A 144179-nucleotide genomic window follows, 5' to 3' on the forward strand; every position below is an offset into this window, starting at 1 on the left:
TACAGGGTGATCCGTCCTGATATTCTGTGGACATGTATAGGTGGGGTGTGGTGGTTGTTCATTGTTTACTGCCATTGTTCTATTGTATCTTGCTTCTGAGCAAACTATTATGGGATGTATGTGTTCAGGGGTGGACTGACCATTGGGGAACTCGAGCACTGCCCGAGGGCCCAGGGCCAGTAGGGGCCCCATGAGATGTCCCTGGTACCTTTCATAGGCTTTTTTGGGTGTGGTTTGAGTGTGGGTGAGAACACAGGGGCCCCTTGATACCCTATTGCCCGGGGGCCCCATGAGTTGTCAGTCCGCCCCTGTATGTGTTTATGTGTATTGGCTTGGTGGGAGGTGTCTGCTGTGCATCTCTTGTTACCAGGGGCGGACTGACCATTCGAGCACTGCCCGAGGTCAGTAGGGGGCCCCATGAAATTCCCCTGGTACCTTTTTATAGGCTTTTTTGGGTGTTTTTTGAGTGTGGGCAAGGACACAGGGGCCCCATGTTCCCCTTTTGCTCGGGGGCCCCATGGAGTTGTCAGTCCACCCCTGCTTGTTACTAAATGTATTGCCCCGCCCTGTGTATACATCTTGTATCTGTGTTAAAATAAAGCAGTCCATTTCCTGTTTTAATACAAGTCTGGTGCTGTCTCGTCTTGTATGGTCAGCGGTGGGGTCCGTGGATCTGTGTTCAGACAGGGAAGCGGGAGTCTAATGGAAATACCCGAGTGCAGTCAGGGTCCGGTTCCGTTATAGTTTTGTTTTTTTGTTGGAAACTACACGGTGGATACATTGTAGAAAACAAACAATAGGCACAAACCTTTGCACTTGCTAGTCATTACAGAGGGACTGGTGCAGGAAATGTTATGCACACTACATGTTACATCTTGGCTACATCTACAGACTCCATGTATACTTTTAACTACTTCACAATTTTTTACATTTACTGTATATTATGTAACACAAAGACAAAAAACATAACATAAAATGTAATTTTTAACATTTTTTTTTAAAAGTCATTGTTACTGTGGATGAAAACAATACATTTTATTTTAAAATGTAACCTGTTTAAAATGACACTAAAATGATGATTCCAGTACAAAGCATTGCAAAGTTATTTACAAATAAAAAACATGTGCAAAAAAAACCCCACAACTTTAAGTTTTACCAAAACCCCCCACAGTGCAATCAGTCTGTAGATACAGTAAAGCATGCTTGTTATACTCACTGTGGAACCTAAGGGGTTAATCCTCTGCATCGTGTAAAAAGGATGTTTGATCCTGTCTTCTCTGATCCTCCTCTTCTTCCAGTGTCCCCCTCTTATCTCCTGATAACACGTGTGGAGTCACTCTGCACATGCTCAGTTTTGTGTGTATTGCTAGAGTTTATTTTCCTTTGGAGAGTGCATGTGATCAGCACAGGGCCGATCAGCACCGTCCAGACAGAGGTCAGGGGTTCTGCATCCTCCTAGAGCAGAATGAAAACTCCTCCTACAAGCTGTAACCTGTGCTCTGCTGGACACTGATAAAAGTCACAAGAATGCTATATACTGCTCATGAGAAAAGGTATTTTGTAGTTTATATTTACTAAAATAATGTTATGTGTACTGTGGGAGAGCGGATATAGTGAATGCGGGGTCCAGGGAGACCAGATATAGTGAATGCAGGGTTCGGGGAGACCAGATATAGTGAATGCAGGGTCCGGGGAGACCAGATATAGTGAATGCAGGGTTCGGGGAGACCAGATATAGTGAATGCAGGGTCCAGGGAGACCAGATATAGTGAATGCAGGGTCCGGGGAGACCAGATATAGTGAATGCGGGGTCCGGGGAGACCGGATATAGTGAATGCGGGGTCCGGGGAGAGCGGATATAGTGAATGCGGGGTCCGGGGAGAGCGGATATAGTGAATGCGGGGTCCGGGGAGAGCGGATATAGTGAATGCGGGGTCCGGGGAGAGCGGATATAGTGAATGCGGGGTCCGGGGAGAGCGGATATAGTGAATGCAGGGTCCGGGGAGAGCGGATATAGTGAACGCGGGGTCCGGGGAGAGCGGATATAGTGAATGCGGGGTCCGGGGAGAGCGGGTATAGTGAATCCAGGGTCCGGGGAGGGCGGATATAGTGAATGCAGGGTTCTGGGAGACTAGATATAGTGAATGCAGGGTCCAGGGAGACTAGATATAGTGAATGCAGGGTCCGGGGAGAGCGGATATAGTGAATGCAGGGTCCGGGGAGAGCGGATATAGTGAATGCAGGGTCCGGGGAGAGCGGATATAGTGAATGCAGGGTCCGGGGAGAGCGGATATAGTGAATGCAGGGTCCGGGGAGAGCGGATATAGTGAATGCAGGGTCCGGGGAGAGCGGATATAGTAAATGCAGGGTCCGGGGAGAGCGGATATAGTGAATGCGGGGTCCGGGGAGAGCGGATATAGTGAATGCGGGGTCCGGGGAGAGCGGATAAGCGGATATAGTGAATGCAGGGTCCGGGGAGAGGGGATATAGTGAATGCAGGGTCCGGGGAGACTAGATATAGTGAATGCAGGGTCCAGGGAGACTAGATATAGTGAATGCAGGGTCCGGGGAGAGCGGATATAGTGAATGCAGGGTCCGGGGAGAGCGGATATAGTGAATGCAGGGTCCAGGGAGACCAGATATAGTGAATGCAGGGTCCAGGGAGACCAGATATAGTGAATGCAGGGTCCAGGGAGACCAGATATAGTGAATGCAGGGTCCAGGGTGACCAGATATAGTGAATGCGGGGTCCAGGGAGACCAGATATAGTGAATGCGGGGTCCAGGGAGACCAGATATAGTGAATGCGGGGTCCAGGGAGACCAGATATAGTGAATGCGGGGTCCGGGGAGAGCGGATATAGTGAATGCGGGGTCCGGGGAGAGCGGATATAGTGAATGCGGGGTCCGGGGAGAGCAGATATAGTGAATGCAGGGTCCGGGGAGAGCGGATATAGTGAATGCGGGGTCCGGGGAGAGCAAATATAGTGAATGCGGGGTCCGGGGAGACCGGATATAGTGAATGCAGGGTCCAGGGAGAGCGGGTATAGTGAATGCAGGGTCCAGGGAGAGCGGGTATAGTGAATGCAGGGTCCAGGGAGACCGGATATAGTGAATGCAGGGTCCAGGGAGAGCGGGTATAGTGAATGCAGGGTCCGGGGAGAGCAGATATAGTGAAAGCAGGGTCCGGGGAGACCAGATATAGTGAATGCGGGGTCCGAGGAGAGCGGATATAGTGAATGCAGGGTCCGGGGAGAGCAGATATAGTGAATGCAGGGTCCGGGGAGACCAGATATAGTGAATGCAGGGTCCGGGGAGACCGGATATAGTGAATGCAGGGCCCGGGGAGACCGGATATAGTGAATGCAGGGTCCGGGGAGACCGGACATAGTGAATGCAGGGCCCGGGGAGACTGGATATAGTGAATGCAGGGCCCGGGGAGACTATATATAGTGAATGCAGGGTCCGGGAAGACTAGATATAGGGAATGCGGGGTCCAGGGAGACTAGATATAGTGAATGCGGGGTCCTGGGTTTAGTAAACCTTTAATGCAACAGTAAAATAAAATAATGAAAATAAAAAGGATAAAGTAGGTTATTAGCTAAATACCTGTTTAATACAATCACATTTTATTAATTTTTTTTTTTACTTGTCAGGTTGCCTTAACTGACATTATATGCAGTGGTGTAGGATGGGGGCAGCCGATGCAGTCGCCTCGGGTAAACATTCAGAGAGGGGCAGGCAGGGCTGGTGCCACCATAAGGCAGCCCAGGCAGGGACGGTGCCACCATAAGGCAGCCCAGGCAGGGACGGTGCCACCATAAGGCAGCCCAGGCAGGGACGGTGCCACCATAAGGCTGCCCAGGCAGGGTCGGTGCCACCATAAGGCTGCCCAGGCAGGGCCGGTGCCACCATAAGGCAGCCCAGGCAGCTGCTTTAGGGCGGAAGCTAGCGAGGGTAAAATCAAAATCCCCAGACACTTGCTGAGTATTTGGATTTTTAAATGACCTGTCCCCCCAGCAAGCAAACTAAAACCTCCACGCTGCACCCTCTCTCCTAGCGGACACAGCATGGAGGTTTTAGTTTACCTGCTAATTAGCTGCTGTCACAGAGAAAGCAGAGAGAAGGGATCCAAGCGTGCAGAGGAGGGTGGAGCAGTGGGCAGATCCCGAGTGTGTGCAGGCAGTGAGCACCATGCTGTGCAGGGGGAGGGGGTCAGGCTGGGGGTGCCAGCGGAGGAGGACATCAGGGTGGAGGAGTCTCCCTGCTGATTGCTGCAGCTGCCACCAGTCATCCTGCTGGAGATATTCTCCTGCTTGCACGAGACACAGCTAACCCTTCTGTCCCTATTGCTGGAATGTGGGGGTAATTGTGAGTGTAATGGGGGAGGGGGGTATCTGGGGGGGTGTGTGATCAGAATGGAGGGACCTGGTGGGGTGTCTGGAGGTGTGGTCAGAGTGGAGGTATGGGGGGTTCTGGGGATGTGATCAGAGTGGGGGGACGGGGGGTCTAGGAGTGTGATCAGAGTGGGGTGATCTGGAGGTGTGATCAGATTGGAGGGATGGGAGGGGTCTGGAGGTGTGATTAGAGTGGAGGAACCTGGAGGTATTATCAGAGTGGAGGGATGGGGGGGCATCTGGGGGGTTTGATCAGGGTGGAAGGACCTGGTAGGGTGTCTGGAGGTGTGGTCAGAGTGGAGGAATCTGGGGGTGTGATCAGAGTGGGGGGGTGGTTCTAGTGTGGTCAGAGTGGAGGGATGAAGGCGGTGTCTGGGGGTGTGATCAGAGTGGAGGGATGGGGGGGTGTCATCAGAGTGGAGGGATCTGGAGGTGTTATCAGAGTAGAGGGATGGGGGGCTCAATCAGGGTGCAGGGACCTAGTGGGGTGTCTGGAGGTGTGGTCAGAGTGGGGGGATGGGAAGGGTCTGGGTATGTGCTTAGAGTGGGGGGATTTAGAGGTGTGATCAGAGTGGAGGGATGGGAGGGTTCTGATCGGAGTGGAGGGAATCTAGGGGTGTAATCAGAGTGGATAGACCTGGTGGGGTGTCTGGGGGTGTCATCAGAGTGGGGGAATTTGGAGGTCTGATCAGAGTGGAGGAATGTGGGGTCTGGGGTGTGATCAGAGTGGGGGATCTGAAGGCGTGATCAGAGTGGGGGGATGGGGGGGGGGGTCTGGAGGTGTGATCAGAGTGGAGGGATGGGAAGAGTCTGGGTGTGTGCTTAGAGTGGGGGGATTTAGAGGTGTGATCAGATGGAGGTATGGGGGGAGGGTCTGGGGGTGTGATTAGAGTGGAGGGATTATTATTATTATTATTATATAGTATTTATATAGCGCCAACAGTTCGCTCAGCGCTTTCCCTCTTCCCCAAGTACAGAACCCTCCGTAGTAGAACCTCCTCCTCCCCCCTCCCCAGTACAGACCCCTCCTTCCCCCCCAGTACAGACTCCTCAATAGTAGAACCCCCTCTTATCCCAGTACAGACTCCTTAGTAGAACCCCTCCTTCCCCCAGTATAGACCCCTCAGTAGTAGAACCCCTCCTTCCCCCCAGTATAGACCCCTCAGTAGTAAAACATTCCTTTCCCACATTTCAGATCCCTCAGTAGTAGTAGAACTCCCCCCCTTCCCCGGTACAGACCCTTCCATAGCAGAACCCCCCCTTCCCATCAATACAGACCTCTCAGTAGTAGAACCCTCCTTTCTCCCCAATACAGACCCCCCCCCCCTCCCATCGGTGGCAGGAAGTTTTTGTTAAACGTTGATTGAATGTTAGAGTTGGCTATGACAAAGGTCCTTAGTGGTTGGCACTAGTAGACTTTAGCTAAGTGCCAGAAGTTTCATAAATTGTTGTAACTTGAGCTGCATTCGGGAATTTTTTCTGTACCGCGTCATCACCGTAACTGGTTAGTGATCACTTGATCAGGAATTGGTCACATATGCGTGGCAGCCCGGAATAGGACCCACCTCTGAGCTACCACATACAGTACATGCACAAGGCCAGCAGGAAGAGATTGAAAAATAAATGACTGCTTAGACACAAACCAGGATCAGATTACACATAAATAATAATAAAAAAAAACACTGTAACAAAATCTAACATAACATTTATAAATGGGGTTCATTCGTTGTAACAGGCTAGAAGGATTGTAAACTCAATATAAGACATATGATAAGTACTGTATGAAAAGGGAACCAGAAAGCAATATAAAAGATACATTTTGGAATCAGAAAATTGTTTTCCTTGCAGCAACTCCATCTTAGAAATCGGCCTTCTGAACGTCCCAGGTGTTCCACCGCCCACACTATTGTGCTCCACCGATCCCAAACTCATGACCACCACATATCTTGGAACCACCGATGAGAAGAATCACTGGCAGCATTTGGTGGAGTTTATCTCTACCAATCCGATGATTCAATTTCTACGAATATGCCACAAAACTCTTCAAATATAATTTGCCAATAAAATCTATGTAAGTCCCATGCAAACAGCTAAAAAAAAAAAACATGTAATCCAATGTGCCAAAGTCCTCTTTATTGCTGATGATACCTTCTTCTGTCTCAGAATATAACTTCCTCCGTAGAGAATAAACACTCCGTAGAGAAGAAACCTGTTGGTCTTGTTAAACATTTTGACTGAGACATTAGACATTTGTTTAGTTAGTAGATACAAGAAAAAGAAACATATTTAGCAAGATGTGGGGTAATCTTAGTGACTGGTAGTGACTCCCAGCAACTGAGGACCCATAGGTCTGGGCATATCTTGCCTAGATTTTTTTTTTTTCTCTACATTTCAAAGTTTATCTTATAATTAAATCCTTCTTACCTAACGATGTCCAGACCATCAGCATGATCAAAATGAAGCTCCAACCCATGATAAGATCAACTTTAGAGCTTGCTTTGAGAACACCGTTGATTTGACTCTTGATAGTTCTGAATCTCAGCTGCAAAATGGCTGAAACCGGAAGGAACAGCTTTATAAATCATGGTAGGGTGTGGGCAGGAAATGAGGTGTTTGGAAATTCCCCACCCATTCTAGAAGTTTCTGTGGACAAAAACTTTTCTGAAGTACTAAAGCTCCCTCTTCTGGTCAAAGAAAGTAGTTTTATTGTCTTTTGTTGGCTGTAGGTTTTAAATTTCGCTATATTGCCAAAAGTATTGGGACGCCTGCCTTTACACACACACATGAACTTTAATGGCCGTAGGGTTCAATATTGAGTTGGCCCCGCCCTTTACAGCTATAACAGCTTCAACTCTTCTGGGAAGGCCGTCCACAAGGTTTAGGAGGGTGTCTATGGGAAGGTTTGACCATTTTTCCAGAAGCATATTTGTGAGGTCAGGCACTGATGTCGGGGGAGGAGGCCTGGCTCCCAGTCTCCACTCTAATTCATCCAAAAAATGTTTTATCAGGTTGAGGTCAGGACTCTGAGCAGGCCAGTCAAGTTCCTCTACCTCAGACTTGGTCATCCATGGCTTGTTTTTTTTTCCTTTATGGACCTTGCTTTGTACACTGGTGTGCAGTCATGTTGGAACAGGAAGGGGCCATCCCCAAACTGTTCCCACAAAGTTGGGAGCATGAAATTGTCCAAAATGTCTTGGTATGGTGACACCTTAAGAGTTCCCTCCTCCGGAACTAAGGGGCCAAGCCCAACCCCTGAAAAACAACCCCATCCCCCTCCACCAAACTTTACACTTGGCACAAACCAGTCAGGCAAGTACCGTTCTGGCAACCACCAAACCCAGACACATCCATCAGATTGCCAGACAGAGAAGTATGATTGGTCACTCCAGAGAACACATCTCCACTGCTTTAAAGTCCAGTGGTGGCGTGGTTTACATCACTGCATCCAATGCTTTGTATTACACTTGGTGATGTAAGGCTTGGATGCAGCTGCTCGGTTATGGGAACCCATTCCATGAAGCTCTCTACGCACTGTTGTGCTAATCTGAAGGCCACATGAAGTTTGGAGGTCTTTAGCTATTGACTCAGCAGACAGTTGGCGACTTCTGCACACTGTGCGCTTCAGCATGCGCTGACCCCGTTCCATAAATTTACATGGCCCACCACTTGGTGGCTGAGTTACTGTTGTTCCCAATTGCTTCCACTTTGTCTTAATACCACCAACAGTTAACTGTGAAACATTTAGTTGCCAGGAAATATCATGGATGGACTTATTGCACAGGTGGCCACCTATCACGGTACCGCTGAGTCACTGAGCTCAATTATTTGGAAGGGTGGCCCAATACTTTTGGCAATATGGTGTATCTTCTCAATATTTATAGCAATAGTGTACTGTAATGGTATTTAGGTCAGGAAACTGTGTTGATGATACATGAAAACTTACAGGGCTAATTACCACAAATGTCTATTTAAACAATGATACCTCAAGTCCCAAACTAAATCCTTTCTTGAGTTTCAAAAGCTAGCTGCATACATTAGTACCAACAACCCTTATTTGTTAACCACTTGCCGACCAGCCACTGTATAAAAATGGCGACAGGGCGGCACCGTTGCGCAAAATCACGTGATTTTGCAAACAGGTAGGGGGTGCGCGCGCACCCCCTACCTGCACCGCTGATCGCGGCTGCGGGTGTCAATCACCAGGTCCCGGCCGGTCATTACCCGCCGGGTCCTGGCGATTACCGGCAAACAGTGACACACAGCACAGCTGCATTGTTTACAACAATGCAGCTCTACTCCCTGCCAGTTCCCAACACACTGTTCCTGAGAGCGGAGTTTAGCTCTCAGGATCAGTGTGTTCCTGTGAAGTACACCCCCCCGCCCATTAGTAAAACACTCCCCTCACACAGTTAACCCTTTGATTGCCTAAAAATGTTAACCTCTTCCTCCCCAGTACCATTAGTACAGTGTCAGTGGTTTTTTTTTGCACTGGTGTCACTGGGGATGTCAGTGACCCCAAGACAGTCCCCCCCCCAGTGTCAAAATGTCCGCCGCAGTTCCACTATAAGTCGCTATAAGTTGCTGATCACTGTCATAAATCGCTGATCACCGCCATAAGTTGCTGATCGCCACTATTATTAGTATAAAAAAAAAATTCCAGTATCTTTCCCACCATTTGTAAATGCTATAACGTTCACGTAAACCAATTAATTTACACGTATTGGGATTTTTTTAGCACAGACATGTCACAGAATACATTTTGGCTCAAATTTATGACGAAATTTGATTTTTAAATTTTTTTACTGGACATGTTTTATAGCAAAAAGTCCAAAATATAGTTTTTTTCTCAAAATTGTCAGCCTTTTTTTTTTAGTGCAAAAAATTAAAAAACGCACAGGCGATCAAATACCACCATAAGAAAGCTAAATTTGTGGGAAAAAAAAGACGTAAATTTAATTTGGGTGTAGTGTTGCATGACCGCGCAATTGTCAGTTAAAGTAACGCTACGATGTAACACAAACCGCTTCTGTAACCGCTTCCTGACCGCCCTATAGCAGAAATACTGCTACAGGGCGGCATGGGTGAGCAAAATCACATATATATATACAGTGGGGATCGAAAGTTTGGGCACCCCAGCTAAAAATTTGTATTAATGTGCATAAAGAAGCCAAGGAAAGATGGAAAAATCTCCAAAAGGCATCAAATTACAGATTAGACATTCTTATAATATGTCAACAAAAGTTAGATTTTATTCCCATCATTTACACTTTCAAAATAACAGAAAACAAAAAAATGGCTTCTGCAAAAGTTTGGGCACCCTGCAGAATTTATAGCATGCACTGCCCCCTTTGCAAAGCTGAGACCTGCCAGTGTCATGGATTGTTCTCAATCATCATCTGGGAAGACCAGGTGATGTCAATCTCAAAGGTTTTAAATGCCCAGACTCATCTGACCTTGCCCCAACAATCAGCACCATGGGTTCTTCTAAGCAGTTGTCTAGAAAACTGAAACTGAAAATAGTTGACGCTCACAAAGCTGGAGAAGGCTATAAGAAGATAGCAAAGCGTTTTCAGATGTCAATATCCTCTGTTCGGAATGTAATTAAGAAATGGCAGTCATCAGGAACAGTGGAAGTTAAAGCAAGATCAGGAAGACCAAGAAAAATATCAGACAGAACAGCTCGCAGGATTGTGAGAAAAACAATTCAAAACCCACGTTTGACGGCACGATCCCTCCAGAAAGATCTGGTAGACACTGGAGTTGTGGTACACTATTCCACTATAAAGGGATACTTGTACAAATATGGTCTTCATGGAAGAGTTATCAGAAGAAAACCTCTTCTACGTCCTCACCACAAAAATCATCGTTTGAACTTTGCAAATGAACATATAGACAAGCCTGATGCATTTTGGAAACAAGTACTGTGGACCGATGAGGTTAAAATTGAACTTTTTGGCCGGAATGAGCAAAGGTACGTTTGGAGAAGAAGGGGCACAGAATTTAATGAAAAGAACCTCTGTCCAACTGTTAAACATGGGGTTGGATCAATCATGCTTTGGGGTTGTGTTGCAGCCAGTGGCACAGGGAACATCTCACGAGTAGAAGGACAAATGGATTCAATAACATTTCAGCAAATTTTGGATGGTAACTTGATGCCATCTGTGAAAAAGCTGAAGTTAAAGAGAGGATGGCTTCTACAAATGGATAATGATCCTAAACACACCTCGAAATCCACGGGGGATTACATCAAGAGGCGTAAACTGAAGGTTTTGCCATGGCCTTCACAATCTCCTGACCTCAACATAATTGAAAATCTATGGATAGACCTTAAAAGAGCAGTGCGTGACAGACAGCCCAGAAATCTCAAAGAACTGGAAGACTTTTGTAAGGAAGAATGGGCAAAGATACCTCAAACAAGAATTGAAAGACTCTTGGCTGGCTACAAAAAGCGTTTACAAGCTGTGATACTCGCCAAAGGGGGCAGTACAAGATATTAACTCTGCAGGGTGCCCAAACTTTTGCAGACGCCATTTTTTTGTTTTCTGTTATTTTGAAAGTGTAAATGATGGAAATAAAATCAAGCTTTTGTTGACATATTATAAGAATGTCTGATCTGTAATGTGATGCCTTTTGGAGATTTTTCCATCTTTCCTTGGCTTCTTTATGGACATTAATACAAATTTTTAGCTGGGGTGCCCAAACTTTCGATCCCCACTGTATATATGTGAGTCACGCCCTTCCCAGATAGCGTCAGATTGCCCGTCAGTACACCAGCCATCACATTTAACCCCTTGACTGCCAGGAGCACGCTCATGCACAATAAACCTCCATTGCTAGTATAGTGTCTGAACAGATCAATATCTTTGATCAGATCAGCACTATACCAGCATTCACATTAGTATAGCGTCCCCAAAAATGCAGCATTAGCGGGATCAGCCCCGACACCTGCTAGCACCTGCATTTAGCCCCTACACTTACCCCCCCTTCTCCCCCAGCAAGTGCAGTGTCAGTAGGTCACTATCACTTGATACATTGCACACAAAACCGCAGTGTTGACAGAATCAGGCCTGATCTGTGATAGCACTTGTTGGTAAATTTTGATGACTCTCATATGCAGCAGAGTGCAAGTACTAGTGCCACGCTACCTTTTGGTGAACTGGCAAGCACCAGCGGTCTAGTACATCCTGGTCTTTCGCATACCTCTTAGATTGTAAGCTCCCAGGATCAGGGCCCTCCTAACGCTCTTGTATTGAACTGTATTGTTGCTGTATTGTCTCCTGTTATACTGTAAAGCGCTGAGCAAACTGTTGGCGCTATATAAATCCTGTATAATAATAATAATGATACCAGCACTGCAGTATGACTTGGTGACGTGGCGAGTCCCACAAGTGCAGTATAAGCTGGTGCGGTGGCGAGCACAAGTATTGTCCCGCAACCACCAAGAATTCGCACACAGGCCCGTAGAGCCCCTAGTATCCTTCTGGATGTGCTTGCAAATCCCGATTGACAGCCCACAAATTCTGCAGCACCCGTACTTCCCCCATTCACTGCCCAACCCGGAATTCAGGTGGAAATAGCAAATTTAACTCCTTCCCTTGATTTTTGGAGCTGTTTTTCACGGAATATCTGTATGCGTTGATTGTGGATCAAAGCAATTTATATGCACAACAATTTATCGCCGCCAACCCAAATTCAAACCTTGCCAGACCAGTCGCATGGAAACCCATTATTGTTTCCGAATTTATATTTTTTTGGGGCCTAACCCTCAACATGGGCATTACTAAAAGAAATGAATTCGGTTGTATTGGTCCACAGACCCGATTCATCATATGCCGTGTTCTCGGCTGCCATGACCAGGCATAGATATGAGAGTATAATGTGTTTTATGCATTTCAACGACAATACACTGTCATCCTCGGGGTGACCCTGAATTTGACCGGCTCCACAAAATTCAGCCCCTCGCAAATCACCTTAACCAAAAATTTGCAGATGTCTATACTCCCCAGCAAAACATCTGCGTTGATGAGTCCCTGATTAATTTTTCTGGCCGCCTTCCATTCAAACAATTTCTTCCCAGCAAGCGTGCCAGATATGGGGTCAAGATGTAGAAGACCTGTGAGAGGACAACAGGCTATACTTATACGTTTCGGATTTACAAGGGAAAAGATAGTCACGTGGAGCTCCCCGGATGCCCAGACTACATGGGGAGCAGTGGCAAGATAGTTTGGGACTTGGTGTCATCCTTTTTCCATATGGGGTACCACTTATACGTGGACAATTTTTATTCAAGCATGCCACTATTTAGACATTTATTCAATCTTGGAACTGGCACATGTGGAACCGCGTGACCTAATGTGTGCCCACCATTAGAAGTGGGTGGATGCAGGGCGGTATATTCTAATTGTGGGCATACCACACACTTTTTCTGGCAGAGATTTCTTCTATTTTTTTTCATTCAGTCCACAGGCTGCATACAAAAAAAAAAGAACATAGCAAAAATAACCAACAAGGACCAGCGATGTACTGGTACATCACTGGACTTTGAATGGTTATACCAGGATGATGCCTACAGCTGCAGGCATCATTCTGGTATAATTTTTTTCAGCTGGTGATCGGCTTTCATGTAAAAGCAATCCTAGTGGGTATTAGCTGCAGGATTTCTTTTACAAGCAGCTGGAGATGATGCCCCCCCTCCCCCGCTGCCTTCCACGGCCTTCTCGGGCAGTCTCGTGCCATCAGGGGAACCTGAGAATGCAGCCGGTGTTTCTGCCAGCTGACGATAGAGCTGATTGGAGACCAGAGTGGTGCCAATCATCTCTATAGTCTAAGAATTCGGAAGCTACGAGCATTTCCTCACTTCAGTTTCGCAGGATATAAACAGCGCCATTTGTAAATTGGGAAAGCATCTGATCACACTGAACTTGGTTTGATTAGATAATGTAAGGGTAGAGTAGATATCCAGAGTCTGATAGACCCCAGATTTCTCAAAAAAGAATATATGACAATGCCCATTGAAGTTATTGGGGATATTTGCATTCCCTGTGATAGCATGAAAAGTGATCAAAAAAAAAAAATGAAAGGTACAAATGTAAAAATAATAAAAAAAATAAAAAAAACTTAAAAAAAAATAAAAACTTGCCCCTCCCATGCACGCACACCTGTGTGCACAAGCGCTGACCCTGTGCCAGTATGTAAGCAGCAGTTGCACCCTAAATGTGAGGTATTGTTATGAACATCAGTAATTCTAGCACTAGACCTCCTCTGTAAATCTAAAATGGTGGCTTTTAAAGGCTTTTAAATCATTGCCTATGGATATTAAAAATGTATGCAGTTTTTCACCATTGCATGGGGCATGCACAGTTTTAAAGCATGTCATGTTTGGTATCTATTTACTCAGCATACCATCATCTTTTATATCTTACCAAATATTTGGTCAATATATTGTGTTTTTGTGCATTAAAAGTAAAAAAAGTGTATTTTTTTTTAAAAATTGCTTTTGAAAAATCGCTGCGCCAGTACTATGTGCCATAAAAAATTGTAGTACCCACCATTTTATTCACTAGGCTGTCTGCTTTAAAAAAATATATAATGTTTGGGGGTTTAAATTAATTTCCTAGCAAAAAATACAGATTTTTTTATGTGAACAAAAAGTGTCAGAAAAGGCTTGTTCTTCAGGTGGTTAGAAGAGTGAGAGATGTGTGGCATAAACTTCTAATTCTGGGCATAAAACACCCCCATCCCCCAAAACAACCCCTTTTTGGAAAGTAGACACCTCAAACTATTTGCTGAGAGGAATGTTGAATCAATAGAAGAATTAATTTTTTTACCGTAAGTTTTTGGAAAATGACAAACATTTTTTTTTTTTTTTTTTTTTTACACCAAATTGTCACTTACTTGTGATTTACTGCTCACACATGCCATGGGTATATGAGGAATTACTCCCCAAAATACACTCTGCTACTTCTCCCGAGTATGGGGGTACCACGTGTGAGAGACGTTTTGGCAGTCTAGCCAAGTACAGGACCCCAAAATCCAATAAGCACCTTCAGGCTTTTAAAGGGCTTTATTTCCTCATTACACTTCCAGACTACCCCTCACAGTTTCGGAGGCCCTGAAATTCCGGGATAGCACCTAACCCCCCCCCAAATTACCCCTTTTGGAAAGTAGACAGCCCAAGGAATTTGATAAGAAGCATGGTAAGTATTTTGAAGATCTCATTTGTTGCCACAAGTTTTTAGAAAATTAAGAAAAAAAACAAAAACATATTTTTTCTATTCTTTTTTTATATTTCAAAACCTTGTGAGAAAAAATAAGATCTGCAAAATACTTACAATGCCTCTTTGTAAATTCCTTGGAGTGTTTTCTTTCCAGAAAGGGGTCATTTGGGGGGGGGGGGGGTGCTAACCTGGCCTTTCAGGGCCTTAGAAACTGTGATAGGTATTGAGGAAGTGAAATGAGGAAGTTACGCACCTTCAGGCTTTCAAAGTGGTCATTGGATTTCAGGCTCCTGTATGTGGCTAGGCTCCCAAAAGGTCTCACACATGTGGTACCCCCATACTCGGTATAAGTAGCAGAATGTATACTATCAACCTTTTGTGATTAACCTTTTTTGGTTGTGTGAATTTCTTAATATACCACCTATAATCCAATCATTACTTACTTCTATGGTGCTTAAATATACAATTAACATAAATTAATTTATAAATATGAATTAGAAAATTATATGTGATTATAACAAATATTAATAAAAAATTAATGAAAAATTGGAATGTCAATTCTATGTGAATAAAATAATAAAAAATTAATAAAACATTAAAAAAAAAAAAAAAAAAAAAAAAAAAAAAGGGAAATGTCAATTATTTTCTTTGAATTTGAGATGGTGTTGTTATTCAATTTAGTTAATGTGATAAGTCTGTGTTGGCAGCTTGAACCTCTCCCTCGTCTCCTCTCTTTGTGCTTTCTTCACTGGCTGCTTTGTTTATTCCTCCATATACGGAACATGCAGAGAAGGGAAAAGAAACATAGTGTCTTATCAGGGATATAAGTGATTTATTGCTCTTTGATCTCCCACTCACATTGTGTAAATGTAAATAACGCTTTGAATACAATGTAACAAGATCCTGCTTCAGACAGCCTGGCTGATGTGTTTGCTTGCAGTAAATATACTCGCCTTTCCTCTGTGGATGCGTGATAACGTCACCGCCCCTCCCCCTTTTTTTTTTTTTTTTTTTTTTTATGTTTTATTAATTTTTTATTATTTTATTCACATAGAATTGACATTCCAATTTTTCATTAATTTTTTATTAATATTTGTTATAATCACATATAATTTTCTAATTCATATTTATAAATTAATTTATGTTAATTGTATATTTAAGCACCATAGAAGTAAGTAATGATTGGATTATAGGTGGTATATTAAGAAATTCACACAACCAAAAAAGGTTAATCACAAAAGGTTGATAATATTGGAGCGCGGTACAGTATAAGAATTCATAGTTTAATTTCATACACCTAGAGAGGGTGTAATTAGTGCCTGGCGATCCAATATTTAATTAATATTCACTTAAGCACACAATTAACACTAATAATAGAGTAAGTTAACTTCTGGTGGCTCACAAATAACTATTCTACTAAAATAGCAGAATGTATACTCATGGCTTGTGTGAGAAATAAATAATTTAATTGTCAACTTTGTGTAAAAAAAAAATATATATATTTTTGTCATTTTCCAGAAACTTGTGGAAAAAAAAAAATCTTACATGGACTCAATATGCCTCTCAGCAGATAGCTTAGGGTGTCTACTTTCCAAAAAGGGGCCATTTGGGGGTGTTTGTACTATCCTGGTATTTAAGCATATCAAGAAATGTGATGGGCAGTCAGAAAGTAAAAGCTGTGTAAATTCCATTATCTATACCATAGTTTGTAGACGCTATAACTTTCACGCAAAGCAATAAATATACACTTATTGGGATTTTTTTTAACCAAAAACATGTAGCAGAATACATTTTGGCCTAAATTTATGACAAAATTTTAGTTTTTTTGGATATTTTTTATGACCAAAAATGAGAAAATATTGTTTTGGTTTTTTTTAATTTTCTTTAAAAAAATTTTTGTTTATAGCGCCAAAAATAAAAAGCGCACAGGTGATCAACTACCACCGAAAGAAAGCTCTATTTGTGTGAAAAAAAGACGTAAATTTCGTTTGGGTGCAGCATTGCATGACCGCGCAATTATCAGTTGAATTAGTGCAGCGCCGAGTAGCAAAAAGAGGCGTGGTCATTAAGGGGGGTAAATCCTCAGGAGGGCAAGTGGTTAATATTTTCCACTGTTTTTTAAAATGTTTATTTTTCTTTTTTTGGGGGGGTGCAATAAGTGGGTCTTGCCTAGGGATAAAAATAGTCCAGCACCGGCCCTGGGAATGGAGAATGGTGTAGAGCAGCTGAGTCATCCACGGCAAGCTGGGGGCTGCTGGAAGGTGTCTGATTATGCTGGGTGGGGGGTGACCAGGAAAGGGGAGAGTGGGGGGGCAGCCGATTTTTGTGTTGCCTAGGGCAGCACAGCAATGCAATACACCACTGACTGTATACAAAAATGGACAGATCAGGTTTAAATAAACTGGCTTTTAAATAACTGGAGTATAACTGTAACCAGGGGCGGACTGACCATTTGGAAACTCGGGCACTGCACGAAAGCCCGGGGTCAGTAGGGGCCCCATGAGATGCCCCTGGTACCTTTTTCATAGGCTTTATTGAGTTTTGGCAAGGACACAGGGGCCCCATGATTTCCTATTGCCCGGGGGCCCCATGAGTTGTCAGTCCGCCCCTGACTGTAACACAAGAAATAAGTTTGTATATTTATAAATAAAACTCACTGTCGACTATAAATAAAAAACGAGTCGACTTTTATATATTTGTAATAAAACAGATTTAGAAGGATACATTCAGCAACCAAAATAGTAGATGCAGAATAAGAATCGCATTCAGAACAATGAGAAATCTGTGGCACTGAAGTGTATATAAAGAGAGGGGAGAGGAGAGATGGTTACATTGTCACTAATGTACAATGCACATGTCATTTATCAACGTTCAGTATCATTTCACAGAACTCTCTGTATATTCTATGATATTTCAAATAACAGAGTGTTTGCTATTTTTTATGTACGGAAAGATGAAAAGTCCTTTTTTATTGAACTTCTATAAAGTCCGGCTCTTTTGGATCGTCCTATGGATGACGTTATTCATAAACGACGCTCAGAGTTCACCAGCAATGAAGGATGTCCAGTTGGGGTACTCAGACGATGAACTTATTTTCTATCAGGAGGGTGACCTTCTCATCGGAGGGGTGTTCACATTATCTGCAGGTACTGCAAATACAACAGGCATTGATACCAGATCAATTCTTTATTGTAAAGAGTAAGTAGCATTTTACAGTCCTGGTTTACAGTTTTGCTATCTGTGCATTTTTTTAAATACCATTTCTAAAATGTTGGGAAGCTGTCAGAAGCAGTTATTAGAAATGAAAAGGGATCCTGTGAGTGTGGAGTAACCATTGCTGATTTGTTTGTAAAGGAAAACCTGCACTGAGAAAGTACAGCTGACTTCCCATTCTGTACAGAGTAGGTCATTGGCTGATATGATCATCCCCCAGCTTCAGTTCTTTATGGTGCATAGACCCAGGGACGCTGACATGGGGGTAGATCTGGTCCTCCTGTGGGGGCCCTGGGCATAATCATTCCAAGGGGGGGGGGGGCAAGGCAGCAGACAAGTGTCTCTCTCCTCCTGTCATTCTGCCTTTCTGCTACATTTGCAGCTAATCTACACTCACTTCCACAGCCTCATTCCTTCTCAGCACGGGCCAGTCAGGGGCATATTTACCACAAGGCAAACAAGGCATTTGCCTAGTACAACATTTTTTAGGGGGGCAGCACTGCCCCGCAGGAGAAGGAATATATGTGGCATGGGGACCAGGTGGGATCTGAGAGGAGCTGCTTGATGGTGTATGCAGAGCCCGACTGTCATTCCCAGGGCTCTCTTGGGTGGGGGTAGGGAAGGGGTAGGGGTGTTGGTCACTGTCAGGCTCTCTTTGGGGGGGGGGGTCTGGTGTTGATCAGTGTGAAGCTCTCTTCATGAAGGGGGTCTAGTGTTGTTCAATGTCAGGCCCTCTCCGCCAGGGAGGGGGGCGTCTGATTTCTGTGTAGCCTAGGGCAGCACAAAACCAATACCCCACTGGGGCCAGTGCTCTGAAAGTTAGCTGCGCTCTCCACTCTGCTCCCTCAGTCTAACTTAGCTTGGTTCACATCGCCTTATATCTACCTTTGATTGTAACTTGGGATACCACCGGTCTTTCCTGTACGGGGCCCAGGCCAGCAGGGGGGCCAAGGCAGCACAAATTACTGGAACCGATCCCCCTGTATGGCTCTCCCTGCAGCAGCTGAAAGGTGGCTTCTTCTCCTCTCCCTCCCAGCTGCTGCAGAGATAGTCATACAGAATCGTTCCAGTAATTGCTCCCCTACTGCACCTATCACCCTCCCTGTGCACCATACGTTTCCCTCTGCTGCCCGGGCTCCCCCGTATGGTCCCAGCCCCCGCAGTGCTGCCGGCTTCCCTTCTCTCCTTCCCACCAACCTCTGCAAGCACACAATAGGATCCTTCAGAATGAAGAGTGAGGGATGGGTCCGGTAAATATGTCACATTTACCAGCACCTTTCTTTCCTGAATGAACACAGTAAGTGATCGATACAGATCACTCACCGTGTTCATTCATAGCTGAAGCATTGTAAACTGTTTTGTTTTTTTTTTTTTGGAGGGGGCCTTGTCAGGTCGGCTGTATGGGTTTCTAACAGCAGTCAAACAAAGAAATTGTGAAAAGAGATTCACAGGAAAGCGGCTACATTATGGACAGAAAAATTTCCAAAAAATGATGCTTTATTAAACATTAATGATAGACAATCGGGCAATCACCCTGGTTCACCATCACCTCAGTATGAGACAATACACACAGACCTAAAACCATTTAAAAACCACACCAAGACCGGTCTGGATATATATGTGCTGCAGAGACAATGACATACTGAGGTGATGGTGAACCAGGGTGATTGCCCGATTGTCTATCATTAATGTTTAATAAAGCATCATTTTTGGGAAATGTTTCCAAGTATCGCATTCTGTCCATAATGTAGCCGCTTTCCTGTGAATCTCTTTTCACAATATCTTTGTTTGATTGCATTTTTTGGCTACTGGATGGAAGCCATATATTGGGTGATACAGTAATATATATATGAACCTCTAAACCCCATTTTTTATTATTTGGTTTCTAACAGCAGCCCTGCTCCTCCGTATTCTTGACCTACTCAGTCTCTATATCATACTTTTCTCCCATGCCCTGCAATCACGCTCCAATCTTTCTCCTTTCTGTGACTGTGCCCCGGTCAGTCTTCCTGCATTCCTTCACTCCTGTGTTCCGAGTCCCATCTCTCCCGTCTCACGTTTTATCCTGCTGATCCAACTCTCCAGACCATCTATTCTTCTCTGCTGTCTCCCACATCCTTAACCAGGAGGCTAAAGATGGCTTTATCCAGTCCCACTCAACCAATACCTACCCCCACTCCTTAACCATTAGCCGCCCGGCCAATGGCCGTTTGGCGGCTTCAAAAGTGCTGCAGCATTCCGGGTGCACGCCAGTTTGCGCTAATGCAGAGCCTTGCAGCGGCGCGATCTATCACCGGCCGTGTACCTCGGACACGAGCGATGACAGATCTGAGTACCGGCCCCGGTTGCTGATACCATGTGACCTGCTGTGACTAATCACAGCAGGTCACATGACAGTTGTATACAATGGATGGCTTCATTCATGCCATCCATTGTATACTACTGCCTAGCTGTGAATGGTCACAGCTAATCACATGCACATGTCATGTGATTAGCTGTGACCAAATCACAGCTAAGCACAAAAAAAAAAAAAAAAACCTGAATGAATCGATGTCATTCAGGTAAATGCTTGCTTATAGCAAAGTAATTCTTTGCTATAAGCAAATTGTGTAAAAAAAAAAAAACAAATACTGATCACTTCCCGAAAGTAGTACAATGTTACTATGGTAACATTGTACTACTTTGGTCATAGTAAAATATGAAAAAAAAAATCTTAAAAAAAAATAAAAAAAAAGTAATAAAAAATTAAAAATAATAAAAAAATTAAAAAAAATAAAAAACAAATATATATATATATTTTTTTTCATACTGTCACCAGTCAGTGTCCCTGTTCACCGCTATGCCAGTTATATGATGACGCTGTACTGCACTGGTGACAGTATGTAAAAAAAAAAATTAGTGAAAATAATTGTTTTAATTTTTTTATTTTCCGAAAAATTATGACAAAAAAAAAATACAACTTCAAAAAACTCGCCATTCCTCTTATGAAGTACGTCGGACTGTCTACTCTGCAAAAAAGGGGTCATTTGGGGGATATCTGTACTGTTCTGACATTCTTGGACCTCAAGAAATTAGATTGGCTGTCAGTACTTCAGGATTGATCAATATTCAGATCTATACCATAGTTTGTGAACTCTATAACTTTCCTACAAACTAAATAATACATCCTAATTTGGGTTATTTTCACCAAAGACAAGTAGCAGAATACATCTCGGCCTAAATTTATGAAGAACAATTATTTATTTGTAAACTTTTATAACAGAAACAAAGAAAAACGTGGTTTTTTTCAAAATTTTTGGTCTTTTTTTGTTAATTGAGCAAAAAATAAAAACCCCAGCGGTGATTAAATACCACCAAAAGAAAGCTCTAGTTGTGTGAAGAAAGTGATAAAATTTTAGTTTGGGTACAATGTTGTATGACCGCGCAATTGTCATTCAAAGTGTGAGAGCGCTGAAACCTGAAAAATGGCCTGGGCAGGAAGGGGTAAAATTGCTCGATATTGAAATGGTTAAACCTAAGTAACCACACAGACAACAAAATGGAGTTAATGGCCCAAAATGGCCTTTTATTACAACCATTGATAAATAACATTTAATTAACAAAAACACAGTATAACATACATTCTCCAAGGTCCCAATAGGCATCAAGAAAACGAATACCTGCGTCCTGCTTAACTAGGCCTCCAGCCGCAACATCACCGACTCGGAGACACCACCGCAGATACCCCCACCAGAACAACTGGAAGCCGTACCTCAGACGGATTTCTACAAAGTGCCTTTCTTGTGCCCACAGTAACCAACAAGGACCTTGCACCCCGTCGGCCATCCCTCATCACCAACTGGCACAACCACCACCAAAACAAACCATTAAACAACGGGCGGGCAGGAGGGAAGTTTGCCTTGTGAAAACTCTTCAGACTGAAGACCCCCTGCCACACCCTGTCAGACCACCCCTTGTAGCTCCACCCTTAAAACCATTTCGACACCCCCTTAGCTAATGGGACTCTCCTCTCCCAACCCCCTTTAACCCCTGCCATGCCGGCCCTTCGTTCAGGTATTTCTTCTTTTTACTCCAGGCCTTCCTTTTGTCTCCTGACACAGTCACAGCTGATCAGCTACATTCCCTTCTGTGGTCGCCTTTTATCTTCTCCCAGCATGGCTTAGTATTCCTTATGTAGCTGAGCTTCCCACTCCTCTCCCCCAGGCTGGCTCCCTTCAGACCACCCTCCTTGCTACAAACTTTTCATTGTCTATCCACAGGGCCGGCTTTAATATTGATTGCACCCTGGGCAAACATTTAATTGCCCTACCCCCCCCATCTAATTTTGCTCTTACCTCCTCTAAGACAAACAATAAATCACTGATTGATAACCCAAACCTCCCCCAACCTCTTCACTCCGACCCCCAACCTTAACTCCACATGCCTCCTCTGCTCATCTTTGCACCCATCTTCCTTACATCTGTACATCCCCTCCTTGTGCACTTGTCCACCCCAAACTGGAATTCCTTTTCTGTCTACCTCTGCTCACCAATACTCCCCCCCCCCCCCCACTTTGTAGAATAGGCTGATGGTAAGCTCAGTGACCACAGTGGCAGGCAGGACTTTCAAGCATGCCCCTGTTTACCTCCCCAGTGGGCAGTATTCAGCAGAGGTGATGACAGCTGGAACCTGGGGGGGGGGGGCATGATATACATATGAATGCTGCCACTATTTACATATGAATGCCGGTTATTTACATGTGAATGCTGACATTGTCTGAGTCATCTGTACACTGCAATAGAACTTAGCTGGGAAGCATAAATGACAGCTCTTCACACTGAAATATTGGGACACAGCACAGGAGGAAGACTTCAAGGGACAAGGGAATGTAAAACTGTGACAATTGGTAAATATGGGGCAGCTGCTTTTGGGCTCCAAAAAACGACTGGGCCCAGGGCAGCTGCCCCTCCTTAAAGACGGTCTTGTCTATCCAATGCAACTTTTCTACTTTGCTTTTTTTGACCCCCTTATACTGTCATCACCTCTTCTTTCTTCAGATCCATCTATTATACATGGAGATCATATCCCCCCTTATGTATTATACATGGAGATCATATCCCCCCTTATGTATTATACATGGAGATCATATCCCCCCCTTATGTATTATACATGGAGATCATATCCCCCCCCCCTTATGTATTATACATGGTGATCATATCCCCCCCCCCTTATGTATTATACATGGTGATCATATCCCCCCTTATGTATTATACATGGAGATCATATCCCCCCTTATGTATTATACATGGAGATCATATCCCCCCCTTATGTATTATACATGGTGATCATATCCCCCCTTATTATACATGATGATCATATCCCCCCTTATGTATTATACATGGAGATCATATCCCCCTTATGTATTATACATGGAGATCATATCCCCCCTTATGTATTATACATGGAGATCATATCCCCCCTTATGTATTATACATGGAGATCATATCCCCCCTTATGTATTATACATGGAGATCATATCCCCCCCTTATGTATTATACATGGTGATCATATCCTCCCTTAATCTCCTCTTCTCAAGAGAGAATAAATTAAGTTCCTCTAATCTTTCCTCATAGCTGATCTCCTCCATGCCTCGTATCAGTTTGGTTGCCCTTCTCTGTACTTTCTCCAGTTCCCCAATGTTCTTTTTGTGAATTGGTGCCCAAAAGTGAACTGCATATTCCAGATGAGGTCTTACTAATGATTTGTACCGGGGAAAAGAATATCTCTCTCTATGGGGTCTATACCTCTTTTAATACAAGAGAGGATTTTGCTCGCTTTGGAAACCACAGCTTAGCATTGCATGCCATTATTAAGCTTGTGATCTACCAGAACTCTAAGATCCTTCTCCACCATTGACCCCCCCAGATCCTTCTCCACCATTGATTCCCCAGATCCTTCTCCACCATTGACCCCCCCAGATCCTTCTCCACCATTGATTCCCCAGATCCTTCTCCACCATAGATCCCCCAGTTGTACCCCCCCCAGTATGTATGATGCATGTATATTCTTAGCCCCCAAGTGCAGAACCTTACATTTATCAACATTAAACCTCATTGGCCCCATAGTCCCCCAATTACACAGAGCATTGAGGTCGGCTTGTAAGTTGGAGACATCCTGTAAGGACATTATTCCACTGCACAGCTTGGTGTCATCTGCAAAGACTGAAATGGGATTTATAATCGCAGACCCGATATCATGTATAAATCTATTAAAAAGTAAGGGTCCCAACACTGAATCTTGTGGTACACCACTGACACCCCAAGACCATTCAGAGTATGAATCATTAACCACTACTCTCTGAATACCATCTTTTAGCCAGTTTTCTATCCATTTACATACAGATGTTTCCAGCCTGTAGACTTTACCTTACACATTAGCCGTGTGTGGGGAACTGTGTCAAACGCTTTTGCAAAATCCAAGTATACCACGTCCACCACCACCCCTCTGTCCAAGTATACCACGTCCACCTCCACCCCTCTGTCCAAGTATACCACATTCACCGCCACCCCTCTGTCCAAGTATACCACGTCCACCTCCACCCCTCTGTCCAAGTATACCACATTCACCGCTACCCCTCTGTCCAAGTATACCACGTCCACCGCCACCCCTCATTCCAAGTATACCGTGTCCACCGCCACCCCTCTGTCCAACTATACCTCGTCCACCACCACCCCTCTGTCCAAGTATACCACGTCCACCGCCACCCCTCTGTCCAAGTATACCATGTCCACCGCCACCCCTCTGTCCAAGTATACCGTGTCCACCGCCACCCCTCTGTCCCACTATACCTCATCCACCACCACCCCTCTGTCCAAGTATACCGCGTCCACCGCCACCCCTCTGTCCAAGTATACCGCGTCCACCGCCACCCCTCTGTCCAAGTATACCATGTCCACTGCCACCCCTCTGTCCAAGGTTTTGCTCACCTCCTCATAAAAAGAAATCAGATTTGTTTGACAACTTCTGTCTTTCATGAATCCATGCTGTCTGATGCTTAAAATATTTTTTCCAGCAAGAAATCATCTATGTGGTCTTTTATTAAACTCTCCAGTATCTTCCCAACTATAGAAGTTACATTAACAGGTCTATAATTACTTGGTAAAGATTTTGATTCCTTTTTAAATATTGGTACCACATTGGCCTTACACCAATCCAGCGGTACTATGCCAGTCATTAAAGAGCCCTTAAAACAATGGCTTTGAAATGACAGAGCTCAATTCTTTAAGGCCCCGTGGGTGTATGCCATCCTGTCCAGATGCTTTATTCACCTTTATTTTGTCTAAATATTTCTGGACCATATTAATTGTGAGCCAATGTGGATCATCTGGAGCTGTGTCAATACCACCCCCCATTATGGACAAGAGCTGCCCCATGCTCCTTTGTATACACAGAGCTGAAGGAGGTATTTAATAAATTTTTCTTCTCTTTGTCTCCAGTCACCCCCTCTAGATTATTGATGCTAGTTGGGGATCTATAGTTGCTGGGAGTCAATTGTTGGTAGGGTGGATCCACTGTTGAGAGAGGGGTCTATTATTGCTGATTGCTGGAGGGTCTATTGATGCTGGCTGAGAGGAGATCCATTGTTGCTGGGGGGATCAATTGTTGCTGGCTGCAGGGAATCTTTTTTTTCTGCTTTTCCATACAAATTACTTAGCACCACAAAATGATCCTTGATTCTGTATTCTCTAAAAAGATGGTACTGGGAGGGGGTGGAACCAAGGAACATTGCTTGGAGGAGGCTGGGGGGCAGAGACAAGAGTGACTTGGAAAGGGAGAGTTCCTGCATCTATTGTCTGAGAAAAAAATCCCTGGCTACAGCTAATCACATGGTACAGGGTGACAGGTACCATGAGATAGATGTGGGCCAATCACAACAGTAAGCAACCTGTCATCAATGGAAAGCTATTCATGACAGTTTTGATTACATGTAATCACGTGATAACTATGATTGTGCCACATGTGTCACCATATAGTGCTCAGTGGTAAATAACCCATAAATAGGAACATATCCTTATTGTGAAACTATTAAGCAAAAATATAGTGAATATATTGCCAGTGATATAAAAATATCATGTGCAGAAACAATATGTTCACACCTAATAACCATTCAATAAATTGCATATAATGTGAATCAACAATGCAAAAAACACATCCGTGAATGATCAAAATATAAAGTCCATGCAAGTGAAACTGTATAAAAAAGTGATCTTCACTCTGGTGAATAAATCCTCAAATGGCAGCAATGCCTGCTCACCTCCACACAATGACCCACACAGGGCCAAAAGGCTAATAATCTCCTCTGTACCAGATCCTCATAAATATGCTCCTCATCCAGGGACCACAGGATAAATGGAGACTCCTCCCCAGCGTACCTATTGCGCTCCACCTCCACTCAATGGCATATAAGTGAGACACAAAAAGATCCTTCCATGGTGCAATATTGTTTATTGGAAGTAAATATGAAATAAAATTGCACTCACATATATTCCCCAACACATCAGCCTGTCACCACATCCCATGGGTGTACTGCATGGCATCTGGGGAAACCAATATGGCTGCTGCGCCGGACATGCGTCACCTCGTGACCGGAAATGGCGTACCGATGCGTGACTTCATCGGGGTTATTGCAACACGTCGGTACGCCATTTCCGGTCACGAGGTGACGCATGTCCAGACGCAGCAGCCATATTGGTTTCCCCAGATGCCATGCAGTACACCCATGGGATGTGGTGACAGGCTGATGTGTTGGGGAATATATGTGAGTGCTATTTTATTTCATATTTACTTCCAATAAACAATATTGCACCATGGAAGGATCTTTTTGTGTCTCACTTATATGCCATTGAGTGGAGGTGGAGCGCAATAGGTACGCTGGGGAGGAGTCTCCATTTATCCTGTGGTCCCTGGATGAGGAGCATATTTATGAGGATCTGGTACAGAGGAGATTATTAGCCTTTTGGCCCTGTGTGGGTCATTATGTGGAGGTGAGCAGGCATTGCTGCCATTTGAGGATTTATTCACCAGAGTGAAGATCACTTTTTTATACAGTTTCACTTGCATGGACTTTATATTTTGATCATTCACGGATGTGTTTTTTGCATTGTTGATTCACATTATATGCAATTTATTGAATGGTTATTAGGTGTGAACATATTGTTTCTGCACATGATATTTTTATATCACTGGTAATATATTCACTATATTTTTGCTTAATAGTTTCACAATAAGGATATATTCCTATTTATGGGTTATTTACCACTGAGCACTATATGGTGACACGTGTGGCACAATAATTATGAATTTATTTATGATTAGGATATAGGTTGTTATAGCGCTGCATTAATTTATGTATGATTATTCCTACACTCAGGGGCGGACTAACCATTTGGAAACTCGGGCACTGCCCGAGGGCCCGCGGTCAGTAGGGGGCCCCATGATTTAACCTCCCTAGCGGTCTGATTATTTCAGATTTTTGGTGCTGAAAGCGGTACCATTATTCTGCATGGAAATATGTAGTTTTTTATTGTAGGCTGTAATATTTAAAAATAACTCACTGAAATCCGTCCGAACAAGAGTCTAGTAAACATCCCGGGTATGATAAAATTTGAAACACAAAATCAGAAATTATAATTTAATAAATAATCATAAAAAATAATAATATAATAATAATACATTTAATTCAATAATATAATCAAACCAAAAACACTGAAATGTGAAATAGAGCGCCAAGTTCGCACATCGCTGAGCAAAGTCGCAGAATCGTTTTCAGTGTCTGATGAGGAATTTCCCCCATGAATCATTATCACTCAATTCTGCAAGTGGTTCTGATTTACTATCGCTGTTCTCTAGCCGGTCTAAAACCGTTTTTGACCTAAAGGGACGCTTTTTGGACGCCATGGACTTTTCTAAGTTTCCAAGCAGAAAGAACAGTCAAAATGCAGGCAGGACGCCGGACAAAGCACTCGGGACAAAATGTATGTGAAATGGGTTGAAACAGCAATGTTTTACTATGTAAAATCGTTTTGAAAAAAAGACTTTTTTTAAAATTTTCAAATTTCCCGCCGCCTGCGGCGGCGGCGCCCGTGCGTCCCAACGTCACAGGGACCGGAACACAGGAGCCGGATGCCGGCATCAGCCGGAGGAGATGGCCGGGAACGCTGCAAAGGACACATCGCGGGAGCGAAGGACAAGGTAAGTGCTGCAGGGACTCCCTATGCAACGCTGCATGGTAAGCCCGAGTGTAGCGCGGGGTTACCGCTTTTGGTACAGAAACTTTACCCCGAGCTACACTCGGGAATACCACCAGGGAGGTTAAGTTGAGTGGCAGCAGCTATAATCATAGAGATCACGTCCATATAAAGTGCAGGAGGATATCCTCATTTATAACTATGATTGGTTTTAGCCATCACATGATTGGCCGGGTACTGAGCACCATGATTCGGTATGTCCATCGGACACAGTGGTCACAGGATCACACCACTGCCTGCTTCGGGGGGACACCAGTGCACATTTACTAAGCGACATACTAGTAGATCAATTAGCCTTTAGCTGCAGCAAAAAAAGAGCAAACATTTTGAAAAAAAGCACACTTTTTTAGTTTCTATTATAACATTTTGCAAATAAGTCGTTTTTCTTCATAAATATAGGTCAAAATGTATACTGCTACATATCCTTGGTAAAAAAAATAACCAACATTATTGTATATTATTTAGTCTGTGTGAAAGTTATAAAGTCTACAAGCTATGCCATGTATCATTGAAACTAGACCAATCCAGATGAACTGAGGGTCTATCTCGTTTCTTGAGGTCCTAAAATGTCAGGACAGTACAAATACCCCCAAAATGGCCTCTTTTTGGAAAGTAGACAGTCTAAGGTATTTAGTAAGAGGCACGGTGAGTTTTTTGAAGTTTTAAATTTTTCTCACAATTCTTGGGAAAATGAAGAAATTAAGTTTTGTTAACACAATTGTCAGATTAAACAAGTTATTTCTCTCACACAGCATATGCATTCTTGCAATTACACCCCAAAATACATTCTGCTACTCCTCCTGAGTATTGCAATACCACATTTGTGAGACTTTTTCATAGCCTGGCCATATACAGAGGGTCAACATCCGAGTAACGGCTTCAACGGTCTAGGGCAGGGGTGGGCAAACTTTTTGACTTGAGGGCCGCAATGGGTTCATATATTGGACCCGGGGGCCGGACCAAGAGTAGATGAATGATGTGTATGTGTCATCCATAGTAAGTATAGTAATATTCCCCATAGTAAGCATAGCAATTCATCCCCCATATAGTAATTCATCCCCCATATAGTAATTCATCCCCCATATAGTAATCCATCCCCCATATAGTAATCCATCCCCCATATAGTAATCCATCCCCCATATAGTAATTCATCCCCCATATAGTAATTCATCCCCCATATAGTAATTAATCCCCCATAGTAATTCATCCCCCCTATAGTAATTCATTCCCCATATTAATTCATCCCCCATATTAAGTCCCCCCTGTGTCAATTCACTTACCTTTGCTCCACGCGGTCCTCTCGCCGTGTTCCCGCGCCGTTCCGGTGTAGCATGAAAATCTGTCTCCTATGAGGATCTGTCCCCCTCGACGTATCTGCGCATGTGCCAGTTTCAGGCATTAGCAGCCGATCGGCGATCTCCGGCACATGCGCAGATACGTCGAGGGGGACAGGTCCTCATAGGAGACAGATTTTCATGCTACACCGGTCTTCAGGGTGGACTGTGAGAGGAGCCTAGCGGGAGCCTAGCTCCGCGGGCCGGATTAAAAGGTCCGCCGGGTCGTAGTTTGCCCATTGCTGGTCTAGGGGCATAAATTACACATTTATTTTCCTGACAACCTATCACATTTCTGAAGGCCGTGGAGCACCAGGACAATGTAATTACCAACAAAACCATCACATTTTGAAAAGCAAACACCCCAATGTGTATTCTGTGAGGCATTATAAGTTTTTTGAACATGTCAAGTTTTTAAAAAATGTAGAAAGAAAATGAAAAAGTTATTTTATAACACAAAGTTGTCAATTTATAAGATATTTATAACACATAGGATGTACATACCAAGAATAACACCCCAAAATACATTCTGCTACTCATTTTTAGTATGGCTATACCACCTGTGTGAGAGTTTCACATGGCCTAACCACATAAAGAGGCTCAACAACCAATAGCACATTCAGGGGTTCTAGGGACATAAATTACACATCTAATTTCCTGACTACCTATCATATTTTTGAAGATCCTGGAGAACCAGGATAGTGGAAACACCCACAAAATGACCCCATTTTGGAAAGCAAACACCCCAAAGTATATTCTATAAGGTGTGTCTTTTGAACATTTCATTTTTTTCCACGTTTTTAAAAAATGTGGAAATAAAATGAAAAATTGATTTTTTTACAAAAAGTTGTAAATTTATAAGATGTTTCTATAAGACAGCAAGGACATAGCAAGAATTACACTCCAAAATACATTCTGCTACTCCTCCTACGTATGGCAATACCACATGACCTTTTTACAGCCTAGCTAAACAAAAGAGTAAACAAAAGATTACCTGTGGTTATGGTAGAGCAGTTGTCCACAGAGGAGACCACTGGTCCAGGAATGAGGTAGAGATGTGGTCAGCAACAGCCAAAGGAATCATCCAGGCAGCAGGCAGGGGCATAGTCCATAGAAAGTCCTGGGTCATTACAGGCAGCGATACAGTTATCACAGTCAAAGTATTGGTCCATGCAGCAGGCAGGAACATGAGGCTTAGGGCCTTGGTCAAGTAAGATCTGGCTACAGGGGTAGAGGCTTCTTCCCACCCAATCTCTTTGAACCTCTGGACTCAAAACCCTGATACAGGAATTACAAAACCTGGTGAAAACCAAAAACTGTTTTTCTCTACTCTGAAGCTCCTCTTATACACTATATTGCCAAAAGTACTGGGACACCTGCGTTTACATGCACATGACCTTTAATGGCCCCCCAGTCTTAGTCCGTAAGGTTCAATATTGAGTTGGCCCCGCCCTTTGCAGCTATAACAGCTTCAACTCTTCTGGGAAGGCCGTCCACAAGGTTTAGGAGGGTGTCTATGGGAAGGTTGGACCATTCTTCCAGAAGCACATTTGTGAGGTCAGGCACTGATGTCGGGGGAGGAGGCCTGGCTCGCAGTCTCCACTCTAATTCATCCCAAAGGTGTTCTATGGGGTTGAGGTCAGGACTCTGTGCAGGACAGTCAAGTTCCTCCACCCCAAACTGGCTCCTCCATGTCTTTATGGAAGTAAATCGGCAGCAAAAACAAATTTAAAAAATAAATTTTGGAAAAATTGTCCGTGTTGGCCTGCACACTTGGCTGTACAGTGAAAGGGAGGGATTGTAGCTGATCCTGAGCTGGAAGGCAGCCATAATGGGTTTGCCAGGGTGTCAGGAAGATACAGTATGTTTGGGCCCTGTCTCTCGGGGTCTTGTGTGATATTCCAGGTCTGGTACTAGGCCTTTCATTCTGAAGTCCAGCACCATTGGTGTTTGCAGATTGAACTTTGGGATGTATTGCACTGCTGGTAGTTGCCTGGTCTTCAGAGCACCTTATTCTTTTAGGAGGGACTACTCGCTCCTCCGATTCGGTCACTGATCCATTACTTTCTACTGGCTCGTATTCTGAATTGGCATCGGATAGTGAGAGCTCCCCGCTGCTTTCATCTGTCATACTGAGTATTTTATATGCCTCCTTACCATTAAAATGTTTTTTGGACATGGCGGCTCAGGTGATTGCAGCTGTATGATGGGTAAACTGCTAATGGGCGACAGTGATGTTGGCTCTGTGATGGGTATGCTGACTAGGCTGCACTGATGGATGAGCTGGCAGGTACACTGATGATTGCACTGATGGGCTGCACTGAGAGGTCCACTGATGGCTGCACTGATGGGCTGCACTGACAAGTCCACTGATGGCTGCACTGATGGGCTACACTGATAGGTCCACTGATGGCTGCACTGATGGGCTGCACTGACAGTTCCACTGATAGGTACACCAATGAAAGCACTGACAGGTACATTGATGGCTGCACTGACAGGTACACTGATGGGCTGCATTGATGGGCTGCACTGACAAGTCCACTGATGGCTGCACTAATGGGCTGCACTGACAAGTCCACTGATGGCTGCACTAATGTACTGCTCTGACAAATCTGTTGATGGCTGCACTGGTGGGCTGCACTGACAGATCTGCTGATGGCTGCACTGACAGATCTGCTGATGGCTGCACTGACAGGTCTACGGATGACTGCACTGACAGATCCACTAATGGATGCACTGATGGGCTTCACTGACAGGTCCACTGATGACCGCACTGACAGGTCCACTGATGGGTGCTCTGATGGACTGCACCGACAAGTCCATTGATTGATGTATTGATGGGCTACACCGACAGATCCACTGATGGGCTGATCTGACAGTGAGAGGGGTAACTGGTAACTCACTTTTCTCAGATTCTCCTCCTCTCACAGTATCAGTGTTTGAGGAGGAGAAGCTGGGAACACCAAGTTACTGTTTGTTTACATTTATGTTTGGCTGTGATTGGACACAGCTTATCATGTAGTAAAGAGCCAATTTCATTGACTCTTTACCATGATCAGAATGCGCTGTGTTCGAGGGACACAGCTCATCACCGATCACTGTTACTGACCTTTGGCTTCGACTCTACTTCCATGTGATCCCAAACTAAACAATTTGTGATCAATCTTTGGCTCTTTCACCGACTAAACTGCTGTTTTTCCCTACCTGCCATATCTGCTACTGGATCCCGACTTGCACACCTTCTGATTGGGCGATCCTGAGGACTATGACCTGGTACTAAAACGCATCCAAACCTATCTCCACTGCCAGGAGCTCTGGTGAATGTCAGTTAGTGCTTAGACCAGGGGCGGACTGACAACTCATGGGGCCCCCGGGCAATAGGGGATCATGGGGCCCCTGTGTCCTTGCCCAAACTCAAAAAAGCCTATGAAAAAGGTACCAGGGGCATCTCATGGGGCCCCCTACTGACCCCGGGCCCTCGGGCAGTGCCCGAGTTTCCAAATGGTCAGTCCGCCCCTGGCTTAGACCCCGCACCTCAAGTAAGCCTGTGTCATCTGCCAAGATGAACTGCTAGAATACTTATCTTGCTTGTAAGTGGGGGTCTCTTTACTGCTATAGCTATTGGTCTCTGAGCCTGACCCCTGACTGACAGAATAATCTTGCCAAAACAGAGGCTGCTGTAGCAAATGTTGTGGCTCTTTTCAGGCAGCCAATGGCAGAGCTGCAAGAGTTTGGTGTTTTCTACCTAAAAAAATTTCAAAGGGGAAAGTGTGGTAAAAGGGGAACAGGAGGAAATCTATGCTCTGCAGAGACTACTGGTGGACTTATGTTGGCTAGATGTTGCTAACGCACATATGCCTCTACCACTCAAGTCCAATTGAGACCACAGCCATTACAGAGACTTCCTTAAACAATGTCACACTTATTGCCAAACACAACCTAATTTGCTTCTGAGAAACAGAAGGTATTGTTTGCTTTTTTTGCCTCCTGACTAGGGAAACCCTGTCTTGGGCATCCCCTTATGTAGAACAAGACAGCACCACTCTGAATAATTTTGTGTCAGCTATGAATCAGGTTTTTAATGATCCTAACTAGAGATGAGCGAAGTATTCAAAAATTCGATTCGACTGATTCGGCGAATTCATGGAAAAATTTTGATTCGAGTCGAATATATTCGCTGCGAATTTAACTTATAAAAGGGTGTTTCTAGGCTTCAGAGAGCCTTTATATTAGTGCAGAACACTGTACCTTTAATTTAAATGCCCTTGGAGTCTGCTGGGGAAGAGAAATAATACTGACAGTCAGTATGACATGCAGATGAGTGCCGTCGATCTTAGAATCACCGCACACTTCACTCATTTGGGCAGTCACGGGGCCAAAACCAGAGTGTGGAGCCACAGTGTGGCGGTGGAGGCAGCAGCAATGGGAGGCCATACAGCACCCTATGACAAAAATGGAAACCATCAGCAGTGTGAGGAGACCTGAAAGTGGCACATGGCAGAGTGTGGCGATGGAGACAGCAGCAATGGGAGGCCGTACAGGGACCCATGACACACTCTGGACCTGGCAGCAGCATGAGGAGGCGGTACAGGGGCCCATGACAGATTACGGGCCTGGCAGCAGCATGAGGAGTCGGTACGGGGGCCCATGGCAGATTAGGGGCCTGGCAGCAGCTATGGGAGGCCCGTAATCTGCCAGCACCCTATGACAAAAAATGGAACACACCAGCAGTGTGAGGAGACCTGAAAGTGGCACATGTTTGGGGCATGATTCATGGCGGATTTAGTCAGTTGTGTCAGGAACTGGTGGTTTGAAATCCAGACTAATCCACGCCTGATTCCTTTTCACAAACGTGAGTCTCTCCACACTTTGGGTGGATAGTCGTGTCCTCCGCGGAGTTACAATACCTCCTGCCGCACTAAACACGCGCTCCGATGCCACGCTACTGGCCGGGCATGACAGCCTTTCAAGGGCAAATTCATCTAGTTGGGGCCAAAGGTCAAGTTTCGTTGCCCAGTAGTCAAGGGGATTGTCTACCTCGGTTGGCAGGGTGCTGTCCATGTAGGCCTAAGCCTGTTGTTTGAGGTCCTGCTCCAGGTCCACCTGATGCTGCTGCTGCTGCGGCTGGTTAGTAGTTTCCTCACTGCGCTGGTGAAGAAAGCTACTCATCATTGACTGCAGACTGAGGCAGCCGCTGCTGGTGGAGCTGCCACAGCTCCTACCACCCCACCCCTCCCCTGCTGCCATGGCAGCGGAACGCGAGCGCACAGGGCCCACAGTGTCTGAGGATGGACGTTGGCGCAGAAAGGCAGAGACCAGCTGACTACATAGGTGGTTTTTATAGTACGTTATTTTGGCCTCCCTCTCAGCAGGTGTGAAAAAGGCCACCATTTTTGAACGGTAGCGAGGGTCCAACAAGGTGGACAGCCAAAAGTCATCCCTCTGTCTGATGGTTATTATTCGGCTGTCGCTACGCAAGCAACCGAGCATGCTATGGGCCATTTGTGCCAAGGAATGCGAGGGACTCCCTGCCTCCATCTCCACAGCATACTGCCACGGTGCGTCTGGGTCCTCTGTCTCCTCTTCCTCCTCCTCTACCAGATGCTCCTGCTCCTCCACTCCTGTCCGCTGAGTGGAAAAACCACCCATTTTACTCAATAATTCCTGAGCACCAATGTCCTCCTCTACCTCCTCCTCTTCTTCCTGTCCTGCCCCCACAGGGGTCATGTGGCGTTGAGATCTGTGCGCCACGTCTACCGCACCCTGACCAGCCATTGTTAACAGCATTTGTTCCAGGACGTGCAACAGAGGAATGAATTCGTTCATCCCATAGTCCTGCCGACTCACGAATAGCGTGGCCTCCTAAAAGGGCCTGAGCAAGCGGCAGGTGTCACGCATGAGCTGCCAATGGCTGACATCGAAGTTACACAGGGGAGTACCTTTATCCGCTTGTAACATCAGGAAATCGGTGATGGCCTTTCGCTGTTCGTAAAGGCGGTCTAACATGTGTAGGGTTGAATTCCACCTTGTTGCAACGTCGCAGATCAGGCGATGCTGTGGAATTCCGTTCTGCCGCTGCAGCTCAAGGAGGGTGTGCTTTGCGGCGTAGGAATGGCTGAAATGCATGCAAAGTTTACGTGACATTTTAAGGATGTCTTGCAGTGGGATGGTGGATTTTAGGAACCGCTTGACAACCAGATTGAACTGGCAGCAGCAATGGGAGGCCCGTAATCTGCCAGCACCCTATGACAAAAAATGTAACACACCAGCAGTGTGAGGAGATCTGAAAGTGGCACATGGCAGAGTGTGGCGATGGAGACAGCAGCAATGGGAGGCCGTACAGGGACCCATGAGAGACTCTGGACTTGGCAGCAGCATGAGGAGGCGGTATAGGGGCCCATGGCAGATTAAGGGCCTGGCAGCAGCTATGGGAGGCCCGTAATCTGCCAGCACCCTATGACAAAAAATGGAACACACCAGCAGTGTGAGGAGACCTGAAAGTGGCACATGGCATGAGACACTGTGGACCTGGCAGCAGCATGAGGAGGCGGTACAGGGGCCCATGGCAGATTAGGGGCCTGGCAGCAGCTATGGGAGGCCCGTAATCTGCCAGCACCCTATGTCAAAAAATTGAACACACCAGCAGTGTGTGAGGAGACCTGAAAGTGGCACATGGCAGAGTGTGGCGATGGAGACAGCAGCAATGGGACGCCGTACAGGGACCCATGAGAGACTCTGGACTTGGCAGCAGCATGAGGAGGCGGTATAGGGGCCCATGGCAGATTAGGGGCCTGGCAGCAGCTATGGGAGGCCCGTAATCTGCCAGCACCCTATGTCAAAAAATTGAACACACCAGCAGTGTGTGAGGAGACCTGAAAGTGGCACATGGCAGAGTGTGGCGATGGAGACAGCAGCAATGGGAGGCCGTACAGGGACCCATGACAGACTCTGGACTTGGCAGCAGCATGAGGAGGCGGTATAGGGGCCCATGGCAGATTAGGGGCCTGGCAGCAGCTATGGGAGGCCCGTAATCTGCCAGCACCCTATGTCAAAAAATTGAACACACCAGCAGTGTGAGGAGACCTGAAAGTGGCACATGGCATGAGACACTGTGGACCTGGCAGCAGCATGAGGAGGCGGTACAGGGGCCCATGGCAGATTAGGGGCCTGGCAGCAGCTATGGGAGGCCCGTAATCTGCTAGCACCCTGTGTCAAAAAATTGAACACACCAGCAGTGTGTGAGGAGACCTGAAAGTGGCACATGGCAGAGTGTGGTGATGGAGACAGCAGCAATTGGAGGCCATACAGGGACCCATGAGAGACTCTGGACTTGGCAGCAGCATGAGGAGGTGGTATAGGGGCCCATGGCAGATTAGGGGCCTGGCAGCAGCTATGGGAGGCCCGTAATCTGCCAGCACCCTATGTCAAAAAATTGAACACACCAGCAGTGTGTGAGGAGACCTGAAAGTGGCACATGGCAGAGTGTGGCGATGGAGACAGCAGCAATGGGAGGCCGTACAGGGACCCATGAGAGACTCTGGACTTGGCAGCAGCATGAGGAGGCGGTATAGGGGCCCATGGCAGATTAGGGGCCTGGCAGCAGCTATGGGAGGCCCGTAATCTGCCAGCACCCTATGTCAAAAAATTGAACACACCAGCAGTGTGAGGAGACCTGAAAGTGGCACATGGAAGAGTGTGGCGATGGAGACAGCAGCAATGGGAGGCCGTACAGGGACCCATGACAGACTCTGGACTTGGCAGCAGCATGAGGAGGCGGTATAGGGGCCCATGGCAGATTATGGTCCTGGCAGCAGCTATGGGAGGCCCGTAATCTGCCAGCACCCTATGTCAAAAAATTGAACACACCAGCAGTGTGTGAGGAGACCTGAAAGTGGCACATGGCAGAGTGTGGCGATGGAGACAGCAGCAATGGGAGGCCGTACAGGGACCCATGAGAGACTCTGGACCTGGCAGCAGCATGAGGAGGCAGTACAGGGGCCCATGGCAGATTAGGGGCCTGGCAGCAGCTATGGGAGGCCCGTAATCTGCCAGCACCCTATGTCAAAAAATTGAACACACCAGCAGTGTGTGAGGAGACCTGAAAGTGGCACATGGCAGAGTGTGGCGATGGAGACAGCAGCAATGGGAGGCCGTACAGGGTCCCATGACAGACTCTGGACTTCGCAGCAGCATGAGGAGGCGGTATAGGTGCCCATGGCAGATTAGGGGCCTGGCAGCAGCTATGGGAGGCCCGTAATCTGCCAGCACCCTATGTCAAAAAATTGAACACACCAGCAGTGTGTGAGGAGACCTGAAAGTGGCACATGGCAGAGTGTGGCGATGGAGACAGCAGCAATGGGAGGCCGTACAGGGAACCATGAGAGACTCTGGACTTGGCAGCAGCATGAGGAGGTGGTATAGGGGCCCATGGCAGATTAGGGGCCTGGCAGCAGCTATGGGAGGCCCGTAATCTCCCAGCACCCTATGTCAAAAAATTGAACACACCAGCAGTGTGAGGAGACCTGAAAGTGGCACATGGCATGAGACACTGTTGACCTGGCAGCAGCATGAGGAGGCGGTACAGGGGCCCATGGCAGATTAGGGGCCTGGCAGCAGCTATGGGAGGCCCGTAATCTGCCAGCACCCTATGTCAAAAAATTGAACACACCAGCAGTGTGTGAGGAGACCTGAAAGTGGCACATGGCAGAGTGTGGCGATGGAGACAGCAGCAATGGGAGGCCGTACAGGGACCCATGAGAGACTCTGTACTTGGCAGCAGCATGAGGAGGCGGTATAGGGGCCCATGGCAGATTATGGGCCTGGCAGCAGCTATGGGAGGCCCGTAATCTCCCAGCACCCTATGTCAAAAAATTGAACACACCAGCAGTGTGAGGAGACCTGAAAGTGGCACATGGCATGAGACACTGTGGACCTGGCAGCAGCATGAGGAGGCGGTACAGGGGCCCATGGCAGATTAGGGGCCTGGCAGAAGCTATGGGAGGCCCGTAATCTGCCAGCACCCTATGTCAAAAAATTGAACACACCAGCAGTGTGTGAGGAGACCTGAAAGTGGCACATGGCAGAGTGTGGCGATGGAGACAGCAGCAATGGGAGGCCATACAGGGACCCATGAGAGACTCTGGACCTGGCAGCAGCATGAGGAGGCAGTATAGGGGCCCATGGCAGATTAGGGGCCTGGCAGCAGCTATGGGAGGCCCGTAATCTCCCAGCACCCTATGTCAAAAAATTGAACACACCAGCAGTGTGAGGAGACCTGAAAGTGGCACATGGCATGAGACACTGTGGACCTGGCAGCAGCATGAGGAGGCGGTACAGGGGCCCATGGCAGAGTAGGGGCCTGGCAGCAGCTATGGGAGGCCCGTAATCTGCCAGCACCCTATGTCAAAAAATTGAACACACCAGCAGTGTGAGGAGACCTGAAAGTGGCACATGGAAGAGTGTGGCGATGGAGACAGCAGCAATGGGAGGCCGTACAGGGACCCATGAGAGACTCTGTACTTGGCAGCAGCATGAGGAGGCGGTATAGGGGCCCATGGCAGATTATGGTCCTGGCAGCAGCTATAAGAGGCCCGTAATCTGCCAGCACCCTATGTCAAAAAATTGAACACACCAGCAGTGTGTGAAGAGACCTGAAAGTGGCAAATGACAGAGTGTGGCGATGGAGACAGCAGCAATGGGAGGCCGTACAGGGACCCATGAGAGACTCTGGACTTCGCAGCAGCATGAGGAGGCGGTATAGGGGCCCATGGCAGATTAGGGGCCTGGCAGCAGCTATGGGAGGCCCGTAATCTGCCAGCACCCTATGTCAAAAAATTGAACACACCAGCATTGTGTGAGGAGACCTGAAAGTGGCACATGGCAGAGTGTGGCGATGGAGACAGCAGCAATGGGAGGCCGTACAGGGACCCATGAGAGACTCTGGACTTGGCAGCAGCATGAGGAGGCGGTATAGGGGCCCATGGCAGATTAGGGGCCTGGCAGCAGCTATGGGAGGCCCGTAATCTGCCAACACCCTATGTCAAAAAATTGAACACACCAGCAGTGTGTGAGGAGACCTGAAAGTGGCACATGGCATGAGACACTGTGGACCTGGCAGCAGCATGAGGAGGCGGTACAGGGGCCCATGGCAGATTAGGGGCCTGGCAGCAGCTATGGGAGGCCCGTAATCTGCCAGCACCCTATGTCAAAAAATTGAACACACCAGCAGTGTGTGAGGAGACCTGAAAGTGGCACATGGCAGAGTGTGGCGATGGAGACAGCAGCAATGGGAGGCCGTACAGGGACCCATGAGAGACTCTGGACTTGGCAGCAGCATGAGGAGGTGGTATAGGGGCCCATGGCAGATTAGGGGCCTGGCAGCAGCTATGGGAGGCCCGTAATCTGCCAGCACCCTATGTCAAAAAATTGAACACACCAGCAGTGTGAGGAGACCTGAAAGTGGCACATGGCATGAGACACTGTGGACCTGGCAGCAGCATGAGGAGGCGGTACAGGGGCCCATGGCAGATTAGGGGCCTGGCAGCAGCTATGGGAGGCCCGTAATCTGCTAGCACCCTGTGTCAAAAAATTGAACACACCAGCAGTGTGTGAGGAGACCTGAAAGTGGCACATGGCAGAGTGTGGTGATGGAGACAGCAGCAATTGGAGGCCGTACAGGGACCCATGAGAGACTCTGGACTTGGCAGCAGCATGAGGAGGTGGTATAGGGGCCCATGGCAGATTAGGGGCCTGGCAGCAGCTATGGGAGGCCCGTAATCTGCCAGCACCCTATGTCAAAAAATTGAACACACCAGCAGTGTGTGAGGAGACCTGAAAGTGGCACATGGCAGAGTGTGGCGATGGAGACAGCAGCAATGGGAGGCCGTACAGGGACCCATGAGAGACTCTGGACTTGGCAGCAGCATGAGGAGGCGGTATAGGGGCCCATGGCAGATTAGGGGCCTGGCAGCAGCTATGGGAGGCCCGTAATCTGCCAGCACCCTATGTCAAAAAATTGAACACACCAGCAGTGTGAGGAGACCTGAAAGTGGCACATGGCATGAGACACTGTGGACCTGGCAGCAGCATGAGGAGGCGGTACAGGGGCCCATGGCAGATTAGGGGCCTGGCAGCAGCTATGGGAGGCCCGTAATCTGCCAGCACCCTATGTCAAAAAATTGAACACACCAGCAGTGTGTGAGGAGACCTGAAAGTGGCACATGGCAGAGTGTGGCGATGGAGACAGCAGCAATGGGAGGCCGTACAGGGACCCATGAGAGACTCTGGACTTGGCAGCAGCATGAGGAGGCGGTATAGGGGCCCATGGCAGATTAGGGGCCTGGCAGCAGCTATGGGAGGCCCGTAATCTGCCAGCACCCTATGTCAAAAAATTGAACACACCAGCAGTGTGAGGAGACCTGAAAGTGGCACATGGCATGAGACACTGTGGACCTGGCAGCAGCATGAGGAGGCGGTACAGGGGCCCATGGCAGATTAGGGGCCTGGCAGCAGCTATGGGAGGCCCGTAATCTGCTAGCACCCTGTGTCAAAAAATTGAACACACCAGCAGTGTGTGAGGAGACCTGAAAGTGGCACATGGCAGAGTGTGGTGATGGAGACAGCAGCAATTGGAGGCCGTACAGGGACCCATGAGAGACTCTGGACTTGGCAGCAGCATGAGGAGGTGGTATAGGGGCCCATGGCAGATTAGGGGCCTGGCAGCAGCTATGGGAGGCCCGTAATCTGCCAGCACCCTATGTCAAAAAATTGAACACACCAGCAGTGTGTGAGGAGACCTGAAAGTGGCACATGGCAGAGTGTGGCGATGGAGACAGCAGCAATGGGAGGCCGTACAGGGACCCATGAGAGACTCTGGACTTGGCAGCAGCATGAGGAGGCGGTATAGGGGCCCATGGCAGATTAGGGGCCTGGCAGCAGCTATGGGAGGCCCGTAATCTGCCAGCGCCCTATGTCAAAAAATTGAACACACCAGCAGTGTGAGGAGACCTGAAAGTGGCACATGGAAGAGTGTGGCGATGGAGACAGCAGCAATGGGAGGCCGTACAGGGACCCATGACAGACTCTGGACTTGGCAGCAGCATGAGGAGGCGGTATAGGGGCCCATGGCAGATTATGGTCCTGGCAGCAGCTATGGGAGGCCCGTAATCTGCCAGCACCCTATGTCAAAAAATTGAACACACCAGCAGTGTGTGAGGAGACCTGAAAGTGGCACATGGCAGAGTGTGGCGATGGAGACAGCAGCAATGGGAGGCCGTACAGGGACCCATGAGAGACTCTGGACCTGGCAGCAGCATGAGGAGGCAGTACAGGGGCCCATGGCAGATTAGGGGCCTGGCAGCAGCTATGGGAGGCCCGTAATCTGCCAGCACCCTATGTCAAAAAATTGAACACACCAGCAGTGTGTGAGGAGACCTGAAAGTGGCACATGGCAGAGTGTGGCGATGGAGACAGCAGCAATGGGAGGCCGTACAGGGTCCCATGACAGACTCTGGACTTCGCAGCAGCATGAGGAGGCGGTATAGGTGCCCATGGCAGATTAGGGGCCTGGCAGCAGCTATGGGAGGCCCGTAATCTGCCAGCACCCTATGTCAAAAAATTGAACACACCAGCAGTGTGTGAGGAGACCTGAAAGTGGCACATGGCAGAGTGTGGCGATGGAGACAGCAGCAATGGGAGGCCGTACAGGGACCCATGACAGACTCTGGACTTGGCAGCAGCATGAGGAGGCGGTATAGGGGCCCATGGCAGATTAGGGGCCTGGCAGCAGCTATGGGAGGCCCGTAATCTGCCAGCACCCTATGTCAAAAAATTCTACACACCAGCAGTGTGTGAGGAGACCTGAAAGTGGCACATGGCAGAGTGTGGCGATGGAGACAGCAGCAATGGGAGGCCGTACAGGGACCCATGAGAGACTCTGGACTTTGCAGCAGCATGAGGAGGCGGTATAGGGGCCCATGGCAGATTAGGGGCCTGGCAGCAGCTATGGGAGGCCCGTAATCTGCCAGCACCCTATGACAAAAAATGGAACACACCAGCAGTGTGAGGAGACCTGAAAGTGGCACATGGCAGGGGCATGATTCATGGCGGATTTAGTCAGTTGTGTCAGGAACTGGTGGTTTGAAATCCAGACTAATCCACGCCTGATTCATTTTCACAAACGTGAGTCTCTCCACACTTTGGTTGGACAGTCGTGTCCTCCGCGGATTTACAATACCTCCTGCCGCACTAAACACGCGCTCCGATGCCACGCTACTGGCCGGGCATGACAGCCTTTCAAGGGCAAATTCAGCTAGTTGGGGCCAAAGGTCAAGTTTCGTTGCCCAGTAGTCAAGGGGATTGTCTACCTCGGTTGGCAGGGTGCTGTCCAAGTAGGCCCAAGCCTGTTGTTTGAGGTCCTGTTCCAGGTCCACCTGATGCTGCTGCTGCTGCGGCTGGTTAGTAGTTTCCTCACTGCGCTGGTGAAGAAAGCTACTCATCATCGACTGCAGACTGAGGCAGCCGCTGCTGGTGGAGCTACCACTGCTCCTACCACCCCACCCCTCCCCTGCTGCCATGGCAGTGGAACGCGAGCGCACAGGGCCCACAGTGTCTGAGGATGGACGTTGGCGCACAAAGGCAGAGACCAACTGACTACATAGGTGGTTTTTATAGTACGTTATTTTGGCCTCCCTCTCAGCAGGTGTGAAAAGGCCACCATTTTTGAACGGTAGCGAGGGTCCAACAAGGTGGACAGCCAAAAGTCATCCCTCTGTCTGATGGTTATTATTCGGCTGTCGCTACGCAAGCAAGCGAGCATGCTATGGGCCATTTGTGCCAAGGAATGCAAGGGACTCCCTGACTCCATCTCCACAGCATACTGCCACGGTGCGTCTGGGTCCTCTGTCTCCTCCTCCTCCTCCTCTACCAGATGCTCCTGCTCCTCCACTCCTGTCCGCTGAGTGGAAAAACCACCCATTTCACTCAATAATTCCTGAGCACAAATATCCTCCTCTACCTCCTCTTCTTCCTGTCCTGCCCCCACAGGGGTCATGTGGCGTTGAGATCTGTGCGCCACGTCTACCGCACCCTGACCAGCCATTGTTAACAGCATTTGTTCCAGGACGTGCAAAAGAGGAATGACGTCGTTCATCCCATAGTCCTGCCGACTCACGAATAGCGTGGCCTCCTCAAAGGGCCTGAGCAAGCGGCAGGTGTCACGCATGAGCTGCCAATGGCTGACATCGAAGTTACACAGGGGAGTACCTTTATCCGCTTGTAACATCAGGAAATCGGTGATGGCCTTTCGCTGTTCATAAAGGCGGTCTAACATGTGTAGGGTTGAATTCCACCTTGTTGCAACGTCGCAGATCAGGCGATGCTGTGGAATTCCGTTCTGCCGCTGCAGCTCAAGGAGGGTGTGCTTTGCGGTGTAGGAATGGCTGAAATGCATGCAAAGTTTACGTGACATTTTAAGGATGTCTTGCAGTGGGATGGTGGATTTTAGGAACCGCTTGACAACCAGATTGAACACGTGAGCCATGCATGGCGCATGGCACAACCTTCCTTGACGCAGAGCAGACACCATGTTCTTTCCGTTGTCGGTCAACATGGTTCCGATTTTGAGTTTGCGCGGAGACAGCCATCTGTCGATTTCTCTGTTCATTACACTGAGAAGTTCCTCCCCTGTGTGACTACGTTCGCCAAGGCATACCAGGTGCAGCACAGCGTGACACCGTTGCGCCCTGCACATGTGATATGCCGGTCGGGTAATGGGACTTGGCACGGGGGTGGCGGCTGAGGACACGGCGGAAGAAGAGGTGGTAGAGGCGGACATCTTTGCCGGACCAAGGACGTGCAAACGTGGAGGCAAAAGCGGAGTGACCTGTCCAAGTTGCTGGTGCGGCTGTGCCGGCACCACGTTCACCCAGTGGGCCGTAAATGACATGTACTGTCCCTGACCGTAGTTACAGCTCCACACGTCGGCGCTGCCGTGCACTTTGGCAGAGACCGACATGCTCAAAGACTGGCCCACCATGTCTTCTACATGTGAATGCAGGGCTGGCACTGCCTTTTTGGCGAAGAAATGACGGCTTGGCACTCTCCACCGCGGCGCGGCACAAGCCATCATTTCTCGGAAAGGTGCTGAGTCCACCACTTGGAAAGGGAGGGACTGCAGCACCAGCAACTTGGACAGGAGGACGTTCAGCTTTTGCACCGTCGGGTGCGTGCTCGCAAACTGTTGTCTCTTGGAAACGGATTCCAAGAAAGACTGCTGACGGAATCCGTGAAGAGGAGTAGCAGGAGAAGGAGCATCTGAACGAGCGGAAGATGCCAACGAGCGACAACTCCCCTCAGCAGAGGTGTTGGAGCCTTGACTGGCTGATAGAGGGCGATTGACGTCGGGTGTTGGAGCAAGTAACGGAGCGGGTGATGGAGCGGGGGCTGGGGCGGGCAGAACTGCCGTATCTTTATCACGGTTTTCCCAGGCCACCAAATGGCGACGCTGCATATGCTGCCGCAACGCTGTAGTCCCAACATGGGCCCCCTGGCCACGCTTGACTTTCTGGCCACATAGTCGACATACGGCTACGTTTACTTCCTCGGGCGGCTTGACAAAAAATTGCCACACCACCGAGTAGGAAACTTTGCCCCCGATACTCCTCACTGGCTGACTGCTGCTTCCTCCGTGCACACCGGCACCACTACTGGCCGTGGTGGTAGGCTGCAGTGGAGCTGGTGCTCTACTCCGTGGCCGTTTGCCTCCACTGACACTGCTGCGACCCTGCTGCCTCCTGGGCAACCCACCGACTGTTTTGCTCGCTGCCAAGCTGCCACCCTCTTCTCCTGATGATGCGGAAGCAATAGCCTGATGACGACGAGGCTGCCAAGTGCGATCAGCCTCATCATCATCAATTAGGGTCTCCGCCTCACTACTAGCCCCCTCGGCTGCGTGTGGGTCAGGAGACAGACCTGTCTCTAGACCGGCTACCGAGCCACTCTCCTCGCCACTACTTCTTCGCCTGGCTGCTGAAGAGGCGGATGTCTCCCCCCGTTCCTGACCGCCCTCTGTTAGCTCTTCCTCACTGTACAGTGGGGCTGAGCCCACAGCATGCGATACTTCGCTTGGTGAGGGAACACCAAAGGACAGGGGCAGGTAGCGGACACGTGATTTCAGTGGGCTTGCTCCCGGGCCATGCCAACTAACGGTTGTGTCTGACGTACCCACCGACCGTTGGCTGTAGGTGTCAGAGGTGACCTGGGAAGAGGAAGACGACCGAGCCAACCAATCGATGACGGCAGGGTTGTCGGTGGAGACACGACCGCTGGATGACACCGGGAGCACTGGCCTCTGGCTGCGAATAGTGCTGCCTCGACCCTCTGCTGCCACGTCTGCTCGCTCCTAAAACATTGCCTCCTCTGCCACTCCTCTGCATGTTGTCTGACATACTCTTTAATTAAACGATTCTGTGTCCCTGAGTAACAATTCTGTGTCTGTCCCTGAGTAACAATTCTGTGTACCTGAGTAACGTTTCTGTGGCCCTAAGTAACAGTTCTGTGGCCCTCAGTAACAATTCTGTGTCCCTCAGTAACAATTCTGTGTCCCTCAGTAACAATTCTGTGTCCCTCAGTAACAATTCTGTGTCTGTCCCTGAGTAACAATTCTGTGTCTGTCCCTGAGTAACAATTCTGTGTCCCTCAGTAACAATTCTGTGTCCCTCAGTAACAATTCTGTGTCCCTCAGTAACAATTCTGTGTCTGTCCCTGAGTAACAATTCTGTGTCCCTAAGTAACGTTTCTGTGTCCCTAAGTAACGTTTCTGTGGCCCTAAGTAACGGTTCTGTGGCCCTCAGTAACAAATCTGTGTCCCTCAGTAACAATTCTGTGTCCCTCAGTAACAATTCTGTGTCTGTCCCTGAGTAACAATTCTGTGTCCCTAAGTAACGTTTCTGTGTCCCTAAGTAACGTTTCTGTGGCCCTAAGTAACGTTTCTGTGGCCCTAAGTAACGTTTCTGTGGCCCTAAGTAATGTTTCTGTGGCCCTAAGTAACAGTTCTGTGGCCCTAAGTAACAGTTCTGTGGCCCTCAGTAACAATTCTGTGTCCCTCAGTAACAATTCTGTGTCCCTCAGTAACAATTCTGTGTCCCTCAGTAACAATTCTGTGTCTGTCCCTGAGTAACAATTCTGTGTCTGTCCCTGAGTAACAATTCTGTGTCTGTCCCTCAGTAACAATTCTGTGTCCCTCAGTAACAATTCTGTGTCCCTCAGTAACAATTCTGTGTCCCTCAGTAACAATACTGTGTCCCTCAGTAACAATTCTGTGTCCCTCAGTAACAATTCTAAGTACCTCAGTAACAATTCTGTGTCCCTCAGTAACAATTCTGTGTCTGTCTCTGAGTAACAATTCTGTGTCCCTAAGTAACGTTTCTGTGTCCCTAAGTAACGGTTCTGTGGCCCTCAGTAACAATTCTGTGTCCCTCAGTAACAATTCTGTGTCCCTCAGTAACAATTCTGTGTCCCTCAGTAACAATTCTGTGTCTGTCCCTGAGTAACAATTCTGTGTCCCTAAGTAACGTTTCTGTAGCCCTAAGTAACGTTTCTGTGGCCCTAAGTAACGTTTCTGTGGCCCTAAGTAACGTTTCTGTGGCCCTAAGTAACAGTTCTGTGGCCCTCAGTAACAGTTCTGTGGCCCTCAGTAACAGTTCTGTGTCCCTCAGTAACAATTCTGTGTCTGTCCCTGAGTAACAATTCTGTGTCCCTAAGTAACAATTCTGTGTCCCTAAGTAACGTTTCTGTGTCCCTAAGTAACGATTCTGTGGCCCTAAGTAATGATTCTGTGGCCCTAAGTAACGTTTCTGTGGCCCTAAGTAACAGTTCTGTGGCCCTCAGTAACAATTCTGTGTCCCTCAGTAACAATTCTGTGTCTGTCCCTGAGTAACAATTCTGTGTCCCTAAGTAACGTTTCTGTGGCCCTAAGTAACGTTTCTCTGTCCCTCAGTAACAATTCTGTATCCCTCAGTAACAATTCTGTGTCTGTCCCTGAGTAACAATTCTGTGTCCCTAAGTAACAATTCTGTGGCCCTAAGTAAAGTTTCTGTGGCCCTAAGTAATGTTTCTGTGGCCCTAAGTAACGATTCTGTGGCCCTAAGTAACGTTTCTGTGTCCCTAAGTAACGGTTCTGTGGCCCTAAGTAACGGTTCTGTGGCCCTCAGTAACAATTCTGTGTCCCTCAGTAACAATTCTGTGTCTGTCCCTAAGTAACAATTCTGTGGCCCTAAGTAACGTTTCTGTGGCCCTAAGTAACGTTTCTGTGTCCCTCAGTAACAATTCTGTATCTCTCAGTAACAATTCTGTGTCTGTCCCTGAGTAACAATTCTGTGGCCCTAAGTAAAGTTTCTGTGGCCCTAAGTAACGTTTCTGTGGCCCTAAGTAACGATTCTGTGGCCCTAAGTAACGTTTCTGTGGCCCTAAGTAACGTTTCTGTGGCCCTCAGTAACAAATCTGTGTCCCTCAGTAACAATTCTGTGTCTGTCCCTAAGTAACAATTCTGTGGCCCTAAGTAACGTTTCTGTGGCCCTAAGTAACGGTTCTGTGGCCCTCAGTAACAATTCTGTGTCCCTCAATAACAATTCTGTGTCTGTCCCTAAGTAACAATTCTGTGGCCCTAAGTAACGTTTCTGTGGCCCTAAGTATCGTTTCTGTGGCCCTAAGTAACAATTCTGTGGCCCTCAGTAACAATTCTGTATCCCTCAGTAACAATTCTGTGTCTGTCCCTGAGTAACAATTCTGTGTCCCTAAGTAACGTTTCTGTGGCCCTAACTAACGATTCTGTGCCCCTAAGTAACGTTTCTGTGGCCCTAAGTAACATTTCTGTGGCCCTAAGTAACGATTCTGTGACCCTCAGTAACAAATCTGTGTCCCTCAGTAACAATTCTGTGTCTGTCCCTAAGTAACAATTCTGTGGCCCTAAGTAACGATTCTGTGGCCCTCAGTAACAAATCTGTGTCCCTCAGTAACAATTCTGTGTCTGTCCCTAAGTAACAATTCTGTGGCCCTAAGTAACGTTTCTGTGGCCCTAAGTAATGGTTCTGTGGCCCTCAGTAACAATTCTGTGTCCCTCAATAACAATTCTGTGTCTGTCCCTAAGTAACAATTCTGTGGCCCTAAGTAACGTTTCTGTGGCCCTAAGTAACGATTCTGTGGCCCTCAGTAACGATTCTGTGGCCCTCAGTAACAATTCTGTGTCTGTCCCTAAGTAACAATTCTGTGGCCCTAAGTAACGTTTCTGTGGCCCTAAGTAACGATTCTGTGGCCCTCAGTAACAATTTTGTATCCCTCAGTAACAATTCTGTCTGTCCCTGAGTAACAATTCTGTGTCCCTAAGTAACGTTTCTCTGTCCCTAACTCTCTCCCTGCATACAGCCAGGTCTGCCTCTGTTGAATGACTGGAGGCAAATGGAGAATTCTAAAATGGCCGCCATTTATAGCTCGACCATTACACTGTGCTGGGTGGCTGGCTGCTGATTGGCTAATGCGATCACATGTCATGAATGAATGCATTATGGGTCAGCACGCCTTGTCTGCGCGCCTTCCCAGACATCCCCGCTCCGTCGCCGCACATGTCGCCGCCATTTTAGGAAAAATTTAGATTCGCGCATCCGAAGACTGCTTATTTTCGGATGCGACGCGAATCGAAATTTTCCTAATATTCGAAACGAATTCCACTTCGCCTACTTCGATTCGCTCATCTCTAATCCTAACCGCTGGGCAGCTGCCGAAAGCAAAGTTGCATAGTTTGCAGCAGGATACAGTACACAGCTAAATTTCGATGTTGGATCTCAGATACCATTGGAGCCCAGCAGCACAAGAGTCAGTTCCGCCAAGGGCTCTCTGAACAGGTAAAGTTGAGCTTGCCAGAGTAGTGATCTCGAGGCTTTCCTAATATTATGAAAGCCCGAATCGATCATAGGCTTACAGAAAGAAGGAAGGAGAGACTGGGAAGTAATGGTGACACAAGTTTCTCTGCTAGTCAATTTGCTCAAAGGGATCCAATAGTTCCTCTGGATTACAACACTCCCGATCATGTGCAGGTTGATGCTATTAGGAGATCCATCTCTCCTCAGGAGAAAGAGAGAAGACTTCAGAGGACGTACAATATGTCTCTATTCTGGGGACCCTACACAGTTAATTGTCCCAACAAAGTCAAAAGAACAATTGCTGTGACTGATGTTATAGCTAGAGATGAGCGAATCGAACCAGGCTAAGTGGAATTCGTTTCGAATTTCAGGAAAAATTTGATTCGCGTCGAATCCGAATATTTGCATACTTCGGGTGCGCGAATCGGATTTTTCCCGATCAGCCGGCAAAAGTGTCCCTGCAGAGAGCTCCGCTATTTCTGACAGTTCATTTACAGCGGTTGAAACATTGTATCTATTTGTTTCCATTTAGGATACAGATGTTTTTATTCGGAAATAAATAGATACAATGTTTCAACCGCTGTAAATGTGAAGGAACTGTCAGAGAACTGTCAGAAATAGCGGAGCTCTCTGCAGATACACTTTTTGCTGTACTGGAATACTTCTTCTTTTCATTCTTCTTTTCATTCTTCTCATTCTTCTCATTCTTCTTTTCTTCTTCATGAAAAGAAGAATGAGAAGAAGAATGAAAAGAAGAATGAAAAGAAGAATGAAAAGAAGAATGAAAAGAAGAAGAAGAATGAAAAGAAGAATGAGAAGAAGAATGAAATGAAGAATGAGAAGAAGAATGAAAAGAAGAATGAGAAGAAGAATGAGAAGAATGAGAAGAAGAATGAGAAGAAGGATGAAAAGAAGAAGAAGAATGAAAAGAAGAAGAAGAATGAATAGAAGAATGAAAAGAAGAAGAAGAAGAAGAATCTTTTCATTCTTCTCATTCTTCTTTTCATTCTTCTTCTTCTTCTTTTCATTCTTCTTCTTCTTCTTCTTTTCATTTTTCTTTTCATTCTTCTTCTTCTTTTCATTCTTCTTCTTCTTTTCATTCTTCTCCTTCTTTTCATTCTTCTCATTCTTTCCATTCTTCTTTTCATTCTTCTTCTTCTTTTCATTCTTCTTTTCATTCTTCTTCTTCTTTTCATTCTTCTTTTCATTCTTCTCATTCTTCTTTTCCTTCTTCTCATTCTTCTACTCATTCTTCTTTTCATTCTTCTTTTCATTCTTCTTTTCTTCTTCATGAAAAGAAGAATGAGAAGAATGAAAAGAAGAATGAAAAGAAGAAGAAGAATGAGAAGAAGAATGAAAAGAAGAATGAGAAGAATTAAAAGAAGAATGAAAAGAAGAATGAGAAGAAGAATGAAAAGAAGAATGAAAAGAAGAATGAAAAGAAGAATGAGAAGAAGAATGAGAAGAATGAAAAGAAGAATGAAAAGAAGAAGAAGAAGAATGAAAAGAAGAAGAAGAATGAATAGAAGAATGAAAAGAAGAAGAAGAATCTTTTCATTCTTCTCATTCTTCTTTTCATTCTTCTTTTCATTCTTCTTCTTCTTCTTTTCATTCTTCTTTTCATTCTTCTTCTTCTTTTCATTCTTCTTCTTCTTCTTTTCATTCTTCTTCTTCTTCTTTTCATTCTTCTCATTCTTCTTTTCATTCTTCTCATTCTTCTTTTCATTCTTCTTCTTTTTCTTCTTTTCATTCTTCTTATTCTTCTTTTCCTTCTTCTCATTCTTCTTTTCATTCTTCTTTTCTTCTTCATGAAAAGAAGAATGAAAAGAAGAATGAAAAGAAGAAGAAGAATGAAAAGAAGAATGAGAAGAATGAAAAGAAGAATGAGAAGAAGAATGAAAAGAAGAATGAGAAGAAGAATGAAAAGAAGAATGAAAAGAAGAATGAGAAGAAGAATGAGAAGAATGAAAAGAAGAATGAGAAGAATGAAAAGAAGAATGAGAAGAACGAAAAGAAGAATGAAAAGAAGAAGAATGAAAAGAAGAAGAAGAATGAAAAGAAGAATGAAAAGAAGAAGAAGAATCTTTTCATTCTTCTCATTCTTCTTTTCATTCTTCTTCTTCTTTTCATTCTTCTTCTTCTTCTTTTCATTCTTCTTCTTTTCATTCTTCTTCTTCTTCTTTTCATTCTTCTTCTTCTTCTTTTCATTCTTCTCATTCTTCTTTTCATTCTTCTTTTCATTCTTCTTCTTCTTCTTTTCATTCTTCTTCTTCTTTTCATTCTTCTTCTTCTTCTTTTCATTCTTCTCATTCTTCTTTTCATTCTTCTTTTCATTCTTCTTCTTCTTCTTTTCATTCTTCTTCTTCTTTTCATTCTTCTTTTCATTCTTCTTCTTCTTCTTTTCATTCTTCTTCTTCTTTTCATTCTTCTTTTCATTCTTCTTCTTCTTCTTTTCATTCTTCTTCTTCTTTTCATTCTTCTTCTTTTCATTCTTCTTCTTCTTCTTTTCATTCTTCTTCTTCTTTTCATTCTTCTTTTCATTCTTCTTCTTTTCATTCTTCTTCTTCTTTTCATTCTTCTTTTCTTCTTCATGAAAAGAAGAATGAGAAGAAGAATGAAAAGAAGAATGAAAAGAAGAATGAAAAGAAGAAGAGGAATGAAAAGAAGAATGAGAAGAAGAATGAAAAGAAGAATGAGAAGAAGAATGAAAAGAATGAAAAGAAGAATGAGAAGAATGAAAAGAAGAATGAAAAGAAGAAGAAGAAAGAAAAGAAGAATGAGAAGAAGAATGAAAAGAAGAATGAAAAGAAGAATGAGAAGAATGAAAAGAAGAAGAAGAATGAAAAGAAGAATGAGAAGAAGAATGAGAAGAAGAATGAGAAGAAGAATGAGAAGAATGAAAAGAAGAATGAAAAGAAGAAGAAGAATGAAAAGAAGAAGAAGAAGAAGAATGAAGAGAAGAACGAAAAGAAGAAGAATGAAAAGCAGAATGAGAAGAAGAATGAAAAGAAGAAGAATGAAAAGAAGAATGAGAAGAAGAATGAAAAGAAGAATGAAAAGAAGAAGAAGAATGAAAAGAAGAATGAGAAGAAGAATGAAAAGAAGAATGAAAAGAAGAATGAAAAGAATGAAAAGAAGAATGAAAAGAGGAATGAAAAGAAGAAGAATGAAAAGAAGAATGAAAAGAAGAAGAAGAAGCATATTTTCATTCTTCTCATTCTTCTTTTCATTCTTCTTCTTCTTCTTTTCATTCTTCTTTTCATTCTTTTTCTTCTGAGGATGAGGATGAGGATGAAGAAGAAGAAGAAGAAGAAGAAGAAGAAGTAGGATGAAAATAAGAAGAATTCCAAGCCGGCAAAAAGTGTATCTGCAGAGCTCCACTAAGTGTATCTGCAGAGCTCCGCTAAGTGTATCTGCAGAGCTCAGCGGTTGAAACATTGTATCTATTTGTTTCCATTTATGGAAACAAATAGATACAATGTTTCAACCGCTGTATGGAGTGAATGTCAGAGAACTGTCAGAAATAGCGGAGCTCTGCAGATATACTTTTTGCCGGCTTGGAATTCTTATTTTCATCCTACTTCTTCTTCTTCATCCTCATCCTCTTCTTCTTCTGAGGATGAGGATGAGGATGAGGATGAGGAAGAAGAAGAAGAAGAAGAAGAAGAAGAAGTAGGATGAAAATAAGAAGAATTCCAAGCCGGCAAAAAGTGTATCTGCAGAGCTCCTCTAAGTGTATCTGTAGAATAGAGGAGCTCTGCAGATACACTTTTTGCCGGCTTGGAATTCTTCTTCTTCTCATCCTTCTTATTCTCATCCTTCTTCTTCTCATCCTTCTTCTTCTCATCCTACTTCTTCTCATCCTTCTTCTTCTCATCCTTCTTCTTCTCATCCTTCTCCTTCTTCTCATCCTTCTCCTTCTTCTCATCCTTCTCCTTCTTCTCATCCTTCTCCTTCTTCTCATCCTTCTCCTTCTTCTCATCCTTCTCCTTCTCCTTCCTCCTCCTTCTCCTTCCTCATCTCCAAGGGCATTTAAATTAAAGGTACAGTGTTCTGCACTAATTTAAAGGCTCTCTGAAGCCTAGAAAGCCTTTTTATAAGTTGAATTCGTAGCGAATAAATTCGCATCGAATCGAATTTCTTCCTCAAATTCGGCGAATCAGCCGAATCGAATTTTTGAATAATTCGCTCATCTCTAGTTATAGCACCTGGATAAATAAACTCCATTACCCAAAGTAAATTCTCTACTTTCCCATCTTGTTAGCCCAAAGCAACAATGTTTAAACAGGAAATAAATCTTCCCCTATTGTGATGGAGATGGTTGATGGTTGATCTTTATCATCAGGACCTATTACCCATGAAATGGTTCCTTTGGTACTCCACTTTGGGACTGACTATCGTGAGGCTAACAGCTTTCAGCTGATTACATCACCAAAGTGTCCTGTTATCCTGAGTATTCCTTGGGTTTCTACCTATAATCTTTCTATCAGCTGGGGAGCATGAACCATACATTTTATGTCTCCTAATTTCTTGGAACATTGTAGAGAACCTTGTTGAACATGTTCTCCACCAATCAGAAAATCATAAGTTGATGTAACTACCTTGTCATATGACAACCTAGCTCCACAATACCACAATACCTGAGATGTCTGTGATAAAAAGAATGCTGATCAATTGCCTACTCATAGCCCATATGATTGTCCCATTGAACAGCTTCCAGGGGAAGAAATACCTTTTGGCCATCTTTTCAATCGGTCATAACCTGAATTAAAGGTGCTCAGGAAGTGACTTGATGAGAACTTAGCCACATGCCGCCCAGCCACTGTAGAAATACGGCAGCAGGGCGGCACGGCTGGGCAAAACCACATTTTAAAACATGTGTTTGCAAAACAGGTAGGGGGTGTGTGCGAGGCGCGCCACCGCCCTACCTGTCCCACTGATCACGGCCGCGGATGTCAGTCGCCGGGTCACAGCCGGTCGTTACCGGCTATGTCCCGCCGATTAGCGGCAATCACTGACAGGGAGCACGGCTGCAGTAGCTCTGCTGTCTGTCAGTTCCCCGTCAGCTCCTGACATGCTGAGCTGCAGAGAAGAGTTTATATCTCCTGATCAGTGTGTCCCCGCAGTACACACCCCCGCCCCCTAGTAAAACACTCCCCTCACACAGTTAACCCTTTCAGTAAATAAAAAAGTTAACCCTGTCCTCCCCAGTGCCATTAGTACAGTGTCAGTGTTTTTTGTTTTGCACTAATCACTGTATTGGTGTCACTGGGGATGTCAGTGACCCCAAGTCAGTTCCCCCCCAGTGTCAGAATGTCCGCTGCAGTCCCGCAGTCCCGCCATAAGTCACTGATCGCCGCCATAAGTCACTGATCGCCGCCATTATTAGTAAAAAAAAAAAATTTAAAATCCCAGTATCTTTCCCGCCATTTGTAAATGCTATAACTTTCATGTAAACCAATTAATTTACACATATTGGGTTTTTTTTTAGCAAAGACATGTCACAGAATGCATTTTGGTCAAAATTTATGACGAAATTTGACATATTTTATAGCAAAAAGTCCAAAATATTGTTTTTTTTTCTCAAAATTGTCAGCCTTTTTTTTTATAGCGCAAAAAAATAAAATACGCACAGGCGTTCAAATACCACCAAAAGAAAGCTCTATTTGTGTGAAAAAAAGGACATAAATTTCATTTATGTACCACATTGCATGACCGCGCAATTGTCCGTTAAACTAGCGCAGCGCTGTATAGCAAAAAAATGGCGTAAATTGCAGTATCTATATCATCGTTTGTAGACGCTATAACTTTCACACAAAGCAATCAATATACACTCATTGGGATTTTTTTTTACCAAAAACATGGAGCAGAATACATTTTGGCCTAAATTTATAACTAACTTTGAGTTTACTATATATTTTTTATAGCTGAAAGTAAAAAATATTGTTTTTCTTCAAAATTTTTGGAATTTTTTTGTTTATAGCGTGAAAAATAAAAAGTGCAAAAGTGATCAAATACCACCAAAAGAAAGCTCTATTTGTGTGAAAAAAAGGATGTAAATTTCGTTTGGGTGCAGCATTGCATGACCGCGCAATTATCAGTTGAATTAGTGCAGCGCCGAGTAGCAAAAAGAGGCGTGGTCATTAAGGCGGGTAAATCCTCAGGAGGGCAAGTGGTTAGAGAAGGGCTTTATCGGATACTCAACATGTCCTGCAGAGGGAGTTTTGTTGAGAAAATGGACTCCACCTTGTGTCCATGCATCAATTACAGGGCCTTGAATAAAATTGCTTTTAAACATGGTTATCCATTCCCTTTAATCTCTGAAATGTTGGAAAAACTCTAATCCCCCAAAGTCTTCACAAAACTAGACTTATGGGAGGGGTGGTGCTCATATAACCTTTTCCGCATTTGTCAAGGAGAAGAGTGGAAAACTGCCTTTGGAACCAAATATGGGCATTTCAAGTCCTTGGTTATGCGTTTTTGCCTTTGCAATGCTTCTGCAACTTTTCATCATTGATGTTTTTTTAGATCTGTTGGACCAGTTTGTGATTGCATATCTGGATGATAATCTCACATTCTTGGATAACCTGAAGGATCATAGCAAGCATGTTTGCATGGTCTTTGAAAGATTAAGGAAGAACTGGAAGAAACAAACTGGAGAAATGGGAGTTTGAACAAACCCAGATCCAGTTCTTAGGATATGTTATTTCTCCAGAACAAGTGAACATGGATCCCGAGAAGACCAAAGCAGTGGCAGATTGGTCTGCTCCAAGAAATTTTAAGGAAATATGATTTATTGGGTTTGCCAACTTCTACAGAACATTAATAAGAAACTTCTATAAAGTAATAGTATCAATTACACAGCTGACAAAAAAGGGATACTCTGTGTGTGGTGACCTGAGGCACAGATAGCCTTTAGTAAGCTAAAGACTATTTTTACTTCGGCACCAATATTGGTCCATCCAGATCCTGAACTTCCTTTTATTGTGGAAGTGAATGCCTCCGACTCTGCTGTGGGAGCCATCCTTTCTCAGCGAAAAGGAAAATAAAGCTGCAGCTTCATCCTTGTGCTTATTTTCCTTGTTTAATGTCTTCAGGTGAAAGGAATTATAACATTGGGAATAAGGAGTTGCTGACAATTAAGAAGCCTTTTCCAAATGGAGGCATCTGCTAGAAGGGGATAATCATCCTGTAACTGTTCTCACTGATCATAAAAACTTTGGATTCATTCATTCTGCCAATAGATTGTCTGCTATTCCAGGTTCAATTTTATCATCTTGTATGGACCCGAGTCAAGGAATGATAAGGTTGGTAACTTTCTAGATTTCGGCTCAAATCAACCAGGTCACCTTTCACTTAAAACTTCCTGGCAGTATGAATATTTACCCAGAGTTTCATGTATCCTTGCTCAAACAACTCTTCTGGAAGAATTCCTTCACTTCCTCTACCTGTTGAGATACAGGGTGAAGAACAGGGGCGGACTGACAACTCATGGGGCCCCCGGGCAATAGGGGATCACGGGGCCCCTGTGTCCTTGCCCAAACTCAAAAAAGCCTATGAAAAAGGTACCAGGGGCATCTCATGGGGCCCCCTACTGACCCCAGGCCCTCGGGCAGTGCCCGAGTTTCCAAATGGTCAGTCCTCCCCTGGTGAAGAAGTATATAGGCCAGAAGAAAATTCTTGTGAGCCTGTGGAGAATGTTTATGCCCCTAGATTAACAAGATAATTCCACCAGAGATTTCTTCACAAACCTGCCCTAAGATTTGAGGGAGTGTCAGCAGAGGAGGGGAGTACTGTCAGGGTCTGGATCTGTACACAGTACCTCTGCTGTGTCTGGTAATATCTCTTCTTGCTGAGCCACCTGAAATGATGCACAGCTCCCTGGAAAATTCCTTGAACGATCCTGCATTGAACCTTGTTTTTTTTTTTTAACCTTGAACTCTCATGAACTTCCTGATTTAAGCCATGTCTCCTCACTTTCTGTTTGCCAGATTATTGTGCTCTCTCCAGCCAATGTCTCCCTCATGTCACTCCCAGGGGCGGACTGACAACTCATGGGGCCCCCTTCAATAGGGGATCATGGGGCCCCTGTGTCCTTGCCCAAACTCAAAAAAGCCTATGAAAAAGATACCAGGGGCATCTCATGGGGCCCCCTACTGACCCCGGGCCCTCAGGCAGTGTCCAAGTTTACAAATGGTCAGTCCGCAGCTGGTCACTCCTGCTTCCATCCGTATTCTCGCTACCACCCTTTAGCTTGTTCCGCAAATATGCTTGATCCCAACTGCAACAGTTTGTTACCAGCCTTTGGCTTGTTTACTGACTACGCTTATGTTTTATCCCTACCTGCCATATTTGCTACTGGACCCCGGCTTGCTCATCTCCTGATGGGGAGATCCTGAGGACCAGGACCTGGTACTAACATTTAGGAAAACCCATCAGGAGCTCTGGTGAATACTAGTTAGTACTTAGATCCTGCACCTCAGGTTGGCCGGCGTCATCTTGCTGGTGGTTGTGAGTCTCTCTACTGCTATAGCTATTTGTCCCTGACTCTGACCTCTATCCGTGACAGGTTATCACCCATGTAATATACACATACAGTCTGTTGCTCCTGCTGGTTCTTTCTGGTGTTCCCTTGGCTGATTTCCTGGCTCTAAAAACCTTACATCACAACTACTGGAAAGGGCTTGCTCAACAATGACCACCTGGAAGGCTACCATCTGCTGGAGACTTATGGATATGCTTTTTTTAATACATTTTACATGTGGATGCATATTTATGGTTTTTAATTTCATTGAATTTTTTAAATAAATGGTATATTTAGGTAGCTGCGCTCCTCTCTTACAATCTCTCCAGTGACTACTCTTTCCAATCTGATAAAAACTTTAAATAATTTCACCGAGATTTTAGGACTCCAAGTAAATAAAATCAAAATCAGAGGCACCTAATGTGTGTTACTTATAAAAAAAAGTGATCTCCTTGTAAGTTGGTCTATGTATATACAGTTAGGTCCATATATATTTGGACACAGGCACAATTTTAGATACTTTCAGGTATTTACTAAAACATATTCAAGCTATAGTTATATAATGGGCTGAAAGTGCACTCTCTCAGGTTCAATTTGAGGGTATGTACATGCAAATTGGAGGAAAGGTTTAGGAATTACAGCTCTTAAGAGTAGCCATCCCCCCTTTTTGAATGGTAATGTCCATGGGTTCCAGACTTCAGGCAGTCATTGCCAGTAAAGGATTCTCAACAAAATATCATACTGTACATAATCATTTTATTTATGTTTATATTTAACTGTCCAATTACTTTTGGTCCCTTGAAAAAGGGGGGTGGCTACTCTTAAGCGCTGTAATTTTTAAACCCTTCCTCCAATTTGGATATACATACCCTCAAATTAAACCCAAGAGTGTGCACTTTCAGCCCATATCCATTATATAAATATAGATTGAATATGTTTTGGTAAATACCTGAAAAAAACTAAAATTGTGCCTATGTCCAAATATATATGAACCTAACTGTATATCACATTATAGTCTGCATTCCTTTATTGCCTCATTTTATGTCAAATACCTCGTTGATCCTGCAAGTCCCCCTTTTTCCTTTATCTAAACCAATGGTTGGCAACCTATCGATCATGGTCCAATGGGCAGGTGACAGGTAGACCACAAACAGGTCCCTGCGCTGCCAACCCAAGGGCGGACTGACAACTCATGGGGCCCCTGGGCAATAGGGGATCATGGGGCCCCTGTGTCCTTGCCCAAACTCAAAAAAGCCTATGAAAAAGGTACCAGGGGCATCTCATGGGGCCCCCTACTGACCCTGGGCCCTCGGGCAGTGCCCGAGTTTCCAAATGGTCAGTCCGCCCCTGTGCCAACCCCCACCTTTAGGTGCCAGTTCCTATCCCCCCCTTCCCCCAGCCTTCTCCACTGCTGTTTATCCTGTTCATCCATGCCCTTCCTTCAGAGCTATGCGCCATGGCCCGGACTCCTGCGCACATGTGTGGGAGTGACGTCATCGTGGCCCGGCCTGTCAGGCTGCCAGAGCTCGTGGACCTGGAAGGAAGACGGATGAAGATGGAACAGCCCACCGCTGGAGGGCTTCATTTTGAGGTAAGTTTTACATACTGTGAGATGCATACTAGCACATCATGACATTACTTTGCAGGGGATTTTTTTTTTCTTTCCTGTGGTTTACTACCGCTTTAAGACATATAAGATGCAACATGATGGTTCCATACAATAGTTTACATAAATACCTAAGGTTATAGAGATTTTTAATGCCACGAAAATTCACGAATCAAAATAATACTTTTTCTTATGTTTAGTGGTTCCTGCTATGTGGATAACCAACAACAATATGGCAGTATAGGCATCTCCTATGCATCAAGTACATTGTATATAACACCTTTTTTAATGTTGCCTAAAAAATAGTTAAAAGAATAGGAAAATACATTTTACCATTACCTAACAAATATTTTTCCTTTACAGAAGGGATCCAAAGTTATTTTTGAATGTTCTTGCTTTAAATTTTGCCATAAACAACATTAACCAGAATCCAGAAATATTACCCAATATTACACTGGGATTTCATGTAACAGATTCATGTTTATACACTAGTATGGCAGTAAGGAATATTCTAAGCATGTTATCTGGGCCACAGAAGACAGTTCCTAATTACTCATGTTCTGGAGAAGACAGATTGGTGGGTTTTATAGGAAATCATTTTTCAGTGACAACTATTCCAATGGCGCAAATACTGGGGATCTATGGATATACACAAGTAGGTGCTAAATCTTTTTTTACCTCTCTTCAAGATAATACTAAACCCACAAATCATAACATTCCAATGAAGTAAAGCTACAATGAACAAAATAGGGATTGCATCAAACGCCGCTGAATTTAATGTGATTTAATAATTCCTTATTGTATTGAATTGCTCATAGTCTACCTATGTTAATACTTTTTGACACATGTTACTGGTGTGATGGCATGGTAACAGGGACTGCAAATTCCTGTGACCAGGTAGGTTTCATGAGCAGAAGAGTGGAATTAATTGATGTTATTTTAATCAATGGCTTATGCATGTAGTGCACTCCCTAAGGAGCCGCTGGTGCACTTGATTCCTCCCCCGCTCACAACATTTTTTCCCCCTCTTTCACTGGCTTGAATGAACAGTGTAGGAGTGTCTTTTTATGATTGTATTGTAACAGTGAACTTGGATGGGGTAAGGGGAGCATGGAATACCCCAAATCTGGTAAACTGAATACTTTGAGGACTCTTCTCTATCTTGCTGATCTGAACCAAATGTCCCACAGAATCTCTAATGCTGACAGGTGGCTAATATCAAAAGCCCAAAAGCCACACACAGTCACTGACTCTCCAGCACTTGGGTCATCTACTCATACTGCCATATGATTATCTGTTGCCTCCTTCTGCTATCCAAAAATAGATGATAATTATTCCTCCTTTTATTGTAGTGGAAGGAGTCTTTCAAATCATTCCTTTATCGCTATTTGGCCAACTGTGCTTCTAAGGGCCAGTTCACACCAAAATGTGGTGTGGGAAACCTTTCCATTTGCATTTCCCGCACTGAGTTCAAAATGCACTGCAGTTGCAGTCTACAGCGCGTATCAATGTTAATTTAGTGAATCTCAAATGCAGGTCACAAACACATTGCAATTAGAGATGAGCGAATTATTCAAAAATTCGATTCGGCTGATTTGCCGAATTTGCGGAATAAATTCGATTCGATGCGAATTTATCTTATTAAAAGGGTTTCTAGGCTTCAGAGAGCCTTTATATTAGTGCAGAACACTGTACCTTTAATTTAAATGCCCTTGGAGTCTGCTGGGGAAGAGAAATAATACTGTCAGTCAGTATGACATGCAGATGAGTGCCGTCGATCTTCACTCATTTGGGGGGGCACGAAGACGAGGATGAAGAAGAAGGAGAAGATGAGGATGAAGAAGAAGATGAGGATGAAGAAGAGGAGGAGGAGGAGGAAGAGGAAGAAGAAGAAGAAGAGGAGGAGGAGGAGGAGGAGGAGGAGGAGGAGGAAGAAGAGGAAGAAGAGGAAGAAGAGGAGGAGGAGGAGGAGGAAGAAGAGGAGGAGGAGGAGGAGGAAGAAGAGGAGGAGGAGGAGGAAGAAGAGGAGGAGGAGGAGGAGGAAGAAGAGGAGGAGGAGGAGGAGGAAGAGGAGGAGGAGGAGGAGGAGGAGGAGGAGGAGGAGGGAAGGAGGAGGAGGAGGAGGAAGAGGAGGAAGAGCAGGAAGAGGAAGAAGAGGAAGAAGAGGAAGAAGAGGAAGAAGAGGAAGAAGAGGAAGAAGAGGAGGAGGAGGAGGAGAAGAAGAGGAAGAAGAATTCCAGTACAGCAAAAAGTGTCCCTGCAGAGAGCTCCGCTATTTCTGACAGTTCTCTGACAGTTCCTTCACATTTACAGCGGTTGAAACATTGTATCTGTTTCCGAATAAAAACATCTGTATCCTAAATGGAAACAAATAGATACAATGTTTCAACCGCTGTAAATGTGAAGGAACTGTCAGAGAACTGTCAGAAATAGCGGAGCTCTCTGCAGGGACACTTTTTGCCAGCTGTAGAAGGGATGAAAATCGGCCGATCGGGAAAAATTTGATTCGTGCATCCGAAGTTTGCTAATTTTCGGATTCGGTGCGAATCAAATTTTTCCTAATATTCGAAACGAATTCCACTTCGCCAAGTTCGATTCGCTCATCTCTAATTGCAATAGAAATATAAATATAAACTGAATAATAATGTCATGGTCAGGTGTCAGAATCGGAGGCCAGTAGCTATAGCTAGGGCTGCTGTTAGAAACCACGGGGGCCCATATAGAAAACCTGGCAGGGCCCCTCCACTGAAAAAAAAAAAGAAGCTTCAGTTATGAATGAACACAGTAAGTAATTGTTACATATCCCTCATTGTGTTCATTCAGGAAAGGAAAGGCCTGGTAAATGTGACATAATTAGCAGACCCATTCCCCACTCTCCATCCTGAAGGATCTTATTGTGTGCTTGCAGATGCCGGTGGAATGGAGAGGAGGGGAGCCGGAAGCTGTGACGGGAGTGACTTTTGGGGGTGGGGGGACCGCTTGGTCAGCTCATGTTCCCTTCATTATGTTTAACCCACCCTGTGCCTGTTAAGGGGTACAGGGTATAAATGTGAATGTCCCAGTATTGTGTATAGTGTGTGTTCCTTTGTCCCTGCCATGTGGTTGCCCATTGTCTACTGCCATGTGGCCATTCCTTTGTTCGGGGCCACATGGCTGTCCATTGTTTGCTTGCCATGTGCTATCCCATTGTTCTGTGTCTTGGGTTGGTTGGGGTGGTTCCCTGTAGCCCTTCCCACTGATAGGATGGGCTGATGATGTATTTCCTGTTCCTGGTTGTGTTTCCCCGCCCTCTGTATATATCCTGTGTGTTGAGTTAAAATTTGTTGGCTTCCTGTTTTAAGAAGAGCTGGGTGCTGTCTATTTCCTGAGGGATTTCAAGGGTGTGGTCCGTGGATGGTGTTCGGACAGGGGAAGCTGTGGTATAACGGAATATACCCAAGTGCGGTCGGGTACCGGTTCCGTTACAGAAGCACTGTGGGGTGGGGGCACACAGAAGGGCCTGGGCAGCAGGGGGATGCGTATGGTGCACAGGGAGGGTGATGGGTGTGGTGGGGGCAATTACTGGAACTGACCCGCTGTATGGCTCTCTCTATTGCAGCTGAAAGCCAGCTGGAGGAAGAGGAGAAGAAGCCACCCTCTCTGCCCTCATCTGATTTAATCCTGCTGCCTGGGCTCCCCTGCTGGGCTGGGTCTCATACAGGAGAACTGGTGGTACCCTCTTATCCACAGCCCTGGCTATAGCAGCAGAAAAGCTCCCACCAACCAGCAGGATGGTATACAAACAGGTCACCCTGGCCAATGGCACAGGTTCACCTGAGGTGCGAGGTCAAATCACTAACCAGTATTCACCAGAGCTCCTGATGGTGGAGATGGGTTTTGCTGCATGTTAGTTCCAGGTTGTGGTCCTCAGGATCGCCTCACCAGGAGGTGAACAAGCCAGGGTCCAGTAGCAGATATAGCAAATGGGGATCAAACAGCAGCATAGCCAGTAAACAAGCCAAAGGTTGGTCACAGATGGTTACAGTTTGGGATCATGTGGAAGTGGAGTCAAGGAACAAGCCAAAGGTCAGTAAAGTACGGACAGCAGCAGGAGAGACAAGAGCGAGATATTGGCTGGAGAAGGCACAATAATCTGGCAAACAGAAAGTGCTGTTCAGCATCTAAGGTAGCTCAGTGGGAAGAGTTACTGCCAGACTCTGCAGTCCCAGTGTCACGGTGTAAGGTCGGGTTCAGAGACCAGTTGCTATAGCAGTAAAAGGCTTACCTGAAACCAGCAGTATAGGTACACCAGCGGATCCCCCTGGGAATGACGCAGGTTCACCTGAGGTGTGGGGTCTAAGTATTAACCGGTATTCACCAGAGCTCCTAATGGTGGAGATGGATTGGGCTGCGTGTTAATACCAGGTCACAGATCTCAGGATCACCCCTACAGATGTCAGTCGCCAGGTCACAGCCACTCGTTAGCGGCTATGTTCCGGCGATCGGCGGCAAACAGTGACAGACAGCACAGCTGCAGTAGCTGTGCTGTCTGTCACTTCCCTGTCAGCTCGAGGATGAGCTGATCAAGAAAGAACAGTTTCTCTTTCTCGATCAGCCTTGTCCCGCCCAGTACACACCCCCGCCCCCTAGTAAAACACTCCCCTCACTCCTATAACCCTTCCCTGCAAAATTAAGTTAACCCCTTCCTCCCCATTGCCATTAGTACAGTGTCAGCTTTTTTTTTTTTGCGCTGATCACTGTATTAGTGTTTTTGCGGATGTCAGTGACCCCAAGTCAGTACCCCCCAATGTCAGAATGTCCGCCGCAGTCCCGCAGTCCCGCCATAAGTCGCTGGTCGCTGCCATAAGTCCCTGATCGCCGCCATAATTCGCTGATCGCCACCATTATTAGTATAAAAAAAACCCTAAAAATCCCAGTTTCTTTCCCGCCATTTGTAAACGCTATAACTTTCACGTAAACCAATTAATTTACACGTATTGGGTTTTTTTTTTAGCAAATACGTGTCACAGAATGCATTTTGGCAGAAATTTAGGACTAAATTTGATTTTTGCATATTTTTTTTTACTGGACATGTTTTATAGCAAAAAGTCCAAAATATTGTTTTTTTTTCTCAAAATTGTCAGCCTTTTTTTTTATAGCGCAAAAAATAAAAACCGCAGAGGCGTTCAAATATTCATTTATGTACCGTATTGCATGACCGCGCAATTGTCCGTTAAATTAGCGCAGCGCTGTATAGCAGAAAAATGGTGTAAATTGCAGTATTTATACCATAGTTTGTAGACGCTATAACTTCCACACAAAGCAATCAATATACACTTATTGGGATTTTTTTTTACCAAAAACATGGAGCAGAATACATTTTGGCCTAAATTTATAACCAACTTTGAGTTTACTATATTTTTTATAGCTGAAAGTAAAAAATATTGTTTTTCTTCAAAATTTTTGGCCTTTTTATGTTTATAGCGTGAAAAATAAAAAGCGCACAGATGATCAAAAACCACCAAAAGAAAGCTCTATTTATGTGAAAAAAGGACGTAAATTTCGTTTGGGTGGAGCATTGCATGACCGCGCAATTATCAGTTGAATTAGTGCAGCGCCGAGTAGCAAAAAGAGGCCCGGTCATTAAGGGGGGTAAATCCTCTGGAGCTCAAGTGGTTAATAATTTTTTTATTTTCCATTTTCATTTAATTGATTATCTTTTTTGGCCAGCATCAGCTTGCCTTTTGCAGCATTGATAGTTGTCCACCTTTTTCCTTCTTTTACACAGTTTGGATTCCCTGCTAAGGATGTTCCTGGTACTGAGAATCTTTTGGCATGTGATCCTTTGATGGTGTTGATTCTCCTTGCTTCTTCGACTGGGCTCCTTATGTCTCTACAGCTCTGGAGCGTGTTTGAAGTGACATTTCAGGGGCCATGTCATGCTGTTGGTCATCCTAGGGCCTATTCTAGTCCTCTGAGACTCACTGTGTTACTTTTATTTCTATAATGACTATCCTTGTTGATCCTGCAATCTTCTTTATATGGAACATTGTTCTTTTTGTGTTGGTAAATGCTTAAGAATATGCCCTCAGCCTTTGGCTGGGAGACCGCACCCACACTCCAGGATTGAGTTCATAAGTATTTTTCTACTTATTCTGGTGTTGCTCTTTTTGCACTAGATGCCTTTTACACATTGTACCCACTTATTGGTATTACTGCCATGATTTGTTTTAGGTATGAGGTGGGGTGAGGGGTGGGGGATTAGTTTTTAGTTTTGTTGTTGTATCTGTTATTTTGCAGCATATTGAGTGTACTCTGGTGTCCTTATGAGTATCTTCTCTGTTGCTTTGTGTATGTTATTTTGATGTCCTATGATTGGGTATCCGAGTGCTCCTGTTGGCTAATATTGCCCTATACTCTTAGATGTATACCTGTACTATAGTCTCTTGGAACGTGGAACACAACAGTGCTTAACTTCCACATTAGGAGTTATCTGGTATTTAAATTTTTAAGAGTATCACCCTCACATATGTATCTTCCAGTAGATGCATTTGATGGGGGGTTCTTCTAAAAAAAACATGGATAGGACATCACTATCATTTCAAATACACCAACTATTCCAGAGAGTTGAGTCTCCAATACATAATTCCATTTTCTTTCAGTTATTGGCTTTGGAGTTGGACTCGGATGCTAACTATGTTAAAATTCATGCGGTTATAGACTCTTTGGAGGTGGTATTGGTTGGATTGTAACTTCCTCCTATATCATCTGTTAGGTCGTATATATACCATAGTGGCTCATTTAGTTGCCTACTCCACTATTAGTATTTTGATACTGGGTGACTTCATTGTGGCTCCTGACCCTTGGATAGACAAAATGTCCCTGTGGACAAATATATAATAAACAGTGCAGCGCTATAAATGTGAATAAATAAATATATATCTCTCACAACCAATACAACAAACCCCCCAGTGTACAAAGAGGTTAAACTAATAAAAAGTGCAACATGTACATTCCCACCGGGATTATAAAATATGTGAAAGTGATCAGTGTCCTATCAACACTCAAAATCAAAAACATCAAATAATCACTCTTTGCTCTTTTTATTAGTGTAACCTTTTTGTACACTGGGGGATTTGTTATATTGGTTGTGGGATATATATATTTATTTATTCACATTTATAGCGCTGCACTGTTTATTATATATTTGTTCACTTTATTCACATTGGTAAGAGGTTAGTGTTAGCTTCTTGAGGGTTAGGGCTCCATTTTAGCGCAAAAGGGAGTTTTTTCTGTTAAAATGTCCCTGTGGGCATCTTCAAACTGAAATTAGCAGCTTGGTCAGAAGCCTCTCACTTTACCGATGTCTGAAGATGGAGGGATCCTTCCAGGAGAACGTACACTTGCAACTTGGCATCCTATAATACTTTCTCTTGCATTGATTTGGTGTATGCAGGTGAAGTCTGTCCTCTCTAGGGGCACCTTCAAACTGGAATTAGCAGCTTGGTCAGAAGCCTCTCAATTTACCGATGTCTGAACTTGGGTGTGATTTTAGTGCGGACTAAAAAAAGGGTCCTGCACCTTTTTGGTGTGAATGTGGTGCGATTTGAGCCATACTAAATGTATGGCTCAAATCGCACCACACAGAATTTGCATGTGATTTGCACAGTAATGCGGTGCGGTTCCTGTGCGAATCACATGCGGCATGCTGCACCACACAAGTGTGAACCCAGGCTTCAGGTCTGTTCTTAGCTACTGGTTTATGCTATTGTTGTTGATGTACCTGATGCCTCTAATACTTTCTCTGTATCCACTATATTAAAGTTTGATTGACCACTGAATGACTGGGCAGCCAACTTTAGGAAGATTCCTGGTGGTTCCAAACTTCTTCAATGTACGGACTGTGACTGTGCTCATTGGGACCTTCAATGCTGCAGAAAATGTTCTATACCCTTCCCCAGATCTGTGCCTTGATACAATCCTGTCTCAGAGGTCTACGGATAATTCCTTGGACTTCATGGCATGGTTTGTGCTCTGACATGTACTGCTAACTGTGGGACCTTTTATAGTCAGGTTTATGCCTTTCCTAATCATGTCCAATCAACTGAATTTCCCACAGGTGGACCCCAATCAAGTTTTCATCCTTGAAAGATCTCAAGGATGATCAGTGGGAACAGGATGCACAAGAGCTCAACTTTGAGTGTCATGGCAAAGACTGTGAATACTTATGTACATGTAGTTTTTTTTTCATTTTCTATTTTTAATAAATTGCAAAGACTTCAAAACACACTTTTTTCATGTTGTCATTATGAGGTATTGTTTGTAGAATATTGAGGAAAAAAATGAATTTAATCCATTATGGAATAAGGCTGTAACAACAAAATGTGGCAAAAGTTAAGAGCTGTGAATACTTTCTGGATACCCTGTGTGTGTATATATATATATATATATATATATATATATATACAGTGGGGCAAAAAAGTATTTAGTCAGGCACCAATTGTACAAGTTCTCCCACTTAAAAAGATGAGAGAGGCCTGTAATTGGCATCATAGGTAGACCTCAACTATGAGAGACAAAATGAGAAAACAAATCCAGACAATCACATTGGCTGATTTGGAAAGAATTTATTTGCCAATTATGGTGGAAAATACGTATTTGGTCACCTACAAACAAGCAGGATTTCTGGCTCTCACAGACCTGTACCTTCTTCTTTAAGAGGCTCCTCTGTCCTGCACTTATTACCTGTATCAATGGCACCTGTTTGAACTTGTTATCAGTATAAAAGACACCTGTCCACAACCTCAAACAGTCACACTCCAAACTCCACTATGGTGAAGACTAAAGAGCTGTCGCAGGACACCAGAAACAAAATTGTAGACCTGCACCAGGCTGGGAAGACTGAATCTGCAATAGGCAAGCAGCTTGGTGTGAACAAATCAACTGTGGGAGCAATAATTAGAAAATGGAAGACATACAAGACCACTGATAATCTCCCTCGATCTGGGGCTCCACGCAATATCTCACCCCGTGGGGTCAAAATGATCACAAGAACGGTGAGCTAAAATCCCAGGCCACACGGGGGGACCTAGTGAATGACCTGCAGAGAGCTGGGACCAACGTAACAAAGGCTACCATCAGTAACACACTACGCCGCCAGGGACTCAGATCCAGCAGTGCCAGATATGTCCCCCTGCTTAAGCCAGTCTGTCAGTCCGGGCCCGTCTGAAGTTTGCTAGAGAGCATTTGGATGATCCAGAAGAGGATTGGGAGAATGTCATATGGTCAGATGAAACCAAAATAGAACTGTTTGGTAGAAACACAACTCGTCATGTTTGGAGGAGAGAGAATGCTGAGTTGCATCCAAAGAACACCATACCTACTGTGAAGCATGGGGGTGGCAACATCATGCTTTGGGGCTGTTTCTCCGCAAAGGGACCAGGACGACTGATCCATGTACAGGACAGAATGAATGGGGCCATGTATCGTGAGATTTTGAGTGCAAACCTCCTTCCATCAGCAAGGGCATTGAAGATGAAACGTGGCTGGGTCTTCCAACATGACAATGATCCCAAACATACCACCCGGGCAACAAAGGAGTGGCTTCGTAAGAAGCATTTCATGGTCCTGGAGTGGCCTAGCCAGTCTCCAGATCTCAACCCCATAGAAAACCTTTGGAGGGAGTGGAAAGTCCGTGTTGCCCAGCGACAGCCCCAAAACATCACTGCTCTAGAGGAGATCTGCATGGAGGATGGGCCAACATACCAGCAACAGTGTGTGCCATATATAATGTGAGTCCTTGTGAGCTATTAAGAATGAGGTATTCTGTGGGTGTTAAACAATTATTTGCTAGTTTTTTGTGTTAGGTGCGCTGGCACTTACACAAACTCACTTGGTAGTGTCAGATCAGTATATAAGGTATTAATAGTGCCGCGCTCCTATTTGTATACATATATATCTCTATGTCTCTATATCCAATCTGTGCTCATTCTACTTAATTAATACAATGATAAGTGATATTCCAGAAACTAATATGATTAAATGATTACCAATATATTGCCAATACACACATAACCTAAATTTGTGTAATAAATAATAATCAATATAGGACCTTGATATAATGTAAATAATGAATAAATAAATGAATCAATATAGATATAAATATAATTAGTGCCACTCTAATTATATGTGATCAATCCGGCAATATTAGTGCAAAAATATATTCCAATGTGCACGTGCATAAGTGTAATACATGAATAAATAAATAAATAAATAAAGTCTTTATAAACAAGTGCCAAAGTGCAGGTGAATCCTTGTTCCCTCTCGCCAGGTGCCTTATGGTCTCCCTATGCGCTCACCTTTAAGTTTGCCTGAATGAATTCAGGCAAATAAACTTTTTGATCCTTCCAGGATCGGTGGGTAGATGCTCTGTGTATTTAGATGTACCAAGGTGTAGATGTAGGTACTCCTGTACTCTCCTCTTTCTCCTTTTACAACTGCTCATACACCGATATAAAGACCAGCTCTCTCTCCTTATTCCCCTCCAGGGGTCATCTCCTTCTCATTTCCTCCTCTCACCCATGTGGAATTTAGGGGTCAGATGTAGAGAAAAGAAAAACAAACCATTGTGCTTTATCCAATCATTATCCCCCTGATGAAGTCACGTGACCCTGTGACGCAATGCGTAGGGGAGGGGCTCTGACGTCACGACGTTGCAGCGGCAAGGCTCGGCGATTCCAACGCAGACAGAGGCAGGCAGGGAGGGAGAGCAGAGGTACAGGATTGCTCACCCACTATTGACTGTGATATTTATGCCGCCCTGGACTACCAAGGAACTGTGTATCGCTGTGCAATATCGCTACAGGCAGAAATAAATTTCCACTTTTAAAAGGATAAGGCACAATGGTTTGTTTTTCTTTTCTCTACATCTGACCCCTAAATTCCAGAGAGACATAGAGATATATATGTATACAAATAGGAGCGCGGCACTATTAATACCTTATAAACAGTGTGTGCCAACCTTGTGAAGACTTACAGGAAACGTTTGACCTCTGTCATTGCCAACAAAGGATATATAACAAAGTATTGAGATGAACTTTTGATATTGACCAAATACTTATTTTCCACCATAATTTGCAAATAAATTCTTTCCAAATCAGCCAATGTGATTGTCTGGATTTGTTTTCTCATTTTGTCTCTCATAGTTGAGGTCTACCTATGATGCCAATTACAGGCCTCTCTCATCTTTTTAAGTGGGAGAACTTGCACAATTGGTGGCTGACTGAATACTTTTTTGCCCCACTGTATATATTGTACGTGACCACCCTGCAGCAGGAAAACAGCTATAGGGTGGTCCTTAAGTGGTTAAAATACAATATCCATACCTCAATTTTAGGGGGAAACTACAGGGTTTTTTTCTTCAAGAGGTACCCACAGAAAATTAATTCCAGACCTAAAAGGACTAGTATGAATTTTGACGTGGACCTCATGCTGTTTTTTTACACTATCCCCTTCCCCTGTTTACAAAGGCTGGCATCTGAATGTAATGGTGTGAATGAGTCACTGGTTGTTATAGCTCTGCCAGGAGCCTGAGCAGGACGCTGTCACATTTAGCAGTGGTAGTATTACTGCTGTATCAACATTTATACTGTATATCTTGACCCGAAAGTCCAGATGTTCTTCCATCATGACTTGCTTTGCTAGGTCATACAATGCTTTGCTGCCACATCCATATAAATCTGAAAGATCTATCTCTTGAAGCCAATATTATAGATTGCACAAATAAAGATTTTTATCTCTATAAACATCCAACTATAAATATATAAATATAATATATATAAATATATAAATATCCAACTATAATATACCTAGCTTTGATATGGCTTTTTGGAACTTTTGGGCCTTTGGAAATATTTCTAATATATTGGCTATAAACACTGAAAATAATGACTTTTTTTATTTTTCAGATCAGTTATGGAGCTACAGACCATTCTCTAACCAATAGATTCCTTTATCCTCATGTCTTCAGGACACTTCAAAATGACCACGTTCAATATATGGCTATAGTTAATTTGTTGAAACAGTTCGGCTGGACGTGGGTTGGAATATTGGCATCGAAAGATGATGAGGGAGACACAGTTGGGGACATGTTAACAAAGTTCCTGAATAGTAATGGCATTTGTGTTGAGTTTAAAATATCTATAGGACCTTATAAGCAGCATGATAAAATCAGTGTGGGCTATACAATGCAAAATATCATTACTTTGGTTATGAAATCCAATGCTACAGTTGTTGTAGTTTGTGGATCTTATCTAAGCGAGCCTGTACTTTTTATGTATCAGGACGCTTTCTATAATAAAACATTTATTTTTCCTCCTCCGTGGTCTCCCAGCCCTTCAATATATACTCCAATGATTGTATTTAATGGTAGCCTGGCTGTGGAACTATATCCAATAATCTTTCCTGGTAAAGAAAATTTTTTTGATGAAGCCGATAAGATGAAAAACTTAAACAATGTAACAGATTCTCTAAATCATTTATCACTTGCAAGGTGCATGTCTGCAAACAAAGAAAATAGAAATAAATCCATATTATGTCCAGCAACCTTTGGTAGCACTGTCTATGAATTCCGGTATCCAAATTTATTTAATTTTGTGTATGAAGGAACCCCTCCTCACATTTATTATACAGTAGAAGCCATGGCAAAAGCACTGCATGATATGAATCAGTTCTATAAAGGAAAACCTTATGAAAAGCAACATCGTTTTTACAGACATAAGGTAGAGTACATAACTTTTCTTTGGATTTAGGGGATGTACAAAATAATTTCATCCTGGAATTGATGATCACTTAAAATGTAATATACACTCTCTGGCCACCTTATTACGTACATCTTGCTAGTAGCGGGTTGAACCCCTTTTTGCCTTCAGAACCGCCTTCATTCTTCATGGCATAGAATCAACAAGGTGTTGGAAATATTCCTCAGAGATTTTGGTCCATATTGACATGATAGCATCAAGCAGTTGCTGCACATTTTTTCAGCTGCACATCCATGATGCAAATTTCCCGTTCCACCACATCCCAATGGCGCTCTATTGGATTGAGATCTGGAGACTGTGGAGGCCATTGGAGTGCAGTGAACTCATTGTCATGTTCTAGAAACCAGTTTGAGATGATTTGAGCTTTGTGACATGGTGCATTATCCTGCTGGAAGGAGCCATCAGAAGATGGGGACACTGGAGTCATAAAGGGATGGACATGGTCAGCAGCAATACTCAGGTAGGTCGTGGCGTTTAAACATTGCTCAATTGGTACTAAGGGGCCCAAAGTGTGCCAAGAAAATCTTCCCCACACCATAACACACCAACACCAGTCTGAACCGTTGATACAAGGCAGGATGGATCCATGCTTTCATGTTGTTTATGCTAAATTCTGACCTTACCATCTGAATGTCCCAGCTGAAATCCAGACTAATCAGACCAGGCAACATTCTTCCAATCTTCTATTGTCCAATTTTGGTGATCCTGTGCAAATTGTACCCTTCGTTTCCTGTTCTTAGCTGACAGGAGTGGCACCCGTGTGGTCTTCTACTGCTGTAGCCCATCTGCTTCAAGGTGGGATGTGTTGTGCATTCGGAGATGGTATTCTGAATACCTTGGTTGTAACGAGGGGTTATTTGAGTTACTGTTGCCTTTCTATCATCTGGAACCAGTCTGCCCATTCTCCTCTGACATCAGCAAGGCATTTTCCTCCACACAACTGCTGCTCACTGGGTATTTTCTCTTTTTCTGGCCATTCTCTGTAAACCCTAGAGATGGTTGTGTGTGAAAATCCCAGTAGATCAGCAGTTTTTGAAATACTCAGACCAGCCCGTTTGGCACCAACAACCACGCCACGTTCAAAGTCACTTACATCCCCTTTCTTCCCCAATCTGATGCTCGGTTTGAACTTCAGCAAGTCATCTTCACCACATTTAGATGCCTAAATGCATTGAGTTGTTGGCATGTGATTGGCTGATTAGCAATTTGTGTTGCCAAGTTATTGCACAGGTGTACCTAATAAAGTGGCTGGTGAGTGTATATTGTAGCAGTGTTTGGCCGGCACTGGAATGGTTTGTGGGTGAATCTGCCATAACAGAAGGGAGGTGCCAAATATTCTTTCCTAGAGGAGAGAGGCCTCAGTGTGAACTGTAACTCAGAAGAAAAACAAGAAGCCTGTCATTGGTAGTGCTAGTTCCCTGGTCATCAGGCTGATCCTCTATGGTATTTGGACTTGATCCAATGACTCTTAGATATAGAGTTCAAACCCTTTGGACTCTAAATTCAATGATCAAATATTGATAGGACCTCCCACTAAGTGCTTGGCAGTGCTAACCCTACATTTGTTTTAGTGGTGACACAAGGACATTTAAACCTTTTGATAAAGTACCAGTTAATAATTGCACACACAATTTAAAAGAAGAATAACATTTCACTTAACCCCTCGCCTACAGGGCACTTCTACCCCCTTCCTGCCTACAGGGCACTTCTACCCCCTTCCTGCCTACAGGGCACTTCTACCCCCTTCCTGCCTACAGGGCACTTATACCCCCTTCCTGCCTACAGGGCACTTCTACCCCCTTCCTGCCTACAGGGCACTTCTACCCCCTTCCTGCCTACAGGGCACTTCTACCCCCTTCCTGCCCAGGCCAATTTCCAGCTTTCAGCGCTGTCACACTTTGAATGACAATTGCGCGGTCATGCAACACTGTACCCATATGAAATTTGTATCATTTTTTTGTGACAAATAGAGCTTTATTTTGATAGTATTTAACCTCCCTAGCGGTATGATTATTTCAGATTTTTGGTGCTGAAAGCGGTACCATTTTTTTGCATGGAAATATGTATTTTTTTTTATTGTAGGCCTGTAATTTAGGAATAACTCACTGAAATCTGTCCGAACAAGAGTCTAGTAAACATTCCGGATATGATAAAACTTGAAACACGAAATCATAAATTATAATTTAATAAATAATCATAAAAAATAATAATCTAATAATAAATGTAATTCAATAATATAATCAAACCAAAAACACTGAAATTTGAAATAGAGCGCCAAGTTCGCACATCGCTGAGCTCAGTCGCAGAATCGTTTTCAGTGTCTGATGATGAATTTCCCCCACGAATCATTATCACTCAATTCTGCAAGTGGTTCTAATTTACTATCGCTGTTCTCTAGCCGGTCTAAAACCAATTTTGACCTAAAGGGACGCTTTTTGGACGCCATGGACTTTTCTAAGTTTCCAGGCAGAAAGAACAGTAAAAATGCAGGCAGGGCGCCGGACAAAGCACTCGGGACAAAATGTATGTAAAATGTTTTGAAACAGAAATGTTCCGGCTTCGGCGCCCGTACGTCCCGACGTCACAGGGACCGGAACATGGAAGCCGGATGCCGGCATCGGCCGGAGGAGATGGCCGGGGACACTGCAGGGGACGCATCGCGGGAGCGAAGGACAAGGTAAGTGCTGCAGGGACTCCCTGAGCAAAGCCTGAGTGTAGCTTGGGGGGGTTACCGCTTTTGGTACTGAAACTCTACCCCGAGCTACACTCCCCTCGGGGTTTTTTATTTTTTATTAAACAAACCAAAAACCTCTGAAAATGTTGAAAAAAAAAACGTTTTTTCTTAGTTTTTGTTATAAAAGTTTGTAAGTAAGTGATTTTTCTGCTTCACTGATGTGTGCTAATAAGGCTGCAATGATGGACACTGATAGATAGCACTGATGGGCACTGATGAGGAGGCACTGGTAAGTGGCACTGATGGGCATTGACAGGCATCACTGATGGGCACTGAAAGGCAGCACTGATATATGGCACTGATATATGGCACTGATATATATTGCACTGATAGGCGGCACTGACTGGCACTGTTAGGCGGCACCGACTGGCACTGTTAGGCGGCACTGACTGGCACTGATAGGCAGCACTGATGGGCACTGATAGGTGGCACTGATGCACACTGATAGGCGGCACTGACTGGCACTGATAGGCGGCACTGATTGTCAGAACTGATAGGTGGCACTGATTGGCATTGATAGGTGGCACTGACTGGCACTGATAGGCTACACTGAAAGGCAGATCATATGGGCACTGATATGTGGCATTGATGTGCACTGGTAGGCACTGATATGTGGAATTGATGTGCACTGGTAGGCACTGATATGTGGCATTGATGTGGCACTGATAGGCACTGGTACGTGGCACTGATGAGCACTGACAGCTGGCACTGATGGACACTGACAGGTGGCACTGCTGGGGCTACACTGATCATCAGGGCACACTGATCATCAGTGCCCTGATGATCAGTGTACATGTCCCCTCTGAGGAATGCCGATTACCGGCTCTCCTCTCCTGTCAGTGTGACAGCTCGAGAGGAGTGAAATGCCGATAACCGGCATTTCCCTGTTTACATGTGATCAGCTGTGATTGGACACAGCTGATCACATGACCGAGCCGACATCTTCGGCTCTTTCCATGGATCGGTGATCCGCTGTGTCCGAGGGATACATTGCACCACTGATCGCCACGTTGCACGCTCCCAGAGCCACGCATGCGTGGTGAGAATGGGAGGACGTCATATGACGTCCTCCCAGAATGAGAGAACCGCCTTGTGCCCGTCATATTACTGTATGGCGGGTGGGAGGTTGTTAAAGGAGGTGTATAGCCAAAGCTACATCTCCTGTGGAGCGCAGGAGTGCAGTTAGGTACCATTCAGGCTATGAAAAGATCCTGACTGTAGGCTCAAAATCTGTCCTGAAGCCTGGGCTGGCAGCTGGATGAGCTGCTCAGCAAGCTGCTGAGCCAGCTGCTCCCACCCCTCCACAGCCCAATGCTCCAGTGAGCTGTGAAGAGGCAGAGCAGAGAGCCGGAGTGGACCAGAGAACTGAGCGATCAGCAGTGTACGATTGCTCAGTTTTGAGTGCAGAACCAGAGGAGACAAGTGAATATCATTTTTTTTTCAGAATCCCATACTTCTCTTTTACCTTCATTTCAGATGGGTAGGGATGAGGTTGGGTTCACTCCAAAATGGAAGGAAGCCGATAGTGTCTGTCTAATGAATACTGACTGCCGCTTTATGTACTTGTAGATGTGTCGCAGGGAATTCCCCAGCTGATTGGCACGACAACGTCCTTCTGACCTTGGCTGAGCCCATGTTCATCTCTAATGATGGGTATACAGTAGGAATAGAAGCATCAGGTGCAATTCCTCCTCAGTAGGGGCCAACCTACAGTCATCTCACAAATATCACTGATCTGATTGGTCAGACCATGTACTGCCAATTTTGTTTCTGTTAGGCAGTTCTGTGTTATTACTGGAGCTGGTTGTAGCACAGACCAATATAATAGCCTGACTCAACAATGATATATGAGTCTAGTATGATATCCTCTTCAGTACTTAGATTTGCAAGCCCAAAACAAAAATACAGATCAGAACTTTCTATAACTTCGCAGAGTACACAGACTGTGTCCAGTGAATGCGCAAATACAGGCAAGTGGTCGCAAATCGCTGTCAGCCTCCCATTGTTTTCAATGGGGCTTCTGTTCACAGCTATTCACAGGGAATGCTGGGTGTCCCAAATATAACTAGTGGCCCATGTGTGCATACACACTATATTGCCAAAAGTATTGGGAAACCCCTCTGAATCATGTGATTCAGGTGTTCCAATCCCCTCCATGGACACAGGTGTATACAATCAAGCCCCTAGGCATGCAGACGGCTTCTACAAACATTGGTGAAAGAATGGGTCGCTCTCAGGAGCTCAGTGACTCCAAGCGTGGTCCCATGATAGGTGGTCACCTGTGCAATAAGTCCATCCATGACATTTCCTGGCTACTAAATATTCCACGCTCAACTGTTAGTGGGATTATAACAAAGTGGAAGCAACTGGGAACAACAGCCACTCAGCCACCAAGTGGTAGGCCACGTCACATGACAGGGCGGGGTCAGCGCATGCATGCATGAGTCCTCTCCTCATTCTGACAGTGAGTGAGAAGAGCAGTAAGTGGCATTTCTCAGGGGGACATCAGAGCACTGATCATTAGTGCCCCAATGATCAGTGTAGCCCCATCAGTGCGCCCAACAGCGCCTATCTGTGCTGGGTTTCAGTACCTAGCAGTGCTGGCTATCAGTGCCCATGAGTGCTGACTATCATTGTCTCCTCAGTGCTGACTGTCAATACCCATCAGTGCTGGCTACCAGTGCCCATAGGTGCTGGTTGTCAGGGCCCATCAGTGCTGGCTATCAGTGCCCCAATGATCAGAGTAGCCTCATCAGTGTGGCCAATAGTGTCCATCAGTGCCTATCTGTGCTGGCTTTCAGTACCTTGATGTGCTGGCTATCAGTGTCCAACAGTGCTGGCTGTCAGTGCCTCCTCAGTGCTGTCTGCCAGTGCCCATCAGTGCTTGCTGTTAGTGCCCACCAGTTCTGGCTATCAGTGCCCATCAGTGCTGACTATCAGTGCCTCCTCAGTGCTGGCTGTCAATGCCCATCAATGCTGCCTACCAGTGCCCACCAGTTCTGGCTATCAGTGCTCATCAGTGCTGGCTATCAGTGCCTCCTCAGTGCTGGCTGTCAGTGCCCATCAGTGCTGGCTGTTAGTGTCCACCAGTTCTGGCTATCAGTGCCCATTAGTGCTGGCTTTCTGGGCCTGTCAGTGTTGGCTATCAGTGCCTCCTCAGTGCTGGATATCTGTGCCTCCTCAGTGCTGGCTATCCGTGCCTCCTCAGTGCTGGCTGTCAGGGCTCATCAGTTCTGGCTATCAGTGCCTCCTCAGTGCTGGCTGTCAGTGCCCAACAGTGCTGGCTATCAGTGCCCAACAGTGCTGTCTATCAGTGCCTCCTCAGTGCTGCTGTCAGTGCCCATCAGTGCTGTCTATCAGTGCCCATTATTGCTGTCAGGGCCAATCAGTGCTGGCTATCAGTGCTTCCTCAGTGCTGTCTGTCAGTTCCCACCAGTGCTGGCTATCAGTGCCTCATCAGTGCACATCAGCGAAGGAGAAAAATCACTTATTTACACAGCTTTATAACAGAAACTAAGAAAAACTTTTTTTTCAGGATTTTTGATATTTTGTCGTTTGTTTAGCAAAAAATAACCCCCCCCCCCCCCCCCCCCCCCCGAGGTGATTAATACCGCCAAAAGACATCTCTATTTGTCTAAAAAAAAATTCTAAAAATGTAGTTTGGGTACAGTGTTGCATGACCGCGCAATTGTCATTCAAAGTGTGACAGCGCTGAAAGCTGAAACATTGTCCTGGGCAGGAAGGGCCCATCAGTGGCCGGGAGGCGAGGGGTTAGACTGGTGCATTTTACCTTGACAGCATATCATTCAGAAAAAACAATTGGGATGAATGATAGACGTGTGGATGCTGAGATCTCTTATTACATACAAAATGATACTTACTACTGGTGACATCACCGGCTGAGGAGATCTGATGGAGTTTACTGAGTATTTCTACAAAGTCACCGACTTTCCTTTCAGTGAAGCTGGAAGGATTATCTTGGCTCCCTGGATCTTACACCTTGTGGTGGGGGGGAGGGGTGGAGAATGACTGAATCCTCCAACCTAAATGTTTCTTTCCCTGTGACCAATGTATTTTCCCCGATTAAAACTGAACTTTATGTATTTTATTTTTTTAGCTGTATAACCATTTCAAAGCGATTAAATATTCATTTGATTCAAATGATTCCGTGCCATTATTTAATGAAGACGGAGAATTGGTTCATAAGTACAAAATAACAAATTGGGTTCACGAAGATGACTTGAATATGGTCTATAAGGACGTGGGGGACTTCACACCCTGGGCTCCGGAGGATCGGAAATTAGACATCGACATCAATGCCATAACATGGACGTTCAGCAATGGGGTAGGACCATCGTAGAAACCAAGACTCATAATAAAGACAAAGCCTTTGGGATTCAATGAACTTCCACTTTGCCCTCCAGAGGATTTACCACAACCCCACCCCCCCCTTCCTGACAAAAGTCTTTTTTTGCGATACGGCGCTGCGTTATTTTAACCACTTCCTGTCCGGACACTTTCACCCCCTTCCAGTCCGGACACTTTCACCCCCTTCCCGTCCGGACACTTTCCCCCCCTTCCAGTCCGGACACTTTCACCCCCTTCCAGTCCGGACACTTTCACCCCCTTCCAGTCCGGACACTTTCCACCCCCTTCCAGTCCGGACACTTTCCCCCCCTTCCAATCCGGACACTTTCCCCCCCTTCCAGTCCGGACACTTTCACCCCCTTCCAGTCCGGACACTTTCCCCCCCTTCCAGTCCGGACACTTTCCCCCCTTCCAGTCCGGACACTTTCCCCCCCTTCCAGTCCGGACACTTTCACCCCCTTCCAGTCCGGACACTTTCACCCCCTTCCAGTCCGGACACTTTCACCCCCTTCCTGTCTGGACACTTTCACCCCCTTCCTGTCCGGACACTTTCCCCCCCTTCCAGTCCGGACACTTTTACCCCCTTCCTGTCCGGACACTTTCCCCCCCTTCCAGTCCGGACACTTTCCCCCCCTTCCAGTCCGGACACTTTCCCCCCTTCCTGTCCGGACACTTTCACCCCCTTCCAGTCCGGACACTTTCACCCCCTTCCTGTCCGGACACTTTCACCCCCTTCCAGTCCGGACACTTTCACCCCCTTCCAGTCCGGACACTTTCACCCCCTTCCTGTCCGGACACTTTCCCCCCCTTCCAGTCCGGACACTTTCACCCCCTTTCAGTCCGGACACTTTCACCCCCTTCCTGTCCGGACACTTTCCCCCCCTTCCAGTCCGGACACTTTCCCCCCCTTCTAGTCCGGACACTTTCCCCCCTTCCTGTCCGGACACTTTCACCCCCTTCCAGTCCGGACACTTTCACCCCCTTCCTGTCCGGACACTTTCACCCCCCTTCCAGTCCGGACACTTTCACCCCCTTCCAGTCCGGACACTTTCACCCCCTTCCAGTCCGGACACTTTCCCCCCTTCCTGTCCGGACACTTTCACCCCCTTCCAGTCCGGACACTTTCACCCCCTTCCAGTCCGGACAATTTCACCCCCTTCCAGTCCGGACACTTTCACCCCCTTCCAGTCCGGACACTTTCACCCCTTCCAGTCCGGACACTTTCCCTCCTTCCAGTCCGGAGACTTTCACCCCCTTCCTGTCCGGACACTTTCACCCCCTTCCTGTCCGGACACTTTCACCCCCTTCCAGTCCGGACACTTTCACCCCCTTCCAGTCCAGGCCAATTTTCAGCTTTCAGTGCTGACCATGACAATTGCGCGGTCATGCAACACTGTACCAATATGAATTTATTTGCATTTTTTTGAGACAGATAAAGCTTTATTTTGGTGGTATTTATTCACCGCTGGGATTTTTATTTTTTTGTTATATAAATGAAAAAGTCCAAAGATGTAGAAAAAAAGTGTTTGTCTTATAAAATTTAGTAAATAAATAATCTTTCTTCATAAATCTTGGGCAATATGTATTCAGTTATCATTTTAGTAAAAAAAAATGACCCAAATTAGTTTATAACAAAAAATTATAATTTCTCCAATTTGTTTTTACATTTCTATTATATTTCTTTATATTATTACTTATGTTTTTTTTTTTTACATACTGTCACCCTAGCAGTACAGTGTCACCATAGTGACACTGTACTACTTGTGGGGGTGATAATTTTTTTTTCCTTTTTTCACTGATTGCTATTAAACCAATAAAGGCTGTAAAAGCAATCATTTCTCCTCTGTGGCTGCATTCTTGCAGCCATTGAGAAATACTGTGTGAGCTGTAATTGGTCACAGCTTGTCACATGGTACAAGTCTGTTGTGAATAGCCCTGTACCATGTGACGTCTGTGATCATTCACAGATTTCACAAGTAGTAAGCAATGATGTCAGAAGTCTTGCTTACTACTCTTCATGTGAGCACTAATTGGCCAATCAGTGATCACATGATTGGGACCTCACACAGAGGTCCTGTACAGTGATCGGTGTTCCGCTGTGTCCTCAGAACACAGCAGGCACCAGATCGCGGTGCTGCGCGCTCCCAGGGAGTTTGCACAAGCAGGAAGTGCGGATGGCGTTTATAAACGGCTACCTGTCCCTGAACTGCTCCCGTCCAGCCGTTTATATACATGGACCGGATGGCAAGTTGTTAAATGACGCTCAGTCATAAATTGCATTTATGTCCTTTTTTCCCCACAAATGGAGCTTTCTTTTGGTGGTATTTGATTGCCTCTGCATTTTTCATTTTTTGTGCTATATACAAAAAAAGACCGACAATTTTGAAAAAAACAAAACAATATTTTTGACGTTTTGCTATAAAACATATCCAGTAAAAAGATAAAAAAATAAAATTGCTTCAAAAATTTAGTCCAAAATGTATTCTGTGACGTGTCTTTGCTAAAAAAAATAAATCCCAATACGTGTAAATTAATTGGTTTATGTGAAAGTTATAGCATCTACAAATGGCGGGAAAGATACTGGAATTTTTGTTTACATTTTTTTTATACTAGTAATGGCGGTGATCAGCGACTTATAGCCGGACTGCGGTGGGCATTCTGACACCGGGGGGGGGGGGGAACTGACTAACTGCCAATGACATCCCCAGTGACACCAATACAGTGATCAGCGCTAATAAAAAGCACTGACACTGTAGCGGCAACTTTGGGAATACCAGGTAAACTCCGGACATGAACTTGAGGAAAACAAGCTTTATTAGCCACCTGGGACCTAGCTAGACTCATGTCTGCAGAGCTAAGTGGCTTGAAAAACATCTCATAGGGTATAAATATTAACAATTACATTGCAATGCATATTTTTCCTCTTTGACTTTCTGTACATTCAAAAGGCTTTCTAAACTGTGCAAAATATAGCCTTGAATACTAGCTACAGAAAAGAATACCAGCTACAGACTGGAACACATTACTTCACAGGAAATAAGGGAGGGGGAAAGTGAGCTGGTGAGCTTGCTTTTGCAAATAGAGTCTGCTAGAAATGTTAAAGTTTAAAGGGGAACTCTGCAATATTTGGGTGCTGCCACAACACTGTACTAATGGCACTGGGCAGGAAGGGGTTAACATGTGCGGCGACCAAAGGGTTAACTGTGTGCTGTTTTACATTGTGTGATGTGTGTTGTACTTGGGAAACATGCTGCTTTGTATCTCTCTGCTGTGCAGAGAGATACAAAGCAGCATGTCCATGCTGACAGGAGAGAGATCTGTGTTTTTTTACACACAGGTCTCTCTCCTGTTAGCTTTGCCGATGATCGCTGAGTGCCAGCCGGGAATCGCTGGCCGGGACACGGTGATTGACATCCCTAACCACCAATAGCAGCACGGGTAGGGCGGCGCACGCACCCCCTACCCGGAGATGTAAATCAGGAATATATATACGTGATTTTACGCAGCTGTGCCGCCCTGTAGCAGTACTTCTGCTATAGGGCGGAGGAGAAGAGGTTAATGAAACACAGCCCAATACTTTGTAACCGCTTCCGGACCACCCCAAATATTTATACTGCAGGCAGGCCGCTCAGCTGTGTTGGATCATTTACATATACATGATCCAGCATTTCCGAGAAGAAGGCGCATGCGTGTCAGTTGATCAGCGTGCTTGGTCAATGATTTATGGCCGAGACCCATAGGTTGGCTTAGTGAATCACAGCACAGAGCTCTGTGTTTGTTACCAACACAGGGCTCTGTACAGAGAGCAGCTATTTTTTTCTCCCTGAAAAGCAGGGACAAATAAGTCCAAAAACGCGGTTTACTGCGTTTTTCAGCTTTAGAGCGCTTTTACAGCTAAAAAACTCCACTAGAAATCCACAAGTCCTGGGTTTTTTCCAGCCAAAAAACAGCCCAGCCAAAAAACGTTGATTCCAGTCTATGTGTGTATGGACACATAGGATAACATGCTGGGGGGTTTACTGGCTGTAGAAAAAAACCTCAAAAGCCAAAAACAGCCGCTGTAAAAACGTCCCGTGTGCATGAGGACTAACCAGTATTGCGTCATAGCGGTGTGAATTCAATATATATATATACCATCATTTTTAGACATTATGGGGTAGATTTACCAAAACTCAGAATCTGGTGCAGCTGTGCATGGTAGCCAATCAGCTTCTACAATAATTCCGGCTTGTTCAGTCAAGCTTTGGCAATCAACCCTGGAAGCTGATTGGTTTCTATGCAGAGCTCACCCAGATTTTGCACATTTCATTTATAGTAAGTAACCCCCTATATCTTTCACACAACAATTAATTTACACTTTTTTTTTACCAAAGACATGGAGCAGAATACATTTTGGTTTAAATTTATGAAGAAATTCGATTTTATTATTTTTTTATTGGATATGTTTTATAGCAGAAAATAAAAAATATTGGCAGTATATAATAATAATAATAGTAATAGAAAGAAAAAACAAAAGAAAAACAAAAGAAATACCACCAAACAAAAGCACTATTTGTGTAAAAAAAAAAAAATATATAAATTTAATTTGGGTACATCGTTGCATGACCGCCCAATTGCCAGTTAAAACAGCGCAGTGCCAAATAGCAAAAAAAGTCTTGATCATGAGGGGGATAAAACCTTTCGGAGTTGAAGTGGTTAATGAATGAACGGTATATAATTGACCTCAATGATGAATCCAGGCAGGGCCACTAGAGTTCATTTTGATACTGCCCTAAAATAACCTCTCAAGGGCCAGTTCACACTCCATGCGTTTCAGTTTTTTTTTTCTATGTATATAGCAAGTGCAGCGCTCGTAGCTAATAGAGTAAATAGATGAAATACAGTATCATAGGTGAAATTAGATTCAAATAAATGTAAGGAGCAGTCCCATAAATATAAATAAATCAGGATGACAGAATGGAATAATCAAAGGTGACTTCTTTGTCCGGGTAGAGGTGGAAATGAAATGCGCACTCACCGGACGCGCATATTAAATGCGCCTTGTGTATATTAATCCTGATCTTAGGTGGTAGGAGGTCTTCCTTCTGTTGGAACCCAGATGAGTTGTCCTTCTCCCTCAGATATGCCTGTGTGGTCCTGGTGGGTGCTGTCCCTCCCAATGGACTGGGTGGTAGGTGGCAATCCGTCTCAACACTGGACCTGTAGGCTAGAGTACTCCCCCAGGGGACAACAAGGATACTCCCATAGTGTAGTAGGTTAAATTTTATTGAATAAAAAGGTGCATCACATATGGAAGTGCAAAACAAATGTTGCAGACAGTTGTCTGTAAGAGGACTGACCAGCTGGTATATTGTAATGGCCGCCGGAGCTCCACGATGCTCCGGCGGCGTGACGTCACGGCGTGGTGTGGCTCCTCCTGACGCGTATCGTGCTCCTGCACGTCCTCAGAGGGGGGTTGCCAAACCGCATTGTTTTCTACATTCAAAATGCACAGGAAGTAGGTGATATGGTTTTCAATGTCATAGTTGACATCAGTGCTTGCAGTTCCAGTGCGTTCCGGATGCAGAAAAACAAAGTAGAACAGGCTGCATTTTTTCTGCACAGAACTGTAGTGGAATGCAGTAAAACACTTCCAAAACGCATCACTACATACAGGAGCGCACCAAAACGCACCAAAAACGCACTGAAATACACTTGTCCCTATTTAATTTGAAGAAAAAGCGAGGGAGAAAAATGAACTGTAATGCATAAAAAACCCTGGAATACATCAAAAATGTGCCAAAAACGCGCAGGCAAAAACGCACACATCTGGACTGGGTTTCTATAGTGTGAACCGGCCCTAACAGTGTAGCACAGCGGAATGCAATGCTCAAGTGTTAAATATGTTCCCGAAAAAAATAAAAATGAAGTGTTCTTTCTTTTTTTCTTTTCTATTTTGGTGCATTTTGTTGTCTTGAGGAGATATTAGAAAATGTGAAAAAAAAAAAAAAGAACAAATAGCAATTTTGAAAAATAAAAGATATTTACACAAGTATGGTTCAAATGTTAAAAGTTCAATTCACGTTTTTCTGTTTCCGTGTCGTCCAGAGACCACAAATAGACACAAAATACAATGGAAAATGATGGAGAAAAACAAGGAAGGGGACAAAAATGTTATCATCTGTTTTCTCATTTTCTGGGGTATTTATTGTTACTTTTTATATTTTAACATCACATGGCATGATCACAGCCACTGACTATAATCCACATGAATGGGAGAAGCTACGAGTACTTAATTCCCAGCCCCTACTGGACCTCCAGATACTATTACTGAACCCCCCACCCCTACTGAACCTCCAGATACTATTACTGAACCCCCCACCCCTACTGAACCTCCAGATACTTCTACTGAACTCCCCACCCCTACTGAACCTCCAGATACTACTACTGAACTCCCCACCCCTACTGAACCTCCAGATACTATTACTGAACCCCCCACCCCTACTGAACCTCCAGATACTACTACTGAACCCCCCACCCCTACTGAACCTCCAGATACTATTACTGAACTCCCCACCCCTACTGAACCTCCAGATACTATTACTGAACTCCCCACCCCTACTGAACCTCCAGATACTACTACTGAACCCCCCACCCCTACTGAACCTCCAGATACTATTACTGAACTCCTCACCCCTACTGAACCTCCAGATACTATTACTGAACCCCCCTCCCCTACTGAACCTCCAGATACTATTACTGAACCCCCCGCCCCTACTGAACCTGCAGATACTACTACTGAACCCACCACCCCTACTGAACCTCCAGATACTACTACTGAACTCCCCACCCCTACGAAACCTCCAGATACTACTACTGAACCCCCCATCCCTACTGAACCTCCAGATACTATTACTGAACTCCCCACCCTTACTGAATCTCCAGATACTACTACTGTACCCCCCACCCCTACTGAACCTCCAGATACTATTACTGAACCCCCCACCCCTACTAAACCTCCAGATACTATTACTGAACTCCCCACCCCTACTGAATCTCCAGATACTACTACTGTACCCCCCACCCCTACTGAACCTCCAGATACTACTAATGAACTCCCCACCCCTACTGAACCTACAGATACTACTACTGAACCCCCCACCCCTACTGAACCTGCAGATACTATTACTGAACTCCCCACCCCTACTGAACCTCCAGATACTACTACTGAACCACCCACCCCTACTAAACCTCCAGATACTATTACTGAACCCCCCACCCCTACTGAACCTCCAGATACTACTACTGAACCCCCCCCCCACCCCTACTGAACCTCCAGATACTACTACTGAACCCCCCCCAACCCTACTGAACCTCCAGATACTATTACTGAACTCCCCATCCCTACTGAACCTCCAGATACTACTATTGTACCCCCCACCCCTACTGAACCTGCAGATACTTCTACTGAAGTCCCCACCCCTACTGAACCTCCAGATACTACTACTGAACCCCCCACCCCTACTGAACCTGCAGATACTTCTACTGAAGTCCCCACCCCTACTGAACCTCCAGATACTACTACTGTACCCTCCACCCCTACTGAACCTCCAGTTACTATTACTGAACCCCCCACCCCTACTGAACCTCCAGATACTATTACTGAATTCCCCACCTCTACTGAACCTCCAGATACTACTACTGAACCCCCCACCCCTACTGGACCTCCAGATACTTCTACTGAACCCCCCACCTCCACTGAACCTCCAGATAATATTACTGTACCCCCCACCCCTACTGAACCTCCAGATACTACTACTGAACTCCCCACCCCTACTGAACCTGCAGATACTACTACTGAACTCCCCACCCCTACTGAACCTGCAGATACTACTACTGAACTCCCCACCCCTAGTGAACCTGCAGATACTACTACTGAACCCCCCACCCTACTAAACCTCCAGATACTACTACTGAACTCCCCACCCCTACTGAACCTGCAGATACTACTACTGAACCCCCCACTCCTACTGAACCTGCAGATACTACTACTGAACCCCCCACCCCTATTGAACCTCCAGATACTACTACTGAACCCCCCACCCCTACTGAACCTGCAGAAACTACTACTGAACTCCCCATCCCTACTGAACCTCCAGATACTACTACTGAACTCCCCACCCCTACTGAACCTCCAGATAGTACTACTGAACCCCCCACCCCTACTGAACCTGCAGATGCTACTACTGAACTCCCCACCCCTACTGAACCTGCAGATACTACTACTGAACTCCCCACCCCTACTGAACCTCCAGATACTACTACTGAACTCCCCACCCCTACTGAACCTGCAGATACTACTACTGAACCCCCCACCCCTACTGAACCTCCAGATAGTACTACTGAACCCCCCAACCCTACTGAATCCCCCCACCCCTACTGAACCTCCAGATACTGCTACTGAACCCCCCACCCCTACTGAACCTCCAGATACTACTACTGAACCCCCCCCCAACCCTACTGAACCTCCAGATACTATTACTGAACTCCCCATCCCTACTGAACCTCCAGATACTACTACTGTACCCCCCACCCCTACTGAACCTGCAGATACTTCTACTGAAGTCCCCACCCCTACTGAACCTCCAGATACTACTACTGAACCCCCCACCCCTACTGAACCTGCAGATACTTCTACTGAAGTCCCCACCCCTACTGAACCTCCAGATACTACTACTGTACCCTCCACCCCTACTGAACCTCCAGTTACTATTACTGAACCCCCCACCCCTACTGAACCTCCAGATACTATTACTGAACTCCCCACCTCTACTGAACCTCCAGATACTACTACTGAACTCCCCACCCCTACTGAACCTCCAGATACTACTACTGAACCCCCCACCCCTACTGGACCTCCAGATACTTCTACTGAACCCCCCACCTCTACTGAACCTCCAGATACTATTACTGTACCCCCCACCCCTACTGAACCTCCAGATACTACTACTGAACTCCCCACCCCTAGTGAACCTGCAGATACTACTACTGAACTCCCCACCCCTACTGAACCTGCAGATACTACTACTGAACTCCCCACCCCTAGTGAACCTGCAGATACTACTACTGAACCCCCCACCCCTACTGAACCTCCAGATACTACTACTGAACCCCCCACCCTACTAAACCTCCAGATACTACTACTGAACTCCCCACCCCTACTGAACCTGCAGATACTACTACTGAACCCCCCACTCCTACTGAACCTGCAGATACTACTACTGAACCACCCACCCCTATTGAACCTCCAGATACTACTACTGAACCCCCCACCCCTACTGAACCTGCAGAAACTACTACTGAACTCCCCATCCCTACTAAACCTCCAGATACTACTACTGAACTCCCCACCCCTACTGAACCTCCAGATAGTACTACTGAACCCCCCACCCCTACTGAACCTGCAGATGCTACTACTGAACTCCCCACCCCTACTGAACCTGCAGATACTACTACTGAACTCCCCACCCCTACTGAACCTCCAGATACTACTACTGAACTCCCCACCCCTACTGAACCTGCAGATACTACTACTGAACCCCCCACCCCTACTGAACCTCCAGATAGTACTACTGAACCCCCCAACCCTACTGAATCCCCCCACCCCTACTGAACCTCCAGATACTGCTACTGAACCCCCCACCCCTACTGAACCTCCAGATACTACTACTAAACTCCCCACCCCTACTGAACCTCCAGATACTACTACTAAACTCCCCACCCCTACTGAACCTCCAGATACTGCTACTGTACCCCCCACCCCTACTGAACCTCCAGATGCTACTACTGAACCCCCCACCCCTACTGAACCTCCAGATACTACTACTGAACCCCCCACCCCTACTGAACCTCCAGATACTACTACTGAACCCCCCACCCCTACTGAACCTCCAGATACTACTACTGAACTCCCCACCCCTGCTGAACCTCCAGATACTACTACTGAACCCCCCACCCCTACTGAACCTCCAGATACTACTACTGAACTCCCCACCCCTACTGAACCTCCAGATACTACTACTGTACCCCCCACTCCTACTGAACCTGCAGATACTTCTACTGAACCCCCCACCCCTACTAAACCTCCAGATAGTATTACTGAACCCCCCACCCCTACTGAACCTCCAGATACTACTACTGGACCCCCCCAACCCTACTGAACCTACAGATAGTACTACTGAACCCCCCACCCCTACTGAACCTACAGATAGTACTACTGAACCCCCCACCCCTACTGAACCTTCAGATACTACTACTGAACTCCCCACCCCTACTGAACCTCCAGATACTACTACTGAACCCCCCACCCCTACTGAACCTGCAGATACTATTACTGAACCCCCCACCCTTACTGAACCTTCAGATACTACTACTGGACCCCCCCACCCCTACTGAACCTACAGATAGTACTACTGAAACCCCTACTGAACCTCCAGATAGTATTACTGAACCCCCCACCCCTACTGAACCTCCAGATACTACTACTGTACCCCCCACCCCTACTGAATCTACAGATAGTACTACTGAACCCCCCACCCCTACTGAACCTGCAAATACAACTACTGAACCCCCCACCCCTACTGAACTTTCAGATACTTCTACTGAACTCCCCACTGCTTGAAGTTTGTGTGCCTCAATGCAAACGTTGACCCCCCCCCCCACAACCATCCTCTGCCTCTACTGCAGTTTCCAGATACTCCCACCAAGTGCCAAGATCAGGGATTTTTTCTCAGGCAATAATGAACTCTGTCTTTCCAAGTCACCTCTTGTCTCCTCCCCCTACCCACCTCCTAGCAACGTTCCTTGGTTCCATCCCCTCCCAGTACTGCAGAACAGGATCATTTTGTGGGGTTAAGTAATTTTTATGGAGTTTGCTCATGAAAACAAGAAAATCAGTAAAATAGATCCTCTGCAGCCAGCAACAATAGACCCCCTAAGCAATAATATGACCCCTTCAGCAACAATAGACCCTCTAGCAACAATAGACCCCTCCAACAACATTAGATCCCCCAGCAACAATAGGCCCCTCCAGCAACAATAGAACCTCCAGCAACAGTAGAAACCCCTAGCAACAAAAGACCCTTGAGAAACAATAGACCCCATCAACAATAGATCCCACAGCAACAATAGACCCCCAGCAACAATAGACCCCCTAGCAACAATAGACTCCCCATCAACAACAGACCACAGCAACAATTGATCCTCAGCAGTCAGCAATATTAGATTCCTCAATCAAAAGTACAGTAGATACAATTTACTCCCCAGCAACATAAGAACCACCCCCAGCAACAACTGATCCCCCATCAACATCAGTAGACCTCCCCAGCACAATAGACCCCCCTGCAAAATAGATTCCCCTCCCCAGCAATAATAGACCCCCAGCAACAATAAACCCTCCAGCAACAACAGATCCCTCCAACAATAGTAGATCCCCCAGCAACAAAAGATCCCTACAGCAACAGTAGACCCCCCAGCAACTGCAGACCTCAAGCAACATAGACCCCCAGCAACAATAGACCCCCAGCAACAACAGATCTCCCCAACAATAGAGTCCCAATCTACAATAGACCCCGGACAACAATTGATCCCCAGCAGTCAGCAATATTAGATTTCTCAATCAAAAGTTACAATTTACCCCCCAGCAACATGAGACCCACCCCAGCAACACTAGATCCCCCATCAGCATCAGTAGACCTCCCCAGCACAATAGACCCCCTGAAAAAATAGATTCTCTCCTCCCCAGCAGCAATAGATCCCCAGCAACCAGCATCAATAGACCCTTCAGCACACCCTAGTATCTCTTGCCATTGCGTACATTCAGTGCTGGAGGTGCCGGAACTACGTTCCCGCTGAAGTAAAACCTCGGCCAAGATACTCCAAATGGCTAAAGAGTGATTTCAGATCTTGATTTATATATATTTATCTGCACTAAAATCAATAGTGACACAAACACAGCATAACTTTCAAAATCTAGAAGATAAAACCGTATTGAGGTAATAAATAAAGCCGTGTATGTGAATGAGGTCTTGGAGCTCCTTCACACGGGTTCTGTGGCCTGTAAAATGCCAACCAGAATCTTTTTTTATGTGACCGGAGCTGTTTGCAGGCAGCCTTTTATGCTATGGGGACACAGCAACTGTACAGACACAGCCAAAGGTCCTAATCTGACAGGCGTGTGGACCAAAACTATTCTCAGATTTTCTATTCCTTTCTATTCTATTCTTGTCTATTCTTTTCTAATCTATTCAAATGTATTCTATTCAAAATTCCTACTTTCAGAAGATGGTTAAAGTCTGTCTATTCTACTCTATTGTTTTTTTCTATTCTAGTCTATTTATTGTATTTATTTACTTTAATGTATTCTATTTGAAATGAAAATTTCGGAAGACAGTTATATTCTTTCTATTTTATTCTGCTCCATTCCTTTTCTATTCTAATGCATTCTATTCAAATTCAATTTTCAATTTTTGAAAGACAGTTATAGTCTTTCTATTTTATTCTGTTCTATTCTTTTTTATGTGTTTCTATTCTTCTTATCTATTCTCTTTGAAATAAAATTTAATTTATTTGAAATTAGAATTTCAGAAAACAGTTATATTCTTTTTATTTTATTCTATGCTATTGATTTTTCTATTCTATTCTTTTATTTTTATTCTATTTTTTCTATTCTATTCTAGTCCATTTTTTATATTCTATTCTTTTATTTTCTATTCTATTCTTTTATGTTCTAGTCCATTCTTCTAGTTTTCAAATTCAGTTAGAATTTGAGTCAAATTTGAGTTGAATTTGATTCAAATTCAAAGTTTGTCCAAATTTCGTTTTGTTTCATTATTTCAAATTCGTTACTATTGTAATTTGGAAATTTGGATACATCCAAATTTCTGAATAACGAAAAATTTGGTTGAATTTCGATTCAGAATGAAATGAACCACACATTTCTAGTATAGCTAACCAGGGGCGGACTGACCATTTGGGAACTCGGGCACTGCCCGAGGGCCCGCGGTCAGAAGGGGGCCCCATGAGATGCCCCCGGTACCTTTCATAGGCTTTTTTGGGTATGGTTTGAGTGTGGGCAAGGACACAGGGGCCCCATGATCCCCTATTGCCCGGGGGCCCCATGAGTTGTCAGTCCGCCCCTGTAGCTATCAAAACTCCATTGTCCAGAGAATTTGTTCTGTAAACAAGCTTGTTTACAGACTGAATTGGTTCAGTCTCAGCCTTTTGGTATATGCAAACTGAAGCTGGCACTGTCCCTTGACCTGTTTGAAATCCGGTTAAATGTTAATATTTCTATTGTGGCTCATTTAACATGAAGTGAGCCACTTATCCGCAAGTATACACTCCACTTCCCTGTTTTACCTTACCTTAAATCCTCCAAACCTACCCCCCCCCCCCCTTTTATTTATTTATTTTTTTATATTTATTTATTTATTTTTATTTATTTATTTATTCTCTCTCTCTCCCTCCCCTTCCTTTCTATTCTATGTATTTACCTTTACCGCTACACTATATTATATACCCTTTTCTAACTCACCCTTTCTCTATCTGATCTCTAGCTCACACCTGTTTTCAACTCCTATCATCATTTTTCAGAGCATTGACCTTCAAACAGGTGCACAATGCTCCATATAACTCACGTATCCAATTCATGGACACACAAAACAGAACTAATGCAGGCCATAGATGGGGAGAAAACAAAACCGGACGATTTTTCTTTAAAAAAATGAAAAATCAGTCGTTCAATCAGCCGATGTTACCAGGAACGGTAAAAAAAATCGGCCGATTTTCATCCCGTCCACAGCCGGCAAAAAGTGTCCCTGCAGAGAGCTCCGCTATTTTTTTGACAGTTCTTTGACATTTATAGCGGCTTTAACATTGTATCTATTTGTATCCATTTTGGATACAGATGTTTTTATTCAGAAAAAATAGATACAATGTTGCAATCGCTATAAATGTCAAAGAACTGTCAAAGAAATAGCGGAGCTCTCTGCAGGGACACTTTTTACCGGACTGGAATTCTTCTTCTTCTTCATCCTCTTCTTCTTCTTCATCCTCTTCCTCTTCTTCATCCTCTTCTTCTTCTTCTTCTTCTTCTTCATCCTCTTCCTCTTCTTCTTCATCCTCTTCTTCTTCTTCATCCACATCCTCTTCTTTTTCTTCATCCTCTTCTTCTTGTTCTTCCTCTTCATCCTCTTCTTCTTCTTCATCATCCTCTTCTTCTTCTTCTTCATCCTCTTCTTCTTCTTCATCCACTTGTTCTTCATCCTCTTCTTCTTTTTGTCTTCCTCTTGCAGGTCACTGCTCATGCACAGATTTTTTATCGGTAAAAAGATCAGCCGATTTGCCCATCATTGCCGCGAAAATCGGCCGATCGGCAAAATCGGCCGTTTTTTTCCAACTTTACCGATAAAAAAATCTGCCAAAATACCAAAAAACGGCCGACCTATTAACCCACTAACGATCCGAAAATCGGGCGATTTTATTTTCGGCCGAAAAATCGGCCGATTTTCGACCCATCTATGGCCTGCATAAAGCTGCATCCTGTGCGATCTTACTCACTACTCCACACTTCATACTCCCTTGATATAAAATCCTGCTTGTAGGTCAGAAGACAATATATCTCCCTGCTTCTCGCCTATACTCTGTACATTTACTGGATTGTAATATGTTGTCATAATGCTTACACTGTTATATTCTGTATTGCCTTTTATGCTTTGACCCGTCTGCGCAACGGGAGGCGACATGCTATGTTTTGTTCCCATTTGGATCCATAACTGTGTTTGCATTGTTATGCCTGTTTTCTTCTAATAAAAACAATTTTTTGGGGAAAAAAAAAATGTTAATAGGGCCATGTCTCTATCTTAGTTAGAAAAGTCATGTAGTCCAAAATTAAAATAATAAAATATATATAAATAGTTCTCTTATAACAGTTCTGACAATTCTGAGGACGGGTGACCGGAACTGGACAACATACTCAAGATATGGCCAAACAAGTGGAAATAAAATGTTCTTTTTACTTTTTAAAATAAAAAAATATTTACAATATTTAACCTTCTTCATAAAGTTTATTGAGTTGGATGGACCTATGTAAATAATAATAATAATAATAATAATAATAAAAAAATCAATATATTTTTCAGGTTCCAGTATCTCAATGCTCCAGACCCTGTTTACTTGGCAGCAGAAAAAAATTGGTATCTTCAATTCACAAATGTTGCTATGAGTGTGTCCCATGTCCAGAGGGAGAGATATCCAACACAACTGGTAGAGTTAACAATTATTGTTCAAATGGGAAGAAGTTGTACTGTAGCTATAAGGGAACGTGTAATGTGTTCTAAGTTTTTCCTTTTCTTTTTTACTTGTTACTTTCAGAAAATAACATAAACGTATATAAAACTTTATTCATAGTTTCGGTAAATTTGACATTTTCAATTTTTACTGCTTTGCTTTAAATTGACTGTGCCTAGAACATTTTCTTCCCTCCCCTCTTTTGTACGCATACAATCTCCGGCCACTTTATTAGGTCCACCTTGCTAGTACCGGGTTTGACTCCCTTTTGCCTTCAGAGCTGCCTCCATTCTTTGTGGCATAGATTCAACAAGGTGTTGGAAACATTCCTCTGAGATTTTGGTCCATATTGACATGATAGCGTCACGCAGTGGCTGCAGATTTGTCGGCTGCACATCCATGAACCATTGATACAATGCAAGATGGATCCATGATTTCATACTGTTTATGTCAAATTCTGACCCTACCATCTGAAATCGAGACTCATCAGAGCCGGCAACATTTTTCCACTCTTCTATTGTCTGATTTTGGTAAGCCTGTGTTAATTGTAGCCTCCGTTTCCTGTCCTTAGCTGACAGGAGTGGTACCTGGTATGGTCTTCTGCTGCTGTAGCCCATCTGCTTCAAGGTAAGACATGCTGTGCATTCAGAGATGGTATTTTGCATACCTTGGTTGTAATGAGTGGTTATTTGAGTTACTGTTGCCTTTCTATCATCTTGAACCAGTCTGCCCATTCTCTGACATCAGCAAGGCATTTTCCTCCACCCAACTGCAGCTCACTGGACATTTTCTCTTTTTCGGATAATTCTCTGTAAACCTTAGAGATGGTTGTGCATGAAAATCCATTAGATTATCAGTTTTTGAAATATTCAGAGCAGCCCATCTGGCACCAACAACTATGCCACGTTCAAAGTCACTTAAATCCCCTTTCTTCCCCATGCTGATGCTTGGTTTGAACTTCAGCAAGACGTCTTCACCACGTCTAGATGCCTAAGTGCATTGAATTGATGCCATGTGATTGGCTGATTATCAATTTGTGTTACCAAGCAATTGAACAGGTGTATCTAATAAAGTGGCCAGTGAGTGCATATACCCATGGGCTGTCTGTTCTGGGTGTTATCTTCATAAAATGATATAAACTTTAACCTCTGAATTTGTTAAACTTGAACTTGTTGAATAGCTTTCCTTTATAGTGAACCCCTGAGGGTAGAAATTTGGGAGCTTCCACTACTGAATAGGCTTTAAAAATATCAGCTTCAGGACTGTCATGGGAATCATGGTTTTGCTAATTAGTAATTTGCTGACATGGAAACAATCCTGTGGAGTCTCAAATGTCTTAAAGTGTAGTTAGTAGGAAATATTTTTGTGTCAAGTATACACTTCCAAGTACTTTTTGCCTCTCCCATAGATCACAGTACTGCATCTTACAAAACCTTTATTTGCTTTTTACTCCAGAAGGATGGAACCAACTTTGTTGAGGCATCGTCTAGTGTCAGTACATCATCTAGGGTCAGTATCCTGTTCCTTGACTGTGATAAAGCGGTTGATTTACTAAAGGCAAATAGGTTGTTCACTTTGCATAGGAAGTTGCACTTTGTGAGGGCAATTTCCTCAGAGATTAGTGAATGTGGGGAAATGTATTTTTGCAAAGAGTACCCAATCATACGCAGAGAAAATAAATACAACATTTTTGATTAGATGATGGAAATTAGCAGGTCTTCACCTCATTCACTAAGCTAGCTAGTAGAGATGAGCGAATCGAAGTAGGCGAAGTGGAATTCGAGTCGAATATCGGAAAAATTTCGATTCGCGCCGAATCCAAAAAATAGCCTACTTCGGACGCGCGAATCGAAATTTTTCCGAAAATGGCGGCGGACATGTGCGGCGACGGAGCGGGGATGTCTGGGAAGGCGCGCAGACAAGGCGCGCTGACCCATAATGCATTCCTTAATGACATGTGATCGCATCAGCCAATCAGCAGCCAGCCAGCCAGCACTGTGTAATGGTCGAGCTATAAAAAGCGGCCATTTTGGAATTCTTCATTTGCCTCCAGTCATTCAACAGAGGCAGACCGCTCTGTATTAGGGACAGAGTTAGGGCCACAGAAACGTTACTTGGGGACAGAGAAACGTTACTTAGGAACAGAGAACCATTACTCAGGGACACAGAATTGTTAATGAGGGCCACAGAATCGTTACTTAGGGACAAAGAAACGCTAGTTAGGGCCACAGAATTGTTACTCAGGGACAGACAGAATTGTTACTGAGTGCCAGAGAATTGTTACTTAGGGCCACAGAAACGTTAGTTAGGGCCACAGAATTGTTACTCAGGGACAGACACAGAATTGTTACTGAGGGCCACAGAACTGTTACTCAGGGACAGACACAGAATTGTTACTAAGGGCCACAGAACTGTTACTTAGGGCCACAGAAACGTTATTAGGGCCACAGAATTGTTACTCAGGGACAGACAGAATTGTTACTGAGGGCCACAGAACTGTTACTTAGGGCCACAGAAACGTTATTAGGGCCACAGAATTGTTACTCAGGGACAGACAGAATTGTTACTGAGTGCCAGAGAATTGTTACTTAGGGCCACAGAAACGTTAGGGCCACAGAATTGTTACTCAGGGACAGACACAGAATTGTTACTGAGGGCCACAGAACTGTTACTTAGGGCCACAGAAACGTTATTAGGGCCACAGAATTGTTACTCAGGGACAGACAGAATTGTTACTGAGTGCCAGAGAATTGTTACTTAGGGCCACAGAATTGTTACTCAGGGACAGACACAGAATTGTTACTGAGGGCCACAGAACTGTTACTTAGGGCCACAGAAACATTATTAGGGCCACAGAATTGTTACTCAGGGACAGACAGAATTGTTACTGAGTGCCAGAGAATTGTTACTTAGGGCCACAGAAACGTTATTAGGGCCACAGAATTGTTACTCAGGGACAGACAGAATTGTTACTGAGTGCCAGAGAATTGTTACTTAGGGCCACAGAAACGTTAGTTAGGGCCACAGAATTGTTACTCAGGGACAGACACAGAATTGTTACTGAGGGCCACAGAACTGTTACTTAGGGCCACAGAAACGTTATTAGGGCCACAGAATTGTTACTCAGGGACAGACAGAATTGTTACTGAGTGCCAGAGAATTGTTACTTAGGGCCACAGAATTGTTACTCAGGGACAGACACAGAATTGTTACTGAGGGCCACAGAACTGTTACTTAGGGCCACAGAAACGTTATTAGGGCCACAGAATTGTTACTCAGGGACAGACAGAATTGTTACTGAGTGCCAGATAATTGTTACTTAGGGCCACAGAAACGTTATTAGGGCCACAGAATTGTTACTCAGGGACAGACAGAATTGTTACTGAGTGCCAGAGAATTGTTACTTAGGGCCACAGAAACGTTAGGGCCACAGAATTGTTACTCAGGGACAGACAGAAATGTTACTGAGGGCCACAGAATTGTTACTCAGGGACAGACAGAATTGTTACTGAGTGCCAGAGAATTGTTACTTAGGGCCACAGAAACGTTATTAGGGCCACAGAATTGTTACTCAGGGACAGACAGAATTGTTACTGAGTGCCAGAGAATTGTTACTTAGGGCCACAGAATTGTTACTCAGGGACAGACACAGAATTGTTACTGAGGGCCACAGAACTGTTACTTAGGGCCACAGAAACGTTATTAGGGCCACAGAATTGTTACTCAGAGACAGACAGAATTGTTACTGAGTGCCAGAGAATTGTTAGTTAGGGCCACAGAGACGTTATTAGGGCCACAGAATTGTTACTTAGGGACAGACACAGAATTGTTACTGAGTGCCAGAGAATTGTTACTTAGGGCCACAGAGACGTTATTAGGGCCACAGAATTGTTACTCAGGGACAGACAGAATTGTTACTGAGTGCCAGAGAATTGTTACTTAGGGCCACAGAAACGTTAGTTAGGGCCACAGAATTGTTACTCAGGGACAGACACAGAATTGTTACTGAGGGCCACAGAACTGTTACTTAGGGCCACAGAAACGTTATTAGGGCCACAGAATTGTTACTCAGGGACAGACAGAATTGTTACTGAGTGCCAGAGAAGTGTTACTTAGGGCCACAGAATTGTTACTCAGGGACAGACACAGAATTGTTACTGAGGGCCACAGAACTGTTACTTAGGGCCACAGAAACGTTATTAGGGCCACAGAATTGTTACTCAGGGACAGACACAGAATTGTTACTGAGGGCCACAGAACTGTTACTTAGGGCCACAGAAACGTTATTAGGGCCACAGAATTGTTACTCAGGGACAGACAGAATTGTTACTGAGTGCCAGAGAATTGTTACTTAGGGCCACAGAATTGTTACTCAGGGACAGACACAGAATTGTTACTGAGGGCCACAGAACTGTTACTTAGGGCCACAGAAACGTTATTAGGGCCACAGAATTGTTACTCAGGGACAGACAGAATTGTTACTGAGTGCCAGAGAATTGTTACTTAGGGCCACAGAAACGTTATTAGGGCCACAGAATTGTTACTCAGGGACAGACAGATTTGTTACTGAGTGCCAGAGAATTGTTACTTAGGGCCACAGAAACGTTAGGGCCACAGAATTGTTACTCAGGGACAGACACAGAATTGTTACTGAGGGCCACAGAACTGTTACTTAGGGCCACAGAAACGTTACTTAGGGCCACAGAATTGTTACTCAGGGACAGACAGAATTGTTACTGAGTGCCAGAGAATTGTTGCTTAGTGCCACAGAATTGTTACTCAGGGACAGACACAGAATTGTTACTGAGGGCCACAGAACTGTTACTTAGGGCCACAGAAACGTTACTTAGGGCCACAGAATTGTTACTCAGGGACAGACACAGAATTGTTACTCAGGGACACAGAATTGTTACTGAGGGACACAGAACCGTTACTTAGGGCCACAGAAACGTTACTCAGGGACACAGAATTGTTACTGAGGGCCACAGAACCGTTACTTAGGGCCACAGAATTGTTACTCAGGGACAGACACAGAATTGTTACTGAGGGACACAGAATTGTTACTGAGGGCCACAACCGTTACTTAGGGCCACAGAATTGTTACTCAGGGACACAGAATTGTTACTGAGGGCCACAGAACTGTTACTTAGGGCCACAGAATTGTTACTCGGACAGACACATAATTGTTACTCAGGGACACAGAATTGTTACTGAGGGCCACAGAACCGTTACTTAGGGCCACATAAACGTTAATCAGGGACACAGAATTGTTACTGAGGGCCACAGAACCGTTACTTAGGGCCACAGAATTGTTACTCAGGGACAGACACAGAATTGTTACTGAGGGACACAGAATTGTTACTGAGGGCCACAGAACTGTTACTTAGGGCCACAGAATTGTTACTCAGGGACACAGAATTGTTACTGAGGGCCACAGAACCGTTACTTAGGGCCACAGAATTGTTACTCAGGGACAGACACAGAATTGTTTCTTGAGGGACACAGAATTGTTACTGAGGGCCACAGAACCGTTACTTAGGGCCACAGAATTGTTACTCAGGGACACAGAATTGTTACTGAGGGCCACAGAACTGTTACTTAGGGCCACAGAATTGTTACTCGGACAGACACAGAATTGTTACTCAGGGACACAGAATTGTTACTGAGGGCCACAGAACCGTTACTTAGGGCCACATAATTGTTACTCAGGGACACAGAATTGTTACTGAGGGCAACAGAACCGTTACTTAGGGCCACAGAAACGTTACTCAGGGACAGACACAGAATTGTTACTCAGGGACACAGAATTGTTACTCAGGGACACAGAATCGTTGAATTAAAGAGTATGTCAGACAACACGCAGAGGAGTGGCAGAGGAGGCAATGTTTTAGGAGCGAGCAGACGTGGCAGCAGAGGAAGGGGTCGAGGCAGCACTATTCGCAGCCAGAGGCCAGTGCTCCCGGTGTCATCCAGCGGTCGTGTCTCCACCGACAACCCTGCCGTCATAGATTGGTTGGCTCGGTCGTCTTCCTCTTCCCAGGTCACCTCTGACACCTACAGCCAACGGTCGGTGGGTACGTCAGACACAACCGTTAGTTGGCATGGCCCGGGAGCAAGCCCACTGAAATCACGTGTCCTCTACCTGCCCCTGTCCTTTGCTGTTCCCTCACCAAGAGAAGTATCGCATGCTGTGGGCTCAGCCCCACTGTACAGTGAGGAAGAGCTAACAGAGGGCGGTCAGGAACGGGGGGAGACATCCGCCTTTTCAGCAGCCAGGCGAACAAGTACTGGCGAGGAGAGTGGCTCGGTAGCCGGCCTAGAGACAGGTCTGTCTCCTGACCCAGACGCAGCCGAGGGGGCTAGTAGTGAGGCGGAGACCCTACTTGATGATGAGGAGGTTGATCGCACTTGGCAGCCTCGTCGTCATCAGGTAATTTCTTCCGCATCATCAGGAGAAGAGGGTGCCAGCTTGGCAGCGAGCGAAACAGTCGGTGGGTTGCCCAGGAGGCAGCAGGGTCGCATCAGTGTCAGTGGAGCCAAACGGCCACGGAGTAGAGCACCAGCTCCACTGCAGCCTACCACCACGGCCAGTAGTGGTGCCGGTGCGCACGGAGGAAGTAGCAGTCAGCCAGTGAGGAGTAGCGGGGGCAAAGTTTCCTACTCGGTGGTGTGGCAATTTTTCGTCAAGCCGACCGAGGAAGTAAACGTAGCCGTATGTCGACTATGTGGCCAGAAATGCAAGCGTGGCCAGGGGGCCCATGTTGGGACTACAGCGTTGCGTCAGCATATGCAGCGTCACCATTCGGTGGTCTGGGAAAACCGTGATAAAGATACGGCGGTTCTGCCTGCTCCAGCCCCCGCTCCATCACCCGCTCCGTTACTTGCTCCGTCACCCGACGTCGTCAATCGCTCTCTATCAGCTGAGGGGAGTTGTCACTCCTTGGCATCTTCCGCTCGTTCAGATGCTCCTTCTCCTGCTACTCCTCTTCTCCGATTCCGTCAGCAGTCTTTCTTGGAATCCGTTTCCAAGAGACAACAGTTTGCGAGCACGCACCCGACGGTGCAAAAGCTGAACGTCCTCCTGTCCAAGTTGCTGGTGCTGCAGTCCCTCCCTTTCCAAGTGGTGGACTCAGCACCTTTCCGAGAAATGATGGCTTGTGCCGCGCCGCGGTGGAGAGTGCCAAGCCGTCATTTCTTCGCCAAAAAGGCAGTGCCAGGCCTGCATTCACATGTAGAAGAGATGGTGGGCCAGTCTTTGAGCATGTCGGTCTCTGCCAAAGTGCACGGCAGCGCCGACGTGTGGAGCTGTAACTACGGTCAGGGACAGTACATGTCATTTACGGCCCACTGGGTGAACGTGGTGCCGGCACAGCCGCACCAGCAACTTGGACAGGTCACGCCGCTTTTGCCTCCAAGTTTGCACGTCCTTGGTCCAGCAAACATGTCCGCCTCTACCACCTCTTCTTCCGCCGTGTCCTCAGCCGCCACCCCCGTGCCAAGTCCCATTACCCGACCGGCATATCACATGTGCAGGGCGCAACGGTGTCACGCTGTGCTGCACCTGGTATGCCTTGGCGAACGTAGTCACACAGGGGAGGAACTTCTGAGTGTAATGAACAGAGAAATCGACAGATGGCTGTCTCCGCGCAAACTGAAAATCGGAACCATGTTGACCGACAACGGAAAGAACATGGTGTCTGCTCTGCGTCAAGGAAGGTTGTGCCATGCGCCATGCATGGCTCACGTGTTCAATCTGGTTGTCAAGCGGTTCCTAAAATCCACCATCCCACTGCAAGACATCCTTAAAATGTCACGTAAACTTTGCATGCATTTCAGCCATTCCTACACCGCAAAGCACACCCTCCTTGAGCTGCAGCGGCAGAACGGAATTCCACATCATCGCCTGATCTGCGACGTTGCAACAAGGTGGAATTCAACCCTACACATGTTAGACCGCCTTTACGAGCAGCGAAAGGCCATCACCGATTTCCTGATGTTACAAGCGGATAAAGGTACTCCCCTGTGTAACTTCGATGTCAGCCATTGGCAGCTCATGCGTGACACCTGCCGCTTGCTCAGGCCCTTTGAGGAGGCCACGCTATTCGTGAGTCGGCAGGACTATGGGATGAACGACGTCATTCCTTTGTTGCACGTCCTTGAACAAATGCTGTTAACAATGGCTGGTCAGGGTGCGGTAGACGTGGCGCACAGATCTCAACGCCACATGACCCCTGTGGGGGCAGGACAGGAAGAAGAGGAGGAGGTAGAGGAGGGCATTTGTGCTCAGGAATTATTGAGTGAAATGGGTGGTTTTTCCACTCAGCGGACAGGAGTGGAGGAGCAGGAGCATCTGGTAGAGGAGGAGGAGGAGGAGACAGAGGACCCAGACGCACCGTGGCAGTATGCTGTGGAGATGGAGGCAGGGAGTCCCTCGCATTCCTTGGCGCAAATGGCCCATAGCATGCTCGGTTGCTTGCGTAGCAACAGCCGAATAATAACCATCAGACAGAGGGATGACTTTTGGCTGTCCACCTTGTTGGACCCTCGCTATCGTTCCAAAATGGTGGCCTTTTTCACACCTGCTGAGAGGGAGGCCAAAATTACGTACTATAAAAACCACCTATGTAGTCAGTTGGTCTCTGCCTTTGTGCGCCAACGTCCATCCTCAGACACTGTGGGCCCTATGCGCTCGCGTTCCGCTGCCATGGCAGCAGGGGAGGTGTGGGGTGGTAGGAGCAGTGGCAGCTCCACCAGCAGCGGCTGCCTCAGTCTGCAGTCGATGATGAGTAGCTTTCTTCACCAGCGCAGTGAGGAAACTACTAACCAGCCGCAGCAGCAGCATCAGGTGGACCTGGAGCAGGAGCTCAAACAACAGGCTTGGGCCTACTTGGACAGCACCCTGCCAACCGAGGTAGACAATCCCCTTGACTACTGGGCAACGAAACTTGACCTTTGGCCCCAACTAGCTGAATTTTCCCTTGAAAGGCTGTCATGCCCGGCCAGTAGCGTGGCATCGGAGCGCGTGTTTAGTGCGGCAGGAGGTATTGTAACTCCGCGGAGGACACGACTGTCCACCCAAAGTGTGGAGAGACTCACGTTTGTGAAAATGAATCAGGCGTGGATTAGTCTGGATTTCAAACCACCAGTTCCTGACACAACTGACTAAATCCGCCATGAATCAAGCCACAAACATGTGCCACTTTCAGGTCTCCTCACACACTGCTGGTGTGTTCCATTTTTTGTCATAGGGTGCTGGCAGATTACGGGCCTCCCATAACTGCTGCCAGGCCCCTAATCTGCCATGGGCCCCTGTACCGCCTCCTCATGCTGCTGCCAGGTCCACAGTCTCTCATGCCATGTGCCACTTTCAGGTCTCCTCACACTGCTGGTGTGTTGAATTTTTTGACATAGGGTGCTGGCAGATTACGGGCCTCCCATAGCTGCTGCCAGGCCCCTAATCTGCCATGGGCCCCTATATACCGCCTCCTCATGCTGCTGCCAAGTCCAGAGTCTGTCATGGGTCCCTGTACGGCCTCCCATTGCTGCTGTCTCCATCGCCACACTCTGCCATGTGCCACTTTCAGGTCTCCTCACACACTGCTGTTGTGTTGAATTTTTTGACATAGGGTGCTGGCAGATTACGGGCCTCCCATAGCTGCTGCCAGGCCCCTAATCTGCCATGGGCCCCTATATACCGCCTCCTCATGCTGCTGCCAAGTCCAGAGTCTCTCATGGGTCCCTGTACGGCCTCCCATTGCTGCTGTCTCCATCGCCACACTCTGCCATGTGCCACTTTCAGGTCTCTTCACACTGCTGGTGTGTTGAATTTTTTGACATAGGGTGCTGGCAGATTACGGGCCTCCCATAGCTGCTGCCAGGCCCCTAATCTGCCATGGGCCCCTATATACCGCCTCCTCATGCTGCTGCCAAGTCCAGAGTCTCTCATGGGTCCCTGTACGGCCTCCCATTGCTGCTGTCTCCATCGCCACACTCTGCCATGTGCCACTTTCAGGTCTCTTCACACTGCTGGTGTGTTGAATTTTTTGACATAGGGTGCTGGCAGATTACGGGCCTCCCATAGCTGCTGCCAGGCCCCTAATCTGCCATGGGTCCCTGTACCGCCTCCTCATGCTGCTGCCAGGTCCACAGTCTCTCATGCCATGTGCCACTTTCAGGTCTCCTCACACTGCTGGTGTGTTGAATTTTTTGACATAGGGTGCTGGCAGATTACGGGCCTCCCATAGCTGCTGCCAGGCCCCTAATCTGCCATGGGCCCCTATACCGCCTCCTCATGCTGCTGCCAAGTTCAGAGTCTCTCATGGGTCCCTGTACGGCCTCCCATTGCTGCTGTCTCCATCGCCACACTCTGCCATGTGCCACTTTCAGGTCTCTTCACACTGCTGGTGTGTTGAATTTTTTGACATAGGGTGCTGGCAGATTACGGGCCTCCCATAGCTGCTGCCAGGCCCCTAATCTGCCATGGGCCCCTGTACCGCCTCCTCATGCTGCTGCCAGGTCCACAGTCTCTCATGCCATGTGCCACTTTCAGGTCTCCTCACACTGCTGGTGTGTTGAATTTTTTGACATAGGGTGCTGGCAGATTACGGGCCTCCCATAGCTGCTGCCAGGCCCCTAATCTGCCATGGGCCCCTATATACCGCCTCCTCATGCTGCTGCCAAGTCCAGAGTCTCTCATGGGTCCCTGTACGGCCTCCCATTGCTGCTGTCTCCATCGCCACACTCTGCCATGTGCCACTTTCAGGTCTCCTCACACACTGCTGGTGTGTTGAATTTTTTGACATAGGGTGCTGGCAGATTACGGGCCTCCCACAGCTGCTGCCAGGCCCCTAATCTGCCATGGGCCCCTATATACCGCCTCCTCATGCTGCTGCCAAGTCCAGAGTCTCTCATGGGTCCCTGTACGGCCTCCCATTGCTGCTGTCTCCATCGCCACACTCTGCCATGTGCCACTTTCAGGTCTCTTCACACTGCTGGTGTGTTGAATTTTTTGACATAGGGTGCTGGCAGATTACGGGCCTCCCATAGCTGCTGCCAGGCCCCTAATCTGCCATGGGCCCCTATATACCGCCTCCTCATGCTGCTGCCAAGTCCAGAGTCTCTCATGGGTCCCTGTACGGCCTCCCATTGCTGCTGCCAGGAGGCAGCAGGGTCGCAGCAGTGTCAGTGGAGGCAAACGGCCACGGAGTAGAGCAGCAGCTCCACTGCAGCCTACCACCACAGCCAGTAGTGGTGCCGGTGTGCACGGAGGAAGTAGCAGTCAGCCAGTGAGGAGTAGCGGGTGCAAAGTTTCCTACTCGGCGGTGTGGCAAGTTTTCGTCAAGCCGCCCGAGGAAGTAAACGTAGCCGTATGTCGACTATGTGGCCAGAAAGTCAAGCGTGGCCAGGGGGCCCATGTTGGGACTACAGCGTTGCGTCAGCATATGCAGCGTCGCCATTCGGTGGCCTGGGAAAAACGTGATAAAGATACGGCGGTTCTGCCTGCCCCAGCCCAGGGTTCCATTTTGTCATAGGGTGCTGGCAGATTACGGGCCTCCCATAGGTGCCGCCAGGCCCCAAATCGGCCATGGGCCCCCGTACCGCCTGGTCACGCTGCTGCTGGGCCCACAGTGTGACCTGGGTCCCTGTACGGCCTCCCATTGCTTCCACTCTGCCATGTGCCACTTTGAGGTCTCCTCACACTCCTGCGGTTTTCCATTTTGTCATAGGTTGCTGGCAGATTACAGGCCTCCCATAGGTGCCGCCAGGCCCCAAATCGGCCATGGGCCCCCGTACCGCCTGGTCACGCTGCTGCTGAGCCCACAGTGTGACCTGGGTCCCTGTACCGCCTCCCATTGCTCCCACTCTGCCATGTGCCACTTTGAGGTCTCCTCACACTGCTGGTGTGTTCAATTTTTTGACATAGGGTGCTGGCAGATTACGGGCCTCCCATTGCTGCTGCCAGGCACGTAATCTGCCATGGGCCCCCGTACCGACTCCTCATGCTGTGACGTTGCAACAAGGTGGAATTCAACACTACATATGTTAGACCGCCTTTACGAACAGCGAAAGGCCATCACAGATTTCCTGATGTTAAAAGCGGATAAAGGTACTCCCTGTGTAACTTAGATGTCAGCCATTGTCAGCTCATGCGTGACACCTGCGCTTGCTCAGGCCCTTTGAGGAGGCCACGCTATTCGTGAGTCGGCAGGACTATGGGATGAACGAGGTCAAATCGGCCATGGGCCCCCGTACCGCCTGGTCACGCTGCTGCTGGTCCCACATTGTGACCTGGGTCCCTGTACCGCCTCCCATTGCTCCCACTCTGCCATGTGCCACTTTGAGGTCTCCTCACACTCCTGCGGTTTTCCATTTTGTCATAGGTTGCTGGCAGGTTACAGGCCTCCCATAGGTGCTGCCAGGCCCCAAATCTGCCATGGGCCCCCGTACCGCCTCCTCATGCTGCTGCCAAGTCCAGAGTCTCTCATGGGTCCCTGTACGGCCTCCCATTGCTGCTGTCTCCATCGCCACACTCTGCCATGTGCCACTTTCAGATCTCCTCACACTGCTGGTGGTTTCCATTTTGTCATAGGTTGCTGTATGGCCTCCCATTGCTGCTGCCTCCACCGCCACACTGTGGCTCCAAACACTGGTTTTGGCCCCGTGACTGGCCAAATGAGTGAAGTGTGCGGTGATTCTAAGATCGACGGCACTCATCTGCATGTCATACTGACTGACAGTATTATTTCTCTTCCCCAGCAGACTCCAAGGGCATTTAAATTAAAGGTACAGTGTTCTGCACTAATATTAAGTCTCTCTGAAGCCTAGAAACACCCTTTTTTAAGTTAAATTCACAGCGAATATATTCGACTCGAATCGAATATTGTCCACGAATTCGCCGAATCAGTCGAATCGAATTTTTCAATACTTCGCTCATCTCTACTAGCTAGCATCAGAACAATACACACAGACACACACACACACATATATACTCACACAATGTGAACAGGCAGCAAATAGAAAGAAGCAAGATAGGTTTTTTCTTGTGATAGAAATTAAATGGATTATGAGAAAGAAAAGGAACAAATATTGTTCAGTGGTTGGACAGCATGTATGCAGCTTGTTAACCTCTCCGGAGGTATTCCTGAGTGTAGCTCGGGGTAAAGTTTCAGTACCACAAGCGGTAACCCCAACCTACACTCGGGCTTACCATGCGGCGCTGCTCCGGGATCCCTCGATCACTTACCTTGTCCTGAGCTCCCGCAATGTCCCTCCTGCAGTGTCCCTGGCAATGTAATCCGGCCAATGCCGCCATCTGTTCCATTCCCTGCGACGTCGGGACGTACGGGGGGAAATTTGAAAATGACAAAAAGTGACATTCACTAAAATCACATAGTAAAACATTACTGTATCAAACCATTTCACATACATTTTGTCCCGAGTGCTTTGTCCGGCGCCCTGCCTGCATTTTTACCGCCCTTTCTGCCTGGAAACTGAGAAATGTCCATGGCGTCCAAAAAGCGTCCTTTTAGGTCAAAAGCGGTTTTAGACCGGCTAGAGAACAGCGATAGTAAATTAGAACCACTTGCAGAATTGAGTGATAATGATTCGTGGGGGAAATTCCTCATCAGACACTGAAAACGATTCTGCGACTTTGCTCAGCGATGTGCGAACTTGGCGCTATATTTCACATTTCAGTGTTTTTGGTTTGATTTTATTATTTAATTAAATTTATTATTAAGTGTTCTTAAATACCACTTACTGTTATCTCACATACACCGTGTTCCAAATTTTTATGCAAATTATATTTTTCTCATTTACCTAAATAATTGATGTAAATAACAGTCAGCATAATTCTCATGTTATCAACTATAAGAGTACAATTCACATTTTATTGAACAAACCTCCTAATGATAACAGGATTTTTGTTCCAAATTATTACGCACAGTAAGTTTCAAAACACTTTATAGGTTGTAAAGAACTGAAAATTGTCAATTGTTGTGTTTGCAGCATATTTACTGAAATCAAAAGCTATTTCAATCAAACTTTTAACAACATTTGAACCCGTCACGTTACATTGTAACATAGGACCCCTTATTTGATAGCAGCCTCATAAGTTTTGCATCCATTGAACTTGTGAGTTTTTGGACAGTTTCTGCTTGAATTTGTTTGCAAGATGTCAGAATAGCCTCCCAGAGCTGCTGTTTGGATGTAAACTTCCTCCCACCCTCATAGATCTTTTCCTTGAGGATGCTCCAAAGGTTCTCAATAGGATTGAGGTCAGGGGAGGATGGAGGCCACACCATGACTTTCTCTCCTTTTATCCCTATAACAGCCATTGATGCAGAGGTATTATTTGCAGCATGAGATGGTGCATTGTCATGCATGAAGATGATTTTTTTACGGAAAGCATAGTTCTTCCTTCTGTACCAGGGAAGAAAGTGGTCAGTCATAAACTCCACATACTTTGCAGAGGTCATCTTTACACCTTCGGGGACCCTAAAGGGGCTGACCAGCTCTGTTCCCATGATTCCAGCCCAAAACATGACTCCACCACCGCCTTGCTGACGTCGTAGCCTTGTTGGAACAGCCAACCAGCCACTACTCTATCCATCTGGACCATCCAAGGTTGCACGGCACTCATCAGTGAACAGGACTGTTTGAAAATTAGTCTTCATGTATTTTTCTGCCCAATGCAGTCGTTTCTGCTTGTGAGCATTGGTTAGTGGTGGCCGAATAGAAGGTTTCTGCACAGTTGCAGGACTCTGGAGGACTCTACACCCTGATGTCCGTGGGACTCCAGAGGCACCAGCAGCTTCAAATATCTGTTTGCTGCTATGTAATGGTATTTTAGCAGCTGCTCTCTTGATCCGATGCATGGATCTGGCAGAAATCTTCCTCAATGTGCCTTTATCTGCACCAACCCGTCTGTGCTCTGAATCAGCCACAAATCTCTTCATAGTGCGATGATCACGCTTAAGTTTTCATGAAATATCGAATGTTTTCATACCTCATCCAAGACATCAAACTATTTCACAGCAGAGAGATCCTTTTTCTTCCCCACATTGCTTGAAAATGGTGCTCTGTTTAATAATGTGGAACGCCGTCCTTTAGTAGTTTTTCCTTAAATTGGGCTCACCGGCCAATCTAATTATCACAGGAGTCCGAGATTGTTTTCAGTGATCAAAAGAGCCCTGACACACAATGCCCTCCATGAGTTACACTGAAAAACAAAATATTTCATCTTTGTGACACTTAAATAGAATTTGCATAGTAATTTGGAACGCAGTGTATATATTCCTATTCTTTTTATAGCCAAATTTACCACCCTAACTCCTCCCACAGTTTTTACACTACATAGACAGTAATATACAGAAACGTGCAGATTGTTCCCGATTGGTGTGCTATTACTTTGTGGAACGTTTCCCCAAATGGTTCACAACATATCGCCGTTTTTGTGGTGAACTTTTCCCATAGGAATGAATGGCAGAATGTTCAAAACTAGAGTGGGAGCTGAAAAATCAGGACATGATTTCTAAACTGCCATCACTGCCTCATTTTTAAGCCCACCTACACAAATCTTGTATCAAAACGTTCAGCTATCCCCACTGCCACTAAAAATGTTCACGGCTAAGCCATAGTCCTGATAGTTTTCACAATATGACCATTTGTTAGCAACCCATGCCGCCCATTGACATTCATTGAAACTGCACTCTAGACACCTGAAATTTGAAGGGCAATTTCTAAACAGCGACAGTGCCTTCATTTTTAATATATCAGAGACAAACTATGCATCAAAATGTAGGTCTGGGTAGGATTTATAATTTTAAAACTACAACCATTCTAAGATGGCAACTGCCAGTGAAGTGAGCAAGTTGAAGCAGTTTGTTTTTACCCGCTCTTCTCTGCCCTTGCTGTAGAGTGAGTTGCCATAAGAACCCAGGTGTGTGAGCAGGTAGCAGAGTGACAAGCCACTCCACCCAGTTACTCCGCCCACTCCAGTTGTAGACTACTGGTGGAGGCAAGAACACTTCACACAATTTCCCCAGAAATTGTAGATTTTCTAGTTATTATATTATTATTTTTTATGATTATTTATTAAATTATAATTTATGATTTCGTGTTTCAAGTTTTATCCTACCCGGGATGTTTTCTAGACTCTTGTTCGGACAGATTTCAGTGAGTTATTCCTAAGAATTACAGGCCTACAATATAAAACACCAAATTTCCATGCAAAATAATGGTACCGCTTTCAGCACCAAAAATCTGAAATAATCATACCGCCAGGGAGGTTAAGGTCAAAATATAGAAAGGTCAGATGAGGTAGATTTTATTCTGAAAACAACAACTAGCACTTGTTATTTCAGAGACAATAGCCATACATATTGTACAGTGGCTGGGCTGTATGTATGCAGCTTATTAAGGCCACAATGTAAGAGAGAGAGAGAAACAATGCAGTTTTTTTATTTTGAAATAATCATTAGAGCTAGCAGAACAATGCACACACAGACATACACACACACACACACACACATATATACACACCGCACTTGAATAGGCAGCAAACAGAAAGAAGCAAGGCAGGCTTTATCTTGTGATAAAAATTAGAATGCATTATGAGAAAGAAAAGGAACAAATATTGTTCAGTGATTGGACAGTATATACGCTTGTTAAGGTCAAAATATAAAAAGGTCAGATGAGGTAGATTTTATCCTGAAAACAAAAACTAGAGCTTGTTATTTCAGAGACAATAGCCAAAGATATTGTACAGTGGCTGGGCTGTATGTATGCAACTTAGTAAGGCCACAATGTAAGAGAGAGAGAAACAATGCAGTTTTTTATTTTGAAATAATTATTAGAGCTAGCAGAACAACTGTCAGGGACCTCGGGCTCCGCCGCGGCATGCAAATCTGCACATGCGCGGATCGCCCAGGCACATCAGTATGCGGGCATTAGGACCTGAGCGTCCGTGGTGGCAATCGCGGCCGCGCATGCGCACTCGAGAACGCGGGTGCGCGCCTGGCACCAATGACGGTATTTAAACTGGCCAGGCAATGTTCTCATTGCCGCAAGGTCTAGTTCCTGTTACCTGTGTTCCTGTAGTGTGTTCCTTGTTGCCGACCCTGCCTGTTCTGATCCATGCTGACCTTCTCCTGCTCTGACCCCCGGCTCGTCCCTGACCATTCCTCTGCCTGTTGTTATTGTTATTTGGACCTCCTGTTACTGAACCCGGCGTGTGACCTGACTACTCTTTGTCTACGGCTTTTGTACCGTGCATGTCCCCACTGTTACCGACCCGGCTAGTCTGACCACGCTCACTCCTGGCGGTGTTCCATCCATCCCGCTCGGATATGGACCTGTCAACCCCTTCACAGCAGGCTCATCCCTTGCATATACCCTCAGCGGGACCCCTCTACCATAGTTGGGTGCACCCAGGGGTCGCGACCTGGTTTCAGTCTTGCACCAAGTCCATCCCCACCATCAGGGGCCCTGGTGAAAAGGCAGACTGGTACTTAGACTCCGCGTCCCGGGGAACCCCGTTCTGTGGACCACTAGAGATCCCGCTGGGTGGAGCCTGACAACAACACACACACACCATTTGAATAGGCAGCAAACAAAAAGAAGCCAGGCAGGTTTTATCTTGTGATAAAAATTAGAATGCATTATGAGAAAGAAAAGGAACAAATATTGTTCAGTGGTTGGACAGTATATACGCAGCTTGTTAAGGTCACAATATAAAAAGGTCAGATGAGGTAGATTTTATCCTGAAAAAAAAAACTAGAGCTTGTTATTTCAGAGACAATAGCCATAGATATTGTACAGTGGCTGGGCTGCATGTATGCCGCTTAGTAAGGCCACAATGTAAGATAGAGAGAAACAAATCAGTTTTTTTATTTTGAAGTAATCATTAGAGTGTATTTTTTCGGAGACAATATAATACATTTGCTGGACAGTATATAAGCAAGAAGTAAGATTTGTTCCATATTCTGCCTGTTCAGTGTTCAGAAAACAAAATAGGATGCTCCCCTGCATGTCTAGCCAAACCTCTGCTGCAGCAGGAAAGCATATTTAGCTGTGGTATTACTACTGCTGCCAAATGTCACAGCTTCCCTTTCAGGGTTCCTAGTTTCTAGCACCAATACAGTATCCCTGGCCCCATTCATCTCTCAACAGAAGATTCCTAGCCCACATCTGAAAGTAAACAAATGGGCAGAGAAGCTGGTTGACATAAATGAATAATAATGGATATGGCCATATTTGGTCAATGACATCAGCCTTTACATTTAGATGGGTCAGCTTTCAACATGATTGAAAATGGATCCACATTGCCGGACATCATGGTTGCAATGGATTTGTGAAGTGGGAGGTTTGTTTTTAAATAAATCATTTTTCAAATGTGTCTGGGTGTTTGTTTACATACTGTATGTACACCTCATTCATGCAGATGAAGGGGCAGGTGTCTGAGGGTGCCCTTATCTTAAATGGGGCCTCCAGATTCCATTAAGCCCCCCGCCCACAGAGCCCCACGCCCATCATGCCAGGGAGGTGGGGAAGAGGCTTGTATCCTCGTCAACTTGAGGACAAAGTGATTTGCCAGGCAATCTTTCTGGTAAGGTATGCTCCCTGTGTTGATGGCATGTGGTCCAGTGTAGTTTGGGTTGGGGGCAAGGCAAATACTTGCTGCCCCCTCTTTCCTTGCCAGTCAGATTGAATGCTCCAATATGGGTTTTGGATACACCATGCTTTTTTGGTGATGTTCCCCCTTAAGATTTATACCACCTTCTTATTAAAGATACAGATGTGTTGTTAGCAGCAATTTTGTTTTTTTAAAAAAACATGGGATTCCCCCTAAAATCTATACCAGATCCTCATCCTACATACAGTTGTGGCCAAAATTATTCAACCCCCACTGAAATTGAGTGTTTTGGCCAGTTTGACATTGCTTTTGATCATTCAGTCATCTTGCTTACATTTACATTAAAGAGGCACTTGTAGGTCAGACAAATATAACATAACAGTTATAATGAAATAACCACAAATGTCTTTTCTGTGCTCACAGCATTATCAGTTTTATTCAACCCCCAAGTGACATTCAATCTTAGTACTTAGTACAGCATCCTTTTACAGTTATAACAGCTTTTAAACGTGAAGCATAGCTTGACACAAGTGTCTTGCAGCGATCTACGGGTATCTTCGCCCATTCTTCATGGGCAAAGGCCTCCAGTTCAGTCACATTCTTAGGCTTGCGCACTGCAACTGCTTTCTTTAAGTCCCACCAGAGGTTCTCAATCGGATTTAAGTCTGGTGACTGCGATGGCCACTCCAAAATGTTCCAGCCTTTCCTCTGCAACCATGCTCTAGTGGACTTGGAGGTATGCTTGGGATCATTGTCCTGTTGAAAGGTCCAACGTCTCCCAAGCCTCAGGTGTGTGACGGACTGCATCACGTTTCCATCCAATATCTCCTGGTACTGAAGAGAATTCATGGTACCTTGCACACGCTGAAGCTTCCCTGTACCTGCAGAAGCAAAACAGCCCCAAAGCATGATTGACCCTCCACCATGCTTCACAGTAGGCAAGGTGTTCTTTTCATCATAGGCCTTGTTCTTCCTCCTCCAAACATAGCGTTGATCCATGGGCCCAAACAGTTCTAATTTTGTTTCATCAGTCCACAGAACACTATCCCACAACTTTTGTGGTTTGTCCACATGGCTTTTGGCATACTGCAGTCGACTCTTCTTATTCTTTGGAGACAGCAAGGGGGTACGCCTGGGAGTTCTGGCACGGAGGCCTTCATTACGCAGTGTGCGTCTTATTGTCTGGGCTGAAACTTCTGTACCCACATCTGACAAATCTTTTCTCAGTTCCTCAGCAGTCACACGGGGACTTCTCTCCACTCTACGCTTCAGGTAGCGCACAGCAGTCGAAGTCAGCATCTTCTTTCTGCCACGACCAGGTAGCGTTTCAACAGTGCCCTTTGCCTTGAATTTGCGAATGATGCTTCCTAAGGTGTCTCTTGGTATGTTTAACATCTTTGCAATCTTCTTATAGCCATTGCCCTTCCTGTGAAGAGAAATCACCTCTTCTCTTGTCTTCCTGGACCATTCTCTTGCCTTCACCATGTTTGTAACCACACCAGTAAATGTCTAGAAGGAGCTGAGTATCACAGTCATTTTAAAGCTGCCTAATTGGTGCTTATTATGCTTGATTGCTGCTCGGTGACATCCACAGGTGTTTTCAATACCTGATGGAAAGCACCTGTATGAACCTCTGTTCTTCAGAGTGGTAGTCTTTAAGGGGTTGAATAATTGTGGCAATGAAGAAACCACATAAGAACCATTTACTACTGTATTACATAAACAATTGATGTCATTTTAGTTGCATTTGGGTAGTTACAACGTCCTTGTAGGATTTGATTCTGAATACAATTCCAAATGTACACTATAGTCCCTAAACCCCTTTACAGCATTGGGGGTTGAATAATTTTGGCCACAACTGTAGTATTCTGGTGTCAATTTTTTGGAGGACCCCACAAAAACAAAATCTTTATGAAACCCTTCTTGTCTGGGATGAAACTTTAGGTGATACCCCACCTAAAGAAACAAGAAAGAAAACCAGGAGATTCCCCCAAATTGCATACCAGACTCTTATTCATGCATGCAACCTGGCTGGCTAGTGAAGGGGAATGGATGAGTGTGCAGGTTCCCCTCCTAAACCCTACCAGACCACATGTTCTCAACATGGGGAGGGTATCTTTCCAGGACGGACACTTCTGACAAAGCATCATGTTCCCATATTGATGAGAACAAGGGCCTCTTCCCCATATCCCTGGCCTAGTTGATGTGAGGTTCAGTTGTGAGAGACTTATTAGAATCTGGGGCCCCCAAATGAGTAAGGTTAACTCATGCACAAAAAAAGTGAACAAAGAATTAAAAGAAAGTAAACATTTAGAAAGTCCTTTATTCAAAAGAAAAAACAAAACAAAAGGCCCTATCATAAATTCATATTTAATCATTTGATGGAAAAGAGAGAAGTGCTAAAAGTCGCACATCTCTGCAAAACTTGATAAGAAGGTGTATGATAGCCTCAGACTGGGCTCCAACCAGGCCATGCCTGGTTGAGGGTGTGGCCTGGTTGGAGCCCAGGCAGAAGCTGTCATACACTTTCTAATGGGGTTTTGCAGAGATGTGCGACTTCCAGGACTTTTCCCTTTTCATTAGCTGTCTAGAGCTGGGGTGAGAGCTAGCTCTAGAGCTGGTGGCCCACTGAAAAAACCCAAAACACTCCAACATGCTGACACGTTTGCCCCTGATGACTCCTGATGGCTCCTGATGACTTATGGTGGCTCCTGATTACTCATAATGACTCCTGATTACCCGGGGCCCATCAGCTAAATGTTAATAAAGAGTGGGGTATCCCAATTCATCTGGAATGGACATGTCATTGGATAGACTTGTTTTTTGAGTCGGCAGGCATTGTTCATCATGATTGAGGTGAACTATGACAGTGAACAATGTTCTTAACAATAACTGACAATGAATGACATGATTTAAGGTTAGACATGTGCACACCAGAAAATTTTAGTTTAGTTTTGGATGCATTTATTTAGTTACTATTTTATTTCTTCTTATTCGTTGTGTGGGTCTTGTACATTTTGGGGATTCGATTTGTTTCTTTGGAATTTGTTTTGTATATTCATTCTGACAAGTCACCCCCCCATCCCCTCAACCACTGGCCAGTGTTGTGTGGAAGAGGCCATTGTCTTTATCAATATGGGGATAAGGTGCTTTGGGAGGAAATCACCCTCCCCCAAAGCAATCCATGTTGAGGGCATGTCGTATGGTATAGTTCAGGAAGGGGGCACTCCCCTCAAAATCCATAACAGTAACTATTTTGCACTCTAACTCTTGGACCTCTTTTCAGCCTTTGACACAGATGACCATCCCTTCTTTAAAAAGAAAAAATACTCCAATCTCTTGGTCTCTGTCACTGTACTCTTCGTTGGTTCTCCTCTTACCCATCTCACTGCACCTTTAATGTCACAACTCTACCTTGTCCTCTCTTCTACCTTTTTCTGTCAGGGTCCCCCAAAGTTCTGTTATTGGTTCTCTCTTATTTTCAAACTACATCTCCTCCCTAGGTCAGTTGATATCCTCCCACAGCTTCTAATACCATTTCTATGCAGACGAGACCCAAATCTAACATTCTACCCCTCAGCTCATCCCATCAGTATCCTAACTCATCAATAATTTACTAACTAACAACTCAATGTAGCCACCTTGCCCTAAGCAGAAGTGTCTATCTAAGTTTAGCTGGGCTGCGCTGCAGTTAGCTTGTCTGAATTTATAGTTCAGATTCTTTAGGTTTCTCCTAGGTTCTGGTTACTGTATGTGTCTTTCTGTTTCCAGTACGTAGCACTGCTGCCTATGATAATAGCATGAGAGTTGCTGTAACCAGAGTTGTGAATATTTGTCTCATCCTGCCCAACCAGTAGGAGTTTCCTTGCCACTGATACTTACTGGAAGAAGATGTAAATATTCAGGGAGTGACTTTGGGAGGTCAGCCTGTTCTCCCTTGGGCTTCTTGCCTGGGGAAGGTGTATGCTTGCTCTGCTAAAACCTCCTAGGCCTGTTGCCTAAGGTGGTGACCATGTGACATGTGGACAGAGGCCAGGATTTGGGGCCTAGCCTAATGAGCCTGTGGACTGAGTAGCCATGGAGGACCTACTGATGTCTTGAAAAGCTGGGAAGCTTGGCTGTGGAGCTTGGACCTCATTGGACTATAGTGTCTTCTATCCAGGGTGCTGATTTTCAAGTACCTTACAGTCAGGAGCCACTATCACACAATGCCAGGTCAGCTTGAAGGTTCTCCGTGAAAACTGTGAGTACTATGTTCCTTTGTTTTGTGGAGTCTGCTTTTTTTTTGGGTGTTCTGTGCCCTTACCCTTTCTCTCCCTGGAGTGTTGAGTGTGAGCAATGAACTCCTTTTTTGTCTTGCATCTTAAAGTGACTGGTGCCCAGCTGTTCACTACCTACTATTGCTTATGAATTGTCAACCCACCCCTGTCTCTGGGGGTACCACCATGCTTCTGGGGGTCATAAGGGGTGCTACATCAATCTATCAAAACTGAGTTCATAATATTTCCTCCACTAGGTGCCCCTGACTTATCTGTTGAGACTAATGACACATCTATCAGTATGTCCCCACATGCCAGAGTGTTAGCTGTAAAACTGGACTCTGAACTCTCCTTTCAGCCCTACATCCAAACACTGTCCAAACCTTGCCACCTCAGCCTCTGCATCATCTCCGAAATAGGTGGGCATGACATGTCTAAAGTAAATCTGCAATGTGTTCAGCAGGTGGCAATCTCTTGGGTGTCTCCAATAAACACAGATAATAGAAAAAAAAAAAAAAAGGGAGAGCGTTCACCACTCTTGGTGTAGCATTTATTGAAACTTTGATAATGATAAATGGGCAGTATTACACTTACATGTAAAGAATAGTGTACCACCCTCCTAGGTAGATAGGGGGAGCTAAAGTTAATTTATTTAGTCTGGAGGGCCGAGTAGCTGCCTGGGTGTAGTAGTTAGCAAGGTTAAATTTAGGTCAGGACTGAAAGGCTCTGCAGGCCAGTTCCCTGATACCTCCCCTGCTCTGGAATTTTGGAGAAAATTATAGAAGCACTGGGCTGGCCTGCACATTTAAGGGACTCTGGCCAATCCCTAAGCAGAAGGCTTGGCATAGGGCAAGGGCAGCCCTTAAATGTGACAGAGCCTGTTCAGCAGCAGGAGAGTTCAGGTGGAAGATGGAGAGAGAAGGCTGAAGAGCAGGAGCCTGAAAGGGGGCCCAGTTGAGAAAGGGTTCACCTCCAGGCATTGGTGCTGGAGAGGAGGAAAACTCAGACCTCATTGGCCCCCAGAGAGAGTACCACATGTTGCAGAGTGAAAGTAGATTATATCACGTACTACTCATGTACAAATTAAAGTTTCAAAATAAAAAGTGAGGTGTGGTGACAGGTTCTCTTTAAAAATATTGACAAAGAGGATCATTGTATTTGTATTGATCTGCCTGCAGACAGTGAAAACTGCATGAAATGTCCTGATGAAGAATGGCCAAATGAGAAGAAGGATCGGTGTGTTCCAAAATCAGTGGAATTTCTCTCCTACACTGAGGATACAATTGTTGCAGTATTCTCAGCTGTCTCCATCCTCTGCTGTCTTCTGACTGGTATAATATTGGGCATATTTGTACATTACCAGGACACCCCCATTGTTAAAGCTAATAACCGGAACCTGAGCTATCTTCTCCTGGTCTCCATCATGCTGAGCTTCCTCTGTGTCTTCTTGTTCCTCGGACGTCCAGTAGATGTGACCTGCATGCTGCGTGTAACCTCTTTTGGTGTCACCTTCTCAGTTGCTGTTTCTTCTCTACTTGCCAAAAGTATCATGGTGTGTATTGCTTTTAAAGCCACCAAACCTGGGAGTTCCTGGAGAAAATGGATTGGAGCCAGATTTCCCAGTTCTATAATGTGTGTCTGCTCACTGGTTCAAGTCATAATCTGTGTCACTTGGTTGTCTATTTCTCCTCCCTTCCAGGATCAGGACACTCACTCTTATCAGGGAAAGATCATCATTCAGTGTAATGAGGGTTCAGTTATCGGCTTCTACTCTGTCCTGGGATATATGGGGCTTCTGGCAGCTGTGAGCTTCATTATAGCTTTTTTAGCCAGGACATTACCGGACAGTTTTAATGAGGCCAAGTACATCACCTTCAGCATGCTGGTGTTCTGCAGTGTGTGGATTGCCATGATCCCGGCCTATCTGAGCACTAAAGGGAAAGACATGGTGGCTGTGAAGGTTTTTGCTATAATGGCATCAAGTACTGGACTTCTTAGCTGTATTTTTTTCCCGAAATGTTACATAATTCTGTTCAAAAGTGACCGCAATACAAAAATAGGCTTGCTTAGAAATAAAGGACAATAAACTTTTTGTATGATGGCAATAATACATATAATCAAAAAATACAGAATTACTTTGCTTGTAATACACTTTAATCCATAGCATTTTGCTTGTCTTTTAAGAATAAAGTCTGTTGAAAATATTGTATTTAGTTTTATGTTTCCATAATTATAAATACATTTTGTTTGGTGTATTTGTAGTGCATTACCCTTACAGGAGCTGCTGGATGATGAAGGGTTCTCTGTTCTGCAGCAACTCTAAAAGCTGCTCAGTCCCTATTGACACCTGGTTACTGCTTACACCTCTGTAAATGAAGTGTTAGTATACTATACAGGTAGTATACTAAAATGGTACAAAGAAAATAGGCCACAAGTAGCTGGTGGTAGATTAAATGGAAGTATTAAGGTAATGCATTAAACAATACATGAATCAATAAACAAGCAATTAAACGGGTCTGGAGATGCTGTACTAGATAAATGGACACTAACCCAAAAGATAGCAGCCAACAAGATAGCAAACTGTAGTAATGTTAAACCAAATTATAACTGGTGCAAACAGGATTAAAAGTATTGGCATCAACTAACCAAGAAATACTGGTCCTCATGTGCACACTACGCATGGGTGGGCATATGTGTTCCTGAACAAGGGTACCAGCGAAGATGATTGCAAAGTACTTGGTGCCTAAATGTCAGAGCTGGCTGGTTTTCATTGGGGCCCTCCTGTAAGGTGGTGCACGTGTAGCTGTTCCTTTATGAGTGTGTAATGAATGGCTAGTGGGCTGTGAAACAGGAGCAGTCTCTGTTGCATAAACTTTGTCAGTATTGAGACAAACATAGCTCAGCTCACTCATTCTGGTACACAGGATGCCTGTTCAGAATGCGTGGAAGTCTGCAGTCCTCCACGTCAGGTCGCAGTGGCTCAGTCTATCAGCTCTGGTCCTCACAAGGTGCAGTCTCTAAGCTTTGGTCCTTAGAAAATTGCAGCCTATCAGCTCTGGTCCTCACAGGGCTGTAGTCACTCGACTCTGAATTTGGCAGACAGGCTCATGAAGCAGGTCCGCTCTTGATTCCTGTGCAAGGATGCATGTGACAGTCTTTCTGGTGCAGCTGTGACAGATCCAGCAACATATCTGCTCAGTTCTGCTTCCCCTCAGCAAAGCCCTGCTTTCTGCAGATTTGCCCAGGAAAAACTCAGTTCTCATCTCATCCATGTTTGAAGAGCATCTTGGGTGTCAAAGTCCAAGCTGCATTAGACTCCATGTCCCAGCTCTCCCATGAGCCCATGCCACCACATATCAAGTCTCCTCTGCCTGCTACTGATTGGCTGGCCATCTCGGCCAAAGGTGGGGCTGAGGAGCAAGAGGAGATTTCACGTCGACACAGCCGCTGCTGCACACTCTGTTCCTCTATGCAGTGATGGTGAGGGACAAGCGGGGGACCACCCACAGAGACAGTTGATCCTGCAGCACCGCTGTTCCTCATATGTAATATACAGAGCACAGGAGTCACAACCACAAAAAATGTCAACGTGTCATATCGAGTTGATCAAACCTAGCAATTTATGTCCATTGGGCTAAGCCACAGCTGCAAGCCAAACACCTGCCTCGCAGTTCTGCCACATTAGCACCATTGTAAATTGCCTTTTGACAAAACAACAGGCATTCAGGGGCAACAGGACCACCTCCTGAACATCTGACAGTAGCTGCTTAGATGCACTCCGAAAAGTGATCCACTTTTCAGAGCTTTGGCTAGTGTGAACCTAGCCTAATATCAGTCATTTTAATACCACCTATGTTCCTTTCCTTTTAAAATGGTGGAAGTAAGCTGAGACCTATGCTGCACAAGTGTCAGGTTGCTGTCACCCTGTTAAAAAGAACAGTATAATTAGCATTAAAATGACTGGCAACATGCACTTCTAGCAGCTTCCTATTCTTTTTTCATTTCTACAAGGGAAAACATGTTTCTGCTTTCTCCCTCCTTGCCTCAATCACTGCAGGAGTTTCAAGTGCTTGTGCGTAGTCTTCTCCCATTAGTCTTCTCCCCTCATCAGAGCCAGCACTGAGACCTGCTCCATCCTGAACTACATGAAGCCGCAGTGTGGGATAGCAGCTACACACTAGCCTGGCTGCTGTGCAGTTAATGGATGCTCTGGGTGGGTTTGGACCCCCTGACCCCCCCCTCTTATCTACGCCCTTGTTGTGTGCCGTCAGATTAAAGATCTATATGGTACTGTTCCATAACACCATGTGGATTTTAAAGACTTCCTCCAAGCATCATAGTGAAATAACAACAAAATTCCACTTTTGCAACACCCCTAAGAAATGAGGGGGCTACAGCAGCTAGCCTAATGTTTGCATATTACAAACATAAACAAAATGTGCTTATAAAGGCTGCGCTACACCCCAAATTATAACATGAAAATGAAACCAAAATAAACTCAGTCACACAGTATATCACAGGTCATACAATAAAAAGTGTGTCTTAAAACACCCAATAAAAAACAGTTGCAACACTGCAATATAAACAGCAGCATAACAGTGATATATGCCACTCTTGAAAATATAGTGCTACGAAGTGAATGTGAATGCTTCCACCTTCTACAGTGCCCAGAGAAGCTTATTATAAGCTTGCCATAATATCATGACCCTCTACAGGACTGGTCATGATAAGAACGTATATGTATCTCCAGACTGCTCCATTCCTCAACGCTACTCAAGGTAGTCTCAGACCTTGGCTCCCAGATAGTATTTTTTAAAACAGGGGTCTCTAAACTTTCTAAACAAAGGGCCAGTTTACTGTACTCTAGACTTTGAGGGGGACAGACTGTGGCCTGTGGTAGTAGAAAAGGTCCAGATGTCAGTGGGAGTAAACCATGCCCCTTCATTGGTGACAGTGGGAGGAATAGCACCCCACCGTTGGTGCCATTGTTAGGAATAGTGCCCCATAATTGGTGTCAGTGGAGGGAATTATGCCCCATTGTTAGTATCAATGGATTAAACAGTGCCCCAAGGGCCAGATAAAAGCAAGCCAAGGGCCACATCTGGCCCCCAAGCCACAGTTTGGAGACCACTGTTTTAAAACACAAAGAAGCCCTCAATAGTGTAAAATCTTTAAGGACACATTTATTGACCAAAAATTGCACTCACATGATTTATAAAGTCTCAACGCTTTAAGAAAAAGTTCTGGCCAACATCCAACATAGACGGCAATCGGCGTGCATGATGATGTCATTGTATAGTTCATGCCTCAAGGTGGAAGCATTCACTTTGGAACGGAACACTATATTTTTAAGAGTGGTGTATATTATCACTCTGGACTTTATATTGCAGTGTTGGAACTATTTATTGGGTGTTTTGAGACACACTTTTTATTGTATCACCTGTGATATATGTATGAGTTTATTTTTCTTTCACTTTAATGTTATATTTGGGGTGTAGCGCTGACTTTATTAGCACATGATATTGAAATTATTTGTGTATGCTCAGTGCTGCCCGCAAGGCACACAAAGCCACTGAATGTGTTATTTTTTGTACATTTTTTGGTATATGTCCATTGTGGCAGTGCCTGTCTCTCCATGTCCTCTTTTTGATAATTACGTGCTTGCCTATTAGTCTTTAAAATGGCCAGAAAAAACACGGTTCAGCTTCTATAGACTTCAGTGGAGTTTGGCACTAAGTGTGGGGCTCATGGATTTCCATTTGGCTTCACCAAGTCTAGCTTGAAAAAAAACCCAGCCAGGTTTACTCATTCCTACACTCAGATCCCAAATTCTTCAGTGCGGTGATGACATCATGACAGAGGGACCACTGGCTGTGAGCACAGACTGTAGAACTGGGTCTCCGATGTCCACTCCTGAAAGAGGAGCTGAAGTGGATCATGTGATGGTGGGCTTCAGTAAGAATAAATTCTTTACACAGTTTTAAAAATAATCTCTCCTCAAGATGGGTTTTACCAAAGCTGTAAGAAACACATTTATGAGATCTCCTTTTCATCACCAATCAGATATGAACTTTCCAAGCAGGTTTGATTCTTATTTGTGGCTGTAAGAAGCTTCTTTGCAATATTTACTTTGTAAGGAACCCAGGGTGTATTTGGTCTCAAAAGACATCTTCAACTTCTCAAAGACTAAATCACTGGAACAAGGGTGGACTGACAACTCATGGGGCCCCCAGACAAAAGGTGATCATGGGGCCCCTGTGGCCTCACCCACACTCAAGCCACACCCAAAACAGCCTATGAAAGGTACCAGGGGCATCTCATGGGGCCCCCTACTGATCCCGGGCCATCGGGGCAGTGCCTGAGTTTCCAAATGGTCAGTCCGCCCCTGCACTGGAAATGTAGCCAGGTGCTGGACAACAGAAACATGGAGAAGGAGACATTGTCCTCTTTACAGTCAGTTTTACTGTATTTTCACTTTATACTGCTATGCAGGATGTTTTGTTGCACATCTCCTCCAGCCACCAGGGGGAGAACTATGATCAGGAAAGCCTATGGACGTCTATGCAGAATGCATAGAATTGATGTCTGGAACATCAAACATAGAATGGAACTCATGGAACCTGACCCTACAATTCCCAGAGGACACTGAGGCAGAAAGAGAGAAGTGGAAGAACTTTTACTGGACTGATCTAAAAGACTTCTTCCTCTTGGCAGAGTGAAAGTCCATGTGGAGCACATCTGCCTATGTGCCCACATCTGTGGGAAACCAGACCAGCAGGGAACGGAGTGTGAGACCTGAGAGTGGTGACACAGGTGGCAGAGCTGCATGGATTGCGGCAATCCCATCCATTTCACCCTTGCTTCATGGAGACTGGAACATCTTCCCACTCTCTCCTTTTTCATTTCTAATTACCGGAGCCTTTTGCACAGAGGAATTGGACCCCTTTCCAATGGCAGGATTCTGCAGTCATGCTGCACAGACTGGTGGGAGTGCTCACTGCCCACCATTCATACACTCCTAGCAGGGACTGAGTTACTAGAGGCAGGACATTTAATACATAGCACCTACACTGCATGCTAATTCATCAAGACTGTTGATAAGTGTACCAACGCTGCTTATGGGCCCCAACTATAGCCAGTAGAAGAACAATAAAGGATTGAGCCTCTACAGAGCAATTCTACTAACTCTGATCTATTATTTATTCAAAGGGAACCTCTGCCCAGTTAGCCTAGGCCTAACAAAGCTACAATTAATGCAGTTTAGCAGTATAGTCTCCTGAATGCAGTTAATTCTATTCTTTTACTGTTCATTGTTGCAGAGATTCTTCTACTGTTTAGGCTGATCCAGGTGCATAGTGTTCTCCTATTCCTGCTGCTTACTATTGATCATAGTGTATGTTGAGCGTCAGTACTACTATTGCTAATCCATTTTTATGCCTTTATCCTTACCAATCATAATGTATCACAATATGTTAAAGGATAAGCTCACCTTTTGCACAAAAATAATAAATGCACAGTTTTTGAAGGTAAAAAAATGTGCATTTATTATTTTCGTATGCAGGAGCCTGTAAAGCATTGCACCTGCAATCAGCAGATCACTGGTACTATGCAGGTCTCCTGCAGATCTGTCAGTATATCCGCTTGCCAGTACAGGATGTATGGGGTATATGGGATGTATGGGGTGTACGGAATGTATGGGGTGTACAGGGTGTATGGGATGTATGGGGTGTATGGGGTGCACAGTGTGTACGGGATGTATGGGATGTACATTATGTATAGGGTGTACAGGGAGTACGGGATGTGTGGGATGTATGGGGTGTACGGGATGTATGGGGTGTACGGGATGTAGGAGATGTATGGGATGTACAGGGTGTACGGGGTGTACGGGATGTATGGGGTGTACGGGATGTACGCGATGTATGGGGTGTACGAGATGTATGGGATGTATGGGGTGTACAGGATGTACGGGGTGTATGGGATGTACAGGGTGTACAGGGTGTACGGGATGTACGGGATGTACGGGATGTATGGGGTGTACGGGGTGTACGGGATGTACGGGATGTATGGGGTGTACGGGATATATGGGGTGTACGGGATGTACGGGATATACGAGCAAGCAGATATACTGACAGGAAGAATCAATGAACTACCACAGCGCTCCACAGTGCAATGGTAGTTCATTGAAAACTACAAGCAGACAGCCGCTAAGGCAGTTGGGACTTGTAGTTCATTCATTCACAGAACTCTGCGAATGAATGTTGCGGCTGTGTGGGCGGAGCCCTGCACCACCGCGCCATTTTCAAATCTGACAGCTAGTACGGGGTACTTCTCCCCATAATTCTGTCAGAGGGAGGGGAGGCAACGGGTGCCGCCTGCACAAAAATGGGTGGACCATGTAACGTTTCCAAAGGTGAACTTATCCTTTAAGACTTGCTTTTACTAATACATTCAGCGTCTGTTTCCTGACCCGGCATCAATATTGTGTACCTGGTATTGCCTTCAGTGATTTCTGTCATATTACAAGCTTTGTTCACTAATCCTAGTGTGTCAGAGAGGCTGAAGTCACTGTGGAGGTTGTGGTAAAAACCAGAGGACCCATCCTATGTATCGGTTCCTGCAGGGGTAGCTCTACAGAAAAAATTGACTAATTCTTTTACATTTTGTAAGTTGGAAAAAACGTTTTGCTGTTGTGTGATTCCTTACAAGAATGTTCAATCAATTTGAAAATGTTCAGTAAATCTTAGTTTGAATACAAATTTTTTGTTAAATCTTCCTGATGGTCATCCTTGGTAGAAATAAGAAGCAATGTACCTGCAGTGGGCGTGTTTTGGAATCTCTCTACTGCATTACAAATAGGTCAGCCAAAGGGGTTCCTATATCATCAGATGCCTTAGAATAGGGGGTGGGGAGGACAGAGGTCCACTATAGCCTGGCCTGAATGTAAAACTAAAGCATTGAGCAGGTAAGTAGTGCTCCAGGTTGGCACTTCAAATCTTTTTTTCTGGAGTTTGCCTTTAATAATATTTGGATTATAAGCACATATACAATATTTAAAGCACAATAACAATACATTCAAATGGCTGCTGCATTTCTGATTCAACATTATTACATTTAGTCTGACAGTTCATGGTTTGTACTTTAGATTCATAAAATTATAGCATCTTTTTCATTTGCGGTTTATAAAATAAAAGTTTCTTTCACCAGAAGTTCATGTAAGTCCCTGAGAGAAACATTGAGGCTTGTCCTACACCACCTGCTCCGAGGCTCTCTTGTGGTTTCAGTTCAAAGCAGTGTATTATTTTTTATTGTTAGATCGATAACTATCCCTCTTCAGGTTTCCCTTAGGTAACGCCAGCCGTACACGTAATTATAATGTAGAGACAATGTCATTTCAGCAATAGGTGTTTGTACAGTAAAAGTTTCTTTCATCAGAAGTTCATGTACGTCCCTAAAGGGAGACAGCAAACTCTGTACTAAACCATCCGCTTTGAAGGAAACGTATTATAATGTGTTATACAGTACACATGTTATGTTATGCCTACTATTACTGCAATCAATAATAAGAATTGTTATTATTATTTAATAATTGTCAAAGTAAGTAATAATAAGAATAGTTATTATTATTTAATAATTGTAAAGGTAAGAAATAATAATAATAATATGTGTTATTATTATTATTTAATGATTGTCAAAGTAAGAAATAATAATAATAACAATAATTATTATTTTTATTATTAGTATTATTTCTTACTTTGGCAATTAATAAATAATAATAATTATTATTATTTTTTGTTCTGATTTTGGTAGCTATTAAATAATAATAATAATAATTATTAGAATGATACTATTATTTATTATTATCATATCATAATTATTATTACTGCCATTATTACTATTATTATTATTACTTAAAAGTGACTGCTAGTCTATAAAACATGCGCACGAAAAGTAAAAATTAACACATGCAGTTTGTTTTGTTTAGTACTAATGGTGACATTGAATAGGTTCAGCATTATTATTATTATTATTATACAGTATTTATATAGTGCCAACAGTTTGCTCAGCGCTGTGCAGTGTGGTGCGGCAGGCAGACAACACACAGAGTTTTGATTTTCCAGAAATGGTGTATTGCAGAACTAGTAAAATTAGTACAAACAAACCTAGTGGGGAGGTTCAACTGACCAGGGCACTCACAATAGTTCAGAGAGGAGATAGCGGGATGCAAGTTCCAAGCTGCAGACAGCATCTGTCACCAACAGCAGGATGTGGCCTGACCAGTCCAACACAATGGGGAGCTTCCTGAGAAGGTGAACTTAGTCCCTACTCTTCCCTACTCCACCACAACCTTTCCCTGCCTCTAATCCTGTTTCTGACAGATGGGAGACCTGTCCCTACACAAGACACTCACATAAAGCACACCAAAACCCGGGGTGAGAATCTTAACCAATTCAATACCGGGCAATTTTACATCTTCCTGCCCGTTCCAATTTTCAGGTTTCAGCGCTCTCACATTTTGAATGACAATTGCGCGGTCATACAACATTGTACCCAAACTAAAATTTTATCATTTTCTTCACACAACTAGAGCTTTTTTTTGGTGGTATTTAATCACTGCTGGGGTTTTTATTTTTTGCTAAATTAACAAAAAAATACCAAAAATTTTGCAAAAAAAAAACATGTTTTTCTTCGTTTCTGTTATAAAAGTTTGCAAATAAATAATTGTTCTTCATAAATTTAGGCCAAGATGTATTTTGCTACATGTCTTTGGTGAAAATAACCCAAATTAGGATGTATTATTTAGTTTGTAGGAAAGTTATAGAGTTCACAAACTATGGTATAGATCTGAAAATTGATCAATGAAGTACTGACAGCCAATCTAATTTCTTGAGGTCCAAGAATGTCAGAACAGTACAGATATCCCCCAAATGTCAGGACAGTACAGATATTCCCCCAAATGTCAGGACAGTACAGATATCCCCCAAATGTCAGGACAGTACAGATATCCCCCAAATGTCAGGACAGTACAGATATCCCCCAAATGTCAGAACAGTACAGATATCCCCCAAATGTCAGGACAGGACAAATATCCCCAAATGACCCCTTTTTGCAGAGTAGACAGTCCGATGTACTTCATAAGAGGCATGGCAGGTTTTTTGAAGTTGTATTTTTTTTGTCATAATTTTTCGGAAAATTAAAAAACTAAACAAATTAGTTTCACTATTTTTTTTTAACATATTGTCACCAGTGCAGTACAGCATCATCATATAACTGGCATGGCGGTGATCAGGGACACTGACTGGTGACAGTATGAAAAAAAAAAATTATATATTTTTTATTATTTTTTATTAAATTTTTTTTCTTTTTTTCAAGATTTTTTTTTTCATATTTCACTATGTTCAAAGTAGTACAATGTTACCATAGTAACATTGTACTACTTTGGGGAAGTGAACAGTATTTTTTTTTTTTTTTTTACACAATTTGCTTATAGCAAAGAATTACTTTGCTATAAGCAAGCATTTACCTTAATGACATCAATTCATTCAGGGTATTTTTTTTTTTGTGCTTAGCTGTGATTTGGCCACAGCTAATCACATGACATCTGCATGTGATTAGCTGTGACCATTCACAGCTAGGCAGTAGTATACAATGGATGGCATGAATGAAGCCATCCATTGTATACAACTGTCATGTGGCCTGCTGTGATTGGTCACAACAGGTCACATGGTACCGGCAACAGGGCCGACACTCAGATTTGTCATCGGCCATGTCCGAGGTACATGGTCGGTGACAGATCGCGCCGCTGCGCCACTCTGCAGGAGCGCAATCTGTGCATGTGCGGGAGGACGCCATATGGCGTCCACCCGGAACGCTGGTGACATTTGCCGCCCGCCCTATGATTAAATAAACTCTGCCTGACCCAAGATGGCCACCAGGGTCACATGGGGCCAGAGCATCCAACCAGATCACTGCACTATGTGACCGAGGAAGTCATAGAGAAACCCAGTTATCTTCCACTTCCTCTCCCCACTGCCATGTCGCTGTAGTCCAGCTCCACCTACAGTGGACAACACAGACTGTACCTGCCTACAGGGACATGAGAGATATAAATTAGTAGTAGAATTAAGATGACATAAGTAAAAAGAATCAGTACTAAACAACATATTATTATAGTTATTAACCACTTTAGCTCCTCCCTATAGCAGGATTACTGCTACAGGGTGGACTCCCTGCGCAAAATCAAGTATGCTGACCCGGCTGTGCCGTGATTCAGTGCTGCACCGATCAATCAGCAGATTCAGGCCAGTAATGTTCGGCCTGGATGTGCTGATTGATCACTGCCATATCAGAGATATTCCTGTTCCTGTGTCTACAGATCACAAGCACAGGAAATGATGCAATCTTCTCTCCCTGGGCACATTCTGTTCCAGAGAGAGAAGAAAGCAGATCTATGTGAGTGAAAACAGCACACTCTTTACAGTAAAAGCACAGCTAGGTTCACATTTAACCCCCTGATTACCCCCAGTTAACCCCTTCACTGCCCTGTCACCAGTGTCATTAGTACAGATTTTTCTACTGATCACTGTATTATTGTCACAAGCGACTTCAGATAGCATTAGCATCCGATAGCGTCCCTCCCAAATAGCATCAGATTGCCCGCCACTACATCAGTCACCATATTTAACCCCCTGATTGCCAGCAACACACTCACATACACAATAAACCTCCATTGCTAGTATAGTGTCTGAACGGATCAATATCTTTGATCAGATCAGCACTATACCAGCGTTCACATTAGTAGAGTTTCCCCAAAAATGCAGTGTTAGCGGGATCAGCCCCGGCAACTGTCAACACCTGCATTTAGCCCCTACACTTACCCCCCTCTACTCCCCCAGCAAGTGCAGTGTCAGTAGATCACTGTCACTCATTGCACACAAAACTGAATCAGGCCTGATCTCTGCTAGCACTAGCCGGTAATTTTTTTTGTAGCAGTTCAAACAGTCCCTGACAGCCAGGAGCTCTTTTTCCCGTGAGTCGCACTAGGCACCTATAAATTTAGTGGCCAAAATGTCCAACGAAAGGCACTCTAGCGAAGAGGCCTACAGGATTCTGAGTATGTCAGGTGAGAGCGAAGGGGATGCTTGACTGATAGAATCAGGATCAGAATACAAACCTGTAGACAGCAGCGACACCCAGACAGATAGCTCAGATGATGAAGTAGAGGTTCCTGCTAAGGTAAGGCATACCCGACCCCATTCACAGGTAGCTGAGGTGGTACAATTGCATGATCATTCTCATACGTAGCAGAGTGCCAGTGCTAGTGCCGCTTTACCTTTTGGTGAACTGGCGAGCACCAGCGCCTAGTACATCCTGGTCTTTCACATACCAGCACTGCAGTATCACTTGGTGATGTGGCAAGTCTCATAAGTGCAGTACAAGCTGGTGCGGTGGCGAGCACAAGTAGTGTCCTGCAGCCACCAAGAATTCTCACACAGGCCCATAGAGCACATAGTGTTCTTCCGGATGTGCTTTCAAATCCTGATTGGCAGCACAAAAATTCTGCAACATCCGTACTTCCCCCCATTCAGTGCCCAACCCAGAATTCAGGTGGAAACAGCAAATTTAACTACTCACCTTGATTTTTTGGAGCTGTTTTTCATGGAAGATCTGTATGTATTGATTGTAGATCAAAGCAATTTATATGCACAACCATTTATCGCCTTTAACCCAGATTGAAACCTTGCAGACCACCTGCATTATTACTGTTTCCAAATTTAAAGTTTCTTTGGGCCTAACCCTCAACATGGGCATTACTGAAAAAATGAATTGTGGTTGTATTGGTCCACATATCCGATTGATCATATGCCCGTGTTCCCTGCTGTCATGGCCAGGCATAGATATGAGAATATAATGCGATTTATGCATTTCAAAGACAATACACTCTGTCATCCTACGGGTGACCCTGAATTTGACCAGCTCCTCGTAAATCACCTTAACCACAAATTTGCAGATGTGTATACTCCCCAGCAAAATATCTGAGTGGATAAGTCCCTCATTAGTTTTTCTGGCCGCCTTGCATTCAAACAATTTTCTCTCCTGCAAGCGTGACAGATATGGGGTCAAGGTGTATAAGATCTGTGAGAGGGCAACAGGATATACATGTAATTTTCAGATTGATGAGGGAAAAGATAGTCACGTGGAGCCCCCCGGATGCCCAGACTGCATGGGGTGCAGTGGCAAGATAGTTTGGGACTTGGTGTCATTCTTTTTGCATATGGGGTACCACTTATACGTGGACAATTTTTATTCAAGCGTGCCACTATTTAGACATTTATACAATCTTGGAATTGGCGCATGTGGCACCGTGCGACGTAACTGCCGGGGCTTTCCCCCCTATGGCTTGTAAATACTCTTCTTGGAAAGGGGGAAAAAGCCTGCTTGAAAAATGATGAATTACTTGCGGTGAACAGAAAGGACAAATGGGATGTTTTCGTCCTGTCTTCCATTCACACAGACACGGCCATCCACATTTCCATAGCAGCTGGTGTTGTTGAGAAGCCCCTCTATGTCCACGACTTAACATGGGAGGGGCAGACTTCAGAGACCAGATGATGAAGCCATACTTAGTTCCCGAAAAGCCAGACGCTGGTACAAAAAAAATGTCTGTTTATTTATTTCAATTGTCTCTATATAACACTTTTGTGCTTTACAAAGCAACTGGATGGAGTAGATCCTTCCTAAAATTCCAGGAAGAGATCATCACGGCCCTTTTGTATCCAGAAGGTGCTATGCCCCAAACCCCAGCCTAGATGCAGTTAGCCAGCTGCATGAGAGGCATTTTCCTGATGCCATTCCTGGTACCCCAACCCAAAATACAACCCAAAAAAGATGTGTCTGTAGCAGACACTGAATTAGGTGTGACATTTTTTTTCCCCTCCTATCCTGGCCAACCTGGTTTCTGCCTCAAGGACTGCTTCCATCGCCATCATACAATAGCGTACTATTAGTAAAGGGTACAGCACAGCACAGTCCAGGGCACATATATGCACAGGGTCTCAAAAGATGTTAGGTAGTCAGGAAACTGGCTATCGCATTTTGAGAGACCCTACCATTTGGTTAAAACTTAAAAAAAGTAAAAAAAATAATAAAAGAAACAAAAATAGTTGTTGTTTAGTTACTGTTTTACTGTTATGGATTTATTGTTACTGTTTTATTGTTAACCATTGCTGTTTTCTTTCTTTTTACTGTTTTCTTTCCAGGAATGACATTCAGCTGCAGCACTGATCTGTTTATTCTTGGCCCTTACATAAGAATCTGCAGAGTGGCCCTTACATAAGAATCTGCAGAGTGGCCCTTACATAAGAATCTGCAGAGTGGCCCTTACATCAGACTCTGAGAAAGTCCCCTTCTTTCATCAGAGTCTGGCAGAGTGTCCCCTTACATCAGAGTCCCCTTCTTACATTAGAGTTTGGCAGAGTGACCCTTTTAAACATACTTTAACCAGTATGGGGGGCAGCTGGCAGCTGGCAGGAAAAGGCTTACAAAATAAATGCCCTTGTTGTCGGCTCTGAACTCTGCATACACAGTTCCAAAGCGAGCCAATCAATGAACTGCTGAGCTCAGCCTCAACTTGTGTGGTGGGGTGTGTGTATATAAGCCATGCCTATAAAGTGCCATGATGTCACTGCACGGGTGCACACCCATTTCTCTAATTGTCTGGCTGTGGTACTGTGCATGCACAGTTCAGAGCCCATGGCAAGGGGGGTTTTTATGGCCACTTTTCTCCTGTCTGTGAACATTTATGGACAAGAGAAAAGTGCCTGTTTTAACCAAACTGTCTATAAATTTATGGATCGTTGGCAACACAGGGCAGGGGGTCAGGGGCGGACTGACCATTTGGAAACTCGGGCACTGCCTGAGGGCCTGGGGTCAGTAGGGGGCCCCATAAGATGCCCCTGGTACCTTTTTCATAGGCTTTTTTGAGTTTGGGCAAGGACACAAGGGCCCCATGATTCCCTATTGCCCAGGAGCCCCATGAGTTGTCAGTCCGCCCCTGCTGGGGGTGTACACATGCTGCCACTATGATGCTTTGCTTCGTGGCTGCAGCAGGAATTATATACTCTGTTGAATTTTGTGGGCATAGTGCTTGCTGAACATGATCCATTCGAGTGAATGGAGCACCTTTGCAAGCACCCCACAACTGCGTGCAATGAATGTGGTTCCAGTGCACTAGTGGGGATTCTAGGGGTTAAAGCAGGTGGTGAGGAGGTGAAAGAACACCTCCAAACTGCAGTATCTTATGTAAGGGGACACTCTACCAGACTCTAATGTAAGAAGGGGACTCTGATGTAAGGGGACACTCTGCCAGACTCTGATGTAAGGGGACACTCTGCCAGACTCTGACCAACTCTGGTGTAAGGTGGTGGCTCTCTGGGGACAGTGATGTGAATTTGGCACTCATCCTAACTGTTGCATTCCATATGTTTTGTTTATTACTTACACCTAACCCAGGTACTCTGTATATTATGCATTCCTATACAGTAAATAGACCTGACCGAGGTGTTCATTGTCTCAGCAGTTGCTGGTTTTAATAAAATTCATCCTTATGGTACTGTAGGCTCAGTAAGACAGTCTATATATTAGACTAGATTCCCACATCTACACATTCTAGATGGATGTGGAAATCACTCCCGCTGAGGTATTGTGTTCTGGCAGCGGAGAGACTTATCACTTACAGTTGCAAGAAAAAGTATGTGAACCCCTTGGGATTACGTGGAGTTTTGCATGAATTGGGCATAAAATGTGCTCTGAACGTCATCTAAGTCACAACAATAGAAGAACACAGTCTGCTGAACATAATACTACACAAACATTAGATGTTGCCATGGTTTAATTGCACATAACATGTAAACATTCACAGTGCAGGGAGGAAAAAGTATGTGAACCTTTGGACTTAATAACTGGTTGACCCTCCTTTGGCAGCAATAACCTCAACCAAACGTTTCCTGTAGTTGCAGATCAGACCTGCACAACGATCTGGAGTAATTTTGGACCACTCCTCTTCACAAAACTGTTTCAGTGTAGCAATATTCTTGGGATGTCTGGTGTGAATCGCTCTCTTAAGGTCATGCCACAGCATTTCAATCGGGTTGAGGTCAGGACTCTGACTGGGCCACTCCAGAAGGCGTATTCTGTGCTGTTGCAGCCATTGGTTTGTTGAATTACTTGTATGCTTTGGGTCATTGTCCTGTTGCATCACCCATCCTCTGCAGAGCTTCAGTTGGCGGACAGATGGTCGTACGTTTTCCTGCAAAATGTCTTGATAAACTCTGGAATTCATTTTCCCATCAATGACAACAATCCATCCAGGCCCTGAGGCAGCAAAGCAGCCCCAAACCATGATGCTCCCTCCGCCATGTTTTACAGTGGGGATGAGGTTTTGATGTTGGTGTGCTGTGCCTTTTTTTCTCCACACATAGTGTTGTGTGTTCTTCCCAAACAACTCAATCTTGGTTTCATCTGTCCACAGTATATTTTGCCAGTAGTGCTGTGGAACATCCAGGTGCTCTTTTGCATACTTCAAACGTACTGCAATATTCTTTTTGGACAGCAATGGCTTCCTCCGTGGTGTCCTCCCATGTACTCCATTCTTGTTTAATGTTTTCCTTATTGTAGATGTGTCAACAAAAATGTTAGTATGTGCCAGAGATTTCTGTAGGTCTTTAGCTGACACTCTGGGATTCTTCTTTACCTCATGCAGCATTCTGCGCTGTGCTCTTGCAGTCATTTTTACAGGACGACCACGCCTAGGGAGAGTAGCAACAGTGCTAAACTTTCTCCATTTGTAGACAGTCTGTCTTACCGTGGACACATGAACATCAAGGCTTTTGGAGATACTTTTGTAACCCTTTCCAGCTTCATGCAAGTCAGCAATTCTTGATCGTAGGTCTTCTGATAGCTCTTTTCTGTGAGGCATGGTTCACATCAGACAGTGCTTCTTGAAACCAGTAAACCCAAAACAGGTGTGTGTTTTTTAAGGGCAGGACAGCTGTCAGCAACACATCCAATATCATCACACTGATTGGAGTCAAAGTTGGCTCACTCCTGGCTCCAATTATCTCTGGGAGAAGTCATTAAGCTAGGGCTTCACATACTTTTTCCTCCCTGCACTGTGAATGTTTACATGTTATGTGCAATTAAACCATGGCAACATCTAATATTTGTGTAGTATTATGTTCAGCAGACTGTGTTCTTCTATTGTTGTGACTTAGATGCCGTTCAGAGCACATTTTATGCCCAATTCATGCAAAACTCCACGTAATCCCAAGGGGTTCACATACTTTTTCTTGCAACTGTAGCACTGAGTGCCGGCTATAACTGGCGGTGCTGATCATACAGAAATGTTCCTAGAGGCTGGTTGTACAGAAGTCGATCGGTACACTGCCCTACAAACTGCTGATTCCTGCCCTCTGCTCTGCTAACCCCTATCCTCTGACCTGTTGACCCCCAGTACACTCCGCTATCCATTCCTGTTCTTGTACACTGCCCTGCTGACCTGCACTATGAGAGGCACGTTTTATTTTCCATGATACTGTCCCGACATCGCTAAGGGAATGGGTTACTAATTTAATCTGGATCCTGACATGGCATAGAAGTCTGGATGGTGTTACATGGATACAAAGCTTATTATGACCCCCTATAGTTAGGGGTCTCCTCATTCGGTAAGCTTCCATTTCAGTCACATGGTGGGGGTCCGTTCATGCTGGTGATTACAGTAGTTGGATGGAAAGAAGATTTATGGTATCATTATCGCACTTAAGGAACGCAAGTTCTTTTCACAAATTGTTTGTGGAGATATTATTCACGTGGACTTTAATTATTATATTGTCCTTCACATGGACCGTATATGATAACACTTTTATACACTATTTTGTTCAGTTATTATGTTTACAGTTGTTTTTACGATTAATATGTATGTTTACTGAATTTTTTCACACATAGCGCAACATTTAATTGCCATTTATTATATTAGGAGAGGTTGTCCTCTTAAAGTGTTTGCAGCTTTGTACATTGTGAAAGTGTTATTATGTTAATATTATGCAGTTATATTTGTTTGTTTGTTATATAACATTACCAATTTATGCAGCGCTTTTTACACACGTGTGTATATATACATAAATATTGTACATTCATATCAGTCCCTAACCCTCAAGGGGCGTACAATTTAAGGTCCCTAACTCACATTCATGCATATCCATACTAGTGCCAACTTAGACAGGCACCAATTAACCTACCAACATGTCTTTGGAGTGTGGGAGGAAACCCACGCAGGCAGAGGGAGAACATGCAAACTCCAGGCAGGTGGTACCATCGTTGGGATTTGAACCAACGAGCTATTACTGCCAGGCAGAAGTGCTTACCATGTAGCCACTGTGCTGCCTGGACATCCAATGTTAAGGCTGTTCCTCTTAGAGATGTTGTGTGCAGAGTGCACTTGATGGGATTCACTCAACCCACTGGAGAGAGGGGAAGAGATCTCCATGAGTCACATTGCAGAGTAAGTTAGTTAAGTAGGAGGTAAAGGGGGGGGCATGGCTTGGACATGGCATTGTGAGCACACTTTTCAGGGAGCTCTGCCCAGATTGCTATCCCAGATCCCTATCCTACTTTGCACACTGTAACACTTGCCAGGTGACAGGAGACCTCCAGTCACAGCTAGGGAGCTGAAAGGGGATAACCCACTACCTTTTGCGGCAACACACTGTGCCATCCCCAGCTCCCTCCGCTACATCCAAGATGGCATCGCTGAGGATCGGCCCAGCCAACTCCTCTGGATAGAGGAAGTTCTCATCCACACAACCACATTCAGATGGACCCATTTTTTGTGAATGGGTAGCGGTACCCCATACTCATTCACAGGTGTTTGACTGGGCGACCCTGGCTCATATCAGGCTTGGGTAACTTACCTCTACTCTCAGGCCTCAGCCTCTATTAAGGTCAATAAGACCAGATCAGACTTTTTTTCCATCTCAAATGTGACGAGGCAGGGGTGCCCTCGCTCCCTACTAATTTTCATCTAAACGTTAGAACCCCATCTATGTGTGGTCTGTACCAACCCCGATATTGCTCTTTGCCCTACACATCCTCTCCCTGCCTAAGACCCATGGGAGTATATTCATTCCACATACAGAGAAGCCTATCTTATATGTCTGGTTGACTAGCACTGTCAGAGAGAGGCCAAGCACTGGGTTGCCATGGAACTCGAAGATTCACATGACACCATTCTGAACTGGCCCTAGTTTACTGCCCCATTGCCAAAAGAACTCCGTATGTATCCTACCCTTGAAAGCACCTTAAGGGTCTCCTTGTGGTCAGGTGCATTGCTTTGGCCAATCACAATGCTGTCAGAGCGCAGTGCATTGTGGGGCGCGGCAGGCGAATAGCCCACCAAACACCCTAACTGCTCGTGTGTTCACAGAACCCCCTCCAGTAATGGACTTATTGCCTGTATGGATTATTGTCAATCATAGACTCCAAGGTGTTACTTCTGACTAATGTGTGATTACTGCCTGTTATGAAATAATTGTGCTTATGGATTTTGCCATCTGCCAGTTAAAAGGGAAATGTGAAATATTGATATGGAATATTTTAAATTTACCTGAAATATGAATAGTTTTATTTATTTTTTTTTTATTTTCTGAATGCATCAAATAAGTAAATAAAAAACATAGAAGACATGATAAATCCCTTGATAGATACAACTTCTGCCCATTTCAGCAACAACTATGAACTGTACCAGTTGTGTTGGATATCTCTCCCTCTGGAAATCTCAAACCATGCAGAGCTTATTACTGATGTCCATATAAAAGAACATCTGGGTAGCAGTGACCATAACATGATTTCATTTATTGTTAGCTGTAAACATCAAGCACATACGGGAAAAATAAAAACGCTCAATTTCAAGAGAGCTGATTTTCCAAGTCTGAGAGCTGCTCTCCAAGACTTAGACTGGGAGGGAATATTGGCATTGATGAAAATTTACACAGAAATGGGAGTTCTTCAAAAAGACTGTATTTGAACACACTGCAAAATATATTCCCATGGGCAACAAGTTTAAAAGGCTAAAAATCAAACCTATGTGGCTTACGAGCAAAGGTAAAAAGGCTATAGATAATAAGAAAAGAGCTTTTATTCAATATAAAAATAAAGGAACACTATCATCGTTTAAACATTGCAAAGAATTTAACAGAATATGCAAAAAGGAAATAAAGGAAATAAAACTGAAAACGAACGACAGATTGCAATGGATAGCAGGACCAACCCCAAAAATTCTTCAGATATATTAATAGTAAAAAGGTTCGGTCCGAGCATGTAGGCCCTTTACAAAATAATCTAGAATGGGTGACTAGGGACAAAGAGAAGGCAAATTTATTAAATACCTTCTTCAGCTCTGTGTATACAAAGGAGCATGGGGGAGCTCTTGTCCATAATGGGCATGGTACTGACACAGCTCCAGATGATCCACATTGGCTCACAATTGCTATGATCCAAAAATATTTAGACAGAATAAAGGTGAATAAAGCACCTGGACCGGATGGCATACACCCACGGGGCCTGAAAGAATTGAGCTCTGTCATTTCATCGCCATTGTTTCTAATTTTTAGGGACTCTTTAATGACTAGCATAGTACCACTGGATTGGCGTAAGGTCAATGTGGTTTCAATATTTAAAAAGGGGCCAAAATCTTTACCAAGTAATTCCAGACCGGTTAGTTTAACTTCTATAGTTGAGAAGATACTGGAGAGTTTAATAAAAGACCACATAGATGAGGTCTCCCTGGCAAAAAATATTTTAAGCAAAAGACAGCGTGGATTCATGAAAGACAGAAGTTGTCAAACAAATCTGAATTCTTTTTATGAAGGGGTGAGCAAAACCTCGGACAGAGGGGTGGCGGTGGATGTGGTATACTTTGACAGAGGGGTAGCTGTGGACGTGGTATACTTGGACAGAGGGGTGGCAGTGGACGTGGTATACTTGGAAAGAGGGGTGGAGGTGGACGTGGTATACTTGGATTTTGCAAAAGCATTTGACACAGTGGCCCACACACAGCTAATGTGTAAGGTAAAGTCTACAGGCTTGGAAAAATCAGTATGTAAATGGATGGAAAACTGGCTAAAAGATGGTATTCAGAGAGTAGTGGTTAATGATTCAAACTCTGAATGGTCTCGGGGTGTCAGTGGTGTACCCCAAGGTTCAGTGTTGGGACCCTTACTTTTTAATCCGTTTATAAACAATATAGGGTCTGAGATTAAAAGTCCCATTTCAGTCTTTGCAGATGACACCAAACTGTGCCGTGGAATAATGTCCTTACAGGATGTCTTCAACTTACAAGCCGACCTCAATGCTCTGTGTAATTGGGGGACTATGGGGCCAATGAGGTTTAATGTTGATAAATGTAAGGTTCTGCATTTGGGGGCTAAGAATATGCATGCATCATACATACTGGGGGTTTACAACTGGGGAGGTCAGTGGTGCAGAAGGATCTGGGGAATCAATGGTGGAGAAGGATTTGGGGAATCAATGGTAGAGAAGGATCTGGGGGAATCAATGGTGGAGAAGGATCTGGGGGGGGGGGGTCAATGGTGGAGAAGGATCTGGGAGTTCTGGTAGATCACAAGCTTAATAGTGGCAGCAATGCCAAGCTGTGGTTTCCAAGGCGAGCAAGATCATCTCTTGTATAGGAGAGGTATAGACTCAAGAGAGAGAGATATCACCCCCCCCCCCCCCACGTACAAATCATTAGTAAGACCTCATCTGGAATATGCAGTTCAGTTTTGGGCACCGATTCACAAAAAGAACATTGGGGAACTGGAGAAAGTACAGAGAAGGGCAACCAAACTGATACGAGGCATGGAGATCAGCTTGTCAAGGTCCTACCCTTTCCCAGAGACTGTGCGGCTTCATGTACTGGCGTCCATCTTGGGTTTCTGCAGAGCATGGTGGGAGTCTTTTATGCCTTCAGGTCTCTGAGGTCCATCCCCCAGAGGGGTGTGGCTGAGTACATATAAGCCTATGATCCGAACATGCTCTTTGCACTTGTGTCTTGTGTCTTTGTCTTGCTACAGCTCTGTGTATACTCTTGTGACACTTCTGGTATCTGACTCGGCTTGTGACTAGACCATTCTCTGTGTTTTCCTTCGATCTGACCTTCCGATGCTGAACCCGGCCCGTGACCTGTGATTCTCTGTCTACTGTTCTGTACCGTTTTGTCCCGTTGTTGTCGACCCGGCCTGCCTGACTACACTATTGTCATTCTTACCAGCTACACGCCATTAGCTGCGGCCATTACCGCAGCCGGGGTGTCTCCGGAGCCATGACCTGGTTCCTGGCTGCGTCAAGTCTATCCCCACCATCAGGGGCCCTGGTGAAGGGCAGCCTGGGACTTGGACTCCGCGCCCTGAGGGACTTCGGTCTGTTGGTGGTGGTTGTCGTCAGTCAGTGCGTTGCCCTGCCACTAGGCCTACCTGTCCGTTCCACAGCCCTGCCCTGACACAGCTATGAGGAAAGATTAGAGGAACTGAATTTATTCACTCTTGAGAAGAGGAGATTAAGGGGGGATATGATCTCCATGTATAATACATAAGGGGGGATATGATCTCCATGTATAATACATAAGGGGGGATATGATCTCCATGTATAATACATAAGGGGGGGTATAATCTCCATGTATAATACATAAGGGGGATATGATCACCATGCATAATACATTAGGGGGGGATATGATCTCCATGTATAATACATAAGGGGGGATATGATCACCATGTATAATACATAAGTGGGGATATGATCACCATGTATAATACATAAGGGGGGATATGATCTTCATGTATAATACATAAGGGGGGATATGATCTCCATGTATAATACATAAGGGGGATATGATCTCCATGTATAACACATAAGGGGGGATATGATCTCCATGTATAATACATAAGGGGGGATATGATCACCATGTATAACACATAAGGGGGATATGATCTCCATGTATAACACATAAGGGGGGATATGATCTCCATGTATAATACATAAGGGGGGATATGATCTCCATGTATAATACATAAGGGGGGGTATGATCTCCATGTATAATACATAAGGGGGGATATGATCTCCATGTATAATACATAAGGGGGGATATGATCTCCATGTATAATACATAAGGGGGGATATGATCTCCATGTATAATACATAATGGGGGATATGATCTCCATGTATAATACATAAGGGGGGATATGATCTCCATGTATATTACATAAGGGGGGATATGATCACCATGTATAATGCATAAGGGGGGATATGATCTCTATGTATAATACATAAGGGGGATATGATCTGCATGTATAATGTATAATGCATAAAGGGGGATATGATCACCATGTATAATACATAAGGGGGGATATGATCTCTATGTATAATACATAAGGGGGATATGATCTCCATGTATAATGTATAATGCATAAAGGGGGATATGATCTCCATGTATAATACATAAGGGGGGATATGATCACCATGTATAATACATAAGGGGCGGATATGATCTCCATGTATAATACATAAGGGGGATATGATCTCCATGTATAATACATAAGGGGGGGATATGATCTCCATGTATAATGCATAAGGGGGGATATGATCTCCATGTATAATACATAAGGGGGGGATAAGATCTCCATGTATAAAACATAAGGGGGGTATGATCTCCAAGTATAATACATAAGGGGGATATGATCTCCATGTATAATACATAAGGGGGGATATGATCACCATGTATAATACATAAGGGGGGATACGATCACCATGTATAATACATAAGGGGGATATGATCTCCATGTATAATACATAAGGGGGGATACAATCACCATGTATAATACATAAGGGGGGATATGATCTCCATGTATAATACATAAGAGGGGATACGATCTCCATGTATAATACATAAGGGGGGATATGATCTCTATGTATAATACATAAGGGGGGATATGATCTCCATGTATAATACATAGGGGAGGATATGATCTCCATGTATAATACATAAGGGGGGATATGATCACCATGTATAATACATAAGGGGGGATATGATCACCATGTATAATACATAAGGGGGGATATGTTCTTCATGTATAATACATAAGAGGGGATACGATCACCATGTATAATACATAAGGGGGATATGATCTCCATGTATAACACATAAGGGGGGATATGATCTCCATGTATAATACATAAGGGGGGATATGATCACCATGTATAACACAAAAGGGGGATATGATCTCCATGTATAACACATAAGGGGGGATATGATCTCCATGTATAATACATAAGGGGGGATATGATCTCCATGTATAATACATAAGGGGGGTATGATCTCCATGTATAATACATAAGGGGGGATATGATCTCCATGTATAATACATAAGGGGGGATATGATCTCCATGTATAATACATAAGGGGGGATATGATCTCCATGTATAATACATAAGGGGGGATATGATCTCCATGTATAATACATAAGGGGGGATATGATCTCCATGTATATTACATAAGGGGGGATATGATCACCATGTATAATACATAAGGGGGGATATGATCTCCATGTATAATGTATAATGCATAAAGGGGGATATGATCTCCATGTATAATACATAAGGGGGGATATGATCACCATGTATAATACATAAGGGGCGGATATGATCTCCATGTATAATACATAGGGGGGATATGATCTCCATGTATAATACATAAGGGGGGGATATGATCTCCATGTATAATGCATAAGGGGGGATATGATCTCCATGTATAATACATAAGGGGGGGATAAGATCTCCATGTATAAAACATAAGGGGGGTATGATCTCCAAGTATAATACATAAGGGGGATATGATCTCCATGTATAATACATAAGGTGGGATATGATAACCATGTATAATAGATAAGGGGGGATACGATCACCATGTATAATACATAAGGGGGATATGATCTCCATGTATAATACATAAGGGGGGATACAATCACCATGTATAATACATAAGGGGGGATACGATCTCCATGTATAATACATAAGGGGGGATACGATCTCCATGTATAATACATAAGGGGGGATACGATCTCTATGTATAATACATAAGGGGGGATATGATCTCCATGTATAATACATAGGGGAGGATATGATCTCCATGTATAATACATAAGGGGGGATATGATCACCATGTATAATACATAAGGGGGGATATGATCACCATGTATAATACATAAGGGGGGATATGATCTTCATGTATAATACATAAGGGGGGATATGATCTCCATGTATAATACATAAGGGGGATATGATCTCCATGTATAACACATAAGGGGGGATATGATCTCCATGTATAATACATAAGGGGGGATATGATCACCATGTATAACACATAAGGGGGATATGATCTCCATGTATAACACATAAGGGGGGAAATGATCTCCATGTATAATACATAAGGGGGGATATGATCTCCATGTATAATACATAAGGGGGGGTA

The 144179-nt window shown here is 45.0% G+C and overlaps 1 protein-coding gene across 1 annotated transcript; it reads left to right on the forward strand.

Annotated features, from left to right (window-relative positions):
- The first annotated feature begins 17625 nt into the window (after nucleotides 1-17625).
- LOC149435046 (vomeronasal type-2 receptor 26-like) lies at nucleotides 17626-119792 on the forward strand. The gene is made up of 5 exons (XM_089663070.1): nucleotides 17626-17810; nucleotides 76589-76679; nucleotides 79137-79364; nucleotides 94567-94690; nucleotides 118786-119792. The coding sequence occupies exons 1-5, from the start codon at nucleotides 17626-17628 to the stop codon at nucleotides 119691-119693; spliced, it is 1536 nt and encodes a 511-aa protein (XP_089519196.1). The 3' UTR covers nucleotides 119694-119792.
- The last annotated feature ends 24387 nt before the right edge of the window (nucleotides 119793-144179 follow it).

Source organism: Staurois parvus, unplaced genomic scaffold (assembly GCF_062004578.1).
Source record: "Staurois parvus isolate SC_StPar_1 unplaced genomic scaffold, SC_StPar_1.0 ptg001621l, whole genome shotgun sequence".
In the NCBI taxonomy this organism is placed as follows: Eukaryota; Metazoa; Chordata; class Amphibia; order Anura; family Ranidae; genus Staurois; species Staurois parvus.

What these genes read in the sequence shown, in the direction of transcription:
- LOC149435046 (XM_089663070.1), top strand. Translation starts at nt 17,626, where the DNA reads ATGACGTTATTCATAAACGACGCTCAGAGTTCACCAGCAATGAAGGAT. An exon ending in TCTCTAATGATGGGTATACA is followed by an intron (nt 76,680 to 79,136) that starts GTAGGAATAGAA and finishes TTATTTTTTTAG; the next exon opens with CTGTATAACCATTTCAAAGC. An exon ending in AGAGATATCCAACACAACTG is followed by an intron (nt 94,691 to 118,785) that starts GTAGAGTTAACA and finishes ATCTGCCTGCAG; the next exon opens with ACAGTGAAAACTGCATGAAA.